This window comes from Canis lupus, assembly GCF_048164855.1.
Source record: "Canis lupus baileyi chromosome Y unlocalized genomic scaffold, mCanLup2.hap1 SUPER_Y_unloc_10, whole genome shotgun sequence".
In the NCBI taxonomy this organism is placed as follows: Eukaryota; Metazoa; Chordata; class Mammalia; order Carnivora; family Canidae; genus Canis; species Canis lupus.
The window spans coordinates 72,816-198,874 of record NW_027326468.1 but is presented as its reverse complement, the minus strand read 5'-3'; the positions used below and the strand labels follow the sequence as shown (position 1 = coordinate 198,874).

The 126,059-nt window shown below is 41.1% G+C and overlaps 1 protein-coding gene and 2 long non-coding RNA genes across 5 annotated transcripts in view; 2 read left to right on the top strand and 1 right to left on the bottom strand.

The window, feature by feature from the left end:
• Nucleotides 1-7,708: 7,708 nt before the first annotated feature.
• LOC140629708 (cullin-4B-like) lies at nucleotides 7,709-70,989 on the bottom strand. The gene is made up of 15 exons (XM_072819279.1): nucleotides 70,884-70,989; nucleotides 68,512-68,730; nucleotides 64,684-64,799; nucleotides 51,667-51,740; nucleotides 50,833-50,995; nucleotides 50,645-50,734; nucleotides 49,422-49,504; nucleotides 48,614-48,681; nucleotides 46,440-46,558; nucleotides 28,416-28,608; nucleotides 27,517-27,621; nucleotides 26,681-26,791; nucleotides 8,944-9,029; nucleotides 8,678-8,785; nucleotides 7,709-7,834 (listed from the first exon to the last, which is right to left on the bottom strand). The coding sequence occupies exons 2-15, from the start codon at nucleotides 68,714-68,716 to the stop codon at nucleotides 7,709-7,711; spliced, it is 1,647 nt and encodes a 548-aa protein (XP_072675380.1). The 5' UTR covers nucleotides 68,717-68,730; nucleotides 70,884-70,989.
• Nucleotides 70,990-71,005: 16 nt separating this feature from the next.
• Nucleotides 71,006-98,925, top strand: LOC140629706 (uncharacterized). 3 transcript variants are annotated; one of them, XR_012027511.1, is made up of 7 exons: nucleotides 71,006-71,055; nucleotides 74,869-75,035; nucleotides 82,815-82,965; nucleotides 85,953-86,053; nucleotides 91,404-91,542; nucleotides 95,883-98,183; nucleotides 98,846-98,925. It is a non-coding gene; the product is annotated as an uncharacterized lncRNA (long non-coding RNA). The 3 variants fall into 3 exon arrangements; XR_012027512.1 differs by lacking the exons at nucleotides 95,883-98,183; nucleotides 98,846-98,925 and adding an exon at nucleotides 91,691-91,708; XR_012027510.1 differs by lacking the exons at nucleotides 95,883-98,183; nucleotides 98,846-98,925 and having other exon boundaries at nucleotides 91,404-91,648.
• A 21,912-nt stretch (nucleotides 98,926-120,837) lies between these two features.
• The window catches only part of LOC140629707 (uncharacterized), a 13,292-nt gene continuing 8,070 nt past the window's right edge, over nucleotides 120,838-126,059 (top strand). Inside the window, exons 1-2 of the long non-coding RNA XR_012027513.1 lie at nucleotides 120,838-121,365; nucleotides 123,960-124,080. This is a non-coding gene — a long non-coding RNA (uncharacterized lncRNA). The remainder of the gene's footprint in view (nucleotides 121,366-123,959; nucleotides 124,081-126,059) is intronic.

The following is a 126,059-nucleotide window of genomic DNA, read 5'->3' as shown; positions in this document are numbered from 1 at the left end:
CACTGAGCCATCTCGGAGTCCCTAGAACAATATATTCTATAATCCAACAATTCCACTTCTGGGTTTCTATTTGAAAGAAAGGAAATCACTATGTAAAAGAAATCTGTGCACCCTCATGTTCTTTGCAGCACTATTTACAACAGCCATGACATGGAAACAACTTAAGTATATATGAATAGAAAAATGTGTAAGAAAATGAGACAGATTAGATTAAATAGATACACAGATTAGATAGGTTTATGTAGGTATACAGTTTTTATATACATTAATTATACATAGATACAATGTGTATTTATCAATAAGAAAATAAAATTCTACCCTTTCTGACGATGATGGACGGAAGGCATGAGGCTAAGTGAAATAAGTAACAGAAAATCAAACGCCATACGATCTCATGTTTTACATTATACTATGCTAATATATATTCCCATCGGTCTGAGAGCATAAGTGCCCAACTAATATCTCAAAACTAATTCCCATCTGCTCATGAGTGCTAACATCTGGCCTATTTAATATCCCTAACTGAGCTGCCTTAGTGAAGGTGTTTTTCTGCCAAAACAAACCTGTAAAGGCTTTAGAAAGAACTGCGTACTCAAATATACAGATAACTCAAGGAATCAAAGATTCACGTGAACAGTACACGGTCAAAGTATACCAACAAAGCACCAAAACTGATGTCAAAAAATGAATATGAATTCTGACAAATAATTCAGAACAATCCTCTTAACAAAATTTAGTGAACTACAAATAATGAAAGACAACTAAGGGGAATTTAAGAAAACAATGCATGAAAATAATTGCAACAAAGATACAGAAATGACTAAAGACAAAAATTCGACAGTGGAAGAACAGAGTGAGTGAATTCAGTTTAGAGCTTATTCAATAGCTATCTCATTATGCAGAATAAAATTCAGTGAACTTCTGGGGTTATGAGAATCCTAGAAAAAGAGGAGAAAGACAATGTGACAGAAGATATATTTAAAGTAATAAGGACTGAAAACTTCCTAAACTAGACAAAAGAAATGTATGTCCAGACTCATGAGCCCCAAGAGACTCCAAATAGGTTAAACTTTTAAGGAGTAAACTCATTACAATGAAATTATCAAATGTGTAAACCAAAAGAGTTTTGAAAGCAACAAAAGAAAATTCGCTCATCATATACAAAAGTGAGACTACAAGAATATGAGCAGAATTCTCACCAAAACTTTGCAAGCCAGGAGAGAGCAACCTATACAGTAATAAAAAAAAAAAAAAGAAAAAATAAGATCCAATGATATGGTGCATATCAAAAACTGCATTTTAGCTTTCACAGAATGTACAGGAAGAGGTGAAAAGATTTTGCCTAGTTTATATTAATAGCCAATTAATTAATAATTAACAGAAATTAGACAAAATACAGATAAGGCCAAGAATGGACAAAGAAAGGTGATTATATAATGAAAGGGCAATCCAAAAAGAACACAGAAATTTTAAATACATATGCTGTCAACATATGTATTTGACAGAAACTTTAAATACATAAATATATATGCTGTCAACATTGGGGCACTTAATATATAAAGCAATAGTAATAGAACTAAAAGGAGAAATAAATTAAAAAGTGACAAGTTAACAGTTAAGGACTTTCCATACACTATTCTCACGAACAGACCGTTCATCCAGATGCAAAATCAATTAGTAGGGAATGCTGAAAAATACTGTAGACTCAAGGACAAATAGAGCCTTTTTTGGGGACAGATAATATATGCCATTTAAATAATTTTAAAAAGCAGGAAGATAGAAATTCTATCAGGTCTATTTTCTGACCACAATAGTAAGAAATCAGAAATCAGTAACAAAAGGAAAACTTGCAAATATATGGAAGCTACACGACACAATAATGGTTCAAAGATCTTATAAATATACTTACTTGAGACAAATGATAAGGGAAATGAAACTGATGAGTTGTAGCAAAAGCAGTGGTTAAAGGGATTATTTTTACAGCAATAAATATCTACATTTATTGTATTACCTCAAATTCACCTAATTTATATCAAGTAGGAACTAGAAAAGCAAAAACAAACTAAGTCCAAATTAGTAGGAGGAGAGACCTGGTATCAGAGCAGAAATACATGAAAGAGAACAGAAAAAAAAAAAAACATTAACAACACTAAAAGTTGGCTCTTTGAAAAGAAGAAATTTGCAAAACTTTACACAGACTCATCAAGAGAAATGACAAAAAATTATAAAGACAAGACACTACCACAGAAACCACAGAAATTCAAAGATTCGGAAGACTACTATATACAATAATACACCAAAACATTAGATGACCTAGAAAAAATAACTGAATTTCTAAAAATACATAACTTACCATCACAGAAACATAAAAAAATAAAAAACTTGAACACAGCAATTAGTAGTAAAGAGATCGAACAGGTAAATCAAAATCCTTCTACAAAGAAAAATACAGACCCTAACTTCATAAGGGGTAAACTACTTAAAAAATAATACCAACTCTTCTCAAACTCTTATAAATAACTAAGATGAGGGCAGCCCTGGTGGCGCAGCGGTTTAGCACTGCCTGCAGCCCAGGGCGTGATCCTGGAGACCCTGGATCAAGTCCCACGTCGGGCTCTCTGCATTGAAGCCTGCTTCTCCCTCTGCCTGTGTCTCTGCCTCTCATTCTCTCTCTGTGTCTCTCTGAATAAATTAATAAAATCTTAAAAAAATAAAAATAAAAATAAATAAATAAGATGAGGAAACAGTACCAGGTTCATTTCAGTAGGCGAACATTATTACACTCATAATAAGGCAGATAAAGACACTATAAGAAAACAGCAAGATACCTTGAATACATGTGCAAAAATTCTCAAATACTGGGTAAGTGAATTTAACAGAACCTTAAAAAGATCTTCTACCATGACCCAATGGGATTCATCCCCATGATACAAAGGTGAGTCAACATATGCAAAGCTATGTGACATATTACACTAACAGAATGAAAGATACAAATCACATGATCATCTCAATAGTTGCAGAAAAAGCACTTGAAAATAATTCACGTGAATTCATGACAAAAACTCTCAAACAAGTGGTTACAAAATAACATACCTCAACATAATGAAGGCCACAAATGAGAAGCATACAGCCAACATTTAGCTGAACAGCAGAGGTTAGAATTTAATCTTAACTAAATGGTTTCAGCTGCAGGCTTACATATTTTTATTTTCTCCATTTTTCCCACCAATTTTATTTTTTTTCCTGTTTCAAACTCAGCTCCATTCCTCCAACTTCAAGCCATCTACTTATCAATTACCTCAGTCTTCCCTGTTCTTCCCCATTCTCCACTTAAAGCCTGTCCTCTAAATGTCTTCCTATGAAGTTTAGACTTTGGTCCATTAACAGGAGTAGATCCAGCTTTTGTGGCATCGGAATCTTACACAATTTGGAGACCACTCTCAATAAAAATGATTTAATTCGAAATGAAAACTTATACAGCTAAATAACTATGTACTGAAAATGAATAAACATATTTATGGCTGGAAAGTAACATATATGGTGATTACATTATCAAGATTATAACTGATTATGACTTCATAATTTGCATTCACAGCTAAATATTACATTTCTGTTTTTGTATGGTTTTTTTTCTGTGCTTTTATTGGTTTTCCCCAGGTACATATGCATCATCTAGTTTTCAACAGGTGTTATTTCCTTTCAATGTATTAAAAAAAGGCAGAATATAGTCATAACTTTTTAATACCTATAGTTATTCATATTATCCTGAATGCAGGTAAATAGCTTCCAGGGAGTGAGATACTAATGATTAATTCCAGCAAATACTGCACTAGTTCCCTTTTATCCCAACCTTTGTTCATTCTGGGATGAAATTTTGAAAAAGTACGTGTCTGTGCATGAATACACCTGAAAATAATTAAATTATCTGTAATATAGTTCTCAAATTTGGTTATGATGTGAATTTACAAAGTAATTAAGCAGAGCTGTTTTTTTTTTTTTTAACATCATTACGATATGATGAAAAATGCTCCACAATAATGGAAGGTATTTCCCTAATAAAGAATCCATTGTGTATAATTTGCTGAATAACAAAACCAAAAAAAAAAAAAAAAAAAAACAACAAAGAAAGGTCTTAAAATTTTTACTGGGAAACAAGTAACACTTCTGAAAATATGTACTTGCAGAATTTTTAATTTAAAATAGATGTCACGAAATCCCTGGGTGGCTCAGTGGTTGAGCGCCTGCCTTCGGCCCAGGGCATGATCTTGGAGTTCTGGGATTGAGTCCCACATCAGGCTCCCTGCATGGAGCCTGCTTCTCCCTCTGCCTGTGTCTCTGCCTCGCTCTCTGTGTCTCTCATGAATAAATAAATAAAATCTTTAAAGAAAATACGTGTCACATTCAGGTGGGATGCAGGATTTTTACAGCCTGAAATTATTCAGTGTGCTAATATGTGTCCTAATACACTTTCCAAACCCGTAAGCTGCAACATATCAACCTTGAACACTAATACAATATAAAGACTTTGGAAGATAATTATGTGCCAATGGAACATTGTCAAGCATGATAAATGTATCAGTTTGGTGGGAGGTGCTGATCAAGGGAGACTTTGTGACTTCTGTTCAATTTTTCATTAAATCTTACACTGCTGGATTGAAGAGAATGCATGTATAGTTTAATTTCAAATCATTTTAATGAAAAAAGGAGTTATGAAAATATTATAATTTCTCAAATAATGAGAGTCCAACCAGCAAGAAGACTGGTCCTATCTAACTCAATCTGGTATTATCAGCATATAGAATAATTCAGGAAAATATCACAGTCTTTCTTGATTCCCTTTTCCAATTGTATTACAAATGTTAGTGTCACTAATAATTAGCAGTGTTTTCTTTCCTAAGTGAAGGACTTTGAACTGTTAAGAAGATTCACCATAGAAAGCAATTAAAATTTGACTTTTCATTTATTAATTAATATAGATGCTCATGATGAATCCAGAAGAGTAAAATGAAGTGAAAATTGCACATTAGAAATCTCTAATATTAGTGAAATTAGTAAAAATCAGTAAAACGAATTGTATTGTATGTTTGCAGCATGATAGAAGACAAAATGGTTGGAGGCAAATTCTTTATCTTTTCAGGCTTCCTGAAGTGAAAGAAGTATGATTAAGTTTGTCATTTTTAATGACATTTCTGTACTATTTTACTTGTTATCAGGTATACATTGAGTTTCCCATATGTATGTAAGAGCAAGCATAATAATGCATTCATACATATCATATAAAAATTAGTTGTAATTATTCATCCTCTTGTGTAAGTTCTTTCAATAATATTAAATATTCAGATGTAACCTGAGAATTTACATCATCTAGGTCCAACTTTACCTTGGGAAATCAAGTGTATCTTATATTACCCTGAGACCCTTAAGGGTCTAACTATTATCACTCCTGAAATGTAAACATGGTTTACATTTTCCTAGGTTCAAATCAAATGTGAGTTATTGCTTTTCAGCATGGCCTTTCCCAAACTGGCAGAGACAGAATTAAAGACAAAATCTCTCATCATCTCTTAATACTTTGATCACTGAGCCACCATACTCAATTTATACACTTAAGGAATAGATTCAGTCTTCTTTGAAGGTAGAGAGAAACATGTTGGAGATATTTATCTATGGATTGTCAATGCCTGGGGCTTCTATGAAAAGAAAAAAGTGTCACACAGTGAAGTGCTCTGGAGGATATATAAACTTCTTGTGGCTGCTATAAGACTTACCACAAACAGTGGCGCAAAGTGAAACAAGTATATATTCTATCACAGTTCTGAAGGTCCGGAATTCACATGAGTATCACTGGGTAAGAATCAATGTGTGGCAGGGTTATACTCTCTTCAGGGAGTTTACAGTATCCTCCAGCCATTTTCACAATACCATTCCTCTCTCTCTGTCTCTTTCTCTCCGTTTGTGTGTGTGTGTGTGTGCACGCGCGCGTGCACATGCATGTGTGTGTGTCTTGGGAAGGGGGTGAGGGAGAATGGTGTGTGAGTTTGTATGTAACCTTTGGTATGGCATTTAGGGCCCATTCAGATAATCCAGGAGGACTTTCTGGATTACGGATTAAGACTTTACCTCAAGGTCTTTCATCACATCTGCAAAGACCTTTTTCTTCTTTTCATATAAAGAAATGTTACAGTTCCAGAGAATAATAAGATATTATCTTGGGGACCCAATCTTCAACCTACCACCGGGGCAAGAGTTAAAAGTACTGATAAGAAAAGAGAGCCAGCTAATTGCTGTGTCATTATCTCAGAAGTTCAGGCAATGAATGGCATTAAACACACAAGGCAATTAATTGCCTATTTTGTCCCAAATCAATTCCTAAGTCCCAGGCATCAAGAACTGATCTCTGAGAGCTCAGTCAACATTTTTCTTCTTTCCTTCATTTTTTTCATTGCATCAAAAAGTTAATGTGCTACACAATCCAAGGAGCTTTGGTGCTGGTCTTATTTTTTTCCTTTAATCCTAATAGTTTCAATAAAACACTCCACACCCAACTATGTCAGAATAAATTTCACACTGTGCTGATTAAGTGCAAGCTTCCATCAGGCTTGTGAGGTCAGAGTGGTAAATGGCCAGGGCTCTAATAATTACTGATAGTGATTTTGAACGATCAGAGAGCAAAGAGTGTGGTTTAATATCACAGAAATCCAAGAGTGGACAAAAAGGAAATTAAAATTAATGTTTTAAAAGTAATGTTTAAATAAGTAATGTTTTAAAAACTGATTTGGCATCACTTGCCATCAGGGAAATACAAATCAAAACCACAATGAGATTTGACCTCACACCAGTGAGGATGGGGAAAATTAACAAGGCAAGAAACAGCCAATGTTGGAGAGGATGTGGAGAAAGGGGAGCCCTCCTGCACTGTTGGTGGGAGTGTGAAATGGTGCAGCCACTCTGGAAAACTGTGTGGAGGTTCCTCAAAGAGTTAAAAATTGACCTGCCCTATGACCCAGCAATCTTTACCCCAAAGATACAGATGCAATGAAACGCCAGGACACCTGCACCCCGATGTTTCTAGCAGCAATGTCCACAATAGCCAAACTGTGGAAGGAGCCTCGGTGTCCATCAAAAGATGAATGGATAAAGAAGATGTGGTTTATGTATACCATAGAATATTACTCAGCCATTAGAAAGGACAAATACCCACCATTTGCTTCAACGTGGATGGAACTGGAGGGTACTATGCTGAGTGAAGTAAGTCAATCGGAGAAGGACAAACATTATATGTTCTCATTCATTTGGGGAATATAAATAATAATGAAAGGGAATATAAGGGAAGGGAGAAGAAGTGCATGGGAAATATCAGGAAGGGAGACAGAACATAGAGACTCCTAACTCTGGGAAACGAACTAGGGGTGGTGGAAAGGGAGGAGGGCGGGGGGTGGGGGTGAATGGGTGACGGGCACTGAAGGGGGCACTTGACGGGATGATCACTGGGTGTTATTCTGCATGTTGGCAAATTGAACACCAATAAAAAATAAATTTATTATAAAAAAATAACTGATTTCTACAAAAATGATACATGCATCAGCATATTCAAATTCAAACACTTCATCATTAAATAAATGAACTTCCTTCATAAGAAAAATATGTATTAAAATATTCTTTATGAAGATAAAACTATTATTTAAAAGTAAAATGCTATCCTTAAAAATCACTTGCTTACCTTTTTAAATTCAGCTTTAAGAACACAGTGTCCAAGAGTTGACTGCCACTGAAGTTTCCGGCCACTGTGTTTGCTTAAGTAGAAATTTTTGAAATTTTCCTGAAGTCTTTCCATCTGGAGGAAAGAAGTAAAGCATCAGTATTGAAACTTATGCTAGCTATCGTACCAGTGGCAGCCCTAGAGTATTATATTTAAAATTGTATATCACCACCTCACACAGGACTATGTAAGAGACTTTTAGGGAAAGGACTGAGTGAGAAAAATGAGAGCTCTGAAAGTAGAAAACAAACCATTGTTATTTTCTTCTAGTTTATATGTATGTGTTCAATAGCTTACATATGCTCTTACGGAAAATGACAAACATGGTAATATAATTATGAAAAATAAATCCATGTAGAAAGAAAGTAAAGATAATAGCAACTGAGTTGCCAACATTAATAAAAGGGGACCATTAAAAAGATGATGGGTAATTGATTTAGCAGAGAAGAGAAAGCTAAAACCAAAGCTGCATGCTGAAAATTGGTGGTACATGGACACGAATTTCCATGATTACTAAATGGAATGAGTAGAACAATGATGTGCTGAATCCTTTTTCCATCATATATTTACATGATACATGAATAAATAGTTATATTAAAACACTGTAAAGAAAATAGAAGCCAATACCAGTAAAAAGCACAGCCTGAAAGCAGAAGGAAGCCAGGATGATAGATTTAGAATCTCATCTGACTACATAATAACAACAAACTAAACTATTAAATTTCTTGAATACTGAACTGTTTAATCTGGTTGCCAGATTAAATCTCCATCCTAAAACCTGAAAAAATACCTTTCAAAATGGGCAACATTAAAGTGATACTTATATTAACATAAAAAATGGCACAGAAACTTAAAAGGTTACATTAAAACTTATCTGCTACGGGATATATTTATAGTCATAAACAACGAATTTCTTACCTCTGGGGGTAAATGGATCTCCTTAGGGATATAGGTTGGCCAAAAACTTGTCGTCAGAATATTCACAGTCAATTCAATGTTTCCTGGTATATTTTGGTTCTGCATATACTGTAAGAATAAAAGAATGCAATCAAATAAGAATTTAAAAACCCCTACATGGTTATAACTCTGTAATAGAAATTCATTACTAAAAACAACTTGATAAATTAATGATAAATTACTCACTAAAGATATACCCTGCATTCAAAATGAAATTAATTAAATACCTGTTTTAACTGAATCATGGTATCTTTGGAAAGCTCCATGTCTTTAAACATTCCTTGAAGTTTATTAGTGAAAGCAGTTCCACATTCTGTAAAATATTTTAAAACAATTATAGGTGACATTGAGGAATACTATAGATCGGGAACTCTGAGAGCCCAGCTCCCTGAAATATACACTGAGAAACCTTACAGAAGTATCAGAATTATACCTTACCAAAATTCTGAGAGATATTCGAAGGTTCTCATAAACCAACTGATTAACCAGTATAAAGGCAACATAAATTTAAGTATGCAGTATTTTACCTTACTATATTCTATCCAATTTCCTGTCAAAAAGAAATCTTGTGCATCACTGTTTATGGTTCCAATTGAATATCTGGTTCCCAAGAAACTGTATTTGTCTGGACTCAATTCAAGTCTCCCAGAGTAACTAACCCAGGACTCTATCAGAAAGTTCCCCAGAACATTCAAAGATAAATAAATAAGCTCTTCCAGCCTAAACAGAAGTAATGGTTTGGGGCAAAAAAAAAAAAAAAAAGACATGCCAAAAGACTGGGAACAGTAGTCATTTTCAGGAATAAAAAATTTGAGATAGGGGATCCCTGGGTGGCGCAGCAGTTTAGCGCCTGCCTTTGGCCCAGGGCGCGATCCTGGAGACCCGGGATCGAGTCCCACATCGGGCTCCCGGTGCATGGAGCCTGCTTCTCCCTCTGCCTGTGTGTCTGCCTCTCTCTCTCTCTCTCTCTCTCTCTCTGTGACTATCATAAATAAATAAAAATTAAAAAAAAATTGAGATAGAGGCAAGATGGCAGAGGAGTAGGGGTCCTCAACTCACCTGGCCCAACCAACTTACCTAGATAACTTTCCAATCATCCTGAACACCTATGAACTCGACGTGAAATTTAAAGAGAGAATAGCCTGAATGCTACAAAGAGAAGGGTTTTCCCTTCTAGCAAGGTAGAAGGTGGAAAATAATAAAAGAAAAAATGATCAAGTTGGGGGGGGGGTGGTATGTGTGAAGAGTCAGGCTAAAGCCAGGCAACAAAAGCCTCCAAGACAGGAAAGCCCAGCCTTGGAGAAGGAGGAAGTTTAAAATTCCACCCCTGATTCTTCCCAGAAGGAAAAGTGCTTAGCACGGAAATTGGGCAGAATGGCAAGAGGACCAGTGAAGCCTCCAGTTTTCTGAGTCACAATGAGAGAAGGGGCTCCGTGATGGTTCATTCTGGGAAAGTGCACCATAAACTGTGGACAAATCTCGGTAATGGGCTGGAGTGTTTGGCCAGCGGGGCATTTGGGAGAAGCCAGTGGATTAGGAGGGCAGCTCCAGACGGAGGTGTCTGTGCCCTGCTGCGTTTTCGGGAGCCCTGCCACTGGGACCACGATCCCAGCAGCACAGGGCCCCGGATCCCAAAGCACCACGATCCTGCACTCCCCTGGGACAGGCGAAAGCAGGGAGGGCACAGGACAGTGAGGACTTTCCTGAAACCTGGCCCCTGCAGGCTGTGAGATCACTGCACCCACACCATCCCAGGAAGAATCCCAGGAAGACTGGGAGACTGCGGCAGTTAGTGCAGGGAGCTGACTCCAGAGCTGGAATTCTGGCCACCTCCCTTGTTGTTTTCCTCGTGCCTGGGGGGAAAGCACTGCCAGGGAACAGAGGTCTCACAGGGTAAACAGCTCCCACTGAGCCCTGCACCTGGCAGGGGGTGGGGCAGCTCCTCCAGGTGCACACACCTGAGAATCAGCACAGCAGGCATCTCCCCCAGATGACCAGCTGGAAGAAGAGATGGGAAGAGCAAGTTCTTGACCAAGAACTTGATTTCAATTTCTGGTCTCTGAACTCGAAATAATAATCTATGGTGAACGTAGGTCGTGGTTGACATTCTTGACTCAATCCACTCATACAGCCACTCTGCACTGGAAAAATGACTACAAAGAATAATTCACCACGGGAGAATCTGCCACAGAGTTACAGAGTTTGGATTACAATTCGAAGTCAGAAAGCCAATTCACATGCACAATTATAAACTACTTGTAGTTCTTGAAAAAAGCATAAAGGATTCAAGAGACTCCATGACTGCAGAACTTGGATCTAATCAGCAAAATTAAAAATCAATGAAATGAGATGCAATCCAAACTGGAGGTCCAAACGACGAGGGTTAATGAGGTGGAAAAAAGAGTGAGAGACATAGAACACAAGCTGGTGGCAAGGAAGGAAGCTGAGGAAAAAAGAGAAAAACAAGTGAAAGACCATGAGGAAAGTGTAAGGAAAATAAATGACAGCCTCATTAGGAAAAATATACATATAATTGGGGTTCTAGAGAGCACCAACAGGGACAGAGGGCCAGAAAGCATATTTGAATAAATCATAGCTGAGAACTTCCCTAATTTGGGAGAGAAACAGGCATTCAGATCCAGGAGAGAGGGAGGTTCCCCCCAAAATCAATAAAAAACTTTCAACACCCTGACATTTAATAGTGAAACTTGCAAATTCCAAAGATAGAGAGAAAATCCTTAAATCAGCAATAGACAAGAGAATTCTAAGTTATATGGCAATAAATATTAGATTCACAGCATACCACTCCAAAGAGACTTGGAAGGAAAGGAAAGGGCTGGCAAGATATACACAGGGTACTAAATGAGAAGACCATGCAACCAAGAATATGTTATCCAGCAAGGCTCTCATTCAGAATAGAAGGAGAGAGAAAGAATTCTAAGATAGGCAAAAACTGAAAGATTATGTGACCACTGAACCAGCTCTGCAAGAAATATTAAGGGGAACCCTGTAAAAGAAAGAGAAAGCCCAAAGAAATAATCCACAAAAACAGGAATGGAATAGGTATTATGATGAAACTAAATTCTTATCTTTCAGTAGTTGCTCTTAAGGTGAATGGGCTAAATGATCCCATCAAAGGATGCAGGGTTTCAGAATGGAAAAAAGCAAGAAGACCCATCTATTTGCAGTCTACAAGAGACTCATTTGAGACCTAAGGACACCTCCAGCCTGAAAATGAAAGGTTGGAGAACCATGCAACATTCAAATGATCCTCAGAAGAAAGCCGGGGTAGCAATCCTTATATCAAATAAATTAAAGTTTATCCCAAAGCCTGTAGTAAGAGATGAAGAGGGACACCGTTTCATATTTAAAGAGTCTATCCAAAGGAAGACCTAACAGTCATGAAGAGTTATGCCCCTACTGTGGGAGCTAACAAGTACATTAATCAAGTATTAACCAAAAACTACATACTTAGATAATAATACACTAAATAGTAAGAGATATCAACATGGCACTTTCTGCAAATGACAGATATTCTAAGAACATCATCATCAAAGAAACAAGGGCTTTAAGGGCTTTAAAAGATATGCTGGACCAGATAGATTTCACAGATATATACAGAACTTACCATCCAAATGCAAATGAATATACATTCTTCTCAAGTGCACATGAAACTTTCTCCAGAACAGACCACACACTGGGTCACAAATCAGGTCTCAACCAATACCAAAAGACTGGGGTTGTCCCCTACATATTTGCAGAGCACAATGCTCTGAAACTAGAACTCAGTCACAAGAAGAACTCCGGAAGAAACTCAAGTATGTGGAGGTTAACGAGCATCCTACGAAAAGATGAAAGGGTCAACCAGGAAATTAGAGAAGAATTACAAAGATTCATGGAAACTAATGAAAATGAAGATACAATTGTTCAAAATCTTTGGGATACAGCAAAAGTAATCCTAAGAGGGAAATATGTTGCAATATAAGCATCCTTCAAAAAATTGGAAAAACCCAAATACACAAGCTACCTTCCCACCTACAGGAACTGGAGAAAGAATAGCAAATAAAACCTACACCAAGCAGAAGAAGAGAGATAATAAAGATTTGAGCAGGACTCAATGAAACAGAGGCCAGAAAAACTGTAGAACAGATAGGCGAAACCAGGAGTTGGTTCTTTGAAAGAATTAATAGGACAGATAAACCATTAGCCACCCTTATTAAAAATAAAACAAAAGACAATTAATAAAATCATGAATGAGAAAGGAGAGATCACTACCAACACCAGGGAAACACAAATGATTTAAAAAACACAGTATGAGCAGCTATACACCAATAAATTAGGCAATCTAGAAGAAATGGATGCATTTCTGGAAAACCTAAATGACCAAAACTGGAACAAGAGGAAATAGAAAACTTGAACACGCCAATAACCAGCGAGGAAATTGAAGGAGTATCAAAAACCTCCCAAGACACAAAAGTCCAGGCAGGGCCAGATGGATTCCCAGGGGAATTCTATCAAACGTTTAAAGAAGAAATGATACCTATGCTACTAGAGCCGTTCAGAATGATAGAAAGGGACGGAATAGTTCCAAGCTCGTTTTATGAGGCCAGGATCACCTTAACTCCAAAACCAAAGACACCACAAAAAAAAGAGAACTATAGACCAATATCCCAGATGAACATGATGCAAAAACTCTCAACAAGATACTAGCCAATAGGACTCAACAGAACATTAAGAAGATTATTCACCATGCCCAAGTGGGATTAATCCCTGGGATACAAGGCCGGTTCAACACCCATAAAACAATAAAAAAAATCAATCTATAGATCATATCAACAAGAGAAAAAACAAGAATAATATGATCCTCTCAACAGATGCAGAGAAAGCATTTGACAAAATACAGTACCCATTTCGGGAACAAAACGCTTCAGAGTATAGGGATAGAAGTAACATTCTCCAGCATCTTAAAAGTCATCTATGAAAAGCGCACAGCAAATATCATTCTCCATGGGGAAACACTGAGAGCCTTTCCCCTAATATCAGGAACAAGACAGGGATGTCCACTCTCACCACTGCTATCCAACACAATATTAGAAATCCTGGCCTCAGCAATCAGGCAACAAAAAGACATTAAAGGCATTCGAATTGGCAAAGAAGAAGTCAAACTCTCCCTCCTCCCAGATGACATGATACTACTGTACGTAGAAAACCCAAAAGACTCCACCCCAAGATTGCTAGAACTCATACGGCAATTTGGCAGTATGGCAGGATACAAAATCAATCCCCAGAAGTCAGTGGCATTTCTATACACTAACAATGAGACTGAAAGAAGAGAAATTAAGGAATCAATCCAATTGACAATTGCACCCAAAACCGTAAGATACCTAGGAATGAACCTAACCAAAGTGGTAAAGGATCGATACCCTAAAAGCTATAGAGCACTTCTGAAAGAAATTGAGGAAGACACAAAGAGATGGAAACACATTCCATGCTCATGGATTGGCAGAATTAATCTTGTGAAAATGTCAATGTATTACCCAGGGCAATTTACACGTTTAATGCAATCCCTATCAAAATACCATGGACTCTATTCAGAGAGTTAGAACAAATTATTTGAAGATTTGTGTGGAATCAGAAAAGACCCCAAATACCCAGGGGAATTTTAAAAAAGAAAACCATAGGTGGGGCCATCACAATGCCAGATTTCAGGTTGTACTACAAAGCTGTGGTCATCAAGACAGTGTGGTACTGGCACAACAAAAACAGACACATAGGTCAATGGAACAGAATAGAGAATCCAGAAGTGGATCCTCAACTTTATGGTCAACTGATATTCGATAAAGGAGGATAGATTATCCACTGGAAGAAAGACAGTGTCTTCAATAAATGGTGCTGGGAATACTGGACATCCACATGCAGAAGAATGAAACTAGACCACTCTCTTTCACCACACACAAAGATCAACTCAAAATGGATGAAAGATCCAAATGTGAGACAAGATTCCATCAAAATCGTAGAGGAGAACACAGGCAACACCCTTTTTGAATTCGGCCACAGTAACTTCTTACAAGATACACCTATGAAGGCAAAAGAAACAAAAGCAGAAATGAACTATTGGGACTTCATCAAGATAAGAAGCTTTGGCACAGCAAAGGATACAGCAACAAAACGAAAAGACAGCTGACAGAATGGGAGAAGATATTTGCAAATGACATATCAGATAAAGGGCTAGTTTCCAAGATCTATAAAGAACTTACTAAACTCAACACCATAGAAATAAACAACCCAATCATGAAATGGGCAAAAGACATGAACAGAAACCCCACAGAGAAAGACACAGACATGGCCAACACACACATGAGAAAACGCTCTGCATCACTTGCCATCAGGGAAATACAAATCAAAACCACCATGAGATACCACCTCACACCAGTGAGAATGGGGCAAATTAACAAGGCAGGAAACCACAAATGTCGGAGAGGATGTGGAGAAAAGGGAACCCTCTTACACTGTTGGTGGGAATGTGCAACGGTGCAGCCACTCTGGAAAACTGTGTGGAGGTTCCTCAAAGAGTTAAAAACAGACCTGCCCTTAAACCCAGCAATTGCACTGTTGGGGATTTACCCCAAAGATACAGATGCAATGCCATGCCGGGACACCTGCACCCCGATGTTTCTAGCAGCAATGTCCACAACAGCCAAACTGTGGAAGGAGCCTCGTTGTCCATTGAAAGATGAATGGATAAAGAAGATGTGGTTTATGTATACAATGGAATATTACTCAGCCATTAGAAATGACAAATACACAGCATTTGCTTCAACGTGGATGGAACTGGAGGGTATTATGCTGAGTGCAATGAGTCAATCAGAGAAGGACAAACATTATATGTTCTCATTCATTTGGGGAATATAAATAATAGTGAAAGGGAATGGAAGGGAATGGGAGAAGAATTGGGTAGGAAATATCACAAAGGGAGACAGAACATAGGACTCCTAACTCTGGGAAATGAACTAGGGGTGGTGGAAGGGGAGGAGGGCGGGGGTGGGGGTGACTTGGTGGGGGGCACTGACAAGGGCACTTGATGGGATGAGCAATGGGTGTTATTCTGTATGTTGGCAAATTGAACACCAATAAAAAATAAATTTATTATTTTAAAAAAAAAGAAAATGCTCCACATCACCTGCCATCAGGGAAATACATACAAAACCACAAGGAGGTACCACCTCACACCAGTGAGAATGGGAAAAAGTAACAACACAGGAAACCACAAATGTAGTGGAGGATGTGGAGAAAGGGGAACCCTCCTGCACTGTTGGTGGGAATGTGAACTGATGCCACCACTCTGGAAAACTGTGTGGAGGTTCCTCAAAGAGTTAAAAATAGATCTGCCCTACGACCCAGCAAGTGCACTGCTGAGGTTTTACCCCAAAGATACAGATCCAGTGAAACACCAGGACACCTGTACCCTGATGTTTATAGCAGCAATGGCCACAATAGCCAAATGTGGAAGGAGTCCTGGTGTCCGTCAAAAGATGAATGGATAAAGAAGATGTGGTTTACGTATACAATGGAATATTACTCAGTCGTCAGAAACAACAAATACCCACCATTTGCTTCGACGTGGATGGAACTGGAGGATATTATGCTGAGTGAAAATAAGTCAATCGGAGAAGGACAAACATTATATGGTCTCATTCATTTGGGGAATATAAAAAATAGTGAAAGAGAATAAAGGGGAAAGGAGAAAAAATGAGTGGGAAATATCAGAAAGGGAGACAGAACCTGGGAGGCTCCTAACTCTGGGAAAGGAACAAGGGGTGGTGGAAAGGGAGGTGGGCGGGGTGTGGGGTTCCTGTGTGACGTGCGGTGAGAGGGGCACTTGATGGGATGAGCACTGGGTATTATGCTATATGTTGGCAAATTGAACTCCGATAAAAAAAAACAAGAATACATAACTCAGAAACGGGCCCTCAACTCTCGGGTCAACTAATATTTGACAAAGCAGAAAGGAATTTCCCCTGGAAAAAGGACAGTCCCTTCAATAAATGGTGCTTGGAAAATAGGACAGCCATGTGCAGAAGAATGAAACTAGACCATTCTCTTATACCATACACAAAGATTAACTCAAGGTGGATGAAAGATCTAAAAGGAGACCGCAATCCATCAAAATCCTATAGGAGAACACAGGAAACACCCTTTCTGAACTTGCCCACAGCAAGTTCTTGCAAGATACCTCTATGAAGGCAAGGGAAACAGAAGCTAAATGAACTATTGGAACTTCATCAGGATAAAAAGCTTTTGCTCAGGAAAAGAACAATAAACTAAACTAAAAGACAACCTACAGAATGGGAGAAGATATTTGCAAATGACCTATCAGATAAAGGGCTGGTATCCAAGCCCTTATTAAACTCAGCAGCAAAGAAACAAATAATTCAATCATGAAATGGGCGAAAGACATGAACGAAATTTCACCAAGGCAGACATAGACATGGCCAACAAGCACATGAGGAAATGCTCTGCATCGCTTGCCATCAGGGAAATACAAATCAAAACCACAACGCAGTACCACCTCACACCAGTGGGAATGGGGAAAATTAACAAGGCAGGAAACCACAAATGTTGGAGAAGATGTGGAGAAAGGAGAGCCCTCCTGCACTGTTGGTGGGAATGTGAGGTGATACAGCCACTCTGGAAAACTGTGTGGAGGTTCCTCGATGAGTGAAAAACAGAACTACCTCAGCAGCCATGGTGGCTCAGTGGTTTAGCACTGCCTTCACTTCAGGGTGTGATCCTGGAGTCCTGGGAACAAGTCCCAGGTCGGGCTTCCTGCATGGAGGCAGCTTCTCCGTCTACTTGTGTCTCTGCTTCTCTGTTTCTTTCATGAATAAATAAATAAAATCAAAAAAAAAAAAAAACAAAAAACGAATAGAACTACCCTCTGACCCAGCAATTGCACTACTGGGTATCCCAAAGATACAGATGCAGTGAAACAGCCGGACACCTGCACCCCAATGTTTGTAGCAGCAATGTCCACAATAGCCAAACTGTGGAAAGAGCCTCAGTGTCCGTCGAGGACAAGAATGGATAAAGAAGATGTGCTCTATGTATATAATGGAATATTCCTCAGCCATTAGAAACAACAAATAACCACCATTTGCTTCAACGTGGATAGAAATGGAGGGTGTTATGCTGAGTGCTTAATAATCTGAGAAGGACAAACATTGTATGGTCTCATTCTTACTGGGAACATAAAAAAACTGAAAGAGATTAAAGGGGAAAGGAGAGAAAATAAGTGGGAAGTATCAGTGAGGGTGACAGAACATGAGAGACTCCTAACTCTGGGAAAGAACAAGGGGTGGTGGAAGAGGAGGTGGGCAGGGGGATGGTGACTGGGTGACGGGCACTGATGGGGGCACTTGATGGGATGAGCACTGGTTATTTTATTAGATGTTGGCAAATCGAACTCCAATAAAAATATACAAAAATAATAATAAATAAAACAAGCCATCCCTGCAAGAAATATTAAAGTTGCCTCTTGGAGGGCAAAGCAGAAACAAAATGTTACATAAAACAAGGAAACACCAGAAAAAAGATCTCCAGAACGGAGAAAACAAGCTATACAATGAGAATATACATTTTATATCAATAATGAATTTGAATGTAAGTAAACTAAATGCTTCTATCAAAATACACAGAGTGTTAAAATGATTAAAAAAAAAACAACAAGATCCAACTGTAAACTGTCAATAAGAGACTTGTTTTAGAGCTAAAGACAGCTGCAGATTAAATGTTGGGGGCGGGGGTAAAAATATTTTTCATGCAAATGAAAGTCCAAAGAAAGCTGCAGTAGCCTTACTTCCCCTAGACAAACTAGACTTTATTTGTATGTTTTAAAGATTGATTGATTGATTTTTACCAACAGTGTGTGAGCAAGCAGAAGCAGGGGAAGTGGAAAGCAGAAGGAGAAGCTCTCCACAGAGCAGGGAGCACATGTGCGACTTCTAGGACCTGGAAATCACCACCTTAGCCAAAGGCAGATGTTTAATTCCCTGAGCCACTAACGGTTCCCCCAAACTAGACTTTAAACCAAAGACTGTATTAACAGATGAGGAAGGGCACTATACCAAAATAAAGAGGTCTATCCAACAAAAAGATCTAAAGATTGTAATCATTTATGTCTTCAATGTGGCATGTTAATACATAAAAACATGTTAATATATAATACAATAAATGATTACCATAAAGGTACTCATTAATAATAATACAATAGTAGTAAGGGACTTAAATACCCGACTTACAGCAATGTGGAAACAGCATAAGTTCACCTTGACTAATGGATAAAGATGATGTGAGATATATACATTAAATGGACTGTTAGTCATCAAAAATAATGAAATCTTACCTGTTGCAATGATAGAGAATATAGGGCTAGTCAAAACATGTCAGAGAAAAACAAATGACACATAACTTCACCAAATGTGGGATTGAAGAAACGAAACAGGAGGGCCTGGAATGCTGTGAATCCTCTTCTAAGTAGGAAGATTGCAGCAATACAGGCCTAGCTTAAGAAGTAAGCAAAACAGGGATGTCTAGGTGGCTCACCTAGATGCACCCAGCAATTGCACTACTGGGGATTTACCCCAAAGATAGAGATGCAGTGAAAAACCAAGAAACCTGCACCCCAATGTTTATAGCAGCAATGCACTGAGCATCTGCCTTCGGCTCAGGGCATGATCCTGGAGTCCCAGGATCGAGTCCTGCATCGTGCTCCCTGCACGGATCCTGCTTCTCCCTCTGCCTATGACTTGATTCTCTCTCTCTCTCTCTCTCTCTCTGTGTGTGTGTGTGTGTCTCGTGAATACAGAAGTAAAATAAAAAATAAATATATCCAAAAAAGAAGCAAGCAAAACATAAACCTTCAACCCAACAGGAAGAGAAATAGAAGAAAAAAGATAGTAAGAGGGAGGAAATAAGATCAGAGATGAAATAAATTGAATATTGATTAACAAGGTAACAGAAAAGATCAATGAGTTGGTTCTTTAAAAAATACCAACTGAGGGAAGAAGTAAAATAGCAGAGCAATAGGGGGACCCTAAGATTGCCTTATCCTTTGAACTCAGCTAGATAAGTAGCAAATCATTCCAAACGCAATCTGAATGCTGAGAAAACAAACTGCACAACTGGCGGGGGTGGGGGGGAAGGCCATACTATGAAAAATTAGGACATACAGAGATGAGATTCCAAAGAGAAAAGAATCACAGGAGCTACAGCAGAGAGCCTTGCTCTCAGAGAGAGGATAGAGAAAGAAACAGAAAAAAACAGGGGATACAGATTGCCCCAGAGAAACACTTCCACAAAACCAGGGGAAAATTAGAGCAGATGATTATCGACAGATTTTACAGGCAGGGGAGCAAAAAAGCTGAAGGTTTAGAAGACCACAGCATGTTCCATCGCATATTTCACATCTTCTTAATCCATCTGTTCATGGGCAGCTTAGCTCTTTCCACTGTTTGGCTATTGTGGACACTGGGGTACATATGCCTTCACAAATCACTATTTCTTGTATCCTTTGGAATAAATACCTAATAGTGCAATTGCTGAATACTTCTATTTGTAACGTTTTGAGAAACCTCTATAATGTCTTCCACAATGGTGCACCACTTTGCATTCCCACCAACAGATTCTCCTTTCTCTGCATCCTCACCAACATCCATTGTTTGTTGACTTGTTTATTTTAACCATTCTGACTGGTGTGAGGTGGGATCTCATTGCGGTTTTGATTCGTATTTCCTTGATGGCATGTGATGTGGAGCATTTTCTCATTTGTCTGTTAGCTATCTGGATGTCTTCTCTGGAGACATGTCTCCATGTCTGTTCACATCTTCTGCCCATTTCCTAACTGGATTTTGTATTTTGGGGGTATTGATTTTGAGGAGTTATTTATAAACTCTGGATACTAGCCCTTATTCTGTTATTTCTGGATATCTTCTCCATTCTGTAAGTTGCCTTTTAGTTTTGCTGATCATTTATTTTCCTGTCCAAAAGCTTTTTATCCTGATGAAGTGCCAATAGTACATTTTTGCTTTTGTTTCTCTTGCCTCTGGAGACCGTTCTAGCAGGAAGTTGCTGTGGGGGAGGTCAAAGCGGTTGCTGATCGTGTTTTCTTCTACGATGCTGATGGATGCCGGTCTCACATTTAGGTCTTTCCACCCTTTTTGAATTTCTATTTGTGTATTATATAAAAAGGGGTCCAGCTTCCTTCTTATACGTGTGACTGTCCAATTTCCCCAACATCATTTGTTGAACAGAAGTCTTTTTCCCCATTGGATTTTCTCTTCTGCTTTTTTGAAGATTACTTAAGCACAGATCTGAGGTCCATTTCTAAGTACTCTATTTTATGATCTATGTGTCTGTTTTTATGCCAGTAGCATACTGTCTTGATGATCACAACTTTAACACACAGTTTGAAGTCTGGGATTGTGAGGTCTCCTGCTTTGTTTTTCCTTTTTCAATGTTCCTTTGGCAATTCACAGGGTACTTTCTGGTTCCATACAAATTTTAGGAGTGTTTGTTCTGGGTCTGTGAAAAATGCTGGTGAGGTTCTAATAGAGTTTGCCTTCCATGTGTACGTGGCTACAGCCAGTCACTTAGACACATGTTAACAATATCTGTTCTTCCAATCCATGAGGAAGGAATGTGCTTCCATTTTTTCATGTCTTTCTCAATTGCTTTCATTAGTGTTTTATACTTTTCAGAATCCTGATCTTGACCCTCTTTGGCTAGGTATATTCCTAGGCAGAGCACATGGTTTCTGATGCAACTGGAAATGGGATCAACTCCTTGAATTCATTTTATTGTTGTTGTGCAGACTTCTGTAGTTGAGTTTGTATCCAGCACCTGTGCTGAATTCCTTTCTCAATTCTAGCAATGTTTTTGGTGAAGTCTTTTGGGTTTTCTATATAGCATCATGTTATCTGAAAACAGTGAAAGTCTGACTTCTTTGCCAATGTGAGTGCTTGCCTTTTATTTCCCTTTGCTGTCTGATTGGGTTTTTAAATATATATATTTTATTGGAGTTCGATTTTCCAACATCTAGTATAACACCCAGTGCGCATCCCATCAAGTGCCCCCATCAGTGCCTATCACCCAGTCACCCCATGTCCTTCCCCACTTCCCCTTCCACTACCCCTTGTCCTTTCCCAGAGTTAGAGGAGTCTCTCGTGTTCTGTCACCCTCACTGATATTTCCTATTCATTTTCTCTCCTTTCCCCTTTAATCTCTTTCACTATTTTCTATATTCCCTGTATGAATGAGACCATACAATGTTTGTCCTTCTCCGACTGGCTTATTCACTCAGCAAAATACCATCCAGTTCCACCCACGTTTTGAAGCAAATGGGTATTTGTTGTTTCTAATGGCTGGGGAATATTCCATTGTATACATAGACCACATCTTCTTTATCCATTCATCTTTTGATTGACAACGAGGCTCCTTCCACAGTTTGGCTATTGTGGACATTGCTGCTATAAACATTGGGGTGCAGGTTTTTCACTGCATCTGGGGTAAATCCCCAGCAGTGCAATTGTTGGGTCATAGGGCAGGTCTGTCTTTAACTCTTTGAGGAACCTCCACACAGTTTTCCAGAGTGACTGTACCAGTTCACATTTCCACCAGCAGTGCAGGAGAGATCCCCTTTCTCCACATCCTCTCCAACACTTGTGGTTTCCTGTCTTGTTAATTTTCGCCATTCTCACTGGTGTGAGGTGGTATCTCATTGTGGTTTTGATTTGTATTTCCCTGATGGCAGGTGATGTGGAGCATTTTCTCATGTGCTTGTTGGCCACGTGTAGGTTTTCTATGAAGAAATAAATGTTCATGTCTTCTGCTCTTTTCATGACTGGATTGTTTGTTTCTTCGCCATCGAGTTTAGTAAGTTCTTTATAGATCTTAGATACTAGCCCTTTATCTGATACGTTATTTGCAAATATCTTCTCCCTTTCTGTAGGTTGTCCTTTAGTTTTGTGTGTTGTTTCTTTGGCTGTGCAGAAGCTTTTTATCTTGATGAAGTCTCAATAATTCATTTTTGCTTTTGTTTCTCTTGCCTTCATGGATGTATCTTGCAAGAAGTTGCTGTGGTCGAGTTCAAAAAGGGTTTTGCCTGCGTTCTCCTCTAGGATTCTGATGGAATCTTGTCTCACATTTAGATCTTTCATCCATTTTGAGTTGATCTTTGTGTAGGGTGTAAGAGAGTGGTCTAGTTTCATTCTTCTGCACATGGCTGTCCAATTTTCCCAGCACCATTTATTGAAGAGACTGTCCTCTTTCCAGTGGATATTCTTTCCAGCTTTGTCAAATATTAGTTGACCATGGAGTTGAGGGGCCTTTTCTGGGTTCTCCATTCGATTCCCCTGATATGTGTTGTTGTCTGATTGTTGAGGCTAAGAACTTCCCTTACTATGTTAAACAACACTGCAGAGAGTGGGCATCCCTGTGATGTGTCTGTCCTTTTCCTTAGCACAAAAGGTCTGTTTTCCCCACTAAGGATGATATTACTTGTGGGTCTTTCATATATGGCCTTTATGATGTTGAGGTATGTTCCCTCTATCCCTACATTGTTGAAGGCTTTTATCAAGAAAGGATGTTGTTTTACCTAATGTTTTTTCTGTATCAGTTGAGAGGATCATAAGGTTCTTGTCCTTTCTTTTATTAATGTGCTGTACCGTGTTGATTGATTTGCAGATGCTGAACCATCCTGGTAGCCCAGGAATAAATCCCACTTGGTCATGGTAAGTAATACTTTAAATGTAACCATTTCATCTGATTAGTTACTACCTTGTGAGAATTTCTGCATCATTAGGGATACTGGTCTATAATTCTCTGGTAATGGCTTTTTTATGTACCATAAACTTTGAGCCAGTGCCCTGTCCTAAGAGTAAATGGAGGTCCACACTGTGCCAGATCCATAAATTTGGAGTTATAAAACTCAGGCCCACACTTGAGATAAAACACAGGAAGAAAATGCTGCCTGACAGGTATATAGCTATGGCATAGAGTGAAGGCAAGAATCTGATGGAAATCTGGGACACAAGAGGGAAGAATGTTTGCTTTTCTCTAAGGGATGAGGAGTGGCAGGTAACATCTGCTCCAGGGATGAGAGAGTGGGGTGACACCATTTCCCTTACCCATCAATACTGATCTACTCTCTTGAGCAATACAGCACTCCAGTGGAGGATGGATCCACTTACAAGCCCCACCACCATGTGCTCTGCAGTTTCATTTTTCCTCAGATTGTCTGCATGAGAACCAACAAGGCAAGACCTCAAACAGAAGATGAGAAAAAAAAACCCTTACAAGGACCAAGACTACTGATCACAGACTGCTGCAAGGGGTCAACTCTATTGGAAATAAGATCTAGCCTCTTTTAACAACCAGACCAAAACTCACCTCTTAAGACTGCCACACACTGGACAAGGTCCAAATACTCCCCACTGTAGGTGAAGAGAAATTCTGCGAAGGACTGACCTGAAGGTAGGGGCAGCCAATACACAACAGCACGGTACACATTATGAAACATTTCCTAAAGCATGAAGCCTAAGATAGTATAAGACTCTTCTTAACATAGTACTATTAATTATTAATGGATTATTACTACTATTAAGTTAATATATCACTATTACTTTCAGTACTAAGAATGTAACAGACTTCCACACACACACACACACACACACACACACACACACACACACAAACACGGAGTGGCCTAGACAAAATGGCAAGATGGAGGATTTCACACCAAAGGAAAGAACAGTAAGACTCCACAGCCAGGGATCTAATCAAAACATGTGTGAGTAACATGCCTGAGCAAGAATTTAAAACAATCATAAGGGTACTAGCTGGGCTTGAGAAAAGCATGGAAGACACCAGAGAGTCCCTTCCTAGAGAGATAAAACAATGAAAACAAAAGGTTTAACTTTATAATGATACCACCAAGATCCATTTCATAGAGGAGTCCCAGAAGAAAAAGAGTGGAAAAGGGGCAGAATATTAATTTCATCAGGCAACCTCAGTGGCTCAGTGGTTTGGTGCCGCCTTCAGCCCAGGGTGTGATCCTGGAGATCCGGGATGGAGCCGGATTCTCTCCCTTTTCTCTTCTCCCCCTCTTCCCCTTTCCCTCTCATGATTAAATAAATAAAATCTTTAAAAAAATATTAATTTCATCAATGTACAGCTGAGAACTGCCCTAACCTGGGTAATGAAACAGACATCCAAATCCAGGAAGCACAGAGAAATCCCATCAAATTCAACAAACAATGTACAACACCAACACTTTTTATAGTAAACTTTGCAAAATACAGAGATAATCCAGAGGCAAAAGGGAAAAGAAATACCTAACCGATAAGGCAAGACACTGAAAAAATCAGGTTTGCAGTAGATCTCTCCACAGAAATATTACAGACCAGAAGAAAGTGGCAAATACACACAACATACTAAAGGTGGAAAAACGCAAGTTTTCCCACAACACTGTCATTCAGAATAAAAGTAGAGATAAAGAGTTTTCCAGGAAAAAAAAAAAAAAACGATAGGAGTTCATAACCACTAAACCAACCCTGCAAGAAATTCACAGGGGAATCCTTGAGTGGAGGAAAAAAAAGCCAAAACAAGAAAGAATATCATTAGAAACACCAAATCCACAGGTAACAAAAGGGCACTAAATTCGTATCTATCAATAATCATTCAGAATCTAAGTAGGCTAAATATTTCAATCAAAAGACATAAGATGTCACAATGGATTAAAAAAGAAAAATAAGACCCATCTATATGGCGCCTACAAGAGAGTCATTTTAGATCCAAAGACACCTGCAGATTAAAAGGAAGGAATTTAATGGTTTTCAAAAGGAAGCTAAAGTACTCATCTTTTCCATCAGGCAAACTGGATTTTAAAACAAAAACTGACAGATGAAGAATGGTAGTACATCTTAAGTATCCATGAAGAGGATCTAACAATTGCAAATATTTTTGTGTTCAACATGGGAACAGCCACATATACAAATCAGTTAATCACAAACATAAACTTAATGACTGATAATAATACAATAATAATAATACAGTAGGGGACTTTATATCCCACTCACAATGGACAGATCATCAAAGCAAGAGATCAACAAAGTCTGAGAGCTTTGAATTACACCTTGGACAGGATGTAGTCAACAGACATATTCAGAGCATTCCTATTGCAAGAGAATACACATTCTTCTCAGGTGCACATGGAATATTTTCAAGAATAGATCACATACTGGATCACAAATCGCCCCCGTTCAAGTACAAAAGTTTGAAATCATACCATATATATTTTCAGCCACAATGCTGTGAAACTTGGAGTCAACCACAAGAAAAAAATTGGAAAGATGACAAATACAAGGAGGGTAATGAACATCCTCCTAAATAATGAATGGGTTAACTCGATATTAAAGAAAAAATTGAAAAATACATAGAAACAAATGAAAATGAGAATATGAGAGTCCAAAACATCTGCAATGCAGCAAAGGCAGTCCTAAGAGGGAAGTAGATAGCAATTCAGGCCTGTCTTAAGAAAGAAGAAAAGTCTCAAATGCACAATCTCACCTTGCACCTAAAGGATTTAGAAAAAGAACAGCAAATAAAGCTTAAATCCAGCAGAAGGGAAATAGTAAATATTAGAGCAGAAATAAATGATACAGAAACAAGAGAAAAGGTAGAAAGGACAACAAAGTCAGAGCTGGTTCCTTAAAACAAGAAATGAAATTGATAAACTTCTAGCTAAACTTATCAAAAGAAAAGAGAAAGGACCTAAGTAAGTAAAATCATGAACGAAAAGGAGATCACGACCAACACTGAAAGGAAATCATTGTTCTCCATGCAGATTCATGAAACACAGAACCAAAAAAAAAAGACTAAAATAAACAATATACATGTCAAGATACACACCTTGTTTCAGTTTGGACAGCATTGATTTTTCTGCATCAACTGAAGCACTCTTACCAAGCAAGAGACGTCTGGCTAAATCTTTTTTGTAGAAGGCTTCGAAAACATCTTTTCCTGTTTTAAGGAAAAGCACCTGAATGTTAGACTTGGAAAATGCAAAATGATAATACCAGATACCAATGAAATGACATGCTATATCCAATAATATTTGAAAATCATGTAAATATTAACAGCAAGTGAAACTAAACGGTCACACGTTAATGTGATTATATTTATATAAAATATCTGAAAATACATACATCCACATCATGAACAGTCAAATTATTGGTTGCCAGAAACTGAAAGCAAGAAAGTAATGATGAATGACTGCTTAATTTGCAGGGAGTTAGTTTATGATTAAAAAGTTAAAAGCCAGGTAATTGTGATGGCTGCCCAACAATGTGAACATACTTACCATTACTAAATTGTAAACTGTTTTAACTTACCAGTTTTAGAACCATAAAAACTATTCAATTGCAATTTATGTTGGGATTTGCACATAATTCTTTAATTTCTTCTACAAATGCTATTATTGTTTTAAACACTATTTTTAAAAGAATTTATTTATTTGAGAGAGAGAGTAGGCATGAGAGATACAGCCAGAAAACACAAGCAGGGGGAGCAACAGGCAGAAGCAGAAGGAGAACCAGGCTCCCCATTCCAGCAAGGAGTCCAATGCAGGGCTCCATCCCAGGATCCTAGGATCATGACTTGAGCTGAAGGCAGACACTTAACTGACTGAGCCACCCAGGCGCCCTGTTCCAAACTTTTAAATACACATTTTAAACCAGTCTACTCACCATTAATGAACCTAAATAAAACTATTACTTTATCTAGTAATTCTTCAAGTTCTTCATCTGTAGCTTCTTTGTTACCTGCACGAAGTTTTGAATCCACATACTTTGCTAAAATGTAAAAAATAACTTTCTAAGTAATGCTACATTTTCAAATATATACTACAAACAAAAAAAAAATTTCCTTTCAAATAAGTATTTTCCTCCAGAGCAAGGCGCATTTTCATAAAACAGAAAACCAATAATTGAGCTGATGGATAGAGAAATGGAAGGAAAATACGAGAAATAAATATTTCTTCTAAGTGCTTTTAATATTTCTATAACCTCAATGTCCAAATGTTGTAGCCATTTCTTCATACGATATAGTCCCATGTCCCCAATCTATTTTTAAAAATCGCAAAAAAGTAACGTGTTACATAAAACAGATTATATCAATCCCCAAATCTTAAATATTAAGTGATTTATTCATTTCAAAGAACAAGAGAATATCAATTTGACATTTTGTTTCAACTTTCAGAAAGCATGTCAATAAAAAAATTACCTTAAAATATAAAATCATTAGGTTTCTTGTAAGAAAAGCTTTCGTTTATTTTATAAGAAATAAATAAGAACGAGAAAAAGAAGTAGGCCTATCTATAATTTTTTGTTTTATCTACTGATTTAAAAAATGCTGAATTTAAAACAAGCTAAAGGAACAGAAGTTTCTAAAGTGCTAGGTTACTATTAATTAAACAAATGAACAATGCCTTGTGAAAACTAAACCTGAGAAAAATAGTTTATTATAATCACTGATAGTCAATCTTATAATTATGATGAATTAGGAGGTCAAACTGAACTCCCGTCACATATTTAAATGAAATGCAATAAAGAATAAAGTACGTATTTCATAAAATTGAAAACCATACCTAGAAGCTGGGCGGGCTTGTTAGATCTTTTATTTATAAATGTTTCAAAAGCGTCTTTCATAGCAACAATAAACTTCTCATTCTTCAGAAAAGAAGTTGCAATAATAAAATCGATCTTATCTTTAAAATCCAGAAGCTCTTGCACCATTGTTTTATCTTTCACAGGATTAGTAACTATGCTGTTACCAAATTTCTGAAAAATACAATTACCTTAGATGGTGATGATAATTATTATTAAAAATAGCAAGTAAAACAACATAAATTTAACTTCAGTTACAAGACTGAGAATAGCAAATGTGCAGGATAGAAAATATGCAGAAAACATCACAAGGAAAAGATAGCACTAGATAAAAGGTAAGGTGCTCTAGAAATGAAGCCAAGAGAAATAAAGGTAAACTGATTATTTGAGTGGAGAACTATTTTGAAACATATTAGTAATGAAAGTCTATGGTGCCAAAACAATAAATCAAGTAAGGAGTATATTAGAGTCACAGGAATAAATAGAAGAAAATATCGGAAAAAGAAGAAAGCAATTGGGCTCAAAAGGGTTTATTTCATCTCTGTGCATTAAAGAAATGATTAAGCTACCAGAGCTTGTCAGCATCAGATTTTCAGAATTCTGGAATACAATGAGAAACCTACTAAAACCAAAGTGATGCTTACTGAAAAAAGTTGTGAAATAAGACAGTGTGCTATCCTGGGTGTTATTCTGTATGTTAGTAAATTGAACACCAATAAAAAAATAAATTAAAATAAAAAAAAAATAAAAAAAAAAAGACAGTGTGCTATCATCTCCTCTTCAACTGCTTAAATGGTCTTAAAAGCAGTGAGAGAAAAGCAACTCATCCTGTGCAACAGATCTTCACTAATAATAAAGTCATTAAAAGCTATGATTAAAATGCTGGGTGAAAAAACTGTCACCAAAAGCTCTATAGCCAGAAGAACCTGAATCCTTTAATAGTGAAGGAAAATTAAGAAATTGTGAGATAAGCAACTGCTGAGATAGTTCTTTGCTAACAGACCTGCCCTATGTACTAAAGGGCGGAGACAGTCCAAGACGGTGGGGGAATAGAGGACCTTAGTTTCTTCTGCTCCCAGGAATTCACCTAGATAGCTATTACATCATTCTAAACACCCGCGAACTCAGAAGGAGATCTAAGAAAAGAATTGCTGCAACAAATAGTGAAGTGACCACTTTCTACAAGGTAAGAGGTGAAAAGAAGTGAATCTGAGGCGATATACTAAAAGATAAACTGGGGGCAGCGGAGGAGCTTCGAGAAGCCAGCTGCTGGAAAGGGATATACAGGGGAGTGCAAAATTCCAAGAACCCTGCTGTGGTGGAGACATCGTTGCCTGAAACGTGCTCAGGTGGCGAATGGGGACAGTGTCTTAGATGGGACACTGTGGTCTCAGGATCCCTGGGGTCACAGGAAGAACAGAGGTGCCTGAGTGTGGCAGAATCCCCAGGTGGAATTCACTGGAACAGGGAAGCTGCCTGCAGTCAGCAAACCTATGAGTGGGCTGTCAGTTCATTGCTGCCATGAACAGTGAACGAGGACCTGGTCCAGCAACCACTTTGAAAGCAGGGGGCAAGGGATGCCTGGGTGGCGCAGCGGTTTAGCACCTGACTTTGGCCCAGGGTGCGATCCTGGAGACCCGGGATCGAATCCCACGTCGGGCTCCCGGTACATGGAGCCTGCTTCTCCCTCTGCCTGTGTCTCTGCCTCTCTCTCTGTCTCTGTGTGACTATCATAAACAAATAAAAATTTAAAAAAAAAAAAAGAAAGCAGGGGGCCAGCAAGCACCAGCACCCCAGGGAGACAACCATTGTCCCCAAGAGGAGACCTGCTGGTGCACACCATTAAAGTCTGCAGTGTTTGGAGACTTGAAATGGGATCACGTGCCTGAGATAGAAGAGCTCGGTCACAGGGTGGGTGAGTAAGGAGTGTGGACAGAGATCAGGGAGACAGGAGTGACTGACTGATTTTCCCTGAGGGTGCTCTGAGGAGTGGAGGCTGGAGATGGGGAGGCCTCCATTTTCACTCTCATCCTCTAAAGCTGCGTGGAAAGCCCACAAGAAACAAAAGCCACCTACACCAATTCAGAACTGCTTACTTAGCCTGGCCCCCTAGCAAGGGTGGTCCAAATCTACTCAGAACTAACAGAGCCCTCCCAAGATTATCAGCAAGAACATCCAATCAAGACCAAGTTTACCAATCATTGAGAACTGCAAAACCCAGCACGATAGGAATATAGCATGTAGAATTCATGTTCCTTTTCCCCATAATTCTTCACTCTTTCAATTTTAATTTTTTTCTCTTTCCTTTTCAATTTCTTTACTTCAACACTCTTACATCTTTTTTTAACTCTTATATTCTATCCTTTCATTGTATTTAATTTCATTTTTAGAAGTTTTTCTTTCTTTACTATTTTGGGATGTGTTTTCTAAGACACCAAAATATACACAGGATTCGGTATATTGCTCTGTTCTGTTCACTTGTCTGATTATATTCTTTTTTTAAAAAACTTCCCTTAGATTTTGGGTCTCTTTCTAATTTGTTTATAGTGTTTATTTACATGAGGTCATTGTTGTCATTTTAGAATTCTGTTTCTGGGGATGCCTGGGTGGCGCAGCGTTTTAGCGCCTGCCTTTGGCCCAGGGCGCGATCCTGGAGACCCAGGATCGAATCCCACATCGGGCTCCCGGTGCATGGAGCCTGCTTCTCCCTCTGCCTATGTCTCTGCCTCTCTCTCTCTCTTTCTCTGTGACTATCATAAATAAATAAAAATTAAAAAAAATAAATAGAATTCTGTTTCTGTTCATCTATTCTGCTCCAGACAAAATGACCAGGTGGAGAAACTCACCTCAAAAAAGAGAACAAGAGGCAGTACTGACTGTCAGGGACCTAAGTCAATATGGATGTAAGTAAGATGTCGGAACTGGAGTTCAGAATAACAATTATTAAGATACTAGCTAGGCTTGAAAAGGGCAGAGAAGACATTAGACAATCCTTTTCTGGAGAAAAATAAAACTACAATTTAATCAAGTCAAAATCAAAACGGCTATTAAAGAGATGTAATGAAAAATGTAGATTCTAACTGCTAGGAAAAATGAGGCAGAAGTGAGAATTAGTGATATAGAAGACAAAACAATGAATAATAAAGAAGCTGAGAAAAGAGCAACTACTGGATCAGGAAGGGTGAATTCAAAAGATAAGTGATAAAACAAAACTATATTAAAATAACTGGGACCCTCGAGAAAAAAGACGGGACAGAAGGTATGGGGAGCAAATTATAGCTGAGAACTTCTCTAATCTGGGAAAAGAAATAGACGTCCAAGTCCAGGAGGCACAGAAAACTCCCCCTGACAAAATCAATTTTAAGAAAAGGTCAGCACCCCAACATGGAATAGCGAAGCTGGCAAATTTCAGAGACAGAGAAAATCCTGAAAGAAGCTCAGGATAAGACATTGATAACCTACAAGGGTAAACACATAAGGCTAGCAACAGACCTCTCCACAGACACCTGGCAGGCCAGAAAGGACAGGCATGACATATACAGCATACTGAATGAGAAGAACATGTAGCCAAGAATATTTATCCAGCTAGGATGTCATTCAAAATAGAAGGAGAGAACATGGATGCAAAAATTCTCAACAAGATACTAGCCAATAGGATCCAACAGTACCTTAAGAAAATTATTCACCATGACCAAGAACGATTTATTCCCGGGACACAAGGCTGGTTCAGCACTTGTAAAACAATCAATGTGATTCATCATATCAGCAAGAGAAAAACCAAGAACCATATGATCCTCTCATTAGATGCAGAGAAAGCATTTGACAAAATACAGCATGCATTCCTGATCAAAACTCTTCAGAGTGTAGGGATAGAGGGAACATTCCTCGACATCTTAAAAGCCATCTTCAAAAAGCCCACAGCAAATATCATTCTCAATGGGGAAGCACTGGGAGCCTTTCCCCTAAGATCAGGAACACGACAGTGATGTCCACTCTCACCACTGCTATTGAACATAGTACTGGAAGTCCTAGCCTCAGCAATCAGACAACGAAAGGACATTAAAGGCATTCAAATTGGCAAAGAAGAAGTCAAACTCTCCCTCTTCGCCGATGACATGATACTCTACATAGAAAACCCCAAAGCCTCCACCCCAAGATTGCTAGAAATCCTACAGCAATTTGGTAGCATGGCAGGATACAAAATCAATGCCCAGAAATCAGTGGCATTTCTATACACTAACAATGAGACTGAAGAAAGAGAAATTAAGGAGTCAATCCCATTGTCAATTGCACCCAAAGCATAAGATACCTAGGAATGAACCTAAAAAGAGGTAAAGGATCTATACCCTAAAAGCTATAGAGCACTTCTGAAAGAAATTGAAGAAGATACAAAAAGATGGAAAAATATTCCATGCTCATGGATTGGCAGAATTAATATTGTGAAAATGTCAATGTTACCCAGTGCAATTTACACGTTTATTGCAATCCCTATCAAGATACCATGGACTTTCTTCAGATAGTTGGAAGAAACCATCTTCAGATTTGTGTGGAATCAGAAAGACCCCAAATAGCCAGGGGAATTTTTAAAAAGAAAACCATATCTGGGGGCATCACAATGCCAGATTTCAAGTTGTACTGCAAAGCTGTGGTCATCAAGACAGTGTGGTACTGGCACAAAAACAGACACATAGATCAATGGAATAGAATACAGAACCCAGAAGTGGACCCTCCACTTTATGGTCAACTGATATTCGATAAAGGAGGAAAGACTATCCACTGGAAGAAAGACAGTCTCTTCAATAAATGGTGCTGGGAAAATTGGACATCCACATGCAGAAGAATGAAACTAGACCACTCTCTTTCACCATACACAAAGATCAACGCAAAATGGATGAAAGGTCTAAATGTGAGACAAGATTCCATCAAACTCCTAGAGGAGAACTACTCTAATCTGGGAAAATAAATTGGCATCCAACACCCTTTTGAACACCCTTTTTGAACTCAGCCACAGTAACTTCTTACAAGATACATCCACGAAGGCAAAAGAAAGAAAAGCAAAATGAACTACTGGGACTCCATCAAGATAAGAAGCTTTTGCACAGCAAAGGATACAGTCAACAAGACGAAAAGACAACCTACAGAATGGGAAGCAATATTTGCAAATGACGTAGCAGATAAAGGACTAGTTTCCAAGATCTATAAAGAACTTATTAAACTCAACACCAAGGAAACAAACAACCCCATCATGAAATGGGCAAAAGACATTAACAGAAATCTCACAGAGGAAGACACAGACATGGCCAACAAGCACATGAGAAAATGCTCCGCATCACTTGCCATCAGGGAAATACAAATCAAAACCACAATGAGATACCACCTCACACCAATGAGAACGGGGAAAATTAACAAGGCAGGAAGCCACAAATTTTGGAGAGGATGTGGAGAAAAGGGAACCCTGATACACTGTTGGCGGGAATGTGAAATGGTGTAGCCACTCTGGAAAACTGTGGATGTTCCTCAAAGAGTTAAAAACAGACCTGCCCAACGACCCAGCAATTGCACTGTTGGGGATTTACCTTAAAGATACAGATGCAATGAAATGCCGGGAGGGACACCTGCACCCCGATGTTTCTAGCAGCAATGTCCACAATAGCCAAACTGTGGAAGGAGCCTCAGTGTCCATTGAAAGATGAACAGATAAAAAAAGATGTGGTTTATGTATACAATGGAATATTACTCAGCCATTAGAAATGAGAAATACCCACCATTTGCTTCAACGTGCATTGAACTGGAAGGTATTATGCTGAGTGAAGTAAGTCAATCGGAGAAGGACAAACATTGTATGTTCTCATTCATTTGGGGGATATAAATAATAGTGAAAGGGAATATAAGGGAGGGGAGAAGAAATGTGTGGGAAGTATCAGAAAGGGAGACAGAACTAAAGACTCCTAACTCTGGGAAACGAACTAGGGGTGGTGGAAGGGGAGGACGGCGGGGGGTGGGGGTGACTGGGTGGTGGGCACTGAGGGGTGCACTTGACGGGATGAGCACTGGGTGTTATTCTGTATGTTGGCAAATTGAACACCAATAAAAAATAAATTTATTATAAAAAAATAGAAGGAGAGGTAAAGACCTTCCAGGACAAACAAAATATAAAAGAATTTGTGATCATAAACCAACCCTGCAAGACATAATGAGATCCTCTCAGCAGAAATAGAGTTTGAAAGTAATACAGACCAGAAAAAAACAGAGACAATATACACAGAGAGTGACTTCACAAGTTATACAATGGCACCAAATTTCTATCACTCAACAGTTACTCTGCATGTATATGGGCTAATTGTCCCAATCAAAAGACACAGGGTATCAGACTGGATAAAAAATCAAGATCTATCCCTGTGCTGTCTGCAAGAAACTCATTTAAACCTAAAGACAAACTCCAGATTGAAACTGAGAGGAGGAGGTGGAAAAGCATTTAAATCATGCTAATGGACATCAAAAGAAAAGCTAGTGTAGCAATCCTTATAGCCCACAAATTAGACTGTCAACCAAAGACTGCAGTAAGAATGAGGAAAGGACACTATATCGGAATTAAAACATATATTAAAAACATATATAAAAAAAAGATCTAACAATTCTATATACTTACATCCTTAACATGGGAGAATCCAATTATATAACACAACAATAAGATAAAACACAGTGATAATAATACAATGATAGTAGGGGACTTCAACACCCCTTTAACTGCAACAAACAGATGATCGAAGCAGAAGATCAACAACAAAACAAGGGGCTTCGAATGACACACTGGACCAGATGAAAATCACAGATACATTTAGAGCATTTCACCCTAAAGTAACAATTCACATTCTTCTCAAGTCCATATGCAGCATTCTCCAGAAGAGGCCACATACGGGTCACAAATCAGGTCTCAATGGTACCAAAAAATTGGGATAATTCCCTGCATATTTTCAAATGGCAATGCTTTGACACTTGAGCTCAATCATGAGAAAAAAACCTTGGAAAGAACTCAAATACATGGATGTTAGAAAAAGCATCCTAATGAATGTTGGCAAATCGAACTTCAATTAAAAAAAAAAGGAATGAATGAATTAGTCAACCAGGAAATTAATGAGGAATTTAAAAATTCATGGAAACATGAAAATGAAAACGTAACTGTTCAAAACCTTTGAGATGCAGAAAAGGTAATCCTACTAGGGAAGTACACAGCAATACAAGCCTTTCTCAAGAAAGAACAGCCTTAAATACACATCCTAACCTTATACCTAAAGGAGCTGGAGAAAGAACAGCAAATAAAGCCTAACGCAAGCAGGAAAAGAGAAATCATATAGAGCAGTAATCAATGAAACATAAACCAAAAAACCAGTAGAACAAATCAATGAAACTAAGAGCTGGTTCACTGAAAAAATAAGACTGATAAATCCCTGACTACACTTATCAAAAGAAAAGAGAAAGGGCCCAAATTAGTAAAATCATGAATGCAGGAGGAAATCACAATAAACACCAAGGAAATACAAACAATTTTAAGAACATACAACAAAATTAGGCCATCTGGGGAAACAGATGCATTCCTAGAAACATATAAACTACCAAAACAGAAACAAGAAGAAAGAGAAAAACTGAACAGACCCATTACCAGCAAAGAAATTGAAACAGTCATCAAAAATCTCCCAACAAACAATGGTTCAGGGCTGTATGGCTTCCCAATGGAATCTGAAGAATAATTAATATGTACTGTCCTGAAGCTATTTCAAAATACAGAAATGGAAGGAAAACTTCCAAATTCTATGAGGCCAGCATTATCTTGATCCCAAAAGACACAGACCCAACCAAGAAGGAGGATTACAGACTATATCCCTGATGAACGCTGGGTGATGCCAAAATTCTCACCCAGTTAACAGACAACAGGATCAAGCAGTAATAAAAGGATGGACACCACGACCAAGTGGGATTTATTCCTGGGCTGCAAGGGTGGTTCAACATTCACAAATCAGTCAATCAATGTGATATACTACATCCATAAAAGAAAGGACAAGAGCCATACGGTCCTCTCAGTAGATGCAGAACAAAGGCATTTGACTAAGTACTGCAGTCTTTCTTGATTAAAATTCGACACAGTACAGAGATAGATAAAATATACGTCTGTATCATAGAAGCTAACAACAAAAACCTGAAAGGTAATACCATTCTCAGTGGGGAAAAACTAGAGTTTTTCCTCTAAGGTTAAGAATATGACAGAGATATCCACTTTCACCACGGTTGTTCAACACAGTAAGGGAAGCTCCTAGTCTCAGCAATCAGACAACAAAGAGAAATAAAAGGCATCTGAATTGGCAAAGAAGAAATCAAGCTCTCAATCTTAGCAGACAACAACTTATTTTAAATGGAAAACTCAAAAGACTCCACCTTAAAATGCTTAAACTGATACAGGAATATAACAAGTGGCAGGATATGCAATCAATGCACAGAAATCAGTTGCACTTCTGTACACTAATTAGAAAAAAGAGAAATCAAGTAATGAATCCCATTGACAACTGCATCAAAAACAAAGATACCTAGGAATAAACCTAACCAAAGAAGATAAGGATCTATATCAGGGATGCCTGGATAGCTCAGTGGTTGAGAGTCTGTCTTGGACTCGGTGTGATCCTGGAGGCCCAGGATCCAGTACCACATTGGGCTTCCCATGGGGAGCCTGTTTCTACCTCTGCCTATGACTCTGCCTCTGTGTGTCTCTCATGAATAAATAAAACCTTTTTTTAAAGAAAGGATATATATTCAGCAAACTATAAAACCCTTATGTACTTGAAGGAACTTGAGGAAGACGCAAAAATGGAAAATGTTCGTGGACTGGAAGAATAAATATCGTTAAAGTGTCTACTATGCCACCTAGAGCAATCTATACACTCAATGCAATCTGTATCAAAATAACTTTTCACAGAGCAGGAACAAATAATTCTAAAATTTGTATGGAACCAGGCCAGGCCTGAAGATGGCAGAAGAACAGGGGTCCTCAAATCACCTGGCCCCACCAACTTACTTAGATAACTTTCAAATCATCCTGAACACCTCCAAATTCGACCTGACATTTAAAGGGAGAACAGCTGGAACACTACAAAGAGAAGAGTTTTCAATTCTAGCAAGGTAGGCAGGTGGAAAAAAATAAAATAAAAAAGAATCAAGTGGGGGAGGGGCACCAAGAAGAGGTGGGCTGAAGCCTGGCAGGCAGCAAAAGCCTCCAGGACAGGAAAGCCCTACCCTGGAGAAGGAGGAACTTTAAAAATCCGCACAGATTCTTTCTGGACAGAAAAGTGTTTAGCAGGGCAATTGGGCAGAATGGCAGGAGGGGCAGTGAAGACTCCAATTTTCTAAGTCACTTTCAGAGGAGGGGCTCCTAGGGGGAAAGCAAAACACAAACTGTGGACCATCTGGGTAAAGTGCTGGAGTGTTTAGCTGGAGGGGCATTTGGGAGAAGCCAGTTGGTTAGGTGGGCAGCTCCAGACGGAGGTGTCTGTGTCCTGCTGCCTTCGGGAGCCCTGCCACCAGGAGCACGATCCCAGCAGCACAGGGCCCTGGACCCCAGGGCACCATGCAGACAAAGCCCACGATCCTGCACTCCCCCTGGGACAGGCAGAAGCAGGGAGGGCACAGGACAGAGAGGACTCTCTTGCCAACAGGTGCCCTGCAAGCTGTGCAGATCAGGCCACTGCACACTGAGAGCCTGTGTTAGTTACTGCAGAAAGCTGACTCCAGAGCTGGAATTCTGGCCACCTCCATTGTTGTCTTCCTCCTCGTTTCCCCCTGTGCCTGGGAGAGGCAGCACTGCCAGGGAACAGGGGCCTCACAGGATAAACAGCTTCCACTGAGACTGGCACCCGGCAGGGGGCAGGGCAGCTTCCCCAGATGCATTTATCTGAGAATCAGCACAGCAGGCCCCTCTGCCAGAAGACCAGCTGGAAGAACAGGGGAAGAGCAAGTTCTTGACCAAGCAGAGCTGGAAAGCTCCAGGGGAAGTCGAAGGATTTATAGTATATAGAACTAGAAGATATACCGCCTTTTTTCCTTTTCCAGTACAACGCGTTTTTATATCAGACTAAAAATTTACAAAGTTTTTTCTCTTTTCCCACCTTAACTACAACATTGTACCACCTCTTCATTTTTGTTTCGTCCTTTTTGACTTTCATATCACTATAATTACACGTCTTAGATATATTTTTCCCTTCTAGAGTCCCATCAAAATACTCAGTTCAATTTGGGGAGACACTTGAGATTTCATTTTGTGTGTGTGTGTTTTTTTTTTCTCTGACTCGTTTTGTTCTACAATGGTGGAAATTAATACCTTCTAAAACATGACCAGCATGCACCCAGAACCAAGTGGTATACTGTGATGATTCATTCTGTGAGATTATATTCTCTCTTCATTCCCATTCTGCCCCCCTCTTTTATCTCGTTTATGTTTTGGTGGTCAATGCTGGGGCTTTTACAAGTATTGCTGGTTTATATACATTTGGGACTGAGGATCTTCTAACATACAGAACTTAATATACTCAGAACCAAGAGGATCACCTTCTAGGACCCCTTTTGTAGACTACATTTTCCCTTCACTACAACTTCTTCACCACCACTATCTCCCAGTATTCCTCCTTTTTTTTTCTTTTTTTTTCCACTTTATTTTTTTTCTTTCATTCTTTTTCTTTTTTCTTCTCCTTTGGATACCTGGCCGTTTATTTTCACTACGTCGTTTTAAATTTTGTTTCTCACTTTAGCGGATCTTTTGTTTTATTTTGTTCTGATCTTTGTTTTCATTTTTTGGTCTCTGACCTCGCCAGAATCACCTAGGGTGAAACTTAGGTTGTGGTTGACATGTTTGACTCAGCTGGGTCGTACAGCCACTCTGCACTGATCAAAATGACTAGAAGGAAGAACTCACTGAAAAAGAAAGAATCAGAAACAGTGCTCTCTCCCACACAGAGTTACAGAATATAGATTACAATTTGATGTCAGAAAGCCAATTCAGAAGCACAATTATAAAGCGACTGGTGGCTCTGGAATAAAAGCATAAAGGAGGAATCCAGAGACTTTGTTACTGCAGAATTTAGAACTAATCAGGCCGAAATTGAAAATCAATTAAATGAAATGCAATCCAAACTGGATGCCCTGACTGCTTTGGTTAAGGAGGTGGAGAAAAGAGTTGAGTGACACAGAAGACAAGTCAAGAAAGGAAGGAAGGACAAGGCAAGGAAGGAAGCTGACAAAAAAAGAGAAAAACAATAAGAGACCATGAGGAAAGGCTAAGGGAAATAAATGACAGCCTGACAAGAAAGCATCTACAAATAATTGGGATTCGAGAGAACGCTGAGAGGGACAGAGGTCCAGAAAGCATATCTGAGCAAATCATAGTTGAGAACTGCCTTAATTTGGGGAGAGAAGCAGGCATTCAGATTCAGGAGATAGGTCCCCCCAAAAATTAATAAATCAATTACAACCGCAACATTTAATAGTGAAACCTGCAAATTCCAAACATAAAGAGTAAATCCTTAAAGCAGCAAGAGACAAGACATTTCTAACTTATTTGGGAAGAAAGATCAGATTAACAGCAAACCTCTCCACAGACACCTGGCAGGCCAGAAAGGGTCTATATACACAGGGTACTAAATGAGAAGACCATGCAGCCAAGAATATTTTATCCAGCATTCAGACTCGCATTCAGAATAGAAGGAGAGATAAAAAGCTTCCAAGATAGGCAGAAACTGAAAGAATATGTGACCACCGAACCAACTCTGCAAGAAATGTTAAGGGGGACCCGGTAAAAGAAAGAGGAAGCCCAAAGGAATATTCCACAAAAACAGGGATTAAATAGGTATTACGATGACACTAAATTCATAGCTTTCAGTAGTTACTCTGAAGGTGAATAGGCTAAATGATCCCATCAAAAGACGCAGGGTTTCAGACTGGATAAAAAGCAAGACGCATCTATTTGCTGTCTACAAGAGACTCATTTGACACGTAAGGACAGCTGCAGCCTGAAACTAAAAGGTTGGAGAACCATTTACCATTCAAATGGTCCTCAAAGGAAAGCTGGGGTAGCAATCTTCATATTCGATAAATTTAAAAGTTTATCCCAAAGACTGTAGTAAGAGATGAAGAGGGACACTATGTCATAATAAAGGCTGTATCCAACAAGAGGACCTAACAATCATGAATATTTATGCCCCTTATGTGGGAGCTGCCAAGTATACCAATCAATTAATAACCAAAGGAAAGAAATACATAGATAATAATAATACATGAATAGTAAGAATTTTCAACACAGTGCTTTTAGGAAAAGACGGATGTTCTGAACATCACCAAGGAAATAAGGGCCTTCGATGTTGATAGCAGCAAGGTCCACAATAGCCAAACTGTGGAAGGACCCTCGGTGTCCATCGAAAGATGAATGGATAAAGAAGATGTGGTTTACGTATACAATGGAATATTACTCAGCCGTTAGAAAGGACAAACACCCACCATTTGCTTCGACGTGGAAGGAACTGTAGGGTATTATGCTGAGTGAAATAAGTCAATCGGAGAAGGACAAACACTATATGGTCTCATTCATTTGGGGAATATAAATAATAGTGAAGTGGAATAAAGAGGAAAGGAGATAAAATAAGTGGGAAATATCAGAAAGGGAGACAGAACATGGGAGTCTCCTAACTCTGGGAAACGAACTAGGGGTGGTGGAAGGGGAGGAGGGCGGGGGGTGGGGGTGACTGGGTGGCCGGCACTAAGGTGGGCACTTGATGGGATGAGCACTGGGTGTTATTCTGTATGTTGGCAAATTGAACACCAATAAAAAAATAAATTTATTATTTAAAAAAAAGAAATAAGGGCCTTGAATGATACACTAGACCAAGTAAGGTTTCACAGATACACACAGAATTTTTCATCAAATGTAACTGAATACGCATTCTTCTCAAGTGCACAATGAATTTTCTCCAAAATAGACCACATACTGGGTCACAAACCAGGTCTCAACCGATACCAAAAGAATGGGATTGTACCCTGCATATTTTCACGGCACAATGCTTTGAAACGAGCTCAATCACAAGAAGAAATTTGGGAGAAATTCAAAGACATAGAGGTTAAGGAGCATCATACTAGGGATCCCGGGGTGGCGCAGCAGTTTAGTGCCTGCCTTTGGCCCAGGGCACGATCCTGGAGACCCGGGATCGAATCCCACGTCAGGCTCCTGGTGCAGGGAGCCTGCTTCTCCCTCTGCCTGTGTCTCTGCCTCTGTGTGTGTGTGTGTGTGTGTGTGTGTGTGTGTGTGACTATCATAAGTAAATAAATAAATACATTTTTTTTTAAAAAAAAAAGGAGCATCATACAAAAGATGAATGGGTCAACAAAGAAATTAGAAAAGAATGAAAAAGACTTATGGAAACTAATGAAAATGAAGGTACAACTCTTCAAAAGCTTTGGGATATGGAGAAAGCAGTCCTAGGAAGGAAATACATAAAAATAAAAGCATTCCTCAAAAAATTGGAAAAAACTAAATACACAAGCTAACCTCACACCTAAAACAACTGGAGAGAGAACAGCAAATAAAACCTACACCAAGCAGAAGAAGACAGTTAATGAAGATTCGAGCAGAACTCAATGAAATAGAGACCGGAAGAACTGTACAACAGATCAAAAAAAACAGGAGTTGGTTCTTTGAAAGAATTAATAAGATAAAACATTAGTCATCCTTTTAAAAAGAAAAAAGACTCAAATTAATAAAATCATGAATGTAAGGGGACAGATCACAACCAATAACCAAGGAAATACAAATGACTTTAAAAACATATTATGAGCAGCTATACGCCAATGAATTAGGCAATCTAGAATAAATAGATGTATTTTTGGAAAACCACAAATTACAAAACTGGAACAGGAAGAAACAGAACCTTAACAGGCCAGTAACCAGCAAGGAAATTGAAGCAGTCATCAAAATCCTCCCAAGACACAAAAGTCCAGGGCCAGATGGCTTCCCAGGAGAATTCTATCAAATGTTTAAAGAAGAAACCATACCTATTCTACTAAAGCTGTTCTGAAAGATAGAAAGCGACGGAATACTCCCAAACTTGTTTTATGAGACCAGCATCACCTTAATTCCAAAACCAGACCAAGACCCAACCAAAACGAATTATAGACTGATATCCCTGATGAACAAGATGCAAAAATTCTCAACAAGATACTAGGCAATAAGATCCAATACTACATTAAGAATTTATACACCATGACCGAGTAGGATTTATCCCCGGGATGCAAGGCTGGTTCAACACTTGTAAAACAATCAACCTGACAGATCACATCAGGGGTAAAAACAACCCTATGATCCTCTCAATAGATGCAGAGATTTGACAAAATATAGCACCCATTTCTGAACAAAAACCTTTCAGAGTATAGGGATAGAAGGAACATTCCTCAACATCTTAAAAGCCATCTACGAAAAGCCCACAGAAAATATCATTCTCAATGGGGAAACACTGGTAGCCTTTCCCCTAAGATCAGGAACATGACAAAGATGTCCACTCTCACCAGTGCTATTCAACATAGTCCTAGCAGTCCTAGCCTCAGTAATCAGACAACAAAAATAAATAAAAGGCATTCAAACTGGCAAAGAGCGAGCTAAACTCTCCCTCTTTGCAGATGACATGATATTGTAAATGGAAAACCCAAAAGACTTCACCCCAAGATTGCTAGAACTCATACAGCAATTCAGCAGTGCGGCAGTATATGAAATCAATGTCCAGAAATCAGTCCCGTTTCTATACACTAACAATGAAACTGAAGAAAGAGAAATTAAGGACTCAATCCCATTCACAATTGCACCCAAAAGCATAAATACCAAGGAAGAACCCTAACCAAAGAGGGAAAGGATCTATACCTTAAAAACTACAGAACATTTCTGAAAGAAACTGAGGAAGACACAGAGATGGAAAAATATTCCATGCTCATGAAAGATCTAAGTGTGAGACAAGATTCCATCAAAATCCTAGAGGAGAACAGAGGCAATACCCTTTCTGAACTCGGCCACAGTAACTTCCTGCAAGATATATCCACGAAGGCAAAAGAAACAGAAACAAAAACGAACTATTGGGACTTCATCAAGGTAAGAAGCTTTGGCGCGGCAAAGCTTACATCAACAAAACTAAAAGACAGCCTACAAAATGGGAGAAGATATTTGCAAATGACCTATCAGATAAAGGGCTAGTTTCCAAGATCTATAAAGAACTTATTAAACTCAACAGCAAAGAAACAAACAATCCAATCATGAAATGGGCAAAAGACATGAACAGAAATCTCATAGAGGAAGACACAGACATGGCCAACACGCACATGAGAAAATGCTCCGCATCACTTGCTATCAGGGAAATACAAATCAAAACCACAATGAGATACCACCTCACACCAGAGAGAATGGGGAAAATTAACAAGACAGGAAACCACAAATGTTGGAGAGGATGCAGGAAAGGGGAACCTTCTTACACTGTTGGTGGGAATGTGAAATGGTGCAGCCACTCTGGAAAACTGTGTGGAGGTTCCTCAAACAGTTAAAAACAGACCTGCCTGACGACCCAGCAATTGCACTGCTGGGGATTTACCCCAAAGATACAGATGCAATGAAACACCGGGACACCCATACCCCGATACTTCTAGCAGCAATGTCTGCAATAGCCAAAATGTGGAAGGAGCCTCGGTGTCCATCGAAAGATGAATGGATAAAGAAGATGTGGTTTATGTATACAATGGAATATTACTCAGCCATTAGAAACAACAAATACCCACCATTTGCTTCAACGTGGATGGAACTGGAGGGTATTATCCTGAGTGAAATAAGTCAATCGGAGAAGGACAAACACTATATGGTCTCATTCATTTGGGGAATATAAATAATAGTGAAAGGGAACAGAAGGGAAGGGAGAAGAAATGGGTAGGGAATATCAGAAAGGGAGACAGAACATGAAGACTCCTAACTCTGGGAAATGAACAGAGTTTGTTCGTTGAGTTTGTTCCACCAGAGAACAAACTGGTGGTCGAAGGGGAGGAGGGCGGGGGGTGGGTGAATGTGTGGCGGGCACTGACGGGGGCACTTGACGGGATGAGCACTGGGTGTTATTCTGTATGTTGGCAAATTGAACACCAATAAAAAATAAATTTAATATTAAAAAAAGAGAAAAAGAAAATCAGAGCCAGAGGCATCACAATGCTGGATTTCAAGTTGTACTACCAAAGCTGTGATCATCAAGACAGTGTGGTAGTGGCACAAAAACAGACACATAGGTCAATGGAACAGAACAGAGAACCCGGAAATAGGCTCTCAACTCTATGGTCCACTAATTTTCAATAGAGCAGGAAAGAATACCCAATTGAAAAGGACAGTCTCTTCAATAAAGGGTGCTGGGAAAATTGGACAGCCATGGGCCGAAGAATGAAACGGCATCATTCTCTTACACCATACACAATGATAAACTCAGAATGGATGAAAGATCTAAATGTGTTACAAGAATCCATCAAAATCCTAGAGGAGAACACAGGCAACACCCGTTTTGAACTTGACCACAGCAACTTCTTACAAGATACATCTATGATACTTCTATGAAGGCAAGGGAAACAAAAGAAAAACAAGCTATTGGGACTTCACCAGGATAAAAAGCTTCTGCACAGCAAAAGAAAACTAAAAGACAACCAAACTAAATGACATATCAGTTAAAAGGGCTAGTATCCAAGATCTATAAAGAACTTACTAACCTCAACACCCAAGAAACAAACAATCCAATCATGAAAGGGGCAGAAGACATGAACAGACATTTCTCCATAGAAGACCTACATATGGCCAGCAAGTGCATGAGGAAATGCTGCACATCACTGGCCAACAGGGAAATACAAATCGAAACCACAGTGGGATACCACCTCACACCAGTGAGAATGATGACAACAAGACAGGAAACCACAATGCTGGGGAGGATGTGAGAAATGGGGACCCTCCTGTGTTGCTGGTTGGAATGCAAAGTCGTGCCACCCCTTTGGAAAACAGTATGGCAGCTCCTCAAGAAGTTAAAAATAGAGCTACCGTATAACCCATGCAGCAATTGCATTACTAGTTATTTACCCCAAAGATACAGATGCAGTGAAATGCTGGGACAGCTGCACCCCAATATTTATAGCAGCATTGTGCACAACAGGTAAATTGTGGAAGGAGTCATAATGTCCTTCGACAGATGAATGGATGAAAATGATGTGGTCTATATATCTAACGGAATGTTACTCAACCACCAGAAGAGACAAATACCATTTGCTTTGACCTGGATGGAACTGGAGGGTATTATGCTGAATGAAAAGAGTCAACTGGAGAAGGACAATCATCATATGGTTTCACTCATAGGGCAATGTAAGAAATAGTGAAAGGGATTATCGGGGAAAGGAGAGAAAATGAGTGGGAAAATTTAGAGAGGGTGACAAAACATGAGATTCCTAACTCTGGGAAACAAACAAAGGGTTGCAAAAGGGGAGGTAGGCAGGCGATTGTGTAACTGGGTGTCGGGCACTGAGGAGGGCACTTGAGGGCATAAACACTGAGTATTATAGTATATGTTGTCAAATTGAATTTAAATAAAAAATAATAATTTTTAAAAAAGAAAGCCGCCTTTCTCTCTGCTTCTCTGAGACAATTTATGTTTACGGTCTCTTTCAATAATAATTTGTTGTTATCAAACAAAAGGCCTAAACTCAAATACTATACCATAAATAATGTACCCGTCTTTTCCCTTCAAATGAAAATATTATTGGGGGATTTGGAATTTATGAACTGGGAAAAAAAGAGTTTTAAAAGAACGTTTAAAATATGCTTTATGAATTTCAAGTTAATTAAGGTAAAAAAGCACATTATTAAAGTGGGAAAATAAACCATTAATAATCTGTTATTTTTCAATGATATCTTCTTTAAATAATACCTTTATATAATCAATCCAATGTTGAAGAAGAACTTGAACTCCAAACTCTACCCTACTAAACAGCTGGTAGAGTACAGACAGATCCTCAACCCTGTTTTCATCAAGAAGATAGCTTAAGCCTGAATATTAGAAACATGAAGGCAAAATGAGCAATACAAATATCCTCCTCAAGATATACATTCAGTGAGGCATTATTTTGAGATTAAAATATTTACTTGATCAAAATAGTACGGTACTAAACTTTACAAATGAAAGTAATATCAGTAAGTTTTAAATTAAGTAGTAATTAGAGGATAATGAAAAAAATAATTATGCCTCTGGACTACTACTTTTTTCATTCTTCTAACTGTGGTCTTTATAAACACATTTCAAATTATTACCCCAAAATCTAAATTAAAGAAAAATATAGTAAACAAATTTGTAGGACAGACATTACTAAAAAGAAAAAATTATGAATTTTAATTTATAATTTAAAATGAATAACTGAAAACATTAAATATCTAATTAAGAGGCAGATATTAATTTTCACATGAGAATAAAATGATTCAGTTAGAGATAATTAAGTCCAAAACGATGTTATACGATACGTCCAGATATGTCGACAAATCTACTAATTCAATAAGTAAACGTAAAAACCCCCAAATGCAAAAGAAAAAAGGAATATGTTACTAAAAAGTCATTTATTCAGCATCAGTATCAACATGTTGCTTTTCTGAGCTCATCATTAACAGAATAAGCCCTCACTATTCAGAGAAATTTTCTGCCGACTCGGTTTCCTGGAATTACATGTTCCATACTTAACATATAAATCAATAATTAATAATATAAAGCTTCAAACTTGATCAACATTCTTCGACTTCAAATATTTAAAAATCTGTTTTACATTAGTTCACCTCTCACTTCCCACTAACTTGTTACTCTATATACTTTTTCCCCGTGATTTTGTCAAACTGAGTTTTTTTAGCACCTAATTCTATAAAATTGAGGATGCTTTTTAAAGTTGCTGGATTTTATTCTAAGAGTTGGCAAATGTTATAAATCCTACTGGAAAAGAATAAGGAAGTCCTCCCATTTTGGTAATCAAAAAATTTAAGGAGCAAAATTGATGAAGATGTGGAGATCTAGCTGAGGTCAAAGCACAAGCTGACACCCCACAGAGGACCTGCCTGCCCCTCAGAGATGGGATGTGTTTGACATTCCTCAGGCACTCCTGGCTGCCGTAAAACTAAGGGAAGGAAGGAGCAAATAGTTAATTTTTAGAGATTACAGTCCTATAGACAAGAGTCCCCCTCCATTTACCAGAAGTCTTAGTGACTTAACAAGGAAAAAGCATTCTTAACAATAACCTAGCTTCCAGAAGGAAGCTCCCAACTGTTAATGCTTTACTAGAAGGAAAAACAACCTTACCTTGGCAATGGTAAGGTCTTTGGTAAGTTCTCTTTAGCGTACAAAAATCCTTTTGAAACCTCCTTTTCCTATCTACCCCAAACACACGGTATATAGTCCCAAACACATAGTATATAGTCAGCCACCTCTCACAACCCTGGGGCAGCAGCTCTTTCTGCCTATGAGTCCTGTCCTAGTGCTTTAATAAAGCCACCATTTTTGCTCCAAAGATGTCACAAGAATTCTTTGTTGGTCATTGGCTCCAGACCTTACCCCATATCAAGCCTCACTTATATTCCAAAACTACATCAAACAGAAAAAAAGGTTCAGTATTTGTGTTCTTATTCTATGTTAGATCTCTCTTGTCCAAAAAAAATAGTTAAATTTTAGTTTACATGCACTCACTTTAATAAAGGCTTCTAAAGAAGCATTCACCCTGTATCAAATCTACTTGTTTTGCACCAAGAAGTAAACATTCAATACGTATATGTTAAGCAAATGTTAACCTTATGTGAAGAATGGGAAAATACCAGAAGTAAAGCAAAACATGTGCTCAAGAGCACTTATAATCTAAAATTTTAAAACATCAGGAAGATGTTTTAAAGACTATTTTTAAGAACAGCCAAAAAAACTTTACCACATTACTGTTTTTGAGATGTATGTATACCTTCATTTTATGTATCATTTTAAAGGAAGACATCGCACAGAACACAGAAATTAAAATTACTTAAAAATTGAAAATTATTTTCCTTAATACTATTTAGCTAAACGTATCTATACTTGTTTACCTTTCTGAAGAACTGCTGATAAATGTTCACCTAGAAGTTGCTTTTCTACAATAGCAATCAGTAGCTTCCTGTTTTAAAAATAAAGTTTTACATCACTAAAAGATTCTCATACTGGAGTGATAAAACTGCTTTCCAGAATGCTAGTGCATATATTACTGTTATCAATCTTGATTTCTTGTTCCCACTATAACTTATGCCATAAAATTAAAATTGCTACTGATGGTCTTCAGGAAGACTGAATTTTATTCATAAACTTCTCCTGATTCAATTTAATTTTATTTTAAAATATTTTATTCATTTATTCAGAGAGACATGGAGATGTAGGCAGGGGGAGAAACAGGCTCCCCACAGGGAGCCCAACATGGGACTCGATTCCAGGACCTGAGCCAAAGGCCAACATTCAACCTTTGAGCCACTCAGGTTCCCCTGAACTTCTACGATGAGTTATAATTATCATTACTTAATTGGAGAAAATTAAATAATAGCAGATGTCTATCTAACAAAAAGACCATTCTTTCATCTATAATTCAAAAAGATCAACAACCTATTTTCCAAACTTAGTTTCTTTACTTTGGCTCATCAAAAACTTGAAAAATAAACTTATGAAGAAATTTCTATTTGTCAGGAATTTTCATTACTTTGATACAAATGAAGAAAAGAGGGAGAGAAGAACTTAGCCAAAAAGGGAAATAAATTTATAATTTCATCATATCCCACGGTAATTACTGATGTGTTTAAATAGTTGCAATCTCAAAGCGTAAAAAACATATAATAATCCTATGTGTAATTATACGATATATGTTCTTACTGTGTGTTAAGGCTTAGGTAGGCTCTAACTCTGTCTACTTCTTCTTCTAGGAGATTCTTGATATGGTAAAGACACCCAGGAATCTGAAAAGAATATTTTAAACTTATTATGTCTAAAAATTATAGGACTTAAAGCACAAAAGTTACAAACAAAACAAGCAAGCAAACAAAAACATGTCTGGCCTAAATAAATTTAGTTTGATTAAGACCCAGCTACATCCTCAGTTCATTTCCATATGGCCAGAATACCAAGAATTATAAAACTGAGTTTAATTTGTAACTGGAAACACTGTGGCTTGAAATTTTAATATAACTAAAACAAAACCATACAATACTGGAAGCAAAGGGCTGTCAGAAATGAAAAGAGAAACTGAAAATTCAACAACAGTTGGTGACTTCAAAAGCCAATGACATATATGTAAATCATATATAAGATAAATAATGGCTAAAATGCTAAGACCAGAACCAGCAAAGAAACAGAAGGCTTTAACAAAACTAAACAAACAAGAACTAACAAAACATTTGCAAAACACCACTGAATAATACAATACATGGTCTTCTTAAGTGTATAAGGAACATTCTGCAAGACCCCATCAAACCACAAAACAAGTGAAAATATTTTAAAAGAATGAAATCATACAAAATGTGCTCATTTATTATAATGAAGTGGAAATGGGGGGAAAAAGAAAATTTCAGAAATTCACAAATATGAGGAAATTAAACAAGACATTTCTTAAGAGCGAAAGTAGGACATACTTTACCATGTGAAAAATGAACCTAGAACATACCAAAATTTAAGGACTGCAGCTGACATATGCTGAGTGGGCAACTTATATTTGTAAATAGCTACACTGGAAAAAGAAAGATCTTAAAACAATAAACTAACTCTTTCTGTTGTTTTTAAACCTAATTTTCCACATAAAGACTGTGGGAAAAGATCAAACTAAACCTGAAGCAAGTAAAGAAAGTAATTGTGAGAATTTAGTGAAACAGAAAGGAGAAAAACAATAGAAAAAAGAAAAATCAGGAACACCAAAAACAGGTTCTTTGAAAGGTCAACAAAATTGACAAACCTTTAGCAAATGCCCAAGAAGAGAAAAAAAATAAGTATTAGCAAGAAAAGTATGTCAACATTTAAATAGGAATTATAAACATGGTTCTCCACCAAGTATTTAATGATCTGTTTTACAGATAACGTTAGAGTTTATAATTGTCTTCAAATACCTCTTTTTTTTGCACCAGCTTCCTTCCCTCTGCTGCATAGAACCTGTTTGTTTCTTCTAGGAATTTATTCTCAAATGATACTTGGTAAATCTAAAATGCAATATATTTTTAAAACTCAGTTAAAACTGATATTTAGAATACCAGATTAGAAATTAGCTGCAAAGTAATAGAAGTTAAGCATTACTTACCTGCAAATCAGAAAGCATACTTAAAAGCCTCTGAATCAGACATCTATCAATCATCTCACCATTTCTTTCTTTTTCAATTAACAGAAGAATTCCATCTATGGTCCTACTCTGAACATTCTGATCACGAATTATATATGATTTAAATAATTCAAGGCCCATGTCCCTGAAACAACAACAAAAAAACCTATCTAAATAAATATATTTTTAAAACTGTAAATTCTAGGGGTCTTTTTGCCATTATACTTTGATGTAATAATGCATTATCCATAGTTCAAAAAATTATACTTTGATGCTGAACTCTATCTACAGTTGGTTAAATTCTTCTACTTTGTCTTTTGATAGTCTGAAGTCAACTAAAATAAACGTAAGATTTCAGAGTATATAAAGACAACTGGATGACATGCATAATTCCATAATTTTTAAAAAATAAATCAAAATTCAGGGTGACTCTAAAACTGTTACACTTGCCTTTAGATTTTTTAGCCTTCATTAGCATAATTTGGTATCAATTTACAACTTCCCAGTGTTTCCATCATAAGTATGAAATATGATTCATTATCTAGAATTAACTTAGAAATAATATGTCTCCTAAACAATTATTAACACTGAGTAATATAATTTTATAATAAATTATCCCATAAGCTATGTTACCATGCGCTCTAACATGATTTTAAACATTTCTAAGTTTCATGATACACATAGAGAAAAACGGGTTTTCAAAATTATATTTGAAAGTTTATAAATTCATCTTATTATGTCTTCTTTCAGTTAGGAGATAAAAAAGTGATCATAAGTCACACATAATAATTTTTCAAGTAATGATTGAATCCTTACCAAATGGAAGACAACATCGAAATTTGAAAAACGTAAGTTCTATCTAGGAACAGAAAGATGTTCCTAATCATGCTCTGTCAGAAATAAAACAAGGTAAAACATTACGTCTGAAAGATTCTGGGGTTAAACTATTATTCATCTAATAAAATCTTAATTCTTAAGAAAAGTACATTATATATAAACATTGCTATCAATCTTTAAATCAAACATAGGCAGCAACATATTTATTCCAGAAAGATAACTTTCCAATTTATCACCCTTTTTCCACATTGCTAGTTTTTAAATAGTAAAGATTAATGGAGATACATAAATAAAATTTATCCACGTAGATTATTCTCACTTTGTAAAAACTGCTAAAATATTAGTTATTAGTAGGAAGTACAGTTTGCTTAACAAATCTTTTTAAAAACTATAGAGGATTAGAAGACTAAGAGCTAGAGTTGTAAAGAGTAAACAAAAAGAAATAAGAAGAATTAACAGGAATATGCACTACGACAAAATCTACGTACAAATATAAAATCTTATGCTTTATATTTGAAGACAAAGTACCAAGGGAATTTTTTACTATGAATACATTGGTTATGTACAAATTAACTGCAATGTAAGCATATACAAGAACAGCAGTTCTCAAACATTCTTATGTCAAGTACCCTCTATATTTTTAAAAATTATTGATGAAATCAAATAATTTTCACTAGTGTGTTATCTAGTAATACTGCACTAGAAAATTCAAATGAGAAACTCTAAGTATTAGTTATATTAATTTCATAATAAAAAGTTAATTTGTTAGGAAATGTTTTTATATTATTTTAAATTTATTTTTTAAATATTTAATTTATTTATGTATTTATGTATGTATGTATGTATGTATGTATTCATTCATGAGAGATACAGAGAGAGAGAGACAGAGACAGAGACACAGGCAGAGGGAGAAGCAGGCTCCATGCAAGGAGCCTGATGTGGGACTCAATCCCGGGTCCCAGGATCACACCCTGGGCTGCAGGCGGTGCTAAACCGCTGCGCCACCAGGGCTGCCCATATTGTTTTAAATTTAAAACAGTAATTGGTGAAAGTATGAGCTTTCACTTATAATATGAATAAATTGGGGGGGTCTAATATAAAGCTTAGTGATCAAAATTAATCACCCATATACTTGAAAAATATCTGAAAGGTACTGAGAATAGATCCTTAAATGCTCTTACTACAAAAAACAAATAGTAATTATGTGAAGTGATGAAGGTATTAATTAGTTAATGCCACTCTGGTAATCATTTTGTAGTATATAAATGTATCATATTATCACATCATACATCTTATACTTGCACAATGTTATGCCTCAATTATATCTAAAAATTTTTTTAAAGAATTTATAATCTAAGAATAAGTAGAGCATTAATAATTTAAACACACCTTTAAAGTATAATACAAACTTATTTATATAAACAGGAGAAACTAAAAGAGAAGAGAAAACCAGAGCGGTATAAAGAGATAACAGCACAGAAGTGATAACATGTGAACTTTATGTAAAGCAGTAGGAATTTTCTAGAAAGTATATTCCAAACTGACTGGTTAAATACCGCATGGAATAATTAACATACAAGTCATGCATGTTTTCCTTGACACACCATCCTTTAATCAGGATCAAAACCACAAAGATATCCTCAATATGGTTTTATAGACTTTTACTTTTGTGGCAATTTTACGGTCACTATAAATAATGTAATTACATTTATAAGATTTTAAAATGTGCTTGTACAACCTTAACATTGTCAATCATTGTATTCATGGATATTCTGTTTCTAGAAAATATGTGTTTTTGCTTTAACTTAAACCATTTACAGCACCTCTCTGCTGATTCCACTTGGAACTCTGCACAAAATATTTCGAATTGTTATAGGAAGAGTTAATTATGAGGTCCAGAGAAACTTGTCATGCGACAGTGCTGTGGGAGATTAAAGGACACTGATAGTTGCAAAGCTCACAGCCTTGATTTTGAGCCAGTTTAAAAAACTCACAGCCAGTTTTTTAAATAAAGGTGAAAAATAGAAAGTTGTGATATGGTAGCCATGTATGACTAACGAGGACATGAGTTAGAACTGGAAATGAGTGAGAATGGATCTTAACTCCAAATACAAAGAATTAAATCAACCAAATATGAAGGGCAATTCATTTAAACAATCAAAGTTCATATCGCCTTCCCTTTCCCTTCCCTTCCCTTACTATCGCCTGTAGTAAGCTACAGAAGAAGCATAGATTAGCTCTTTCTTCTCTTAATGGAGGCAGCCACAGATTTTTCTTTCAGAGTGAGGGGACCCATGTTCAGTTCCTGTTCTGTTTCAGAGGCAGGGATGACCAAGGATATATATGTCAAAACTTATTGAACTGTATAGTCAAGTATCTGTGCCTTATTGTGTATCACATTATACCCCCAAAGAGATGTTTTGTAAAAGAACCATAAAAAAAAAATCAGTCACGAATGAAAAAGGAGAGATCACAACCAATATCAAGGAAATACAAATGATTTTAAAAACATTTTATGAGCAGCTATGTGCCAATAAACTAGGAAATCTAGAAGAAATAGACACGTTTCTGGAAAATCACTAAGTACAGAAACAGGAAGAAACAGAAAACCTGAACAGGCCTATAACCAGGGAGGAAATGAGGCAGTCATCAAAACCTTTTAATCTTTATGTACGAAACTGAGAAATACACTTTTCATTAGTGAAGATTTGAATTCACAGCATTGCTTCTACACATTAAATAAAAATTCAAAACTTATACTAAGAGTATTAACACATTATATTATCTTATACTTACTTTATCATGCCAAAATTAAAAAGCAGCCATAATTTGCATATTTTCATATTCAGATATACACGGAAACATTGATACATTTGAAAATGTCATTTTCAAATATCGTTGAGATATTTAAAATGCCTATTTACCTAATTTAGTATAATTCCCTTTGTTATAGCTCCAATGCCTTTATAGCACAGTCCCTTGTATATTCAAACCTCAAATGACAATTACTAATTTATAGTAGTATTTATTTAGTGAGACTAAATCTGGCATATATATTGTAGCTCTTCTTTAATCTTAAATTTATGTTAAATATTATAGTTGTCTATATCTAAAATATAATATCTCTCTTAAAAAAACCCTTCCTAATTTTATGCACACCAATAAACTAAAACAAATCTTAAAGAACTAAGAATAGACTTCTACCATAAAAGCATTTCCAAGTATGTTTTTAAATAGTGTGAGTTAACGATATTGTTTGATTTTCTTTTAGAGACCACTTAACACATTCCATAGTAGTCCTTTTAGCTAAAAAGTACAGTTTTTATATACTACCATTTGTCTAGCATGATCTTGCCAGCATTTATCCATTTTCTTTAGAAAAGGGCCAGTATCCAAAGAATATATGAGATAATGTTAAGAAAAAGTTTATATTCTAAAACTAACAGAGATCTTGCAAATGCAAGATAAGACTACTAAAAGACAGCATTTGGTAAAACTGAATAATGCTAACCATTAAGTCCAAGCACCCCTCATTTTTAAACAGAACATAAAAATACAAAAACAATATTAACCCCGTATGCCAAGTTAGTATTTTTACTCAGATATCGATATAGAAAATTGGACAAAAGAAGATAAACAACTCAAAGGGGAAAAAAGGATACTCTCTGAGTTGATGAATTTCTGCTCTGATGTGCTGTTCACAAAGCTGCTTCAACTGCTTATATAAGTTTGCAGATAAATTGTAGGAGCAAAGGTTTTTAACACTCTGAAAAATTAGAAACATATATGCGTAAGTTGAAAATAACCAAGCTCACTTCTTCTGCGTTTATTGATAAAACTGGCTAGTGATCATGAACTTATTTCTTATGAATATGTAAATGAATAGGAACAGTTTAACATATTAAGGACTATTAAATAATAAAAAACAATCTCAAAATTTATAGTATATGAAGAAAATGTTCTTAAAATTCTTCCATCCAAGTGAGTATATACAAGCCTGTTGTAAGCAGTAATTCTAAGTACCCAGACATTCACCATAATTAACTTTTTAAAATTTAAAATAATTCCATGAAACTAGTTGGCTAAACAGTAAGTTAACCTATATCTTACCTTCGGGAATGTTTAAAAGATAATAATCTTTGTTTAAAATTTAAAAATTAAGAAAGGAATTTAAAATAATGCGTACAATAACAACAACCAATTTTATTTTATTTTTATTAAGTGTGGCTTAAAATGCCTGCAATAAGCAATAAAATAAACCATTTTGCTTATATTAAAATATACCCCACATCACTAGAGTGATGTGACCAAACATGGTATTAAAAAAAAAAAAAAACTCTAAAGAAAAAATTAGGTCAGCAAAACCGTAGAACCAATTTTTTTCAGAGCTCTGGAATTTTACCAAAACCCTTACAATTAAAGGAACATTTAATGAAGAAAAAATCCGGTACATTTCAGTAATAGCGCCTTTTGGTATTAACATAACCCATTTACCACGGTGAAAATCTAATCCAGTATAGTTTAGAAAATCTAATCCAGTATAGTTTACTGGTTATGGTGGGGGGTAAATACAGACTTTGTTCTCAAAGAGCTATAAATGTATTTGACTCTGGAATTTGCCTTTATGCTTTCTGGCTAGAGCTTAGCAACAGAGAACATCACCAGAAACATCAACTTTACAGTAACACAATGGCACTAAATTCGTATCTTTCAATAATTACTCTGTAAATGAATTAAATGATCCAATAAGAGATACGGGGTATGAGGACGCTTTAAAAAAACAAGATCACAATGCCAGATTTCAGGTTGTACTACAAAGCTGCGGTCATCAAGACAGTGAAGTACTGGCACAAAAACAGACACATAGATCAATGGAACAGAATAGAGAATCCAGAAGTGGACCCTCAACTTTACGGTCAACTAATATTGGATAAAGGAGGAAAGACTATCCAAGGGAAGAAAGACAGTCTCTTCAATAAATGGTGCAGGGAAAATTAGACATCCACATGCAGAAGAATGAAACTAGACCACTCTCTTACACCCTACACAAAGATCAACTCAAAATGGATGAAAGATCTAAATGTGAGACAAGATTCCATCAAACTCCTAGAGGAGTACACAGGCAACACCCTTTTTGAACTTGGCCACAGTAACTTCTTGCAAAATACATCCAGGAAGGCAAAAGAAACACAAGCAAAAATGAACTATTGGGACTTCATCAAGATAAGAAGCTTTGGCACGGTAAAGGATACAGTCAACAAACCTCAAAGACAACCTACAGAATGGGAGAAGATATTTGCAAATGACCGATCAGATAAAGGGCTGTTTCCAAGAACTATAAAGAACTTATTAAACTCAACACCAAGGAAACAAACAATCCAATCATGAAATGGGCAAAAGACATGAACAGAAATCTCACAGAGGAAGACACAGACATGGCCAACACGCACATGAAAAAAGTGCTCTGCATCACTTGCCATCAGGGAAATTACATATCAAAACCACAATGAGATACCACCTCACACCAGTGAGAATGGGGAAAATTAACAAGGCAGGAAACCACAAATGTTGGAGAGGATGCGGAGAAAAGGGAACCCTCTTACACTATTGGTGGGAATGTGAACTGGTGCAGCCACTCTGGAAAACTGTGTGGAGGTTCCTCAAAGAGTTAAAAACAGACCTGCCCGACGACCCAGCAATTGCACTGTTGGGGATTTACCCCAAAGATACAGATGCAATGCAACACCGGGACACCCATACCCCGATATTTCTAGCAGCAATATCCACAATAGCCGAACCGTGGAAGGAGCCTCAGTGTCCATCGAAAGATGAATCGATAAAGAAGATGTGGTTTATGTATACAATGGAATATTACTCAGCCATTAGAAATGACAAATACGCATCATTTTCTTCAACGTGGATGGAACTGTAGGGTATTATGCTGAGTGAAATGAGTCAATCAGAGAAGGACAAACATTATATGTTGTCATTCATTTGGGGAATATAAAGAATAGTGAAAGGGAATAGAACGGAAGGGAGAAGAAATGGGTAGGAAATATCAGAAAGGGAGACAGAACATGAAGACTCCTAACTTTGGGAAACGAACTAGGGGTGGTGGAACGGGAGGAGGGCTGTGGGTGGGGGTGAATGTGTGGCGGGCACTGAGGGGGTCAATGACGGGATGAGTGTCATTTTGTATGTTGGCAAATTGAACACCAACAGAAAATAAATTTATTATTAAAAAAATCAAAAAAGAAAGAAAATGAAGCCATGAAAGGGTAAACTGTTTCTATGATATATGGAAATTTCTTTAATGTCCCTCACAATAAATTCAATAACTTTGCAAAAAAAAAAAAAAGAAGAAGAAGAACTGAGTAGAAGATGCCTAGATGGATAGCAGACAAATCAAAAGACAATCAACATCACTCATTAACAGGGAATACAAATCAAAACTACAATGAGACAGCTCCTCATACCTGTCACAATGGCTAAAATTAACACAAGAAATAATAGGGGCTGGCAAGGATTTGGGAACCAGGAACTCTCTTATGCTGTTGGTAAGAATGCAAACTGGTGCAGGCACTCTGGAAAATACGATGAAGGGTCCTCAAAAGTTATAAACAGAACTAACCTGTGACCCAGCAACTGCACTATTACCCAAAGGTACAATAATACAAATTTTAAGAGGTACCTGCGTTCTGATGTATTATCAACAAAAGCCAAGCTATGGAAAGAGCACAACTATGGAGATGGTCCAAAAGTGCATGGACTGTTGAGTGGATAAACTGGTGTATTTACAATAGAATATTACTTAGTCATCACAACATGAAATCTTGCCATTTGCAACTATGTGGATGGAACTAGAACACACTATGCTAAGTGAAATAAGTTCAGAGAAAGACAAATATCATATGATGTCACTCATGTAGAACTTGGGAAACAAAACATATGAAGACGGGGGGGGGGGGGTGCGGGGGGGGCGGGATGGGGCAAAAGGTAAGAGGGAAACCGCAATAAGAGACTCTTAGTAATAAAGAAAAAACTGAGAGTTGATGGAAGGAGATGGGTGGCAATGGGCTGGATGACTGATAGCCATTAAGGACAGCACTTGATGTGAGGAGCACTGGTGTATTTAAGTGATGGATCATTGAATTCTACTCCAGAAACCAATATTTCACTGTATGATAATTAACCAAAACTTAATTTTTTAAAACTTTAAAAAAAATTGTGGGGGCATGGGGCAAGATGGCGGAAGAGTAGAGTCCTCAAGTCACCTGTCCCCACCAAATTACCTAGATAACCTTCAAGTCCTGAAAATCTACGAATTCGGCCTGAGATTTAGACAGAACTGTCGGAATGATACAGTGAGAAGAGTTCACGCTTCTATCAAGGTAGGAAGACGCGGGGGGTGGGGGGGGGAGGGGGGGAGGAGGGGGTTAAAGAAACCATAGGCATCCGAGGGGGAGGAGCCGGGCTAAGGCCGGGGTGAGTGTCCCCAGGACAGGAAAGCCCCGCCTGGAGAAGCAGGAGCTTCAACAATCTTCCCGGGCGTTAGAGCAGGATCCCTGGAGGGCGGGGATGCCCTCAGGCTCCCTGGGACACTAACAGACACCTGAGCCCCGGGGAGAGCCCCACAACCCGTGGCCGAGCTCCCTAAAGGGCTGCAGCGCGCGCATGGCTGGACCCGGGAGCAGGTCGGAGGGGCTCGGGCGGAGGCTCCGCGGAGGCGGCTGCGCGGCCCGGAAGCAGCACAGGCAGCCGCTCAGGCGGCCGCTCAGGCGGGGGCTCTGCGCGGCTCAGGCGGAGGCTCCGCGCATAGGGGGCTGCGCGGCCCCGGGAGGGCAGGGGAGGGGCGGGGGCGGGGTGGGGGCGGGGGCGGGGGGGGGCGGGGGCGGGGGCGGGGGCGGCTTCGGTGGAGGCTTCCAGGATTGGGTCCCAGGTCGGGCTCCCTGCATGGAGCCTGCTTCTCCCTCTATCTGTGTCTCTGCGCCCCCCCCCCTCTCTCTCTCTGTCGCTCATGCATAAATATTTAAAATCTTAAGAAAAAGAAAATATGGCCCATTCTATGAATACAGAAATTAACGAAAGCTACCCACAAGGGAGCAAAGACTTGGACTTACCACAATCAATACATTTTATCATATGCTAAAATGACTTTTATATTTTGGCCAAAAAAAATCCCAAAGGAAACAAGCTAAATCACGTCTCAATGAATGGAGAATTTCAATAAAAATATATCATAAGAACAAGCAAAAACCCAAAGCTGAAAATAACAGCTGAAGTTAAAATCAGCAAACATGAAATTAAGGCCAATTAGAATTATCTGAGGAGGAGTCTGGGGAAATAGGAAAAGCAATAAAGCCTAGGCTATGATAAAGCCTAGCATAATCAAAAGAGTATAATTTTGGAATAAGGACAGGCATACAGCTAAAAAAACCAGAAATACACTATAAATACACACATACATCCATAATTCCACTGGTACTTGGCAAGGATACTAATACCACTCAACAAGAAGAGAATAATCGGTTAAATGAATTGATACCACATGTAAGCAAAGTTGGAACTTTTTCTAACAGTATATATGAATGGAACCCAGATCTAAACAGCATGTGCAATGGAAGAAGGACAGGCAAAGAGGGTGGAAAGTAGAAGAGGAGGAAGAGAATCCTCAACAGATTCTGCCCTGAGCCAGAGCCCAATGTCTCAGAACGTTGAGATTATGACTGAGCTGAAACCAACTGCATATTTTTAAATGGGAAATTTTGTTATGTTAAATTTAATGTCTATTAAGTACTTCATTTTTTATTAAGGTGATATTATTAATATAAGTACTTAATAGACATTTCTCAAAAAAATCAAATATACAAATATCCCAAGCCTATATAAACATATTGAACATCATTAGTCATTTGCGAAATGTAAATCAAACTTCAGTGTGAACTACTTAAAATCCACTCTGATGACTATTATCAACAGAACTAAAAAAAAAAGTGTTGAAAAGGGTGTGGAGAAATTAAAACCTTCATATATATGGACAATACCATGTAAAGTGGTACATCTACTGAGGAACAAATGTTGCGGCTTCTAAACAAGTTAAACATGGAATTATCACATGATTTCTCAATTCTCCTTTAGGTATACACAAATGAATTGAGAACCCCACTCAAACAAGTACACGTACATTTGTGTTCATAAAAGCACTATTTACAACAATCAAAAATGGGATCATAGCTCTATCAAGAGATGAGTGAGTAAATAAATTCTGGCACATCCATATTATGAATTATTATTCAGTCTAATAAAGTATGATGTATACTGTATATGTATGATGTATACTGTATGATGTATAGGTACATGCCACAACATAGCTGAATCTTAAAAACATAATGCCAACTGAAAGAAAACTGACATGAGAGACATACTATTTAACTGCATTTATATGAAATATCCTGAACAAGATAATCCTTAAAAATGAAATTAAAAAATTGAAACCAAATCAGTGTTGGCCACAGGTGGGGAATAAAAATTGAAATGTAACTGTTTAATTTCCATCTGGGTGATAAAAATTAAATTTAGTAAGATACTGCTTATCCAATACAACATTATAAATACACTATATACCAGTAAAAATGTTAGTATCCAGAATCTATAAACAACTGCACAAAATCAACACCTCAAATATAAACAATCCAGTTAAGTAAGAAACAGATAGAAGAAGACATTTATCCAAGAAAGAAACACAAATGGCCAACAGACATATGGAAAGATTCTAAACGTCACTCCAGCATCAGGGAATACAAATCAAAAACACAATGGTAAGGATGGCTAAAACGAACAACACGGGAAACCACAGGTCCTGACATAGGTGTGGAGAAAGGGGAACCCTCTTACACTGCTGGTGGGAATGCAAACTGCTGCAAACAGTATGGAGGTTTCTCAAGAAGTTAAAAAGAGAGCTACCATATGACCTAGCAACTGCACTCTTAAGCATTTATCCAAAGAATACAAAAATGCTGATTTGAAAAGGCACACATGCACCCCAATCTTTACAGCAGCATTATCAACACTACCCAAACTACAGAGAGAACCCAAATGTACGCCAACAGATGAAAAGACAAAGAAGAAGCGATGTATACCTGTAATGGAATATTATTCCTATCAAAAAGAATGAAATCTTGCCATTTGCAATCATGTGGATGGAACTAAAGAGTATTATACAAAGTGAAACAGGTTAGTGAAAAACAAATTCCATTTATTTCACTTATGTGGAATTTAAGAAACAAAACTGGTCAATACTGGGGAAGGGAAGAGGAAATAAGATAAAAATAGAGAGGAAGGGATCCCTGGGTGGCGCAGCGGTTTGGCGCCTGCCTTTGGCCCAGGGCGCGATCTTGGAGTCCCGGGATCGAATCCCACGTCGGGCTCCCGGTGCATGGAGCCTGCTTCTCCCTCTGCCTGTGTCTCTGCCTCTCTCTCTCTCTCTGTGACTATCATAAACAAATAAAATTTAAAAAAATAAAATCTTAAAAAAAAAAGACTTTAAAAAAAAAAAAAAAAGAGAGAGGAAGACAAATCACGAGAGACTCCTAACTCTGGGAAACAAACTGAGGGTTGCTGGAGGGGAGAGAGGTGGGACGATAAGGGAACTGGGTAATGGGCATTAAGGAGGGCATGTGATGGAAGGAACACTATATATAAGTGATGAATCACTAAATTTTACTTCTTCTGAAACGAGAAAAAGTTAATTTTTTGTTATGTAAATTTCACTTTCAAAAATCTCTTCTCATAAACAGTAGAAAGACAATCCAGAGAATGGTAAAAAAAAAAAAAAAAATACTTGCAAACAATATATCTTAAAGTCTAGCATCCAGAATATATCAAGAGCTCATACAATTTAACAAAATGACAAATACAGTTTAATAAAAGGCAGACTTGAAAAACACATTTTCAAACAATCTTCAAAGGACACACACAAGGAGACAAGCTCATGAGAAGACAGATGTTTCATGTCACTGTCATTCAGAAAATGCAAATCACAATGAGTACCACTTCACGTCTGCTAGGATGTCTACAGTGAAAAAATGTAAAATAACAAGTGTTAGGGACGATGTGGAAAAACTGGATCCTGTACATTCCCTCACAGCGAATGTACAGGAAAGTACTATGGGACAGCCACTGTGAAAAACAATTAGACCATACTTCAAAAACTTAAGTATAGAACTGTGTCATGATTTAGCACTTCCATTTCACCATATAAAACCAAAATAATTGAAAGCCAGCAGTCAAAGAAAATTTTACACGCAAATGCTCACAGAAGACTTATTCACAACAACCCACAATTCAAATGTTCATTACTCGTAAAAAAGATGTGGTGTATCACATAATGAAATGTTATTTACCTATCTATAAGAGGAATGAAGTAGTATAACATGATACAATATAAACAAACCTTGAAAATATATACTGTGTGAAAAAAGGTAGTTCCAAAAGCTTGCCTGTTGCATAATTCCCACTATTCAAAATACCAAGATTAGGTAACTCTCTACATATAGAAAAGAAATTGAGAAGACGGGTGAGGTGGGAATGGAGACTGAATCCTTAATGGGCATGGGCTTCCCCTCTGGGGAATGAAAAAAGTCCTTGAACTAGGGTAGTGCTAGTAATGGCACAACACAGTGAATGTACTTGATGTCACTGAAACGTAAACCTAAAATGATAATATCTTATGTTTGTTTCACTGTAATAAAAAAAGGATAAAAGAATATGTATACTACAAAAACTTCACATTCAAGAGAGTAAGTACAAATACTTAAGTGTACAAGACTTATTGAGAATAAGTAATATCCTATTTATAAAATATACACATATATCTCTAAAAGGATAATTTTCTGACTGTACATATAATATACAGAAGGCATATATGAGTGTAAAACTATTCCACGTGTCCAAAGGAGGAGCTAGAGAAAAAAGAGTGACTGCTTCAAAATTACTTAGGTGCTCTCTATTAGATACTGTTTCAAATGATTTATCTCAATCATACATCATCTTATACCTAACAAAATTACACTGTGCTCTAAATACTACAGTGTTATTATTAGCACTTTAAAATATGAGAAAACTGAGGCCTGAAAGAATAGAATCTCCTGCCAAATGCTTTTATCAGGACTATCAGCTGATAGTGTGGATTAAAGTATTCATATAAAAGAACTGAGGTTCAGCATTTCAAATTGTGCACATAGGAGAATTTAAAACATGAGATCAAGGTATACAACTACCTATAAAACAGATGATTTGAGTAAAAAGGAAAACTAACCAAAAAATGCTAACAGCTTGTAATTTGTAAGAGTCCAGAAAACACAAAGAATGAAGCTAGGATCGTAACAAAAAGAAGGAAATGAATAGTGATTATGTTGTTATAAAAGAGTAAATCAAGTTAAAAAAATTAGTCTGAATAACAGCTCCAAAATTCTACTGTATTCCTTTGAGAAATATTTTTTGGGGGGGGGCTAATGTAAAGTTGTATGGAGAAAAAAGGTAAATATGCTACATAAAACAAAGAAAGAACTACTGGTATTCAACAATGTAGTTATCTTTCTAATATCTATTTATGGGGTAAACTACTTACAAGGTCCTGGATAGTCTTGACGTTCATTCGTCATTCGATGCATTTCTCTCCAATTTTAATAAAAAGCCATTCTAGATTATTTTTAAAGCAAGAGAAACTTACACAAAATCTTGCTAAATTAAACTGAATTAAAATAACCAAAGAATAAGAATATACATAAAGCAGAGTGTACACAGCATAACTGCAGCTAAATAAATCTACCAATTATAAATTCAGAAACTGAACTTCATGATTGCAATCTTCGATGGATTCTCTGATTATAATGCATAATGATAAAATAGATGCAAGCAAATATAATACAATTACTAATATATGTCCTGTCTCCATTACTAGTAATGAGTATTTATATATCCCAAAATAACACACACCTGATAGAGTTCTTCCAAGCTGTACTGAACAGAGGTATTGTTCTGGATAGCCTGCACAGCTTCTTTTAGTTTTTGCCATGCCTCTTCAGTGTAGTTTTCCAGTATCAAGGGTTTATCTAATAAATAAACAAAAGATTATGAATCAAATGTTTAGGAGACAATGGCCAAATACTAACGGTGTCCAAATGATGAAATGTAACATCATCATACACTTAAAACAAATTTATTTTAAACAGGTGTGTGGAGACCACTGAGCAGGTAAAAATGTGTCTCTCCAATAAATAACACTAGGACAACGAGATATCTACATTTAAAGAAATGAAGACAGACTGCTACCTAACATATTCAAAACATAATTCAAAATCAAAGGCCTGACTATAGATATGAAAGAAAAATCTATCAAAATTTTGGTACAAAATATAGGGATAAATATTCATAATCCTGGATCTTGCAATAGATTCATTCTTGACACCACAGTATAAGCAACAAAAGAAAATTTCTTGGAGCTCATTACTCTAAAATGTAAAAATTTTTGTGCACCAAATGAAAAACCAAGAAAGCAAAAATACAACCCTGAGGATATGAGAAAATATTTGCTAACCATACAACCGATAAGTATCAAGCACCTAGAATAAAAACTCTTGCAATTCAACTACAAAAAAAGATAAATGCAATTAATAACTAGGCAAAGAATGTGAAGAGACATTTTCAAGAATTTATACAAATGGCCAAGTAGCGTATGAAAACTCAGTCAATATAAGTAAATAGATAAATGTAGGTAAAATTATGATAAACCACTTTACACCTACTAGGAAGCATACGACAAGTTTTTGAGAGAAGGTAGATATATCGGAGCACTTGTACATTTCTGGTGGGAATATAAAATTGTGGGAAACCTTAGCAGTTTTTCAATTAGTTAAACACAAAATTACCATGTAACCTCACAATTCCCTTCTTGCTATACAGCCAGAGAATTAAAACCAGGCATTCATACAAATATTAGACATAAATGTTCATAGCAGCATGAATGTCCATACAATGGAGTTTTATTTAGCCCATAAAAATGAAGCTATCACACATGCCACACAACATGAATGAACTCCAAAAGCACTATACTATGTGAAAGAAGCCAGACAGAAGAGGACACTTACAGAATGATTTCATTTATATGAAACATCCAGAATATGTAATTCCATAGAGACAGAAAGCAAACTGCTGACCATCTGGTAGAGAGGAGATAGGAAAGCAAAAGGAAGGGGCAGGGAAACGATAATGTTTATGCTTATGGGGCTTCAGTTTGAGGTGATTACAAAGGACTAAATGAGAATGATTAAAATTACTTAGTTCAGAATCCGGGATGTCTGGTTGACTCAGTCAGTTAAACATCCGACTCCTGGTTTTAGTTCAGGTCATGATCTCAGGGTCCTGGGATTGAGCCCCACTCAAGCATGCTGAGAATCCAGTCTGCTTCTCTCTCGCTCTCTGCCCCTCCCCTTACTCACTCTTTCATTCATTCTCTTGGTATCTCCCTTCCCCTACCTCAAATAAATAAAATATTTAAAAGAATGTCTCAGGTTTAGACTCAGGTGGTAGTTACATAATATTGTCATTTACTAAACCCACAAGTGTCCATTTTAAAGCAGTTAAAGTCTAATTTTGTGTAAAGTGAATTTCACCTCAGTAAAAATATAAGCGCAGAACTAATAAAAGAGAGTCTACACACTCAGCATGGAGCCCAATGAAGGCCTGAACTGAAGACCCTGAGACCAAGACTTGAGATGACATCAAAAGTCGGTCATCCATCTGACTGAGCCACCCGAGTGCCTCAGGTTTTGTTTTGTTTTGTTTTGCTTTGTTTTTAATCATCACATTCACTCTCAAGAAATTTACTATTATACAAAATTTCCCCTGAAAGAATGAGTTATTTTAAAAGCCTAAAAACCATTATTAATTATATCATGAGAAAAGAAGAGGAAGTGTTGCTTCAAATCTACAAGTTCATATAAAAAAGTCAGCAAAAAAATCAAAAGTCCGTATGATGATACTCAAAACAGTAGAATACTATTTCAATCTTCCAACTCAATGCACTAGAGTATTTTCTAAATTTGTTTTTAGTGTTAAAAATGTGAAACAGAAAGGCATATTTTTTAAATCCTTCATGTAGGAATGTGAAATTAGTCAAAATTATTTAAATAACTTTAAGAGATATTTAATACAGCTAAACCTTAACTATGAAAAAAAAAGCAGATCAAATTACTAATATCGACTAATACCGACTAAAAAACGAAAACAAAACAAAAAAAAAACGAAAACAAGAGGTATAGACCAAGGCATTTCAGTTGCTGAAATTTATCCTACAAATATTGAAATATACCAAAAGATATTGGAAGTCCTAATTTTCATTCATTCAACGACGCATGAATATAATATGAATTCATGTTATTTGAAATATTCCTAAAGATTGCTTTTTTACAGTTGCAACAATTGAAAGTCAAACTTCTGCGTAATACACCTAGTAGCATGCACTAGGTTCTAGACAGATAAAACAGAAAACCACTAGGGGGCAAAATATTAAAAACATTTTTGAAAAGTTCTACAGAATGTGGGGTGTTCTACAGAAATTCTGTAATATTTGAGATTTTCCCTACAATCAAGAGTTGTACTTTGTAAGCAGACAAGAAGTGAATATGAGAATTTCTAAACAAACAAAATTCCTCACAGTTAAAGATAGTAACAAGGCTGGAATACATCCTTTAAACTGTATAAACAATGAGAAACCTAATGGGATATCAAAAATGTTGGTTTTTAAAATACAAATGTGGGGATCCCTGGGTGGCTCAGCACTTTGGTGCCTGCCTTTGGCCCAGGGCATGATCCTGGAGTCCCGGGATCAAGTCCCGTGTCGGGCTCCTGGCATGTAGCCTGCTTCTCCCTCCTCCTGTGTCTCTGCCTCTCTCTCTCTCTCTCGCTCTCTCTCTCTCTCTCATAAATAAATAAATAAATAAATAAATAAATAAATCCTTAAAAAATAAATAAAATAAAAAAATACAAATGTAAGGATTTACTTTTAAAAACCTTACGTGAAAAAACTTGATTCAGTAATTGTTGAGTCTCTAATTTTTATATTAATATTTCCTCAAAAATTTTATTTTTTTATTTTTATTCTTTTTAAAGATTTTATTTATTCATTCATGAGAGAGAGAGAGAAAGAGAGAGAGAGGCAGAGACGAAGGCAGAAGGAGAAGTAGGCTCCATGCAGGGTGCCCGACATGGGACTCCATCCTGGGTCTCCAGGATCCCACCCTGGGCTGAAGGCGGTGCCAAACGGCCTAGCCACCGGGGCTGCCCTTCTCAAAAATTTTTAAATGCATAAAATCCATTTATTCTTACTACTAGATCTTATTTATTATTTTATTATTCACATCCAAGTGTATTATTTTTACCACATATTTTATGTCAGCAAATAATTAAATTGTTGCTTTTTTGACTATCTGTGTAAGACCACTTTTCACTATAACACAGATCTAGTCACTAAAAAGATGGGAAACTAATCTACAAAGGTTTGGAAGTCTAGAATGTATTTCAAAATCTAAGAGAGAACTGAAAATGTATTTTAGAGGGAAACAGAAAAGTGAAGCACGGAGCAAATTTCCAAAGGTCACGGGTTACGATTATATCGTGGCTGGGAAAGCAATGTTCCTAAATCTTCTAAAATTTACCTGTGCCACAAAAAATAAAACTTTATCTCTCAGAATTCAAAAATCAAAAAGCAGCAATAGGAAATGTGGAGCTAAAACTGAAATCTTTATAAAATGATCATTATGTTACCTTTAAAGTTTCTGATTACTAATTTCTTGACAGAGCCTGTGCCAAGCTTGACACCGGCAAAACCAGACAGAGTTGTGGAGGCTTCAGTCAAGTCATCTGTGTGATGGTCTGCAGCCACAGAGGGAACTATCAAGTTTCTGTTTTCAAGTTGTTCTTGTTCCTGAGAGGTAGTAGCAGATGATGAGAATGAGTCTTCCTCAGCCATGTTCACATTAAGTCCTGTAAAAAATAAATAAATAAAAATTCCAGTTTATAATTTTGTCTGCTGGATTTAAGAAGTCTGACTTAAGGAAGGAAATTTAGGAACAGCAGGAGATAACAGCAACTTGGATGCTCAGTTAAGTATCTGCCTTTGGCTCTGGTTGTTACCCCAGGGTCTCAGTGTGAAAAAATGAATAACCATCTAAACAAGAGAGAAAAATAATCAAGAGCAAAGTCAAAAAAAAAAAAGAAAAGGAAGAAGAAGAAGAAAAAGAAAACTGAAACAAGAAGTGGTAATGTAGTAGTAAATGAGAAAATAATCCTGAATATTTTTTAGAGTAACGTGTAGAGGGCATATATACCAAGGAAAGAACAAAGATCAGAGAACAAGAGAAAACGGGAAGTAAAAGGGTAAAAATAAATAAATACATAAAAAATAAATACATAAATAAAAGAAACTCCAGACAGAAAATGGAAACAGACTCAGAAAGAAAGAAAAGTGCAAGGCACCCATAAATGTAAATTTCAGAACCTGTTGCAACAAAGAGCTACCCTGAGAGGAAAAGAGACAAAGACAAACCATAGGAATGGCTAAAAAATATTAAACAGACAAGAAGAAATGAAGTATAGAAAGTCAGGAAAGGCAGAGCACAAGATTTTTATTTATTGTGTACCATTCAGGTGTTTGGAACACATGAGATATAGGGGTACACAAAAGACACAACGCTCTGGACTCTCATGAAATATTCATCATAAAGGTGCAGAAAATATGGCAAGTCTGAGAGATAAGATGGAAAATGAGAAAATAGTAAAAACTGATGCATGGGCAGAAAGTTGCATCTAGTAAGGGTTTAAAGGCGGGAAACCAGTAGAAGCAGTAAGAAAGGGGGTTGTACAATATGGTGGGGAAAAACCAAAGAGAAAAAAGAATCAGGCAAAGAATATTTACTCACATAATGAGAAAGGCATAAAGAAACTATGATAGAAATGAATATATGGATAAACACGAGAGAAATTCAGGGGAAGAGAGGGAAGCAATGGTGGACGCTAACAAACGTGCAATGTACGAGAAGCTCAACAAGACATTTTTAAAAGCAGGCATGAAGAAATAAAGACATTAACACAAAGAAAATGAAAAGACAAAAGACTCAGAGAATGAAATGCAGGCTATATTTCTGAGGGATAAAAATATGAAAAGTCAAAAAAACAAATAAAATAGTACTTGTGTCATGAAGATACAGAGACACAAGGTAAACATTCTATATTTGTAGAACTCTTTTCCCTAACATAGAAGTAGGGAAAGAATAGAAGTAGGGAAAAACAAACTACTTCAAGAACTGGAGAGGACACGTATATGAACAAACTAAATGACATCAACAGAAAGAAACCAGTGATGATTACCACATAAAAGCATTAAAATAAAAAACAGGACATCGAAAAATGGAAACAGATGAACATAAAAAAAAAAAAAATGGGTACATAAAAAGTCAGAGATTTAAAACTGGATTAAAAAGAAAACCAAAATGGGGATCCCTGGGTGGCGCAGGTGGCGCAGCGGTTTGGCGCCTGCCTTTGGCCCAGGGCGCGATCCTGGAGACCCGGGATCGAGTCCCACGTCGGGCTCCCGGTGCATGGAGCCTGCTTCTCCCTCTGCCTGTGTCTCTGCCTCTCTCTCTCTCTCTGTGTGACTATCATAAAAATAAATAAATAAATAAATAAAAAACCAAAATGTACAAATAAAAGTAACAACTTGTGTAAATATGAGAGAAACCACACCAAACTGTGGAAACCTAAGAAATACAAAGTGAAATACCCGTATAAACTGCACTAAAGGCACAGCATGGACGGGCAAACTAAGAGTCGAAGACACGCTCAAATCAGATATAATGAAAAACAAACTTGAAAAGGCGCACAATATAGAGAGAGAGGCAAAGAAAAACGGAAAGGAGAAAGGCTGAGAAAAATAGGATGTTCACTCGAAAACGAAAAGATGGAAGCAAGGTCAATAAAGAAAATAAATATTCACATTCTTAAAGAGTCACTTACAAAGCCAACGACAGAAGCCTGTTAACCACTGTGACCTAAAATACCAACAAGTTACTCTCAAGATTAAGGCATAACGAACTAGTAATAATTTACACATTTTGGATGCTGGGGCGCAAAGTACTTGCCTCTCTAAAAGATGGAAAACTACCTCAGCAACGACCGCCGGTGGACTACCCCACGGCCCCACGGTCTCGCGATGCGAGACTTCAACCGGTCTCCACCGGAAATGACGGGAGTCTAAAATCCCATTATGACCGACGGATGGTAAGCAAAGTTTTATCCTGGGCACTGCAAGGGGTAAGAGAGAGGCGCTATAGCCATGTCTATGGAAACATAGCCTACAATTACCAGATCATTAGTCTTGGGGGGAAAAAAAGGAAAGCACCTTGGGGTACATTACTGAGCCCCCAAATGTACACATTTACTTATTTATTATTTTTAAAGATTTGTTTATTTATGATAGACATGGACAGAGAGGCAGAGACACAGGAGCAGGGAGAAGGAGGCCCCACGCAGGGAGCCTGATGGGGGACTCGATCCGGGACTCCAGGATCACGCCCTGGGCCGAAGGCAGACGCTCAGCCACCGAGCCACCCAGGGATCCCCCTCGCACTGACTTATTTAAATGACCAGAAACAGAACAGAAATGTAGTGGAACAGAAATGAATCAATTGCATATCCTAATGCTTCAGCCTCTCCATCCACTGCTTTCTTAGACAGTATCTAACGAAGTTATCAGTGATGATACAGGGAACAATTACCATCTCGCAGCTTAATTAAAGATATAAACTCCTTCACCCTTAAAAAAAAAAAAAAAAAAAGAATTATTCTGATTAGCTTTTATGTGTGTTCTCGAAGTCCTGGTAATTTTGTTATTTAAATTAACCTCTATTAGGACCACAATAAACAGTATGGGTAAACATTGTGAATTTTCATGTACGTGCGTAAATGAAACATTTCATTTCTATTATTAATTCATTTTGCTAGAAAACGTAATTAACATTTTCCCCAGGTGCATCTGAATGCCTGCCAGTAATTGCTACTCTCACCATTTTATATTGCTACTTTGTGTTACTAAATCCTTTAAATCAATGAAAGTTAATGTATCTAAACATAAGTACATATCCACTTATGAAAAAAAAATTTTTTTTACTTTTTTTAAAGATTTTGTTTTTATTTATTCATGAGAGAAATAGAGAGACAGAGAGAGAGAGAGAGAGGCAGAGACACAGGCAGAGGGAGATGCAGGCTCCCCGCAGGGAGCTCGACGGGGGACGCCATCCCTGGACCCCAGGACCCCCGCCCTGGGCCAAAGGCAGGCGCTAAACCGCTCAGCCACCCAGGCAACCCCTTGAAAAAATATTTCAATCAATATATTGTACACCTTAAACCAATATTACACTGTCATGTTAACTAACTGCACTCTAAATAATACCAATTTTTTTTTCTTTCTTTTCACATAACACATACTACTACTCTGTACCTTTGTTGACCTTAAAAATGTTATGGATTATTTTAATTCTCACTCCTACATCCCTTCATAACAGCAAAGGCATTATAGAAAATGTGAGATCATAAAGCTCAGGCCTTTTATCTCTTTTTATTGCCATCTATATTCCCATCCCTCAAAATCTTACTTAGCACAATAAATATTCAATAAGTGAAGTGAATCATGTTTCCAACCTTGAGGAAGATGGAATGAAATACTGACCCTCATATTTCCCAGGGAAAACAAGAGTCAGGTTGAAAAACTTTTGACTTTTTCACCAAGTCCGCCTCAATTTCTGTTAGGCTATTAAATCTCTAAATTGTTAATATTAATGTCCCTTAAGGGAAAGGAGAAAAAATAACTGGGAAATATCAGAAAGGGAGACAGAACATGAAAGACTCTTAACCCTGGGAAACGAACTAGGGGTGGTGGAAGGGGAGGTGGGCGGCGGGGGGTCGGGGGGGGGGGGTGACTGGGTGACGGGCACTGAGGTGGGCACTTGACGGGATGAGCACTGGGTGTTATTCTGTATCTTGGCAAATTGAACAACAATACAAAATAAATTTATTTTTAAAAAGGGAAAAACAAAAAATAAAACAATTGCACATACAGAGCTGTACTCTTCAGATTGAAAAAAAAAAAAAAAGGGGGATCCCTGGGTGGCGCAGCAGTTTGGCGCCTGCCTTTGGCCCAGGGCGCGATCCTGGAGACCCGGGACCGAATCCCACGTCGGCTCCCAGTGCGTGGAGCCTGCTTCTCCCTTGCCTATGTGTCTGCCTCTCTCTCTCTCTCTCTCTCTCTCTCTCTCTCTCTGTGACTATCATAAATAATAATAAAAAATGTCCCTTAACAAGGAAGCATTAGTCATCTTTATCCCTAGAATAACAGAAATGTTCTCTGGATTGAAGAATTTAGCAGGTTGAGATAAAAGTTACACCGAGTCAATGGACTGTTCTGGAGTCAGTGGTACTCATGTTTTTGTTCTTAGACAATCATATCATATTTTTGACAATCTACCTCACCAATATATTGCTTTAATGAGTGAACTTCATTTTTCCTCTGAAATCCAGGTGAAAGAGTGACTAAGATTTCAACATCGTCAATACAACTTAAACCCTCTCTTTCCTCGTAATCTAAACCAAAAAAAATAATAATAAAAGAAAGAAGGAAAGACTTCTTTTCTCACTGATTTGTAAAAGTAATAAAATTCTTCTATAGTGGGAGAGAAGGTCAAGAGGAAAGCCAAAAGAAATACAAAACCTATAAGAAAATCCAAAATGTGTATTTTTTTCATCTTCCAAGTTTAACAGGTGTTTGAAAGATAGGACATGATTTTGAGCATGAAACAGCTGGAGTATTTTGTCCTAGTCAGCTAGATCAGATAGAAACTTAATCTTTCCTTCTCTATATCCCAACACTCTCCATAAACCCTGCAATTAATTTTTTGATCCTTTGAGAACCTTACCAGAATTCTTGTATCTGATATATACTGCCACAACTACATAACCTCCTTGCCTTGCTGACATCATGAAAATATCTTCCGTCCATGCACTGTCTGATGAACTGAAATGAAATTACTTCCAGTCTAGTGATAGGATAGTTTGATCCAAGCTTTTACAGGAGTGCCTCCCAGAAAATGAGTGAAAATATCAGTGAGGGTGATAAAACATAAGACACACCTAACCCTGGGAAAGGAACGAGAGGTAGTGGAAGGGGAGTTGGAAGGGGAGTTGGGGTGACTGGGTGATGGGCACTGAGCAGGGGCACTTCGTAGGATGAGCACTGGGTGTAACGCTATATGTTGGCAGATTGAACTCCAATTCAAAAAAAAAAAATTTTTTTTTTTAAAAAGGGCGTGCCTCCCAAACACTCATTTATCTTTCTTCCATACTCTAGTCTTCAATAGTTGGGTCACAAAAGAATCTAAGTTAACAATACAAGTAATGGTTCTCAATTTTACTTAGCAAAGGTGGGAAAAGATTTCCTTTGGATTATTAGTCACGTACAGAATGTTAAAGAATCCAGAGTAGGCTATCTACATAGTGTTTATGAATGTTGCTTGTAAATGGTCATTGGGTCATCTCTACCAATGGTACCTTCAAAATACTTCTACTTTTTTCCAATTTGAAGAATTTTTACTGAATATGGAGTTCTTATTTGCAATGATGGAATAACTGGAAATGCAGAGTGGTAAAATATTGTGGATGCACTGACTGCTATAGAATTGATCATTTAAGAATGATGACATGAATATCTTTGTTTGTTGTCCTTTCTAATCAGAAGAAATTGGCATCCATTTGTGCACACAATTGCTTCTATTGGAGATGTACATTCCAGCATCACATGCCAAGAGATCCAAGAGGAGTTTTTACCCACCTCAGTGTCAAGTAATATGCACATAGATCTCAGATATGTCTGTGGACCCTGTCTTAGACAATCACCCACAGACAACATAACACTTGAGGAAGTCCGGAGAAGAAGTTTCACCACATAATTAAGATAAACAGACAAAAATACCAGTTTGGATATATAATATATATATATATATATATATATATATATATATATATATATATATATATATGAACTTAGATCTTATCACCCTGTGATTTCTCCCACAGAAAGTGAGACCATGTGAATGAACACTCACCTTCCCCAAGTGTGTGGGATGTTGCCAAATTGAGCTACATAACTATCAAAACATCCTGAACACCTATGAATTCAACCTGCGTTGAAAGGAAACAAAACCTGAAACTCTACAAACATGGGAGTGACCACTTCTTGAAAGGTAGGACTGAGAAGAGCAGAAATGGAGGGAATATATGGGAAGATAAACAGCATGGGCTGGGGCAGGGAGCCTTTGTAAGGGGCTGGGAGAGAACTGTACAGTCCTGAGACTCAAAAGTCAAGACCTTCAGAAATCTGCGTCTGAGGTATTTCCCTCAGTGGTGAAACAGCACAATCGCAGATGGGACAGTGAGGTCTCAATATTCCTAGAGGAATAGAAATGGGTGCCTAAGCTGGCAGAATTCTCAAGCATTGGAGTGGGAAAATGGGTTTAGGTCTATGAGCCTGGAAGAAGACTTAGCTTGTTATTGCATAAACTACAAACTGTGGACAGATGGGGTAACTGCTGTCATGCTGGGTCCCTGCAAAGGACTGAACACAGCAACCTCCAGTCTCATCTGGAGAAGCAGACCAGATGTGCATTGCACCAAAGTGAACTCTTTCTGTGCCAGAGCCCTGCAATGTACAGAAGCAGGGTAACGCTCTGGTTCCTCAGGAGGGATGGAGCAGGTACATGCAGGAGAGGGCAAAACATGAAATCGTGCAAATCAGTGTTCCCCCCACTCCCTCCCACCTGTATCAAGGAAGGATCTGAGTGACTGACTGGGCTCTCTAGCAGTCTGCAGTTTGGCATACAGTGGGATCTCCCTACTCCAGGACTGGAGATCTGGGAACAGCCGTATTTTCCCATTTCACCCTCTAGAGAGGCATGGCCTCCAGGGAGCAAAGACCTCACAAACAACTTAAACTGAGCCCTGCCACCTGGCAAGGGGTGGTGCATCTCCACCCAGGCACAGACACATGAGAATGTACTGCAACAGGCTTCTCGCCCAGAAGACCTTCTGGAATAACAGGAAAACAGCAGGTTTATTGATCAAACAGTGGTGGAAAGCTTCAGAATTGGAGAACATAGAATGCAAGTTTTTCTCTTATGATTTTTTTTTTTTGTCTTTTAGGTTAAAATGACCCAATATGCTTTCCCTTTTCTTGTCTTCACTACAGAATTATATCAACCTTTATTTTTATTATTTTTTTCTTTTTTAACTTTCCTATTTTACACTTACATGTTATAGACATATGTAGATAGATAAAGCATCCTTTCACCATATTCAATTTTATTATATAGATATGTATTGCTTTTTAAAAAGTAAATTGGGAATTTAGTACCTTCTAACATGTACAGACCAAAATACACTCAGCAACAAATGGATCGCCAATTTGGTCCGTGTATGAGATTGTATTCACTTTCCCCCACTTACTTTCCCCCTTTTTAAAAATTTGCTTTTATTTTTCTTGTCGTTTCCTTTTATTTTCTGGTTCCTGACCTCCTCAGAATTGCCCAGTATTCTGCTTGGGTCATGGTTGCTATTTTTGACTCTGCACACTCATACATCCAAGAAAGAATTGACCACAAAGGAAAGAATCAGTGGTAATGTTCCCTGCCACAGATCTAATGGATATGGACTTAAGTAAGATGTTGGAGACAGAATTCAGAATCACAATTATAAAGTTACTAACTGGACATGAAAATAAACTTGAAAGACTCTAGAGAACCTCATAGTGCAGAAATGAGATACAATCAGAGTGTTAAAACACTCTGAGATGCAGTCTAAACTGGATGCTCTAGTAGCTAGAGTAGTTATTCTCAATAGAGAGAAAAAGTGGCTTAGAAGACAAGTTGATGGGACATAAGGAAGCTGAGGAAAAGATAAAAACAAGTAAGAGTCTATAAGGACAGACTCTGAGAGTTAAGTGATAGTTTTAAAAAATGCATTAGAGGATAAAGAAGATGTGGTTTACGTATACATGGAATATTACTCAGCCATTAGAAACGACAAATACCCACCATTTGCTTCAATGTGGATGGAACTGGAGGGTATTATGCTGAGTGAAATAAGTCATTCGGAGAATGACAAACATTGTATGGCCTCATCCATTTGGGGAATATACATAATAGTGAAAGGAATAGAAGGGAAGGGAGAAGAAATTGTTAGGAAGTATCAGAAAGGGAGACAGAACTAAAGACTCCTAACTCTGGGAAACGACCTAGGGGTAGTGGAATGGGAGGAGGGCGGGGGGTGGGGGTGAATGGGAGATGGGCACTGAGGGGGGCACTTGACGGGATGAGCACTGGTTGTTATTCTGTATGTTGGCAAATTGAACACCAATAAAAAATAAACTTATTATTTTTAAAAAATCCGTTATAAAATCCATTATAAATCCTCTGGGATTGCAGAGGGCGTGGAGGGACGTAGAGGGCCAGGAGGTGTATTGGAGAAAATTTTACCTAAGAACTTCCCTAAACTGGGGAAAGAAACAGGCATTCACATCCAAGAGATAGAGAGAAACCTCCCAAAATCATCAAAACTAATCAAGATGCCAAATTATAATGGTGAAGCTTCCAAATTTCTGAGATAAAGAGAAAATTCTAAAATCAGCTTGAGACAAGGTTCCTAACTACAGAGGGAGAAATATCAGATTAACAGCAGACCTATCCACAGAGCATGGCAGGCCAGAAAGGACTGGGATGATATATTCAGGGTAGAAAATGAGAAAAACATGTAGCCAGAATACTTTATCCAGCAAGGCTTTCATTCAAAATGGAAGGAGAGATAAAGAGTTTCTAGGAGAGACAGAAACTAAAAAAAAAAAAAAAAAAGAAAATTGTGACCAGTAAATGAGCCCTGTAAGAAATGTTAAGGGGGATCCTGTAAGGGAAGGGGAAGCCCAAAGAAACAGAGACCATCTGCAGAAACGGGGATTGTATAGGTAATACAACAGCACTAAATTCCTATCTTTCACTAGTTACTCTGAATGTAAATGGGCTAAATGATCCAGTTAAGAAACACAGGGTACCAGGCTGGATAAAAAGCAAAACCCATCCATATGCTGTCTACAAGAACCCATTTTAGACCTAAAGTCACCATCAGACTGGAAATGAGTGTGTGTGGCAGGGGGAGAACCATTTACCATGGAAATGGACCTCAAAAGAAAGCTGGGATAGCAATTTTCTTATGAGAAAAATTAGATTTTTAAACTATAGTCTATAGTTGGAGATGAAGAGGGACATTATATCATGCTTAAAGGGTCTAGTCAACAATTACGAATATTTAGGTCCTCAACGTGGGAGCAGTCAATTATATCAACCAATTAGTAACCAAAGTAAAGAAACATATGGCTATAATAGATTAATAGTAGGGGGACTTCAACGCCACACTCACAGCAATAGACATATTATTCTAAGCAGAAGATCAACAAGGAAACAAGGACTTTGAATGACACTCTGGCCCAGATGGACTTCACAGATCGATACAAAGCATTCCATTCTAATGCAGCAGAGTTTACATTCTTCCTGAATACACACAGGATATTCTCCAGAATAGATCAAATACTGGGTCACAAATCAGGTCTAAATTATACCAAAAGATTGGGATTTTTCCCTGCATATTTTCAGACCACAGTGTTTTGAAATTTTAACTCAATTGATCACAAGAGGAAATTTGGAAGGAACACAAACACTTGGAGGTTAAAGTCCATCCTAGTAAAGAATGAATGGGTTAGCCAGGAAATTAAAGAAGAATTAAAAAGATTCATACAAACTAAGGAGAATGAGAGCACAACTGTACAAAACCTCTGGGATATAGCAGAGGCGTCCCTAAGACGGAAGCACATTTCAACACAAGCCTCTCTCAAAAAAATTAGAAAAATCTCAAATACACAAGCTAACCTTACACCTACCTGTGCTGGAGAAAGAACAACAAATAAAGCCTAACCCAAACAGGAGAAGACAAAGAATCAAGATTAGAGCAGAAATGAGTGAAATAGAAACCAGATCAACACAACCAGGAGATGCTTCTTTGAGAGAATTAATGAGATAGATAGACGCTGAGCCAGAGTAATCAAAAAGAAAAGAGAAAGGACCCAAATTAATAAAATCATGAATGAAAGAGGAGCAATCGTGACCAACACCAAGGAAATACAAATGATTTTAAGAACCTACTGTGAGCAACTACATGCCAACAAAATAAGCAATCTGGAAGAAATAGATGCATTCCTGGAAACTTATAAACTACCAAAATTGAAACAGGAAGAAATAGAAACCCTGCACAGGCCAATAACCAGCAATGAAATCGAAACAGTCATCAGAAAACTCCCAAGAAACAAAAATCCAGGGCCAGATGGCTTCCTAGGAGAATTCTACCAACATTTAAAGAAGAAGTAATACCTATTCTGCTGAAGCTGTTTCAAAAAGTAGAAATGGGAGGAAAATTTCCAAACTCATTCTATGAGGCCAGCATTTCCTTGATACTCAAACCAAAGACCCCATCAAGAAGGAGAATTACAGACCAATATCCCTGATGAACATGGACGTCAACAGTCTCCCCAGGATACTAGCCAATAGGCTCCAATAGAACATTCCAAGGATTATTCACCATGAGCAAATGGGAGTCATTCCTGGGTAAGGATGTGGTTCAGTATTCACAATAAGTCAATGTGATAACTCACATTAATAAGAGAAAGACAAGAACCATAGGATCCTCTCAACTGATGCAGAAAAAGTATTTGACAAAGTACTGCATCATTTCTTGATCAAAACTCTCCACAGTGTGAGGATACCTCAGTATCATAGAAGCCCTCTATGAAAAGCCCACCATAAGTATTATTCTCAAAGTGGAAAAACTGAGAGCTTTTCCCCTAAGGTCAGGAACGTGACAGAGATGCCCACTCTCAGCACAGTTGTGCAACATAGTGCTAAAAGTCTCAGCCAGTCAGACAACAATCAGACAAGTCAGCAATCAGACAACAAAAAGAAATAAAAGACATTCATGTTGGGCAAAGAAGAAGCAAACTCTCACTCTTTGCACACAACATGATACAGCATATGGAAAACCCATAGGACTCCACCCCAAAACTGCTAGCACTCATACAGCAAAGTGACAGGACACAAAATCAATGCACAGAAATCATTTGGATTTCCATACATTAACAATGAGACAGAAGTCAGAGACTTTAAGGAATTGATCCCATTGACAATTGCTCCAAAACCCATTAGATACCTAGGAACAAACCTAAATAAAGAGGCAAAGGTCCCCTAAAAACTACAGAACACTTCTAAAAGAAATTGAGGATGACGCAAAGAGATGGAAAAACATTCCACACTTACGGATTGGCAGAACAAATGTGAAAAGGTCTGTGCTGCTCAGAGCAATCTACACGTTCAATGCCATCCTTTTCAAAATACCATGGACATTTTTCACAGACTTGGAACAAATTATCCTAAGATTTACATGGAACCAGAAAAGACCCTGACATAGCCAGAGGAATGTTGAAAAAGAAAAACAAAGCTGGTGGCATCACAATGCCTGGCTTCAAGCTGTATTACAAAGCTGTGATCATCCAGACAGTAGGGTAGTGGCACAGAAACAGACACATGGGTCAGTGGAACAGAATAGAGAACCCAGAAATGGACCCTCACTCTATGGCCAACTCATCTTTGACAAAGCAGGAAAGAATATATGATGCCAAAAAGAGAATATTGAACAAATGGTGTTGGGGAAATTGGATAGCCACTTGCAAAAGAACCATTCTCTTACACCAGGCACAAAGATAACCTCAGAATGGTTGAAAGACCTAAATGTGAGACAGAAATCCATCAAAATCCTAGAGAAGGGGATCCCTGGGTGGCGCAGTGGTTTGGCGCCTGCCTTTGGCCCAGGGCGCGATCCTGGAGACCTGGGATCGAATCCCACGTCGGGCTCCCGGTGCATGGAGCCTGCTTCTCCCTCTGCCTGTGTCTCTGCCTCTCTCTCTCTCACTCTCTGTGACTATCATAAATAAATAAAAATTTAAAAAATAAAATCTTTAAAAAAAATCCTAGAGAAGAACAGAGGCAACAACTTTATAAAAAAAATTTTAACGAGGGCATAACGCTTTTTATTTTTTATATAAATTTATTTTTTATTGGTGTTCAATTTGCCAACATATAGAAAAACACCCGGTGCTCATCCTATCAATTGCCCACCTCAGTGCCCATCACCCAGTCACCCCCACCCACCACCCACCTCCCCTTCCAACACCCCTAGTTCGTTTCCCAGTGTTAGTAGTGTTAGTAGTCTCTCATGTTCTGTCTCCCTTTCTGATATTTCCCACTCATTTTTCTCCTTTCCCCTTTATTCCCTTAGTGAAAACTATTTTTATATTCCCCAAATGAATGAGAACATATAATGTTTGTCCTTCTCCGATTGAATTATTTCACTCAGCATAATACCCTCCAGTTCCATTATGTAGAAGCAAATGGTGGGAATTTGTTGTTTCTAATGGCAGATTAATATTCCATTGTATACATAGACCACATCTTCTTTATCTTTCGATGGACACCGAGGCTCCTTCCACAGTTTGGCTATTGTGGACATTGCTGCTAGAAACATCGGGGTGCAGGTGTCCCCGTGTTTCATTGCATCTGTATCTTTGTGGTAAATCCCTAGCAGTGCAATTGCTGAGTCGTACGGCAGGTCTATTTTTAACTCTTTGAGGAACCTCCACACAGTTTTCCAGAGTGGCTGCACCAGCTCACATTCCCACCAACAGTACAAGAGGGTTCCCCTTTCTCCACATCCTCTCCAACATTTGTGGTTTCCTGCCTTGTTAATTTTCCCCATTCTCACTGGCGTGAGGTGGTATCACATTGTGGTTTTGATCTGTATTTCCCTTAAGGCCAGTGGTGTGGAGCATTTTCTCATGTGCTTCTTGGCCATGTCTAGGTCTTCCTCACATGTCATTTGCCCATTTCATGATTGGATCGTGTGTTTCTTTGCTGTTGAGTTTAATAAGTTCTTTATAGATCTTGGATACTGGCCCTTTATCTGATATGTCATTTGCAGATATCTTCTCCCCTTCTGTAGATTGTCATTTAGATTTGTGGACTGTTTCTTTTGCTGTGCCAAAGCTTCTTGATGAAGTCCCAATAATTCATTTTTGCTTTTGTTTCTTTTGCCTTCATGGATGTGTCTTGCAAGAAGTTGCTGTGGCCAAGTTCAAAAAGGGTGTTGCCTGTGTTCTCCTCTAGGATTCTGATGGGATCTTGTCTCACATTTAGATATATCATCCATTTTGAGTTTATCTTTGTTGAGAGGATCATATGTTTCTTGTTTTTTCTCTTGCTGATATGATCAATCACATTGATTGTTTTACGAGTTGTTGAACCAGCTTGCATCCCAGGGATAAATCCTACTTGGTCATGGTGAATCATCTTCTTAATGTATTGTTGGATCCTATTGGCTAGTATCTTGTTGAGAATTTTTCCATCCATGTTCATCAGGGATATTGGTCTGTAATTCTCCTTTATGTTGTTGTCTTTGTCTGGTATTGGAGTTAAGTTGATGTTGGCCTCATAGAATGAGTTGGAAGTACTCCATCTCTTTCTATCTTTCCAAACAGCTTTAGTAGAATAGGTGTTGTTTCTTCTTTCAATGTTGATAGAATTTCCCAGGGAAGATGTCTGGCCCTGGAGTTTTGTGTGTTGGGAGGTTTTTGATGACTGCTTCAATTTCCTCCCTGGTTATTGGCCTGTTCAGGTTTTCTATTTCTTCCTGTTCCAGTTTCGGTAGTTTGTGGTTTTCCAGAAATGCATCCATTTCTTCTAGATTGACTAATTTATTGGCATATAGCTGCTCATACGATGTTCTTAAAATTGTTTGTATTTCCTTGGTGTTGGTAGTGATCTTCCTTTCTCATTCATGATTTTATTAATTTGAGTCTTCTCTCTCTTCTTTTTAATAAGGCGGCAGCAACTTTTATGACCTCAGCCACAGCAACTTCTTGCTACACACCTCTCTAAAGCCAAGAGAAACAATAGCAAAAATGAACTTTTGGGATTTCAACGAGATAAAAATCTTCTGCACAACAACAGAAACAGTCAACAAAACTGAAAGGTAACCTACAGGATGGGAGAAGTTATTTGCAGATGACAGATCAGATAGATGGCTAGTATCCAAGATGTACAAAGAACTTGTTAGGGACACCTGGGTGGCTCAGTGGTTGAGCATCTGCCTTTGGCTCAGGGAGTGATCCAGGAGTCCTAGGGTTGAGTCCCACATTGGGCTCCCTGCATGGAGCCTCCCTCTCCCTCTGCCGCTCTCTCTCCCTCTGTGTGTTTGTGTTTGTGTGTGTGTGTGATATGAATAAATAAATAAAATTCTGAAGAAAGGTACTTATCAAACTCAACAGCCCTGAACCAAATAATCCAGTCAGGAAATGGGCAGAAATGAAGAAGACAGGAACAGGCATTTCTGCAAAACAAACAAACAAACAAACAAACAAACAACCGACAGATGGCCAACAGAAACAATGGCCAACAGGTACATGAAACAATGCTCCATTTCACTTGCCTTCAGGGAAATACACATCAAAGGCACAGAGATACACCACTTTATACCAGTGAGAATGGCTGAAGTCAACAGACGGGAAAAATAAATGGTGGCAGAGAATGTGGGGAAAGGAATCCTTTTGCACTGTTTGTGGGAATGCAAGCTGGTGCAGCCACTTGGAGAGCAGTGTGGATATTACTCAAGTTAAAAATGAGCTACCCTACCACCTAGCGATTGCACTACCACTTATTTACCCCAAAGATACAGATGTAGTGATCCAAAGGGGCACGTGCACCCCAGTGTTCATAGCAGCAATGTTCACAATCCAAACTGTGGAAGGAGCCATTATGTCCATTGACAGATGAATGGATAAAGAAGATGTGGTGTGCCAGAGTGTGTATATGTGATATATAGATGTATATAATGGAATAGTACTCCTCCATCAGAAAGAATGAATACCTCCCACTTACACTGATGTAGATGGACCTGTATGGTATTATGCTAAGTGAAATAGTCATTCAGTGATAACCACTCAGTTATCATATGGTTTCACTCATATGCAGAAGGTAAGAAACACTGCAAGTGATTATTGGAGGAGAGGAAACTGAATGGAGAAAAATCAGAGAGGAAGACAGACCATGAGAGACTCTTATTCCTGAGAAGAAAACTGAGGGGTTCCGTAGGGGAGATGAAGGGGGGGGGGGGAGGTAGGGTAACTGGGTGATGGGCACGTGATGTAATGAGCACTGCATGTTATACACAACTGATGAATTCTTGAAAGCTACATCTGAAACTATTGATGTACTATATGTTGGCCAATTGAATTTAAATTTTTTTTTAAAAAGTAATTTCATCTCACACCTGCCTAAATTTCCACAGCCTAAAATTAACTCCACAAGAACAAACAGGTACTGGCATGGATGTGTAGAAAAGCCATATTCAGAATGAAAAGCTAACGTGGAGGTATCTCCCTCTTGGATTTGGATATATACTGCAATACTAATAGTGATTGTAGCAGTATGATACTGGCCCAAAAAACAGACAGCTCAAGAGTACAGAGCCCAGAAATTAGTTCACGCTTATATCCTCATTTTATGTATGGCAAAGGAGGTAAGAAAATACAGCTCAGAAAGATACTTTCTTCTCTAAGTGGTATTGGGAAAAGTGCGAGGTGCACGCAAAAGAATGAAACTGGGCTATTTTCTTACTCTATACACAAAAATAGAATAAAAATGGATTAAGAAATAAATGTAAGACTGAAAACTATAAAACTCCGCAAGGAAACATAGACTTTAAGCTCTTTGACATTGATCTTAGCGATGTTTTTAGAAAATGTTTTCTCAGGGTAAACAGAAGGAAAAATAAGCAAATGGATGTATCTCAAAACAAAAAGATTTTAACTGAGAGAGACCATCAAAAAGAAAGGATAGAAGGAAGGGAAGGAGGGAGGGAAGGGAGGGAGGGGAGGGAGGGAAAGGAGGAAGGGGGAGGGAGGGAAGGGAGGGAGAGAGGAAGGGAGGGAGGTAGGAGGGAGGAAGGGAGGGAGGATGGAAAGGGGGGGAGGGAGGGAGGCAGGGAGGGAAGCGGGGAAGGGGGAAGGGAAGGAGGGAGGGAGGGAGGGAGGGAAGGAAGGGAGGGAGGAAGGCAGACAAGCCAGTGAGCCAAGCTGCCAATAAATGCATAAGTCATTCAGAGATCATAAACACAAAAGCTTGGATCTGAAAGATGCTGTAGACCCAGTGGACCTAGCAGACATTTATAGAACAATCCATTCAACAATAGTGGAATACACATTCTCTTCACGTTGGCATGGAACATTCTCCAAAATAGTTTGTATGAGAGGCCACAAGACAATTCTCAGCAAATTTAAGGAGATTGAGATCATATGAAGCTCCTTTTCTGACCACAAAGCCATGAAATTAGAAATCAATAACAGGAGATAGACCAGGAAATTTACAAGTATGTGGAAAACCAACAATATTTGCCTGAACAACCAGTAAGTCCAAAAAGTACTTATAAGGGACATAGGAAATATGTTTAAACAAATGAAATACCAATAAGGCATGTTTCTATTCTAAACCTAGGGAATGCAGAAAAACAATTCTAGGAAAGAATTTTTCTGCAATAAATACCAATTTTTTAAAGAGAAGATCAATAAGCAACCTGACTTTATACCTCAAGAACCTAGGGACTGAGGGGGGGTACTGGACAGGATGAGCACATCACAGGATGAGTATAGTGTTATACTATATGTTGGCAAGTCAAAATCAAATTTAAAAATATACTAAAAATAAAAATAAAGGCAAGGCAAGAAGGAAAAAGAAGAACCTAGAAAATAAGAAACAATCTAAGACCAAAGTTAGAAGGAAGAAGGTAACAGTATTCAGAAGAAATTAATGAAATGGAGATTGGAACAATAGAATGAACACTGAAATTAAGGGTGTTGTTGTTGTTGTTGTTGTTGTTTGTTGTTTTTAAAACAAAGAAAGTGGAGAAAGAGCTAAGATGATGATGATATAGGACCCTAGGGTTTTCTTATCCTTCTACCACAGGTGGATAACAACCAAATCATCCTAAATACCCTAGTATGGACCTGAAGACAGAAAGAACAAACTCCACAACTGAAGGGCAAGAAGAAGGTACACTGAAGAAGGTGGGAAATGTAGAGACATGGTGTGGGGAAGAAATGCTTCAGTCCCACAGACCTGTGATTTGACATGACTGCCCTTCTGTCTGAAACCTCCCTCAGCCCCAGAAAACCAGTGAAGATCCTTGCCCACACCATGTCCCTAAAATCTAGAGTTTTGTTATTATTTTTTGTTTTTAAAAAATATTGTATTTACTTGATTATGAGAGACACACAGAGAGAGAGGTAGAGACACAGAGGGAGGGGAGTTCTGCGGGGAGCCCCATGAAGAACTCAATCTCAGACCCCAGAATCACTCCCTGAGCTGAAGGCAGATGTTCAGCCACTGATCACTCAGGGGTCCCAAACCTAGAATTTTACAAGCCACTATGCTGGGCTGGGGGATGGGATCCAGAGGACACTGTTCTGCTCCTGGAGAGAAGGCAGGCAAAGAGCAACTGGAGCCAGATAGCACAGGAACAGTGATCTGAAAAATACTTGGGACACACAGGAGACAGATAATTTGCTCTCCTTGGAGTGCTTCTCTGAGAGCAGCAAGCACCAGAGATCCATCTCCAAGGACAAAGGAGCTAGCTGGGACCCTTTCCCTCCCCTGTACCTCTGCATAAACACAGAGCCACATACCTCCAGTAAAGCACAATGCCAACGACTGCCTTACTTGCTTATAATAGGTCCCACACCCAAGCACACCAGCAGTATTACCCTTCTGGCTCAAGTTTGCCTCAGTCCCAGTGTGGGAGCCCCTTCCCAGAGGACCAGCAGAAAACTCTGCCCACCCCACGTGTCCTGACCAGACAAATTTGCTGTGTAAAATATCCCCTTTGAACATCCATTGGATAAGAATTTCCAATCTCTCCTGTTCTGTTTTTTTCTACATATAATGCATTGAGAGCTTAATGGGTGTTCTTCTGTAGTTTATTCCTTGTTTCCCTGGATGCTTTTTTTTTTTTTTTTTTTTTAAAGATTTTATTTATTTATTCATGATAGTCACAGAGAGAGAGAGAGAGAGAGGCAGAGACACAGGCCGAGGGAGAAGCAGGCTCCATGCACCGGGAGCCCGACGTGGGATTCGATCCCGGGTCTCCAGGATCGCGCCCTGGGCCAAAGGCAGGCGCCAAACCGCTGCGCCACCCAGGGATCCCTCCCTGGATGCTTTTATAAATCTTGATTTATTCTTGCTTTTTAACGTTTCTAATATATGCATTTTGAAGATGGTATTTTCACATTGACATAACAGGGTGTTCTAGTAGATTCACGGACTTCTCTGTTCAATTCTTGTTTTTGGATTTGTAAAGTTTCAGCACTTATTTCTCTAAATGAGTTTTCTGCTTTAACCTCTATCACATCTCCTTTGGGAACACAAAGTTTTCCTTTTGTAAAATTTTATTTTATGTTTAAATTAAATTTAATTAAAAAGTACTGTTATATTAGCTTCAGAGGTAGGTCTTAATGATTCATCAATTGCATACATTAAAGTACTCTCTTTACTGCCCATCTCTTCAGTTATCCCATCCCCCATCCACCTCCCCCTCTCCAGCAACCCTCAGTTTGTTTCCTAGAGTGCGGCCTGTCTTGGGATTTGCCTCCCTTTCAGAATTTGTTTTACTTTATTTCTCCCTCTGTTTCCCCATGTTCATCTGTTTTGATTCTTAAATTCCACATATGCGTGAAATCATATGATCATATGTCATTCTCAGACTGACTTACACCTCTTAGCATAATGCCCTCTAATTCCATCCACATCATTGCAAATGGCAGGATTTCTTTCCTTTCACTGACTGAGTAATATCTCATTGTATATGTATACCACTTCTTCTTTATCCATTCATCTGTCATTGGACATCTGGGTTCTGCTCATAGTTTGGCTATTGTGGATGTTGCTGTAGAAACACTACAGTGCATGTTCCCCTTTCAAAACTCTATGCTTGTACCCTTTGATACCTTAGTATTGCAACTGCTGGGTCATAGGGCAGCTCTATTTTTTACTATTTTTGTGGAACTTCCACACTGTTTTCCAGTATGGCTAGACCAGCTTGCAATCCCACCAACTGTGTAAGAGTGTTCCTCCTCTCCACATCCTTGCCAGTGTCTCTTCCTTCATGAATTGTTGATTTGAGACATCCCGTCTCGTGTGAGGTGGTAACTTAACTCACTGGTTTTGATTTGGATTTTCCCAACTGGGAAACTGTTTCTCCTCACTGGGAATGATATTTGCTGCGGGCTTTGCATAGAGGGCTTTTATGATATGGAGGTAGGTTCCTTCCATCCCTAGACTACAGAGAGTTTTTATCAAGAAAGGATGCCGTACATAGAGGCTTTTTCTACATCGATTGAGAGGATCAATGGTTCCTGTCCTTTCTCTTATTAATGTGGTGTAACACATCGATTGAAATGGAGGTGTTGAGCCACCCTTGCAGCCCAGGAATAAATCTCAGTAGGTCGTGGTGAATAATTCTTTTAAAGTACTGTTGGATCCTTTTGGCTAATATCTTGGTGAGAATTTTTGCATCCATGTTCGTCAGGGTTATTGCTCTGTAATTCTCCTTTGTGGTAGGGTCTTTGGTTTTGGGAGGAAGGCAATGCTTGTCTTCTTGAATGGGCTTGGAAGTAATCCTTCAATTTCTATTTTTTGAGATAGTTTCAGAAGAATGGGTATTAGTTCTTCTTTAAATGTTTGGTGGAATTCCACTGGAAATCCATCTTTTCTTGGACTCATTGGTTGGGAGATTTTTGGTTACTGCTTCAATTTCTTTGCCACTTATGGGTCTGTTTCAGGTTTTCTACTTCTCCCTGTTTCAATTTTGATAGTTTGTATATTTGTAGGCATTTATCAATTTCTTCTAGATCTAATTTGTTGGCATATAATTGCTCATAATATTCTCTTCTAATTTTTTGTGTTTCTTTGGTGTTGGTTGTGATCTCTCCTCTTTCATTATTTTATTAGTTTGGGTCCTTTCTCTTTTCTTTTTTGATAAGTCTGGCTAGGGGTTTATTGAGTATTAGTACTTGTTTCAAAGTAATAACTCCTAGCTTAGTTTATCTGCTCTTGCTTTTCATTTTTTTAAATATTTCTATATCATTGTTTTCTATATCTCTCATCTTTATAATTTATCACTTTTCTGCTGGATTTAGGCTTTATATGAGTTTTCCCATAGCTCCTTTTGGCTAAGTTTAGATTATGTGCTTGAGACTTTTCTTGTTTCTAGAGAATGCCCTATATTGCTATATACTTCCCTCTTAGGACTGCATTTGCTGTATCCCAAAGGTTCTGAACTGTCACATACCCATCTTTATCTGTTTCTATCTACTTTTTAAATTCTTCTGTAACTTCCTGGTTGATCCATTCATTCTTTACTAGGATGCTCTTTAGCATTCTGTATATTTGTGTCCCTTTGAAATTTCTCCTTGTCCTTGACTTTAAGGTTTAAAGCATTGTGGTCTGCAAATACACGTAGTACAATCTCAATATTTTGTACGGGATTGAGAGCTAATTTGTGGCCCAGTATGTGATTTCATCTGGATAATTTTCCATGTGCACTCAAAAAGAATGTGTAGTCCTCTTCTTTATGATGAAATGTTCTGAATATATCTGCAAAGTCCATATGGTCCAATGTGTTATTCAAAGCCTTTGTTTCCTTGTTGACATTCTGCTTAGATGACCTCTCTATTGCTCTGAGTGAATGTTAAAGTCCCATACTATTACTATATTAGTGTCAGTGAGTTTCATTAATTTTGCTATTAATTGGTTTATAAATTTGGCTACCCCCTAATTAGGGACATAAGTGTATTTACAATTGTTACATCTTCTGGTTGGATAGACCTCTTTAGAATGATATAATGTCCTTCTTCATCTCTTACTACAGCCTTTGGTTGAAAGTCTAGTTTGTCCGACACTGCTGTAGCTTTACGTTGATGTCCTTTGCATTATCAAGGTTCTCTACTCCCTCACTTTCAATGTTTCACATTGAAACAAACATTTTGTTTGGGTACAAAATCATTCTCTAGCAAAGAGGCATATTGCTGGGTCTCCTTTTTTTAAAAAAAAAATTCATTCTGAGGGTGCCTGGCTGGCTCAGTCAGCAGAGCATGTGACTCTTCATCTCAGGGTCATGAGACAGGAACAACTTCTTGTGTTGTTTTGAAAGTAGTGACTTTCTGAAGAAGAGATCACGAGTGTCCCGCAGTGCACTGTCCCCTGTTCCAGAACATGACAAATCAGGAGAGAATTGTATGTTAGCTGCTCCCGGCCTACTGTTGTGTCTGAGTGGCTTTTGTGTTCAGTGCCATTGGAGGCAGTGACTTTCTGCCTGTTGTGCACTGTGCTTGTTCGTGGTGCACTGTTCGTAAGACCCAGACAGGCTAGGTCTTGGCAGTCAGGCGGTTCCTTTCGGGCAACTAGGGAGCAGAGTGGTTGTGTTGTCAAAATTCATGCTGGGCCATTAGTCGTTTTTTAAAAAAGATTTTATGTATTTATTCACGGGAGACACAGAGAGAGGCAGAGACACAGAGGGAGATGCAGGCTCCCCAGGAGGAGCCCAATGTAGGACTCCATCTCAGGAACACAGGATCACTCCCTGATCCAAAGGTCGACGCTCCACCACCGAGCCACCCAGGCCTCCCTGAGCCATTGGCCCTGTGCTAGATGTCCTGAAGCACACTGTGGCAGCTGGCACCTGAACACAAAGGTGTCTGGTGCGCGGCACCAGGGTATGAGGCCAGCTGCAGCATGGTAGCTGGTCATGGCATGTGTGGCAGCTGTGTGCCCAGCAGAGGGGCATGGTACCCGTATGATTTCAACAACATTTGCCCTAACCTCAGGCTGAGGTGCTTTGCATGCTTGCAGTATGCAGTCCCCAGGAGAACTTGGGGATGAAGCACTATCAGCAGGTCAGATAGCCAGCGTCTGTGCAGTCCTTCCCCTGCAGGCATCTCGGTACCTATGTTGCCTAGTGGGGGAGCATAATGGGGCTGCCAGCTCCTTGTTTTTGAAATCAGTTGAACAGATCTATGCCCTGTTTGCCCATGACACTGTGTAAACTGCTTTGTGTATGCTGTCTCTCCATGCAGGGTCTGTCTCCTTAAGCACAGTAACCTAGCTATCACTTGCCCATCCAGCTCTCCCAGTGCCACATCTACCAACCTCCAAATCTCGAGGCTCCCAGTCCCACTGGTTATATGAACTAATGGAATTTAGTCCCTCTGGTGTTTAAAGCCCAATATTATGGGATTATTAATCCCCGTTGAGTCCCCTGGTGGGAGGGTCCATTTCTCTGCCTGCACCTCTTGCGATTCCCTCCCTCCTCCTGCCCGCAGCAACCCCCCCACCACCAACTTTCTGACATCCCTAACCTTTCAGGTGCAACTTCTCCTCTGTATTTCGTTGTGGAGTACACTCTGCCCTGCCAGCCTTCAGACTGCCCTCTGGTTTATGGACTTGGATGCGGGTGACACCTGATTGTAAACATGGGACGCAGTGAACTCGGAAATCCTTCTTGGTAACTTCCCTAAACTGCCCCCATCACCTCATTTAGAATATCACTCCATGAAGAGGCATATTAATTAAGCATGCTGCTAGGACATGATGGCATTGAGGAACCCTCAGTCTTACCTGTGTCTTGCCCACTGTGTCTTGTCGTCTTGTAGACTCTGCCCACTTCCAAAGCACTGTGCCTACGACAGCCCTCATTTGAACCCTAGGGAAGATGGTTTAGAAGGAGTACAACACCCACAAAGAATCACTCCTTATGATAGTATGTAGATTTGAAGGGATACTAAGGTTCAGGCCCCTGTTTGGTAAACAGACAGACAGCCTCTGGGACCTCTTTGGCTTCATGCGCTGAACTTGGCTGAATCCAGGCCCGTGTTGCTGGTGATGACAGCATTAGCTGCGGCTTTGCTGCTTTGTAGCTTTGGTTTATGACCAACAGAAAGACTCACATTGGCCTGTGCATGGAGTAGCAGGAGAATGGGGCCCCTAAAGCCCAAGAGAAACTTCTGTGGAAGAAGGATGGACTTCAGGAACCCTCTGACATGTATATATGGGCCTAGGAGCCAGGATGCCATTTAAGAGGATGTCTGCCTTGGAGAGGATGTGTAGTCAGTGTGATTTGGGGACTTTCAGGTGGAAATTTGGGATATTTTTGGAGGCCCACCCTACCAGGGGTAAGATTAAGAGATATTTGGTAGGAGATATTTACTGTTCATGTTTACTTAGCATACAGTGTTAGGGTTGTTCTCCAAAGTGGAGGTGGAGGGTTCCTACTACAACCTCACCAGCACACTGCAGCTGACACTCACACTGGCACTTGATCACCTACCCGTTACAGCTCTCTGACACCAGTTCCTAACAACACACACTCTCTCCCTCAAATGGACACCCATTCCCATACTGACTGTCACACGCTCAAACCAACAAACACACACACACTGGCCCTTGGTGAGTGACACGCTTTCCCATACTGGCACTCACTCACTCACTGGTACGGACCCACACGCTCAAACTTACCAGAGGCGCCCGCACCGGCACACGCACACATACGCACACAAACCACCCACACACATGGCTATGGTTACACATACTCGCACATCCTGAAGTACACACTCATACCTTCAAACATACACACATGGGCGCCTGTGTGCCTAACACACACTCCCCTGCTCCTGTCGACATGCATAATCGCATGTACTGCCGGACACATTCATACACGCCAACTGACCCTCACACTCACCTGCTGGAACTGACACACATGCTGATATGCTCCTAGGACACACCTGCTCACTCACCTGTACTGACGCATAGCTTTGCATGTAGCGACAGACCCATTGACATGCTCCTTCCCACACTCTCACTCACCAGCATATACTGAGGCATCACTTAAAGCTACTATCACACCGTCCTACAGGCACAACCACTCGCGAGAACCAACACACACACACACACGCCTGCCGGCACTTGTGCTGCCTGTTCAGAGAGGCCCACCATAGGAATTGGCAGGCTTATAGGGCTCTGGGGTTCGGCAGCACGTGAATGTACCCCCAGCCTCTCGGGTTCTTCATGTTCTTCTCCAGATAGAGAAAGGATTTTGTCTGACCACAGCCCCCCGCCCCATTGCTTCCGGGTCCCTGATTCCCTGACCATGCCCTTGCCTGCCTCTGTCTGCTTATGCCATTCGTCTGCAATCTAGCAGCTGTGCCTGTGCACAGACATGCACAGCTGTGCCTTCGAAAGTGCCTTGGGCTTGGCGAGTCTCTGCTCTGCCACAGTACCTCTGGGGGGACCTGTGGCTTTAGGTGTAAGAGCTGCTGCCTCTGAGTCTGTGCACCTCTGAAGGAGACCCTGATGGTTTCCTTCGTGACCAGGTGCCTCTCCTGTTCCAACGGGGTACACCACTTATTTTGTTGAGCCCCAAAGAGGCCTCAGAGGACTCAGAAGGCCTTGCAGCGTGCAAGTTGTCTGGCCCATATGTCCCTACAGGGTCCGCACACCCCAACCCCACCCCGAGTCCCCACCCTCCTGGCCCCCACCCTCCACTGTTTTGTGGCCTCAGGCCTAAGAGGTTTGTCTGCTGCTCCCAGCCTGGTCGTCGCCAGGGTTTCAACAATGTGGGGCCCTCCTATGCACCTTCCTCCATTGCTGCCTCATGTCTTTGCTGCCTAAGGTCTTTGCTCACTGGGACAGACTCTCGTGCCACTGTGTTGTTTGTGTTCTCTGTACCCTGCTCCTGTTTGAATCCTTAATAGCCCCAAGGCTTCCCACTGAGGTGTCTGATTCATGACTTGGGGAACACGCTGATTTCTGTGACACCAGTGGGTTATGCTCCCCTTGGCTGGTGACAAGTGGTAGGTAAGGGGGGAACGTGATGGTCATCCCACATGGGCCCGCATCCATCACCTCTCGGAGGTCCTTCTGCCCCTTCATTCTGAAATGTCTCTGCAGACACCTGGCTAATCAAAAACGCTAAGTAGGCAGGGAAAGTATTCCGTACTGCTTGCCCCCCCCGCCCCGTGCTGGTTAGGTGTGCACAACCGCGTCATCCTCTGCTTGGGTCCCGCCCCTCCCCACCCCCCACACACACACCAGGTAACCACTGCTCTCCCTTCTGGCTCATTGCGCACCTTTGACACTTTTACCTTCCTTCCACATGGGTGCTCAACTCCAGCACACATCGTTCTGGGGTTGGCTTCTTCTGCTTCAGCACAGTGCTTTACCATAATGACGCTTAACAGGCCTTCTTGAGGGCTCTCCCCACAGAGAGTTCCAGTGAGCGTACTACCCCGGGGGAATGCGGGGTTGCTGCTCTGTGTACTTGTAGTTAGCACAGTGCATGGGGAACCGGCCCCTGTGTGTCTCACATTACTCCATGTATGTTCCTTCGCTTTACTAGATGTAGCTTTGTGTGAGCCGAGCCGAGGAAAATAAATGTACGTCTGCTTGGACGCCCTTGTCTTTCAGCCCACGTAGGCAATGCAGACTACTTCCAAACGCAGGTCCTGCTCTCCTGTTTCTGCCAGTACTTTCTGGGGAGGCGTTAGTTCAGGCCAGCACTTTCAGTTAACCGTCTCACCAAGGCTCTTTTCAGCATGACACAGTCCTTAGCATAGAGGCCCCCTGGGCTCATTCTCTTGCTCCTTGACCTTGCATCTGGTGAGCATTTTCTCAGTCATTCTTGCCCAACATCACCTATGTTCATGTAAGTTAATGTAACGTATATTACAGCATTCTACTTTGAACTTGGTGAACACTCAACCACTGCCTTCTGGCCTCCAGGCATCCCACCAGAAGGTTGTCTCTTCCTCCCGCTGAGGGTCTTCAGAAGGACCTGGCTGAGTTCTGGGTCACTGCTGCCCATGCAGATTCTGAGAGTCGTTCTTTGCCTTTCAGCCAGCTGAGGTGAGCCCGTTGCACAGGGCATCTCTTGGGATGGTAATTCCCTCAGCCAGGAGCACACCGGGGTCCTTGGATGGGCAGACTCAGCGTTTTCCAGAGAATTCGCAAAGCTTCGGCACATTAGGTCTTCACGCACATGCTGCCCTTTCCTCTTTCCCATCCCTTTCTGGCAGTCCTGTTTTCCCAAGTGCTCATCGTAGGCATGAGGTGATCCTGCAGACCTTGGAGGACACGTGCGCTTCATGTCCTTGTCACCTTGTTTCTCCTTCTCATCCTCTTAAAGTCTCGCAGGGGATGGTTCCTATCATTCTCTGTCCTTGGCAATGTTCAGAATTCAGCCTGCGGCCCTCCACCCTGCGGGCCTGCCCTCCCTCTGCCCTGCTAACCTGCCATCCACCATCCCTCCTCTCCACAGTCCCCTCGTGCATCCATGCCCCTCTCTTCCCCTCTTCCCTCCCTCCGTCACTACTATCCTGCTTCCTTCCCCCACCCTCCCTGCCTGCTTCCATCCTCCTCTGTCTCACAGCCTCTTGCCCAGCCTAATCCTCCTCTCCATTCCTCCCACCCTTTCCCTATTTCTCCCTCTCTCTCCAACATCCCCAAACCCCTTCCACTCAGACAAACACACACACACACACACATACACACACACACAATCAAAATCACTCTTCTGGCTCCCCAAGGTAGTGCTGTTTCAGGTGCAATATTTCCTCAGGACCCTCCTTTCTGGAGGCTGTGTGGGGCACTCTCACAAGAGCTGCATTGGTTTTCATTGTATCAGCACTTCCAGAATCTGGGCTCTCCCAGGGACAGTGTCAGAAATATTCCCATTTGTCTTGCAGGAGTGTGTCAGTTTTCCTCCCCGCAGGCTTCCGCATTTTCGTTGAAATTAGATTTTTATTTAATTGATTAATTTATTTAAGATGTTATTCATTTTATTCATGAGAGATACAGAGAGAAGCAGAGACACAGGCAGAGGGAGAAGCAGGTTCCCACAGGGAGCTCACTGTGGGACTCAACATTAGAGCCCAGGATCACGCCCTGAGCCAAAGGCAGATCATCAACCACTGAGCCACCCAAGCATCCTGGAAAGCAGATTTTTAAACTAGTGACATTGTGACCCTCAAAAATGGTGCACTGGATCCCAGCTAAGTCCAAATCCCCCAGGCATCCTGGCCCATTCCTTTGAAATGAGGTCCTTCTATGACAAACGTGCTTTCCAGTAACCACGGGGCCTTCCTTGCAACTCACGAGGTGTGCATCCTATGCCTCTACCTTCGCTGCTGCAGCGCACCGTCATGGGCTGTGTAACAGTCCTGAAGGCCCTGAGAACCTCAGAATGGCAAGTGTGCTGCAAATGCTCCCTTTGCCATCCCGCCCGTCGGTGATCCTGCATTCCATGGCCGAACCACTGTAGGAGAACTTGCAGGACAGGGGAGGAACAGAGAGGGCAAAGGTGCTCCTCAGGAAGGTGGATGAAGTGGGCTCTGTGCACCAGGATGCTGGAGGTATATCATAACTGGTAATGACCCAGAGGAGAAGCCTAGTGTGAAAGTCAGACAAGGAAGGAGGAACCCAAGCCTTTCAAAAGGGGCAGACAGAAAAGGAGGTGGTATTAGCCAGTCCTACCATTGGCTTTGAGGACAAGTATCCAGAATGACGCTTTAGGTGACATATCCTGCCCTTTAATTATGCCACTGATATCCAATCGCCAACCTCAGTGGGGTTATGTTACTAGGTTTCTAGGCAGCCCGCTGGCCCATGGACCTTGCTCTGGGTTTGCTCTTCCTAATTTCTGGCCAATTATTTCTTTGCCAGGGGTGCTGGTGGCCTGGAACCTGGGACCAGGGGCTGGGGACGGTGGACAGCAGGGGAGCCTGCGCTGGATGGGGGAGCGTGTCCCTGGATGCCAGATCCTGCCTGGCTGCCTGTGACACCCCCTCCCAGCCGTCCCCACCCTATGCATGTCCAGGAGGGATACACGTGTGCGCAGCGAGGTGCAGTGGCCGGACCACCCCTGAGTGAATCCAGAGCACACCCCCAGGCTCAGTAAGGAAGGGCCTGGTGAGGCTCCTGGATGGCGGGTGGCTGCCGCCGAAGGGACCTCCTAGATATGAAGTCTCTGGTGGCAGCATGTGGTTGGGGGAGTTGATGAGGGGCTATGCCAATAACAACACCGCTCGCCTGCGGCATTAGGCCATGAGCCACTGTGCGGGTGCGAACATTCCGGCCTCGCGCCTCTGCACAGTGCTACGAATGGCAGGGTTCCAGTTGCCAACCTCCCCTTAGTTACCGGGAACCAAGAACTTGCACCTTCAGCTCCTGCGCTCCAAGGGGTCCAGGTGCCACCAAACATTTGACTCGGGATTGGGAAGGGGGCAATGGAGAGCAGGGCAGGGTCCAGGGAATTGGGACCTGCATGAGAATCCTGGCCCTCCTTCTTGGAATTGGGACATCAGGTGACCTGGGCCCAAGGGGTTGTAGCCCCCCAAGGGAGGTTGGGACGCTGCAATCCCTAGGGGTTGGGATGACACAGGAGCCCCAACCAGAAGCCAGGGTCGGAGAGGAGACAGAGGAGGCCCGCCCCAGTGAGGACTTGGTGCCGGAGGTTGAAGAAATAATCAGGGAAATGAACTTGGTGGTAGTGGAGGATACGGAGTCTGCTGAGGAGGTGGTGGAGGATAGAAGTGTACAAGAGGACAAGGAGCTGCAGGCTGAGGAGGGACAGGAACAGGAAGATGGAGATGAAGAGCAGGGTGAGAAGGAAGAGTTTGAGAAGGCTGGGGAGAAGGCTGAGGAGGAGATGAAGGTGGAGGAGCCTGAGAGATGAAGAACACTGAAAAGGAGAAGGAGGGTGAAGAAGAAGACAGGAAGAGGACGAACATGAGGAGGAGGTCACATTAGAAAAGAGGGCAGCTGTGGACCCAGCTAAGTTTAAGCGGGAAGTGGCCGATGAAGAAGCTGAGGAGGAGGAAGAGAAGCGGGAAAAGAGCACCAAGGAGGGCATGAGGGAGGAAGGAGGACAAGAGATACAAGAGAAGCTGGAAAGCTCAGAGCATCCGGAGGCAGGTCTGAGTCCCTTGGAGTCCCCCCTGAGGCAAAAGAGGCACTCCGGGGAGATGGAGCCCAGCAATGAAAAAGGCAGGCACTCCCTTACACGGTTCAAATCAGACCCAGTCAGAGATGGCAACATTCCCTGGAACACGAAAGCGCCCATATCGGGGAAACCGTGGCTTCTGGGGCAAAGCTGTATCCTTGATGCTATGTGCAAGAATGCCAGGATGACAGGGCTGTGCAAAGCGGGATGTGAGGAGGGCAGGGGCGCTGTGGGGTATGGGCATCCCTCAGACAGCATTGGTGAAAGCTCCCCGCCCGTCCAGGGGTGGGAGTGGTGACGACACTCATGCCCCGGTGATCGCCACAGCCTTGGGAGCCCCCTTGAGGGTGAGGCAGCGAATGTCAAGTGCACGGGACTACATGCGGTCTGGGTCACTCGTGGGAATGGGAGTAGGGTCTCTGCACTGACCACGGCAACCCACAAAGCCCCTTTTCGCCACGACACACTGCGCAACCAGGGGGCTGAGTGTGCCCACCTCTGACCTGGTCGGCCAGAACCAAGGACATGTGCCATCCTGGGAGCAGCCCACTGTTCCTTGCCGTGGGCCCACAGGCATGTGCGGTGGACGGGGTGCGGGGAGGGGCGTGTCTCGGGATACACAGCTCCCGTCCCGTGGCAGCGCGCACATGGGCAGCAGCCCGAGGCCCAGCGGGCCGTGCTCGGTGCAGCCTGTGCGGATGGCCCGGGAGCCGGCGGGAGGGCAGGGGCGCCAGGGCCACGCTGCTGTGCGGGCCTGCGGTGTTGTTCTAGCTCTCGCATCTCCAGCCCCGGAAGGCTCCTTGACCTAAAGCAGTTTGGGAACCACCCCCAGCTGTCAGCCGTGATCAGTGAGCAAGATCTGCGCATGCTTCGCTTCATGACGAACCTGAAGGTCAGGCCCAGGGCGCGGAAGAGGGTCCTGGGTCGGGAGGCGAGAGGCTAGGACACGTGATTGGCGAGCTGAGGCTGCAAGGGGGAGGCCTCAGCACAGAGGTGTCACCACGCTCCCCGGGAACCCCTAACCCCGTCCCCGTGTCCCCCATTTGTCGGCAGGTGCAGGAAGTCACCTTTCCCAGTGCTTTCCGCAGGATCCTGCTGTTCTTTGGCAAGAACTCCTACTTCCAGAACGAAGTCCTCGTGAAGGAGTATGTCGTCAGTGCTGCTGGTAAGACAGCTCGGCATGACGGCCTGCCGGCCTGCCTGCCTGCCTGCCTGCCTGCCGGCCTGCAGGCCTGCCTGGAAGCGGCGGGTGGACGGTGGAACCGGGTTCACCGTGCAGCACCGTCTCACGTGCCCGTTGCCCTGCAGGCTACAGAGCGTCGCACTCCACTCCCATCCAGTGGTCGCAGCACTACGAACGGGAGGCCTACCGCCGCCAGACCCACGACAACGGCCTTAACTTCTTCAACTGGTTCTGTGGCCACCACCTTGCCGGGTCAGGCAGGATCGCTGAGGTGGGGCCCTGTGACAGACTGGGTCAGTGAGCTCGCTGGGTCCCCCAGCTGCTCCGGGTGGGAATGTGAGTCCCGCTCTCTCTTTCCTGCCAGCTCACCATGGATGACCTGTGGCCCAATGTCCTCAAGTACTACGAGAGGAAGAAGGCGCCGGGAGAGGGAAGCCACAGGAGGACAGGTGAGGAGCCGAGGGTGTGGGCGTGGAAAGGGGGGATCTCGGGGGACTTTGGCTGACACACTGAGGCTGCGGGTGGCCCTGACGGGGAGTGACCCCAGGTCAAGTTGGCATCATCCCCCTGAACCCGGGAGGCTGGGGAAGGGCCGTGCCAAAGGGCTCGTGCCTGGGGAAGCTCAAGACATTGGGAAAGGGCTCTGTCATTGCAATGAGCCGTGCCAGAGAAACAAAGCCAGCCGAGCCGCACCGCCTGTGCGAATGGTCCTGGAAGGGCCCTGAACCCCGTCCTCCGGTGCCCGAGTACCGCCAGACGTGTGGGCACGCCCAAGGTGTCCCTGCCGCCCTTGACACCGTGCGTAGGCGAAACTTTGCAACGAGGCGCTAGGCGGGGGTGGAATCACTGCAGCGATCCCCTCAGTCTCCATTGGCGTCCCCTCCGCCGCCCAAAAGGCACACAGAGAACCCTGGCCAGCATGCCGACATTAAGGAGCACGAGTTTGAATTGCGTGGGCGCGTGCGTGGAGGAAACCTAAAGGCAGAACCCCCCGTGCTCGTGGGGGCGCTGCGGGGGCCAGGAGAATCATAGCCATTGGAGCCAGGCCGAGAATCACTCGTGCGTCGGCCCCTTGGCCCAGAGACCATACAGACTTGTGTCATGGCCGCCTGGCTGTCTGTGTCTCTGCGTGTACCTGAGGCCCTGGGTGTTTCTGTCCCTGCCAGGGAGCTTCAAGATGCCGAGATGAATATGAGGCGACGGCACACTTGTCCACAGCCGTCGCACACATACAGATGGATGCCAGCGGTCAACACGGCTCTCCTGCAGAGGAGATCACTGAGGACAACGCTGTGGTGCTGACACGTCAGACACATGATGGGGCTCCAGGAGCCATGTAACTTTCATTAAAAGTTAGAAACACAAGATCCTGTGTGTGTTTGTGTTTGTGTGTATGCATCTCACTAATCAATCAATCAATCAATCAATCAATAAACAAACGAACGAGAATTTGAGTAAATAAAAATAACCAAGATGAGCTGGGCGTCTGAGTCCGTCTGCCTCTGAAGGAGACCCCAATTCTTTCCTTTCGGGACCCAGTGCCTGTACTGTTGCAACGGGGTGCACTACTTGTTTGGTGGCGGCCCGAGGCGTCCCATATGGTTCCAGTCAAGGAGGGGCAGGGAGCATAGAGGCCTCAGGGACTCAGCAGACCTCGCAGAGCGCACGAGGTCTGGCCCCCGATCCCCCTGAAGGTCCGCACACTCCACACCACCCTGGCTGTGTGGCTGAGGGTGGTGAGTGGCAGGAGAGCCTGTGGTGGATGGGGGACTGTGTCCGTGGGAGCCAGATCCTACCTGGCTCACTTAGGACTGCCTGCCCCATCGTGCAGGTCCAGGAGGGGTACACAACCGCACAGCGTGGCGCAGGGGCCGGGGCACCGCCCAGTGAATGCGGGGCCCTCCCCCAGGCCTAGTAAGGAAGGGCTCCTGCATGGCCTGCTGCCTGCCTCCGGCCAGACTTCCTCGATTGACTGACTGACTGATTGGTTGATTGATTGATTGATTGATTGATTTTTCCATTCATTCATTCATTCATTCATTCATTCATTCATTTTTTGGAAGATGAGTGCTTTTATTTCCAACAACAGAGAAAGAGCAGGTAACCTGAACAGCCACCCTCTATAAAACATAAAAAAATGCAAGGCAGAATCAACCCAAACCCTTGAAATACATACCTGAGACCACAATGTACTGCATATGGTCCGGATGATTTTCAAAGTGCAGACTTGTAAACGCAGTGCAGAAAGTTTCTGTACACCCTTCATCCGTCTCCCTCAGAGGTGAACATCTCCTGACCATGCTCCAATGATAAAAACGAAGAGACCCACATGTGTACACTAGGACTAAACTACAGACGGCACTCAGATTCCGCCAGGTTTTCCAAGGAAGGTGCTTCTTCCGCTGGACACCTGTGTGTGATAGCACATTACACTTAGTTGTCACATGGCTTTCGTTTCCGTGACACTTCTTCTGTCTTTCCTAATTGTTGAAGATGTTGACAATTTTGAAGAATACTAGCAACCGATGATTGTAGACTGTCTCTCAGTTCACGTGTATCTGATGCTTTCTCGTGTGTAGATAGGAGTTGTGCTCTCTTTTTGGGCAAAAACGCCAGGGATGGGAAATTGATCACGTCATACCCTGCTCTGTGCCTCCCAGGCAGACAGCGTGGTCAGCTCTCAAGGCTCTGGACTGAGAAGTCTCCTGATTCTTCCTCCAACGTTCCTCCAACAACGGCACTCATGCCTGTCCCTCCCCCGAATAGATTTTTTTTACAAAATCTCTTCCTTTTCTCCAACAACAACACATTTTCACCAATGCCCTAAGTTTCAGTGCGCTATTTATCTTTCGGCCCAGACGGAAGGATGTTATTCAATATGGATAATAGGGGTCATGATCTGAGCCTTGCTCCGGCTCCTCTCGTGGCGGCTGCTGTTCCTTTGCTCCTGGTGTGTACCGTCAAGGGAACTTTCCACGGCAAGGACTCTGTCCAATGCTGTCTGTGATGCATCTTGTAAGGTCGAGGCGAGAAAAGCCCTCAAGATGTTTCAGACTTCCCCAGGTTTTGTGGTCATCATGGGATTCACTGTCTTGCAAGTGAACACTCCCCTGGATGAATTCTAGTCACCATCATCTGCCTGTTGTCCTCTCCAAGTAAGCCAGAGCTCCCGTCTTTTCCTCGGGCTTTAGGACGCGCGCGTGGTTGCCCTGCAACCTCAAATCCCTCACGAGTTAGTGACAAATTATGAATTCAAAGGCTTTGTTTTCGGCTCTCCTTCTTAACTGCAAAGTTGGAGTGACACTCTTTCTGGCTCTTCACATCCTCAAGAGACCTCCTGGATGTAAAGGCTCCGGTGCCGGCAGGTGGTGCCCCAGGACGCAGTGGGCGGCACGCTCTCGGGGATCTCCTGGGCATCGTCTGGCAGATGTCGGCCAGGAAAATGGCCAGAGACACGGACGGGGGCTGGAGGACACCGACCCGACCTCCGCCCAGGCGGCTGCTCGGTCTCCTGGACTCCCTGGCTCAGGGCTAGTCGTGGGAGGGCGGGACCGCCCAGAGCCCCTCCCACCGCCTTGCCCCTGATTGGCAGGGCCTTCCTTGGGGCCAAGGTCCAGCACGTAACTCCACTCCCGGGGGTGGAGCTCCCGGTGAGTCAGGGCACAGGTGCCTGGCAGCAGGCGGCAGGCCAGGAGCCGCTCTGCGCCTGCGCCGCCTTCTCGCCCGCGCCTCCCGGCGGCGGCCCTAGGGGGCGTATTTCCGCCAGCCACGAGCCGGGCCACTGCGGGGACTCGCGGACTCGGACCTCTCCAGCGCCTTCCCTCACAGCGGCCCAGCTCCCTACAGGCCCGTGGCGCGGTGGGGGGGGGGGGCGAGGGGGCGTTGGGAACCGGGCCGGGGCCCCATGGAGAGCGAGACGGGGTCCCGGGAAGCCGGGCTTGCCCCGGCATCCTGGCCCTGCTTCGTGCTGGAATGGAGACTTCAGGCAGCCGGGGCCCGCGGGGACGTAGGCACCCCGAGGGATGAGGGGACGCTGCAGTCCCTAGGCGTTGGGACCGTGGAGGAGCGTGTGCATGAAGCCAGCGCCGGGAGGGAGACCGAGCAGGCCCCGCTGCTTGTGGAGTTGGTGCTGGCGGTGGAAGACGCCATGGTGCTGGTCGAGGTCGTAGACGGGGCGGCGGCTGACAACCGTGAGGAGGCAGAGGAAGAGGGGCAGAGGGAGGGGGAGTCTCAGGCGGTGGGAGAAGAGGAGGAGTGTGAGCATGAGGAGGACTCGGGGGAGGAATCTGAGCAGGGCACGCAGTTTGAAGCGGACGACCAGGAGGCCGATGAGAAGAAGACTGACCCCGAGGAATCTGATGAGGAGACCGGGACTGACGACGACGAGGAGACTGAAGACGACAGGCCTGAGGTGGACGATGACTCCGAGCAGGACGACGCCGAGGATGTGGCGATGGCTCACGAGGAAGAGGGGGAGGCTGAGGAGGAGGCCGTCATGTCTGAGACGGAGTACATGCTGGAGGAGGAGGCGAATCTTCAGGAAGAGGAACATGAGCCGGAGGAGGCCATGGAGGAGGGCCAGGGAGAGGAAGGCGCCAGGGAGCTGCAAGACCAGCAGCAAGGGTCAGAGCATCCAGAGGCAGGGCCGAGTCCGTTGGAGTGCCCGCTGGAGGCTCTCGAGGCGCTGCGGGCAGACATGGAGCCCACCAATGGAAGAGGCAGGCGCTCCTTTGCTCCGTTCCAGCTCAGGCTGGGTCAGAGAAGGCACCATCGCCTGCAACAGCGAAGCGCCCACATGCAGGGCATCCGTGGCTTCTGGGCCAAGGCTGTATCCTTGCTGCTGTGGGGCAAGGACCCCAAGGTGACGGGGGTGGGGGGGACGTGGGGGGCTGGGGGTGGGGGGGCCGGAGCCAAGCGGGCCGTGAGGAGGGCAGGGGCGCTGTGGGGTATGGGCATCCCTCGGACAGCATTGGTGAACGCTCCCCGCCCGGCCCGGGGTGGGAGTGGCGACGACGCTCATGCCCCGGTGATCGCCACAGCCTTGGCAGCCCGCTTGAGGGTGGGCTCCTCCTGGGCTGGATCGTCCCCAGAGGCAGCGAGTGTCAAGTGCGCGGGACGACATGCGGTCCGGGTCACACGTGGGAGTGGCAGCAGGGTCTCCGCACTGGCCACGGCTACCCGCAAAGCCCCTTTTCGCCTCGGCACACTGCTGCAGCCAGGGGGCTGCGTGTGCCCCCCTCTGACCTGGTCGCCCAGAGCCAGGGACGTGCGCCGTCCCGGGAGCAGCCCACTGTTCCTTGCCGTGGGCCCACAGGCATGTGCGGTGGACGGGGTGCGGGGAGGGGCGTGTCTCGGGATACACAGCTCCCGTCCCGTGGCAGCGCGCACATGGGCAGCAGCCCGAGGCCCAGCGGGCCGTGCTCGGTGCAGCCTGTGCGGATGGCCCGGGAGCCGGCGGGAGGGCAGGGGCGCCAGGGCCACGCTGCTGTGCGGGCCTGCGGTGTTGTTCTAGCTCTCGCATCTCCAGCCCCGGAAGGCTCCTTGACCTAAAGCAGTTTGGGAACCACCCCCAGCTGTCAGCCGTGATCAGTGAGCAAGATCTGCGCATGCTTCGCTTCATGACGAACCTGAAGGTCAGGCCCAGGGCGCGGAAGAGGGTCCTGGGTCGGGAGGCGAGAGGCTAGGACACGTGATTGGCGAGCTGAGGCTGCAAGGGGGAGGCCTCAGCACAGAGGTGTCACCACGCTCCCCGGGAACCCCCAACCCCGTCCCCGTGTCCCCCATTTGTCGGCAGGTGCAGGAAGTCACCTTTCCCAGTGCCTGCCGCAGGATCCTGCTGTTCTTTGGCAAGAACTCCTACTTCCAGAACGAAGTCCTCGTGAAGGAGTATGTCGTCAGTGCTGCTGGTAAGACAGCTCGGCATGACTGCCTGCCGGCCTGCCTGCCGGCCTGCCTGCCTGCCTGCCTGCCGGCCTGCAGGCCTGCCTGGAAGCGGCGGGTGGACGGTGGAACCGGGTTCACCGTGCAGCACCGTCTCACGTGCCCGTTGCCCTGCAGGCTACAGAGCGTCGCACTCCACTCCCATCCAGTGGTCGCAGCACTACGAACGGGAGGCCTACCGCCGCCAGACCCACGACAACGGCCTTAACTTCTTCAACTGGTTCTGTGGCCACCACCTTGCCGGGTCAGGCAGGATCGCTGAGGTGGGGCCCTGTGACAGACTGGGTCAGTGAGCTCGCTGGGTCCCCCAGCTGCTCCGGGTGGGGATGTGAGTCCCGCTCTCTGTTTCCTGCCAGCTCATCATGGATGACCTGTGGCCCAATGTCCTCAAGTACTACGAGAGGAAGAAGGCGCCGGGAGAGGGAAGCCACAGGAGGACAGGTGAGGAGCCGAGGGTGTGGGCGTGGAAAGGGGGGATCTCGGGGGACTTTGGCTGACACACTGAGGCTGCGGGTGGCCCTGACGGGGAGTGACCCCAGGTCAAGTTGGCATCATCCCCCTGAACCCGGGAGGCTGGGGAAGGGCCGTGCCAAAGGGCTCGTGCCTGGGGAAGCTCAAGACATTGGGAAAGGGCTCTGTCACTGCAATGAGCCGTGCCAGAGAAACAAAGCCAGCCGAGCCGCACCACCTGTGCGAATGGTCCTGGCGGGGCCCTGAACCCCGTCCTCCGGTGCCCGAGTACCGCCAGACGTGTGGGCACGCCCAAGGTGTCCCTGCTGCCCTTGACACCGTACGTAGGCGAAACTTTGCAACGAGGCGCTAGGCGGGTGTGGAATCACTGCAGCAATCCCCTCAGTCTCCATTGGCGTCCCCTCCGCCGCCCAAAAGGCACACAGAGAACCCTGGCCAGCATGCCGACATTAAGGAGCACGAGTTTGAATTGCGTGGGCGCGTGCGTGGAGGAAACCTAAAGGCAGAACCCCCCGTGCTCGTGGGGGCGCTTCGGGGGCCAGGAGAATCATAACCATTGGAGCCAGGCCGAGAATCACTCGTGCGTCGGCCCCTTGGCCCAGAGACCATACAGACTTGTGTCATGGCCGCCTGGCTGTCTGTGTCTCTGCATGTACCTGAGGCCCTGGGTGTTTCTGTCCCTGCCAGGGAGCTTCAAGATGCCGAGATGAATATGAGGCGACGGCACACTTGTCCACAGCCGTCGCACACATACAGATGGATGCCAGCGGTCAACACGGCTCTCCTGCAGAGGAGATCACTGAGGACAACGCTGTGGTGCTGACACGTCAGACACATGATGGGGCTCCAGGAGCCATGTAACTTTCATTAAAAGTTAGAAACACAAGATCCTGTGTGTGTTTGTGTTTGTGTGTATGCATCTCACTAATCAATCAATCAATCAATCAATAAATAAACAAACGAACGAGAATTTGAGTAAATAAAAATAACCAAGATGAGCTGGGCGTCTGAGTCCGTCTGCCTCTGAAGGAGACCCCAATTCTTTCCTTTCGGGACCCAGTGCCTGTACTGTTGCAACGGGGTGCACTACTTGTTTGGTGGCGGCACGAGGCGTCCCATATGGTTCCAGTCAAGGAGGGGCAGGGAGCATAGAGGCCTCAGGGACTCAGCAGACCTCGCAGAGCGCACGAGGTCTGGCCCCCGATCCCCCTGAAGGTCCGCACACTCCACACCACCCTGGCTGTGTGGCTGAGGGTGGTGAGTGGCAGGAGAGCCTGTGGTGGATGGGGGACTGTGTCCGTGGGAGCCAGATCCTACCTGGCTCACTTAGGACTGCCTGCCCCATCGTGCAGGTCCAGGAGGGGTACACAACGGCACAGCGTGGCGCAGGGGCCGGGGCACCGCCCAGTGAATGCGGGGCCCTCCCCCAGGCCTAGTAAAGAAGGGCTCCTGCATGGCCTGCCGCCTGCCTCCGGCCAGACTTCCTCGATTGACTGACTGACTGATTGGTTGATTGATTGATTGATTGATTGATTTTTCCATTCATTCATTCATTCATTCATTCATTCATTCATTCATTCATTTTTTGGTAGATGAGTGCTTTTATTTCTAACAACAGAGAAAGAGCAGGTAACCTGAACAGCCACCCTCTATAAAACATAAAAAAATGCAAGGCAGAATCAACCCAAACCCTTGAAATACATACCTGAGACCACAAGGTACTGCATATGGTCCGGATGATTTTCAAAGTACAGACTTGTAAACGCAGTGCAGAAAGTTTCTGTACACCCTTCATCCGTCTCCCTCAGAGGTGAACATCTCCTGACCACGCTCCAATGATAAAAACGAAGAGACCCACATGTGTACACTAGGACTAAACTACAGACGGCACTCAGATTCCGCCAGGTTTTCCAAGGAAGGTGCTTCTTCTGCTGGACACCTGTGTGTGATAGCACATTACACTTAGTTGTCACATGGCTTTCGTTTCCGTGTCACTTCTTCTGTCTTTCCTAATTGTTGAAGATGTTGACAATTTTGAAGAATACTAGCAACCGATAATTGTAGACTGTCTCTCAGTTCACGTGTATCTGATGCTTTCTCGTGTGTAGATAGGAGTTGTGCTCTCTTTTTGGGCAAAAACGCCAGGGATGGGAAATTGATCACGTCATACCCTGCTCTGTGCCTCCCAGGCAGACAGCGTGGTCAGCTCTCAAGGCTCTGGACTGAGAAGTCTCCTGATTCTTCCTCCAACATTCCTCCAACAACGGCACTCATGCCTGTCCCTCCCCCTGAATAGATTTTTTACAAAATCTCTTCCTTTTCTCCAACAACAACACATTTTCACCAATGCCCTAAGTTTCAGTGCGTTATTTATCTTTCGGCCTAGACATGAAGGATGTTATTCAATATGGATAATAGGGGTCATGATCTGAGCCTTGCTCCGGCTCCTCTCGTGGTAGCTGCTGTTCCTTTGCTCCTGGTGTGTACCATCAAGGGAACTTTCCACGGCAAGGACTCTCTCCAATCCTCTCTGTGATGCATCTTTAAGGTCCATGCCAGAAAAGCCTTCTTCCGGCTCCTCTCATAGTTCTGGAGTAGAAGGAAACTGAACCACTCTCTTTCAGCATACACAAAGATAAACTCAAAATGGATGAAAGATCTAAACGTGAGAAAAGTTTCCACCAAAATCCTAGAGGAGAATACAGGCAACACCCTTTTTGAACTTGGCTACAGTAACCTGTGCAAGATACAACCATGAAGGCAAGAGAAACAAAAGCAATAATGAACTATTGGGACTTCATCAAGATAAGAAGCTTTTGCACAGCAAAGGATACAGGTAATAAAACTAAGATACAATCTACAGAATGGGAGAAGATATTTGCAAATGACCTATCAGATAAAGGGCTAGTTTCCAAGATCTATGAAGAACTTATTAAACTCAACACCAAAGAAACAAACAATCCAATCATGAAATGGGCAAAAGACATGAAGAGAGATCTCACAGAGGAAGACATAGACATGGCCAACATGCACATGAGAAAATGCTCCGCATCACTTGCCATCAGGGACATACAAATCAAAACCACAATGAGATACCTCCTCACAGCAGTGAGAATGGGGAACATTACCAAGGCAGGAAACAACCAATGTTGGAGAGGATGCGGAGAAAAGCGAACCCTCTTACACTCTTTGTGGGAATGTGAACTGGTGCAGCCACTCTGGAAAACTGTGTGGAGGTTCCTCAAAGAGTTACAAATAGACCTGTCCTCCGACCCAGCAATTGCACTGTTAGAGTTTACCCCAAAGACTCAGATGCAATGAAACGCCGGGACACCAGCACTCCGATGTTTCTAACAGCAATGTGCACAATAGCCAAACTGTGGAAGGAGCCTCAGTGTCCATCGAAAGATGAATGGATAAAGAAGATGTGGTTTATGTATACAATGGAATATTAGTCAGCCATTATAAACGACAAATACTACCCACCATTTGCTTCAATGTGGATGGAACTGGAGGGTATTATGCTGAGTTAAATATGTCAATCAGAGAAGGACAAACAGTGTATGTTCTCATTCATTTGGGGAATTTAAATAATAGTGAAAGGGAATATAAAGGAAGGGAGAAGAAATGTGTGGAAAATATCAGAAAGGGAGATAGAACATAAAGACTCTTAACTCTGGGAAACAAACTAGGGGTGGTGCAAGGGGAGGATGGCGGGGGATGGGAATTAATGGGTGACGGGTTCTGAGGGGGGCACTTGATGGGATGAGCACTGGGTGTTATTCTGTATGTTGGTAAATTGAACACCAATAAAAAATTAAATTATTAAAAAAATAAAAATAAATAAAATAAATAAAAAATAAAAAAATAAAATAAATAAAAAAACCTTGAATCCAAAAAAAATATTATACCTGAATAGACAAAAATGTATATATATGGACTAACTGGTCAGGCAACAAACCTAAGGCTTATTTATAGTTGTCAACCTGGACTACAGTCCTGTATCAGCTCTTGCTCAATCTGTTCTCCACACTGATAGGAGCACATAGAAAATGTATTTGTAGCAAAAAGAAAAAAAAGAAAAAGAAAGAAAATGAAGTTGTCAAAATGGCAAATGTCATGGATCACCATGAGCTGGGGAATTGCAAGTTGCAGCTTGAGTTTGTGCATGAATTACACTAGACTTTTTATCCAAAATGACAGTACAGACATACCTCGGAGATATGGAAGGTTTGGTTCCAGACCACTGCAACAAAATAAATATTACAACAAAGCAAGCCAAGTGAGTTTTTTGGTTTCCCAGGGCACATCAGAGTTATGTTTATGCTTCTAGTCTATTAAGTGTATCATAGAATTATGTCTTTTGTTTTTTTTAAAGATTTATTTATTTATTTATTTATTTATTTATTTATTTATTTATTTATTCATGAAAGACAGAGAGAGAGAAAGAGAGAGAGAGAGAGAGAGAGGCAGAGACACAGGCAGGCAGAGATGCAGGCTCCATGCCAGGAGCCTGATGCGGGACTCGATCCCAGGATCGAGTGGGCCAAAGGGAGGTGCCAAACCAATGAGCCACCCAGGGATCCCCTTAAAAATAATGTGTGCAACTTAATTTAAACGTGCGTTAGGCTAACAGTCGCTAACTATCGCTGAGTTTTTAGTACGTCACAATCATTAAAAACAGATGACCATAACAAATATAGTAATACTGAAAAAGTTTGAAAGGTTGCACAATTAACAAAATGTGACACACACAGATACATGATGAGCAAATGGTATTGGAAAATTGGTGTGCAAAAGCTTCTTATCTTGATGAAGTCCCAATAGTTCATTTTTGCTTTTGTTTCTTTTGCATTCCTGGATGTATCTTGCAAGAAGTTACTGTGGTGAGTTCAAAAAGGGTGTTGCCTGTGTTCTCCTCTAGGATTTTGATGGAATCTTGTCTCACATTTAGATCTTTCATCCATTTTGAGTTTGTCTTTGTGTATGGTGTAAGAGAAGGGTCCAGTAGTGAAAGGGAATATGAGGGAAGGGAGAAGAAATGTGTGGGAAATATCAGAAAGGGAGACAGAACGTAAAGACTGCTAACTCTGGGAAACGAACTAGGGGTGGTAGAAGGGGAGGAGGGCGGGGGCTGGGAGTGAATGGGTGACGGGCACTGGGGGTTATTCTGTATGTTAGTAAATTGAACACCAATAAAAAATAAATTAAAAAAAAAGAAAATTGGTGCTTGTTAGACATCTCAACACAAGATTGCCAGAAAAGTTCAATTTGTGAGGAACACAATATCTGTAAAGCACAATAAAAAGGAGTGCAATAAAACAAAACCTGCCCATAAAGTATATGAAGTATATGCCTACCTAAATGATCAGAAAGTTGTGGACTCTGATACCTGGCTTCTTCTACCTTAAATGCCAGGAAAATTACAAATTCCGGATCCTTTATCATAAGGTAACACCACATAAATGTCTCAGGTAAGAGACCCAGTTGAATATCACAATTCCATCATATTTTCAATGTTTTCCAAAGCTTTGGAAAGTATGAGTTGGAAGACTGTCCTAAATCTCCCCATGGTAGTAGAATAAGAGTTCAATATCACTACACAAATGCCGGTAACAGTCCAGTCAGAAGTTAACAGTTTAGTCTCAGATGTGCTCAAAAATCACCATGCCAAGGATATGGTAGCTGCCCAGCACGGAGGAGCTTGTGCAATCATTGGAAAATGCAGCTTCTGAATAGATTGGATGAGACAAATAGTGTCTAATTATACCTTTAAAAAGACAAGATAATCACACCCTATTGGCCATTTTATGGGACTGACTTATCTCCAAGATTGGGAAGTTGGTTTAATGAAGTGTGGGAAACTCTACTTGAATTCGTTCTTTTCTGCCTGTTATTCTTGTTCTATCCTATATTCTTCTCTTCCTTTACAGTTCTCTTCCCACCCAAATCTTTTCTCCACAGTCCTTGACTGGATTTTTTAATATGTGGACTTCATGAAGTTTCAGCCAGGAGAACTGTGAGAGATCGGAATATGCCACCCCAAAATATACCACCCTGGCATGAGTACTAGCTTGAATTGAAGGCAATGGAGCAAAGGTAGACATAGGATGAGTTCCCTGGCCTCCCCCATCTGCCTGAAAACAGATCATAAATCTCTTTTGTGATCCTGTCCCTGCCAAGCTGTCACACTTACCCCCGGAGAAGAGCCGGCACTGAAAAAGAGCCTATGTGGGCAAACCTTACTAATGAGTCCTTGTCTACCATGAGTTAACCAATATATTTGCCTTTCCATAACCTGTCACCCTTTGAAGCTCAAAGTCCCTTTCATTTGTCTTGTCACTTTTCTTTAAATTGGACCCTCTTTTGCCCTAATGATGCATAAAAGCCTCCAACCTCAATGGTTTGATGCTTGTTTTGTTTTTGTTTTGTTTTGTTTTGGTTTGGTTTGGTTTGGTTTGGTTTGGTTTGGTTTTGGTGTGTGTGGGTGGGGGGGGGAGAGGAGGTCCTCTTCTCTCTAAAGCTCCCCCTCATGAGATAAACCTTTAACATTAATTAAACCTGTATGCCTTTTCTCCTGCTAATTGTGTGCTGTCAGTTTACTTTGTAAATCTAGACATTGAACAAGAGGATAGAGAAAACATTTTCTTCTCCTACAGGATCAACCAGCCAATCCCATTAAACTAATTAGTTTGGCAAAAAGTCTTCAAAGGTATCAGAGCTTGGTCATCAGGAATCTTGTTTCCTATAAGTATCTGATTAAGAGTACTCAGTGAGGGTATTTTCCATATCTCTCTTGCCACTTTATTTGTGCTCTCTTTCCCACTGGAAATAGTCATTATTGCCTTCAAATCTAATCTCATTAGGGAACAAACTTTAAGAAACATCTTTAAGGTTCTAGTCCTCTATGTCTACACTCATTACCCAAATTTGTATTAGTCAGTCAGAAACACTGTGCTAGTAGGATGTGTTTACGGAAACAAAGAGGGGGTGGGGAGAGAGAGATTTTAAGAATTGGTTCACATGATTGTACAGGCTAGCAAGACTGAAGAGACCAAAATGGTTCACATGATTGTACAGGCTAGCGAGACTGAAGAGACCAAAATCTGTGGGCACGCTGGAGACTGAGGGAAGTCTGCACCCAAAAGTAGCCTGGAGGCAGAATGCCTTCTTCTCTGGGGAACCTCTGCCTTTTTTCTTTAGGCTTTCAGCTGACTAAAGGAGACTTGCTCATTTAATGGGTGATCATTCAGAGTCTACTGAGGTAAATGTAAAAACTAAAAATGTAAGAAAGGTAAATGTGTAATCATAACCAAAACATTCCTTCACAGCAACATCTAGGCTAGTGTTGATTAAACAGCTGAGTACCATGGCCTCCTCAAGATGACACATAAGATTAACCATGACCACATTCATCTTGATAAGTGAGGTTTATGGAGGAGGTTGACCTGGGAAGAGGATTATGCGACGTGTACTAAAACCTGGTTGGCAGAAGCAAGCCCAGCATGTGGAGAGATTTGCTACAGTAAGATGTCATGAATACAAAGCCAAAGCTGAGTTTCTGGTGGGAGTGTGAGACAAGTCTCTATGTTCTGTCTCCAAAGCCTGTGTGCAATTGCATGATCACTTAAGTACCCCCCTTAGAGAAGCAACAAAAGATTGTGTGTTAACCCCAAAGGTGAAGATGAATTGTAGTTGACTTTTGACACTTTTTTTACTGACTGAGCAGACCTGGTTAGCCAAGTCTGTAACTCCAAGCCATTTAGTACTCATGTCATTGTGAATGCATTTGATTAGGGACCATATCTGGTTAGAGTTGCTGTAATAAAGGGAACATGTTTTTGTTGTTGTTGTTGTTTTTGTTTTGTTTTGTTTTGTTTTTCAACAGCTACTTCCAGTTGTTAGCATGGCTTCAAGTGCAGGACTTACAAAGGAATTGGAGGTTGAGATTTAGGAATCCGTAGCCTTCCTTAACTAAGTGAGCTGTGACAGGCTATAATTTTTTAGTGCCTTGTTTCAATCAGTTCTATGGAGTGTTGACCTTCTGCATCAGTAAGCGAAGGTTCATTGGTCCCGCTGGGTGGAGCCCACCAGTACTGTAGAGCCATAGTTTTACTCCATGAAGTTACCTGCTGGGTGAGTAGGCAAAAAGGGTCAGTTTCATGGATGAACCAGGAGAGACACATGGTTTAGCAAAATCAGGTGCATTTTCATACTTAAGAGGATGATTACTCCTTTAATTAGTCTTTCTTTTTTAAAATAATAAATTTATTTTTTAATTGGTGTTCAATTTGCCAACATACAGAATAACACCCAGTGCTCATCCTGTCAAGAGCCCCCCTCAGTGCCCGTCACCCATTCAACCCCACCGCCCGCTCTCTTCCCCTTCCACCACCCCTAGTTCATTTCCCAGAGTTAAGAGTCTTTATGTTCTGTCTCCCTTTCTGATATTTCCTACCCATTTCTTCTCCTTTCCCTTCTATTCCCTTACACTATTATTTATATTCCCCAAATGACTGAGAACATATAACGTTTGTCCTTCTCCGATTGACTCATTTCACTCAGCATAATACCCTCCAGTTCCATCCACATTGAAGCAAATGGTACGTATTTTTCATTTCTAATGGCTGAGAAATATTCCATTGTATACATAAACCACATCTTCTTTATCCATTCATCTTTCGATGGACACCGAGGCTCCTTCCACAGTTTGGTATTGTGGACATTGCTGCTAGAAACATCGGGGTGCAGGTGTCCCGGCGTTTCATGGCATCTGTGCCTTTGGGGTAAACCCCACCAGTGCAATTGCTGGGTCGTAGGGCAGGTCTATTTGTAACTCTTTGAAGAACCTCCACACAGTTTTCCAGAGTGGCTGCACCATTTCACATTCCCACCAGCAGTGTAAGAGGGTTCCCCTTTCTCCGCATCCTCTCCAACATTTGTGGTTTCCTGCCTTGTTAATGTTCCCCATTCTCACTGGTATGAGGTGGTATCTCCTTGTGGTTTTGATTTGTATGTCCCTGATGGCAAGTGATGCAGAGCATTTTCTCATGTGCGTGTTGGCCACGTCTATGTCTTCCTCTGTGAGATCTCTCTTCATGTCTTTTGCCCATTTCATGATTGGATTGTTTGTTTCTTTGGTATTGAGTTTAATATGTTCTTTATAGATCTTGGATACTAGCCCTTTATCTGATAAGTCACTTGCAAATATCTTCTCCCATTCTGTAGATTGTCTTTTCATTTTGTGGACTGTTTCTTTGGCTTTGCAAAACCTTCTTATCTTGATGAAGTCCCAATAGTTCGTTTTTGCTTTTGTTTCTCTTGCCTTCATGGTTGTATCTTGCAAGAAGTTACTGTGGCCAGTTCAAAAAGGGTGTTGCCTGTGTTCTCCTCTAGGATTTTGATGGAATCTTGTCTCACATTTAGATCTTTCATCCATTTTCAGTTTATCTTTGTGTATGGTGAAAGAGAGTGGTCTAGTTTCATTCTTCTGCATGTGGATGTCCAATTTTCCCAGCACCATTTATTGAAGAGACTGTCTTTCTTCCAGTGTCGAATATTAGTTGAGCATAAAGTTCAGGTTCCACTTCTGGATTCTCTGTTCTGTTCCATTAATCTATGTGTCTGTTTTTGTGTCAGTACCACACTGTCTTGATGACCATATAATTAGTCTTTCTGAAAAGTTGTTCGCAACATTTCTCACAAGATGTTCTTAAAGACTGAGTGCTTTCTGGGATTGTGGAGGTTTGGGATCCACGCCCAACACAATGACACAATGTTGCTTATTTTTTGGAGCCAAAATGTACAGTTGATGTGGTTTAGGGGGAAAAAAGTCTGTGTGGCCACCAAATTCCTGTGTGCAGCCGGTCCCCATCCCTGGCAAAGATCAGGTCCCTGACACTGATGCAGAATGTAAGGCTGCCTCTAAAGGAGAATCCTGTCATGGATTGCAATGTAATCATAGTAAATATTGGAATTGCTCCAATGATTTACCAGAGATCATCCAATCTCGAACCCTTCTCTCCCCCAGGACCCAGGATAACCTCTCTTATTATTCTCAGGATTCACGCTTAAGTGGGAACTTGACTGGTATGTTTGGTCTAGGAGGAAGGCAGCAGCACTTTAGAGAGTAATTTTGATTTAGGCTGGATGAGGTATTGTTGTAGAATTAACAGGCAACATTTGTCTCTGATTTTGTCTTTCATGAGTTTATGAGCAAAGGGGGGAAAAACAGACTTCACTGCACTTCTAGGGTTTCATTTTGTTCTTTTTTTTATAAATTTATTTTTTATTGGTGTTCAATTTGTCTACATATAGAATAACACCCAGTGCTCATTCCGTCAAGTGCCCACCTCAGTGCCCGTCATCATTTTGTTCTTCGTTTTAAACAAACAAAGAAACAAACAAGCAGATAAACAGAGACCAACAAACAGAACACGGCAGATAGATATTGTGTCAGTAACAATGGGAGTTTTCTTTGGAAAGTTTGGTCTCTTGAATTGTATCCGCATTAGCCATCATTGCCAGGAAGAGGAACTGTATCAGGCGCCCCCAATGAGAAACAACTGCTTGGACTCACGACTCATTTAAGCTTCCACTAACTTGCCTGTCTGCCTGCCTGCCTCAATGTCCACCCAGATAAGCCCACTCTAACTAACATCCTCAGCTGACAGAGATCAGGAGATCTTTGGCCTGAGCTACTACTTTGCACTGCCTGCACCATTATGAGGATTTTAATGGACTTTAGTGGGATAGGTAACCAAGTCATAGAAAGCCACATCAATGAATTAAGTCTATATCAGGGTACCCTGACATGTACCATGTCTACCTGATCTGGGAAACAGAGGCAAAAGAAAACTCAAGTTTCCTTACTATTTACAGTCCACTGACAAGTCCTTAAATGTTTCAAGGCAGAGTGACCTTCCTCTAGGAACTCAGCTGCCTGCATGTCAATTCCTGTGTAAGGGCAAAAGACAGTCCGTAGCCCAACCCCCAGGATCCTGTAGGCCTCCTTTAACATATAAAAGTTCCTTTGGAGACTTCCTTTATCTCTACTCCCCAAAATATATGTTGGTGATCATCCCCCAAGCGTTTGACCCAGTGATATACATCTGAAAGGTCTCATCACTAAGGGTTTATTAGACAGTAATAAATGACACTTTCCCAACAATAGCTAGTCCCTCAAGGTCTGGAATCTTTGCTTCCAAAATAACTTACTTATGCTCTCCCTAACCTTTTCCTCACTTGAAGTATATAACAGGTCACTCCTCATGACCCCAGTGCAGCTCTTTCTGCCCATGGGTCCTGTCCCCATGCTTCAGTAAAACTACCTTTTTGCACCATAGTTGTCTCGGAATGCTCTCTTGGCCCATAGTCCCAAATCGTAACATCTTTCCTACATCGTTTGGCACCCAAACTTGGGGCTTTGAGTCTTTTCACCTGGACTCTGAGCTCTGGTGTAAACTTGGTGGTACTTTCTCTCCTCTCCTCTCCTCTCCTCTCCTCTCCTCTCCTCTCCTCTCCTCTCCTCTCCTCTCCTCTCCTCTCCTCTCCTCTCCTCTCCTCTCCTCTCCTCTCCTCTCCTCCCCTCCCCTCCCCTCCCCTCCCCTCCCCTCCCCTCCCCTCCCCTCCCCTCCCCTCCCCTCCCCTCCCCTCCCCTCCCCTCCCCTCCCCTCCCCTCCCCTCCCCTCCCCTCCTCTTCTTCTTTTACTCTCATTTCAGGGACTTTCCAGGGAGTACAGTCTTATGGTCTTATTGGAACCCTTTCACATTGATTGTTCAGGCTACAAACTTCTACCCCAAGACTACTCGGTGGGGAGGAGAAAGCCTGCCTTTTGGCTGGAAGCGAGTACCGTGGCTGGGATGATAATAAGACTTACATACTTGATGCTCTCTCTCTATTCCTTGTCCTTATACAAAATTGTCTGTCTTGGGCACAGGACAGCCACTTAAATCACCAGGATACCTGCCAATCTTAGGACTCCTGTGTGAGGTTTCCTCCTCATTTGGTCCAATGTGATCCCTTTCACATCCCTGGTCTAGCTGGTTCTGACCACAGGATATCCACTCAGAGCTGGCTGAAACCAGTACTGGATTGAATTAAAACCTGACTAGGGACCATTTCCTAGAGAGGTTGACCACAGGTGTTGGAATGTCCTTTAGACCATGATGGATTTCTAATTCTACTGTCTTCTGTCAATGTCCTCTACTAATAACTACTAAAGCTAGAAAATTGGGTGATTTCTCCTTATAAAAGTTTCCCAATATTTTCCATGGGCTCTTGAAGGCAAGGAAAAGTAAGGCACAACCCTCCTGGCCAGGCAATAACAAGGCCTTCTGGCATGGATTGGGTGGTAGTTCAGTCCATTCACCAGGCACCCACCTGTACCCTGGGATGCAATGGGGAAGACCTATGGGGACTTTTATGGCAGGATGCCTTCACGGTAAGGCAGGATGGTGATCCATAGCAATTTTTGGTAAAGACACACGTCCAGTTGCTTTTGACACATGGAACCTCTGACCTATCCTTCCTGGAATGCCATGTGGGAGTTGGGAGGGATTTTTGGTAATAGACCTTCTCTACTTCTCTAGGAGCATGACCTCAGTAGGCTTCTTCCTCAGTCCCCAAGGACTCTCTCTTGGGATGCCTTTTAGCCCCCGGGGAAACAAGTCAGGTTACAAAATTTAGGAAAGGACTGATCTCCTGTAACACAGTAGCATTTTTGGTTAGATCCCTTCTGCAGGCAACAGGGCTCTAATTCATGATCTGGACCTAAGGGCTTCTTGTAGAAGCCCTTGTTTGGTCAGTAACCAGTCTAGTAAACTCCCTCCTGACATACTGGATGATAATTATCTAAATAGGCCCCCTCCTGATAGATCCCAGGTTGGAGAAAGCACAGGCCATCCACAATGAAGGGGACACTGGCGCTCTGGCACTCTCTCTCCCACCCTCCCTCCCTCCGCCCCCCCGCCCCCATCTCTCTCTCACTGTTCTTCCTCCTAATAGATGTGGGGGCTTCTCCCTAATTTCCAGGCTAATGGCTATAATTGGAGCCAACTGTGGTTAGTCTATCTTGGGATAGGGACTTTGTGGAATATTCCCAAGCAACTGCCAAAACTCCTCTTGTTTCAGGGAAATTCCCTGTCTTCTCTGGCCTGATATGGACCACATATTTTCACTTTGGTGGAAAACAAAAACAAAAACAAAACAAAACACACCACAAACGACATCTACCAATCTGTCAGAGCTGATGAGGTTTTGAAACCAGACCCTCTTTCTCTGACTTCTGGCAGCACTCTGCCTCTTCTGTCTTCCCCTTCCCCTCCTCTTGTTTCTGCGCCACTTTGGTTGTGGCCTGCATACATCGCTCACTTCAGATTTCCCCACTGGTGCCCCAGGTAAAAACTGACAATGGGGAGTAAATTGACCTTTTAAGTGGACCCAGGTGGAATATATTTGGCCTTTAAACTAATTTAGGTTTGCTGGTTTAATTAAAATAGACATGTCTTTAGAGTTATCAGCATTAAATATGACACTTGTATTCTATCTAGATTTGCTGAAGATCAAATAAGCTTGTGTTATCTGCATTGCAATTTGTTAGCACACTTAAAGTGGTGGTTACTCTGATCTGCCTCAAAGTTTTCATGGGTAATTGTCAAGATAGCTTTCAAAGTATTTGGTAATCTGAAACTTTAAAGTTTTGCTTGGATGATAAATGGGACCAAATTCATTGGACATTTAGGTCTTTCCCAAATAGAACAAAGTGCTAAAGCATTGATTAAAGGATGTAAGATTTGTGCTTTTGACTTCGTATTGTAAACACACTAAGGATATTGGAGGCTATTGGCAAAGATGCTTTGTGCTTAACTGATTCATAAATTTGCCATCTAGGGCAGCCCCGGTGGTGCAGCGGTTTAGCGCTGCCTGCAGCCCAGGGCGTGATCCTGGAGACCCTGGATCAAGTTCCACATCAGGCTCTCTGTATGATGCCTACTTCTCCCTCTGCCTGTGTCTCTGCCTCTCTCTCTCTCTCTCTCTCTCTCTCTCTTTTTCTCTCTCTGTCTCTATGAATAAATAAATAAAATATTTTTAAATAAATAAATAAATAAATAAATAAATAAATAAATAAATAAATAAATAAATAAATAAATAAATTTGCCATCTAAAGAGATCTGGGATAACTGTCCACAGCTGGTTACTACTTGGTTTTCACTGGAGACTAAGGTTTCTAAGAGTTAAACTTCTGCTAATTAAGACTGATGGGCATCAGAGAAGCAGCTCTGTATGTGTAAGAACAATCAAAGGAAAGGGAAGACACTCTTGTTGAAGGTAAAAGAAAGTAGTTTTGTCCTGAATGAGACTGGTTGTTTGGAGAGAAGTGGTTTGGGACAAAATCTGGATGTAAAAAGGTTTTTGTGAAGGGCAATCTTTGGGAAGGAATTTTATGTATGGTCAGGGCAGCACTAAGATCAAAATGAATGGATTTAAAAAGTACAGTGGTATAAGGTTGAAAGTCTGCTTTCTCTGTGTTAAAAATACAAAATTTTCTTGAGTTGTGGGTTTGCTCTTGATATGAAAATGTAAACAAAGTTGTTTTCTTTTCCCTTTGTCCTCCCAGAAAAAACAGTTTCTGTTTTGCCTTTATCGGGTCCTTGGTGATCTCTAATCTGGCTTAGGCTATGCTTTAAAACTTTCTAAGGCTTTTTTTTTCCAATAAAATTTTTATTTATTTACTTGAGAGAGAGACAGAGAGTGAGCATGAGTGGGGCAGAGGCAGAGGGGGAAGGACAGGGAGAGGCAAGCTCCCCGCTGAGCAGGGAGCGGATTGGAGCTCCATCCAGGACCTGAGCCAAAGGCAGATGCTTAACCAACTTAGCCACCCCGAAACGTTCTAAGGTTTTTAACAAGCTTCCCCAAGATTTAAATCACAGATGAAGTCTCCTTGACTAATCAGGCTTGTTTATTTGGCATGTTACGTTCTTGTATAAAGTCATCACTTGGTATACTGATTATTGAAGTGTTATGTGTCACAGAAATAACTGTATTTCCTTGTCAGTTGCATCATAATGAACAGACCATCAACAATGGCCATTTCTGAGTTTTTGTCATTTATAATTGTTTCTATTCTCTTGCAAAATGACTTTTATCTTCAAGGGGATTCATAAAAGGACTTTGGGACAAATATAGGTATTTGATATCTTTAAGACCAAACCTGAAATGGGTAAGAATTTTCCAGAACTAATTAATAAGCTGCATTCAAACTGAACAAGAATTAGTAATATGGGACTAAATGAACTAGGAAGAAGATTACAGTTTTGTAGCTCTTGCTTGAAACATTGCTGGCTCTCTGTTTACACTTCCAGATTAAGGAAAACTTCTCTTAAGCTATCTGTGATGTACAGAAACCTGATAATTCATTTGTGAACAAATGGAAGCATTTAACTTTTCTCTCTACCTGAACCCCCTGAGATCCGAAAGGTCTCAATAATTTTTCTTTCTTCCATGGCAATCATAGTCATTTGCATAAGCTCTCCAGGAATCTGTTCTCTTTGTAACAGGACACCACTGGAAACATTGGTTATTCTACAAGACTTTGCCTGGAATGTCATATTTCAGAGAGACAGACATAAACTCATATATGACTACACAGTTTATGACTTTATGAAACCTGGAGCCATAAAGCCCCCTTGGAACTGTTGGCCTGATACCTTGTGTGCAGAGTTCCCAGCAGCCTCACCAGGTGAGTAAAGAATGTCACTTTCTGGCAGGTGCAGCAGGAACCTCAGGATACTTTGGGAGCCTTGTGAACACAAAGCCGCCCAAGTCTACAGGTATTGCAGGCATGTCTGACAGCAAGCACTTATCTTGGCTTCTGGCCTACAGGGGCTACTAAAAGTTCAATCTAGATTCCTTGTAAAAGTTCCAGCAAAACAGACTCTAAAAGATCGATATGGGCAGTTGTTGAACTTATGTAAATGATTAGGTCAGCTTTGTTAAAATTCTATTTGTTTTGCAAACAAATTAGTCTCGAGTTGGCTATCTCTGAAAATAAGGATGATTTTAGACAGAAAAATTAAGTTTCAATAACACATCTTTGCAGATGTTAAATCCTAGTTAAGATTGTCTTTAAAAGTTTGTTGTTTGCCTACACTAGACAACTTGAGGCAAACTTCAGAGAAATTGCCACGATAGCTCACGTATACACAGTCCTCTTGTTTGTTACTCTGTGGGGATAATAACACCGCCCCATGGGCATATGATTATTTGAAGAGCTGAAAATGTGATTGACTCCCCAACAATCGTATGATTCAACTAGCACCTTGACTAAATCTGTGTGGTTACGATGACAAAAATCACTCCTCAAAAGCCACTGCATACCCCACTCCCTAGGGTTAACTATGGACTTCTGGAGATAATGGATGACCTCTCCTTCTTTATGATTGGATTGGATGATGCACTTGGGGATGCCCTTATTTCTTGAGACAAGTTTTCTCCCACTTGCCAGTGATTCCTTGTAACTAAGATATTGTTAAGGATAGACCTCAAACAAAGAAGATTCCATGATGGTTTTATCCCTCAGCCACTTCTGTTGATACAAAAGTGCTGAGTGGAGGCTTTAGCCAAGCATACAACATCCCTCCTGGTGGAAGGATCCTCAAAGCTCACTATGAGACAGTCCATGACTCTAATGACTTCACCTCAGGTCCAGAATGTCTTAGATACCAGAGGCCACCAATGGATGATGAGAGGCCGACTTATTAAATACTAGGCTGTGCTCATAGATATGCCTGAGATACTGTCAAACTTTAAACCCAGCTACCTTTATGTCTGGACCTGACCTTCGTACTTCTATAGAGCATAACTGTTCACAGGTTATTGATCTTGTTTATTCTAGTCGACCAGATTTAAAAGATTCCCCTATCGAAAATGCAGATGACAACCAGTTTACCAATGGCAGCAGTTTCATGGAAAAGGGAATAAGAAAAGATGGGTAAGCTATAGTTGGTCTAACTCAGACTATTGAGGCCAGAGCAAATAGGAGCCAGGAAAGCAGAGTTAGTTAGTAGTGCTCACTTGTGCTTTGCAATTTTTAAGACAAAGCCTTAAAAAATATTTGTACTGACTCCAAATATGCCTTCCTCATCCATGGAGCAATTTAGAAGAAAGGGGATCATTATCAAGCCAGAATTCCCTAATCAAATATTAAGCCTGAAAATACAACTGTTCTCGACCCTGTACACTTACCTGAGGAGGTAGCTGTAAACCACCTCAAAGGACAGCAGAAAGGATATGACCCTAGAATGTAAAAAAAACAATTCAGTAGACCACATGGCCCAAGCAGGCAGCACAAATAGGCAAATATTCTGTCTTTTACCAATCTTACCTCCAATAAGGTCCATGAGGGCAGTCTATTCAGACCAAAAAATTCACATAGCCCAGGAACAAGCATATTCAGAAATGCTTTATAATGAGGGGAAATTTTTTATACCCAAATAATAACCAGGGAAAGATAATACAGGGAGTACTCCATTCATTTGGATAAAAAGGCCACTGGAGTGACAAAAACTTTGCTAAGAGAAATTGCCCCTGGATTTGGACTCCTTTGATCCCTATACAAATTCAAAAGATGGCCCTACAAGACTGACTAGCCCTTGATATCTTAAGTGCAATTCAAGGAGGCCTAGAATTAGATGACTGACTCCTAATGGGACGCAGTGGTTCTGTGACTCTAACTTGAGTCACAAGTTCCTTCCCCCGTTGGTGGATAGGCCACTGAAACCTGGATTTTGCCTGGATGCATGGATGCACTGTTAAAACCACTGCCAACTGAGCCAACCTTCCAAATTTAAAATGATGGTAGACACGGCTGTGTCTCATTTGTATGACCACCTAACATCCATTTTTCATCCTTCTTTTGGACTAGAGTGATGTAGGAGAGACGTTAGGGTTGAAATCCAGTGGCCAAGAAGGAATTCTTGAGATGTCTTTGGTGCAAAAAGGTGGTTTTATTGAAGCTGTCCCACAGGACAGGCCCTGTGGGAGAGCTACAATAGGATATTAAGGGGTGGTTATTATATAGTTGGGAGTTGGGAGAAGTTAGGAATACCATAAATCTCTGAGGAATTTTGGAAACAGGTTTCCAGGACCTTGAGGGGGCTAGCTATTGTTGGGGAAAGGTCACTTATTACTGTCTAATAAGCCCGTAGTTTTGAGACCCTTCAGATGTATATCGGTGGGTCCTATGCTTAGGGGAATGATTGCCAATATGTGTCTTGGGGAGAGGAGATACCGGAAATTTCTAAAGGAATTTATAATGTTAAAATACACCTACAGGATCCTGAGCGTTGGGCTAAGATTGCCTTTTGTCCTTCACAAAGTATTAACATTCAGGCAGCTGGTTCCTACAAGAGTGTCACTCTGCCTGTTTCAAAGACTTGTCAATGGACTGTGAATGGTAAGGCCATTTAATTTTTCTTTTGCCTCTGTCCCCCACATCATTTCCCCTCTGAATTATTTTGACCGTTAAATCTTCAAGTTGACTGGGAGTGGAATATCATCTTCTATAACTTCTTCCTGCTGAATAGGGGTCTAGAGATGTCACCACCTATGGTCTGTTTAGAGATGATAGGTAGATGATAGATGATAGATAGATATAGATAGATAGATAGATAGATAGATAGATAGATAGATAGATAGATAGATAGCTGTGTGTGTGTGTGTCTGTGTGTGTGTAAACCTCAGTGTGCACATAGCAGCTGCTTTTCTGTGGTAGAAACTAGCTGAAAGCAGAGAATGGAGCAGATTGCAGAAAACCTGGCTGTTGCTTTTCGCTGTCTGCCACAATAGGTTCAAGCCTCTGCGATGGCTTTTCTGGGACATAAGGGAGTAAGAGACTGAGTCAAGTACAGACACCCGATAACCAGGCTGCAGTTTTTTGCTGAGTGCTACAATAAACTCTAGCCTGCACCCCCACTGTGCACCCCCACTGTGCTACTGCTTTTCAGGGATGGGATGGTGCTGGCCATGCCCCAAGCCTCTTATCTGGGATAGAGGAATGGGTCTGCACCTTACCAGGCCCTATAAAACTTGGAGTTTGGAATCCCAGCCACTGGCCAGAGATAAAATACAGATCTGTGGCTCTGGATGTGCTGACAGGCTAGGCACAGGCAGGTTAAAGGTAGTGAACTGACAAAAGCTAGGGACACGGGAGATTGTTTGCTTTCCCAAGAGGGCTTCCTGAACAGCAGTGGCTGGAAATTCCATCCCCAGGGACAAGAGGGCAGGGTGATGCCATCGACTACGTACTTCACCACCACTCCCTCGTCCTGCCCACCAGCGCAGTTTGGCTTCGGAGGCAAACACAGCACCTCCAAGGAAGGCTGGAAACCACTATGCTAAACCCCACACCTTGACCTGGCATCTTTAGAAGGACAAGTCACCTCCTGAACAAGTCCAGCAGACCTCTCTCACAGAAAACCAACGTAGGCTTGCATCTAGCAAATCTATGGAGCAAAGAAAGGTCCAAAACATCAGACGAGGGGCGGGGCAAGATGGCGGAGGAGTAGGGTCCCCAAGTCACCTGTCCCCACCAACTTACCTAGATAACTTTCAAATCATCCTGAAAACCTACGAATTCTCTCTGAGATTTACTTATTTATTTTAATTATTTTTATTTATTTTTCATTGGAGTTCAATTTGCCAACATATACCATAACACCCAGTGCCCATCCCATCAGGTGCCCCTTCAGTGCCCGTCACCCAGTCACCCCAACCCCCCACCCACTACCCTTCCACTACGCCTTGTTCATTTCCCAGAGTTAGGTGTCGCTCATGTTTTGTCACCATCACTGATATTTTCACTCATTTTCTCTCCTTTCCCCTTTCAGTATTTTTTATATTCCCCAAATGAATGAGACCATATAATGTTTCTCCTTTCCAGATTGACTTATTTCACTCAGCACAATACGCTCCAAGTCCCTCCACGTCGAAGCAAATAGTGGGAATTTCTCGTTTCTAATGGCTGAGTAATATTCCAGTGTATACACAGACCACATCTTCTTTATCCATTCATCTTTCAGTGGACACCGAGGCTCCTTCCACAGTTTGGCTATTGTGGGTATTGCTGCTATAAACATCGGGGTGCAGGTTTTTCACTTCATCTGTATCTTTGGGGTAAATCTCCAGCAGTGCAATTGCTGGGTCATAGGATAGTTCTATTTTTAACTCTTTGAGGAACCTCCACAGTTTCCAGAGTGGCTACACCAGGTCACACTGCCACCAACAGTGCAAGAGGGTTCCCCCTTCTGCACATCGTCGGCAACATTTGTTGTTTCCTGCCTTGTTAATTTTCCCCATTCTCACTGGTGTGAGGTGGTATCTTATTGTGGGTTGGATTGGTATTTCACTGAAGCCCAGTGGTGTGGAGCATTTTCT

Bases quoted from the DNA above. Each gene is read 5' to 3' on its own strand.
- LOC140629708 (XM_072819279.1), bottom strand. From the start codon at position 68,716: ATGGCTGAGGAAGACTCATTCTCATCATCTGCTACTACCTCTCAGGAA. The intron at 46,559-48,613 runs GTAAACAAGTAT...TCTAATATTCAG, and splicing joins ATCAGCAGTTCTTCAGAAAG to GCTTAAGCTATCTTCTTGAT. The intron at 26,792-27,516 runs GTGAGTAGACTG...TCCTTAAAACAG, and splicing joins TTTATTTAGGTTCATTAATG to GAAAAGATGTTTTCGAAGCC.